This window comes from Lontra canadensis, unplaced genomic scaffold (assembly GCF_010015895.1).
Source record: "Lontra canadensis isolate GAN:19392208 unplaced genomic scaffold, GSC_riverotter_1.0 scaffold19, whole genome shotgun sequence".
NCBI lineage: Eukaryota > Metazoa > Chordata > Mammalia > Carnivora > Mustelidae > Lontra > Lontra canadensis.
The window spans coordinates 12,264,920-12,409,098 of record NW_022631013.1 but is presented as its reverse complement, the minus strand read 5'-3'; the positions used below and the strand labels follow the sequence as shown (position 1 = coordinate 12,409,098).

General features: G+C 41.2%; 1 protein-coding gene and 1 pseudogene across 1 annotated transcript; both read right to left on the bottom strand.

Moving 5' to 3' along the window:
* Positions 1–50,517: 50,517 nt before the first annotated feature.
* Positions 50,518–143,366, bottom strand: MELK (maternal embryonic leucine zipper kinase). The gene is made up of 18 exons (XM_032860600.1): positions 143,207–143,366; positions 134,908–135,003; positions 132,756–132,841; positions 129,544–129,660; positions 126,773–126,916; positions 124,862–124,930; positions 123,029–123,121; positions 116,746–116,844; positions 97,891–97,959; positions 96,147–96,245; positions 83,047–83,133; positions 74,933–75,064; positions 69,903–70,025; positions 65,215–65,446; positions 61,677–61,773; positions 60,522–60,690; positions 53,184–53,287; positions 50,518–51,020 (listed from the first exon to the last, which is right to left on the bottom strand). Exons 2-18 carry the CDS (start codon positions 134,963–134,965, stop codon positions 50,843–50,845), a joined length of 1,956 nt encoding a protein of 651 aa, XP_032716491.1. The 5' UTR covers positions 134,966–135,003; positions 143,207–143,366; the 3' UTR covers positions 50,518–50,842.
* Positions 125,121–125,935, bottom strand: LOC116869508 (annotated as a pseudogene).
* Positions 143,367–144,179: the final 813 nt, after the last annotated feature.

Sequence of the window (144,179 nt, the reverse complement as noted above, 5' to 3'; positions counted from 1 at the left end):
CGATGTCAAGCCATACAGAGCCTGACTTGAGTTAATTCTGAGGGCTACCACTTACCGAGAGCTCTTGCTATAAACCAGCTACCGGTATAAGTATATTTATATGAATTGGGACCCTTTGGTTGCAAATGACAGAAAACCAGTTCCAAGCAGCTTAGTTCAAAAGGGAAATGTGATAGGCATTCGTGCAAATGGTGAAACCACAGGGCAGACCGGGATGATGCTGGACTGAGAGATTGCTGGGGCCAGGGATTCAAGTACAAACTGGGCTCGAGCTCTCTCTCTCCCCACTTCTCTGCTTCTCTCCAGCATGGTCTTTTTTGATAAGCCCCTGTCCCCACTGCCAGAACTATGTCTACAGGCATCTTTAGTCTTACATCTTCTATCTTTACAACAGAGAGGAAAGAGGCCTTGTTTCCCCCAGCTAGAGTATAAAGTCCCAAGGATGGACCCTGACCAGCTCCACTTGTTCATATGCCCAGCCACAGAGGCAGAGTCCTGGGACCTGCAGACCTCCAGGGAGTTCTTCTCAGAGAAAGGGGGATAGAGACTCAACTGGGCATAAACATAAAGTTTTCTCAAGCATCACATAAGTTCTCATTATTCTTCACAACCACCCTATGAAATAGCACTCTTATATTCCCACTTTGCAGGTGAGAAAACTGAGACCCAGAGAGATCAAACGATTGGTCAATATCACCCAGCTAGAACGGGGATGAGGCAGGGATCAGACTCTGCTCAGCTGGACCCCTGAGCCGGTGCTTTTTGAAACATGAAACATGAACCTGGCAAGTTGGAAGAGACTCAGTCTCAAAAGAACTTGAAGAGTTTTAGCTCATAGAAGGAGACATGGTGGGATGGAGTGGGCATGGGACGGGGAAGGGTGACCAGACCCCCTCAGTCTACAGGCCTGGTCTGTGGCATCTGAAATGGGTCTGTTCTATTTGTCCTGAGGGAACAAAGATCTGCTCTGTTAGGACAAAGTTTAGCAAGAAAAGAAGGAGGAGGTGAGAGCCCAAGTGAGCCTGAGGTCTTGATTCTGTGGGCTCCTCCAAGCTTGACAGGAATCTGGTTTGTGATGAGCAGTACTGTGAGGGGCCCGAGATAGAAACCAGCCCTGCCCTTGTGCAGCCACAGGGGCCAGGGAGGGAAATGCTGCAGACCACCCCTCTCACCACTCACACGGAGTCTCAGGCCGTCACAGCCCCCTGCAGCCAAGAAGAAGCAGAAAGACCAGGTTGGAGCCCCTTTGGCACATTGGTCCACACTCCACCTCTCCCCACCACACTTTTCTTCCCAACTCTCCTATTCTATCAGCTCTCTCCTGGAGTTGGAACCTTATCCAATCCCAGGGTGGGGGCCAGGCAGGACTGACACCCCTGTTTTACTGAGGAGCAAATTAAGGTCCAAAGAGAATGTGACTTTCCCAAAGACACACAGCTCATGAGTAATTTTAAAATTCTTATCATCATGGGGTGCCCGGGTGGTTCAGTCAGTCAAGAGTCTGTCTTCCACTCAAGTCATGATCCTGGAGTCTCGGGATGGAGCCCCATGTCAGGCTCTGCACTCAGTGGGGAGACCACTTCTCCCTCTGCCTCTGTCCCTCTCCATTTTTGTGCTTTCTCTCTCATTCTCCCTCTCTCTCAAATAAATGAATAAAATCTTGAAAAGAAAATTCTTGTCATCACCATCGAAATCTTCTCTTGCCTAGCCAAAAATGACCATCACTTATTAAAACATGGAAAAGTATTTATTCAGCATCTGTGTGGGCATAACTATGCTGAGCATCTTCCAAAACAAGAGAAAAGGACTGTAGCATGTACCCGCTTTGTGGGGGGGGGGATGTCTGGGTTGCCGAGGGAAGTCCCAGGTAAAGTTGCTCCCAAGTTAGTGAAGAGGTTAGAAGCCGGCTCCCCTCGAAGTAGACTCAGAGGGGAAAGTGATGGAATGAACCTGCCAATGTCGGTGCCAGGAGGGCCTTCCAATGCCCAGCAGCAGCCCTGGCACTGTGCAGATGGAGACACTGAGGCTGGGGTGTGGGTGTGGGGGGGCTTGTCCAGGAGGCTTTTCCTGCCCAAGTGCAGAGCTTCCTTAGCTCTTTCTGGGGGCGTCCCTCCGAGTCCAGAAAAGATGTCCCTTCTCTGAAGCCCCTCCCAGACTCCCTGCCAGAACGAACAACAACCCCCTCGGAGTTTGCCTGAGCAAACTCCCGCTACTGCCAATGGAGACCCCAATTACTTAGAAATGGAGGAACAGAGCTCCTCTGAGGTGAAATGCCCACACTAGCGTTCCTCCCACCGCCGCAAATCTAAGAAGTGAGGGACTCCCAGATCCTGACTTCAGAGCAGAACGGATGCAGAGAAGCCTCCTGGAGCCTGGGAGGCATAGGGGCCCCGGAGCACGGCAGCCAGAGTGATGTGGCCATCCCTGCAAGGCGGGGACCTCCAGCCAGCAGCCACCGAGGAGTGGTGAGGCCAAAGGACTGCCCAAAGCCAACCACAGCCTCACTCCCTGAGCAGGTTCAGATGGGAGCCCTTCATCAACAGTACCACATCTCCTTCCCTGGGGTCGGGCCCAGTGCCCAGCATGCCGGAAGCGTTCCACCCAGTTTGCCGAATGAACAAAGAAATGCACAGAAGACAAGGGAATTGGTGAAGGAGGAAAGCCGGCACTGAACACCTGTGACAAGCTGGGCGTTCTTCGTGGGTTACCTCACCGAAGATCTGGCCATCATGCCCCCAAAAGAAGTGATTGAACTGAAGCTCGAAGAGAAGCTTCGCGGTCGATAACAGATGGGGCTGTCTGGCCCCAGGCCCTCCCTTCACTCAGAGCTGACACAGAAAGCACCATCAGGCAGGATGGGAATCTCTTGTCCACCATTTCTCCCAGGGCCCAACACATGGCCTGGCTCAGAGGAGATGCCCAATTGGTCTGTGAGCCTGTGGCTCTGACCACGTTGGGGTTCCATGGTCAGCAGCTACCGGGGATTGAAGCAGGCATGTCCCAGGCTTGGGGCCCAGGGCCACGAGGCCTCATGAGACAGAGCCCCTTCCCCCCCAGCCGCTCCGGCCTCCGCAGCATTGGCCTTCCTAGGAGAGCTTCCCACCCTGCGTTGCTGGCTGAGGGCTTCAGCAGACAGAGTCCCTGGGCCAAGCAAACCCCGAGGTCCCCAAACTTTCCACTTCTGTAAAGTGCTCTGATCTTGTCAAATTGCTACCAGAGGAGTCATAGCTGAGTGAACACTTGCCAGGTTCCCGTGGCTCTCCCGAGAGCTGTCACCATCCTCATCCATCATAATTGAAGCAGTCCACCTGCTCCGGGCCCATCTTTCAACTGCAATGATGGCTGAGATGCGATAGATGTGTCTTGTCATCACCTTGACTTTTTTTGGAGAACACAAAGGTCAGAAGGGATCCTGGAGTGGGGGAAGCCCTGATCTCAGGGTGGAGGGCTGACTGCCTCTCCTGCTGAGTGCCAGTCCTCACCATGGCCATCTGCTATAGCCCTCTAGCTGCCTCTCTCTATCAGGTCTGGAGGAGAGCTGGAGACTCCCTTCACTGCAAGACCCCAGCATCCTGCACCTGCCTGCTTTCTCTGATTCTGCAGAAAGACAAATTCCAGGGGGTCAAGTGGAGTCTGGGAGACACTGACTTCCATGATCCCCAAATTTGGGACAAACCTAAGACACTTTTATATGTGCCTCCTCTCAGTCCATACCCGTGGATACTGGCCCTGGACCTGTTTGGGAAAACAAATGGTTATCATTGGTTATCTGCCCTTGAGTCCATTAATTAATGCCATGGGTACGAACAAGGGCAGGGACAAACAACAGGTTGCCTTGTCTCTGGGGCTCCAGCCCCAGCCTGGCCCAGGAAGTCATCTTCCTGCGTAAAGCTCTGCCTATTCACAGTCCTGCCCAGAGACCTCTACACACAGAATAAAGACCAAACCCCTTGGCCTGGCACTCAAGGCCCTTGGCAATGAGGCACCGAAGAAGCAGGCAGTTTAAGGAACAGTAAGGCACCCTAAAAGAATCAATGCCCTCTTAGTTTAAGAAAGAATTCATTTTTTGTCATAGAGATGCTCAGAGAAACGTCAAGAGAAGAATGAGCTCCCTGCCTCCAGAGGCATTCAAGTGCAGTAGAATATCTCCTGGAAGGCGGCTGCTGGGGCTCTAGAATGGGTTCAAAGTGAAGAGGGAATCTGAACAGGGTGGCTCCTATGTGTCTCCAACCCTAAGTTCTCTGATCGTCGCTTTTCAGCCTCGTCTCCCATAGTGACCACTTCCAGACCTCATACTGAGACTTCCATCTGGAGCACCCTTCTCCTGCTCTGCTCCCTGCGGTCTCCTCCCCAGCTACTTGAGCCAACGACACACTTGCTCTGTGTGTGGGATACCAAGGTTACTAAAATACTGTCCCTGCCCCTGAAACCCCAACAAGTGGTCTCCCTGCTCCCACTGCCAGGGCTGCTGAGCTCAGCCACCCCACACGACACAACTGCAGAGACCAGAGCACTGCTCATACTCCCCACACCTCCCATCCAGAACAACTGGCTCCTTTTCCACCATCACTCGGGCTGTGAGCAGGCACAGTGCTCTGTCGGCCCCTCCTGCTCAGTGCCCCTGCATGGCATGGGGAGGGACACAGCTGAGGTGGGCTCTGCACATGGAACCAAGGAGCCCCAGTAGTCCCCAAGATCATCCCAGACTCCTTCCAGGCCTCAGAATATTCAGGAGCCAGGCCCCTGGTCTTGAGCGATGTTTCAATAACTCAGGAAAATAACAGTTTATTCTCCTCAGACCTGGGTCACAGCCCCCTACCTTATCTGGAGAAGTCAAGCCCTAATAGGCAGAGAAATTGGGACCTTGTGCTTCACAACACCTAATCTACGTGATGCATGTAGCTTGAGATTTAAAGCCATAATCGTCCTGGAAACATGCAGCGTTTCCCTCAACAATGGGATTTTTATCTGGGCAATATTATTTTCCTCTTTGGCATCACATCTTACCCACTCCTGCCTCTCCTCTCCTGAAGGGGTCTGGAGGCCCAAGGAAGTGCCCACAAGCTGGGCAGAGGAAGACTCAGAGCGGGAGGTGCTAGGACGTGTGGTCCCCCTCCCTCTTCCCAGGCCCAGTGAGAATCATATGGTACCTGATTCATGCAAGTACTTAATACATTTTGGTTGTTATTATTATTATCTCCATTTAAAACATAGGAACACTGAAGGTACATCTCTTGTTGGGGGTTCAATCTTGGGAAGTGGCGGGGAAGTGGCAAAGCCAGAACTTGGGCCAGATCTGACTCCAAGCCTATCCCCAAGGTTCTACGAATGGTTCTAGTCAGTAGCAGGCCCTGATCAGGCCCAAGGTGCTCTGAATCCCATTCCAGTGGTATATTCCACCATGCCAAGATTACTAGGCATGTTTAGAAATCTGAAAAACATCAAGACATGAGAACATTGCATGATGACTGTGGACTGGAAAATGTTATTCTGGTTTGTTTTTGTTTTTGTTTTGTTTTTAAGGGAAATAAAGAAGATTATTCAAACAACAGACAAGTGACTTTGACATTGACCCAGGCAAGACTGGTGGGTTGTGAGTAGCCAGAAGAGGCAGACATCAGTAGGAGGTGGCAGGAGCTGGCAGAGGTTGAGAGGGTGAGACCCCGGCATCCACATTTACCAAAGTGAAACACTCATTAGATAGTTACAACCAACCACAAAATCTGTGATCCACCAGGAATTGGAAGTTAATGTAGTTCCGTGTCAGTTACCTTTGGTCCCTCCAAGTTCCCTGGGCTTTTCGCGCCCTGCCTGCTAGGTGTTCAGTGCTTGTCGTAGCTGACTTCTTTAAGCGGTGTGTGTGTGAGTGTGTGTGTAAATCCTTTAAATTACCCACTCCCGGCCACCCCATCCAGGGGCTCAGGTCCTGTTTCTTAATGATGATTGATGGCTTTGAAGATGCAGCAGATCAATAGGGTCTGAATTCCTAAATTCTTGACAAGAACTCACACACATCTCAATGCCTGCCATACGAAGGCAGATGGGAGCCCTGTTCTTCAACCTTTTGCTTCTTCCATGGTCAGATCAAGCAGAACGGGGCCTCATGGGGTCACTTGGAAATGGTTCCCGGGATTTGGGTTGCGGTGGGGCAGTGGTTCCTTCATCCACTCAGCAAACACTGAGTCATGTTATCTGCAGGGGATTGTACTTGGTGTTGGGGGCGGGCAGAGATGGGGGGGGTGTGAGATGGTGAAGGCCTGGCTCCCACCCTAACGGACCTGGGAGCAGGGAAGGAGGTAACTCTGTCAATCCCTGAGGCAGAAGAAGACAGATGCTGAGCACAGAGCTCTGCTCCCCACCGGCATTACGCCCAGCTTTCTGCATCTATCCTCTCACACACCTATGTCCTTGGACAAATCTACGAGGAACTTACTTTTACCATCCTGGTCTTATAAAAGCGGGAAAGCCAGGTGAGGTCATTTGGCCAAGGTCACAGACCTAGGAAGGGGTGGAGGCAGGACTGGAGCTAGAGTCCTCACCCTGGCGCAAAGTTTTACAGGAGGGGGAGGTTCCCTGGGCATGGAGGCAGGGAAGATAAGGCTTGGGAGCCAGATCTCCAAGGACAAGTTAGGTTTGGAAAGAAGAGGGAGAGCATTCTAACCAGATCCCTTAACTGGAGCAAGGGCCAGGGAAGCAGGCAGAAGAATTCGGAGAAAGGAGGAGAATAGATGGGTTTGCAAAGAGCGGAGGTCCCCCGGGAGAGCCACCGGCGCCAGGCTACCAGCGCCGGGCGACGCTGGAAAGGTGGTTGGGGGTCACATGAGGCAAGACCCAGGAACAGGTGTTTCCCTGAGGAGGGAAAGGGGAGCCACGGAAGGTAACGCTTCGGGGGCAGGGGAGGAGCACCACCAGGGCTGTGAATCCGGGAGTGCACCTGGAGGTGGCCTCCGCAGCAGAGCCCAGTGAGCGAGCAGGGGCCAGGGAGAGATGCGGGGCCTCGCGCGAGCGTCTGTCGCCTCGGTGGGCCCAGCCCTCGGGGCCCCCCCGCAGCTCCCGGTCGGGGGCGGGCAGGTAGCAGGGGCCCCCGCTGGCGGCGGGCATCGGGCGGCGGGCGGCAGGCGGGAGGCTCCCCCTCGACAGGTAAGTGATTGGATTAAGAGGCCTGTCTGACAGGATGTCCGTTCAGCCGGGAGGCTAATCAACTTCCCCATCCTGTCTGCTAATAAATCCTGCTCCGGGGACCACTCTGCCTGATGATCTCTCCTCGGGGACCGCCGCAGACTTCTCCCGGAGAACAGTCCCGCAGTCTATTAAGGAGCCGCCTCGCGCCTGTCAGGCCTGCAGGCCCGGGGAGTCTCGGGAGGTGCCCATCACCCAGGTGCGCCCGCTCCCCGCGCGCTCGCCACCGCACGGCCATTGTTCTGCCGCCGCGGGGCTGGCGGGGCTGGCGGGGCTGGCGGGGCTGGCGGGGCTGGCGGCGCCGGGCCGCTCCGAAGGGGCCGCCCGCCGCGGGGGCCTCCGCCCGCTCCCGCCCGCCGCCCCGGACCCGCGCTCTGCCGCCTGCCGCGGGCTCGGGGGCTCTGCGCGCATAAATTAGGAGGCGGCAATTGTTGGATCTATAATATCTATAGAGAAGATGTATAAATAAATTAAAGCTTTAATTATTTTCTTGGATTCGCTGCAGCTCAAGAGAGCTCGCGGAAAGCTGTCGGGGAAGGCCTGACTCTCTCCAGAAGCTGCTCGGGTTTGCTTGGCCGCAGTGATGTCTTCCCCGCCCCCGCCCGCCGAAAGGCTCCAGGGGGGTAGAGAAACAATTTGCTTTGTTGCTCAAGATAAAAAGTACAGGCCTTTTGACTTGTAGACCCAGCTGCTTCCAAAATAGGATGGGTCCCCACCCCCAACACACACACACCCCTACCACCAGCGCTCTTTTCTGTGAACAGTGTCTGTGGGCAGAGTTCAATCCCACATTTCCTCAGATCTGGAAGAACCTCTAAGGGCGTTATTAAATATGTGAAATACGCCGGAAATATTCAAGCAATCCCCATCTGGCCCTGGGAGGGAGGAAGAAAGGACTGGGAAAGTAATAAAGTGTGTTTATTTTTTAATCTAGATGACATGTTTTACATCATTAAAAAGGACAATTATTTTTAAAATTCAGCCTGCACGCTTCAATGGTTCAGGAGGCCTGCCGCCTTGGAATCCATCAGAACCTTCCTCCACAGCCAGGCCTGGGTCCACCCTCAAGGCCAAGATGCATTTTTAAACATTCAAAACCATGGAGGCGACCGTAAGTCCTTTAAAAAGCCGTCATCTTTAAATCACCTTTCTCTGGAAAAAGGGGGTTTCTGATCTCAAGGCTCAGAGAGATGTAAGCTCAGGGAAAAGAGTTTTAAAGGTGGATGGAAGTTGGGCAGGGTTCCGAATGCCCAAGCCCTAGGCAAACCACCCATATTGATGACCGAACACCAGCGGCCCCATTGTGAAAACCCTGCTGACTGCTCTCCAGAGTGGGTCTTACCTCGGTGCTCTAACTGGCCCACTGTCACACCTTAGTGCAGGAAGCAGCTAGCACTTCTGCCCCATCAATTGAGTCCAAGCCCCTTTCCAGGACACCCAACAGCTGGCTCCTGAAACTGTTCCTTACCCTCATCCTCTGGTTCTCTGGGTCTGCTTTGGACACACGCCTGGAGGTCAGCGTATTAAAGTGTAGGTCTGCCTAAAAGTATGCATCCTTTTTGATTCAGCAAATGGATCTCTAGGAATGTCTAGGAATACAAACAAGTCACTGAAACCATTATGCGAAGAGCAGTCTTAAGGATGTTCATCGTAGTATTATTTACATCACGTCAAACCAAATGAATTTGCCGTTTTTTAGATCAAAGACAACCAAATGCCAGAAATTTCATATTGTTCAGTTCAATAATATAAAAAAATTAGAAATACCTACATGCTGATAAAAGGGATGGTTGGCTACATTTCAGAGCCTACTGAAATACTATGTAGCTGTTGGAAATGGTATCACAGAAGTATATTGTGTAGAATGTAAAGACTTCAAGATTATATTAAATAAAAAACAGTGCATACAGTCTGATCTGCTTTTTGTAAGAATGAAAAATAAACATGCAGAGATAAGGATAAACCCCGAGGGGGCGCCTGGGTGGCTCAGCCAGTTTAGCTAAGCATCTGCCTTTGGCTCAGGTCATGATTTCCGGGTTCTAGGATGGAGCCCAGCATGGGGCTCCCTGCTCAGCAGGGAGTCTGCTTCTCCCTCTCCCCTCCTCTGCACTTGTGCTCTCTGCTCTCTCTCTCTCAAATAAAATCTTTTTTTAGAAAAAAGACCCCCAAGGTATTAGAAGGGTTTTTCCTTGATAAAGTGTTTTTAAAGACCACAATAAAAAAGTATGAGGCCCAGAGCTGAATAGGAGATGCTGACGGAAGAGGAAGAGAGGAGACCCGCCCACCATATCCCCACCCGCACACTCCTCTCCGTACTCTGTTGCTGGCTAGAGGCAGGCAGGGGAGGAGGGCCAGTAGACTGAGGTGGTGCACAGTCTGCCCTCCTGGGCCATATGATCTGGACAGTTGCCAGGACTACAGGAACTGACCCCTGCCCTGGATTTGGCTTTGGAGCAAAAGCAAGAGGAGTAGGAAGCCCACGTACAAGGATGGTTTTCCTGCGAAGGAAAGCTGGGTTTCTAGCATTTGAGCGGGGCTCTGAGAAAGGCAGAGCTGGTAAACCAAAGTCGGTCACATATCTGCCACTGGCTCACCACGACCTCTCAGTGTTCTGTCTCCGTGCGGCCAGATAATGTTCAGGCCTTTCACTGGGGTGTCGGCTTCCATATTTCCTCATGACTTCTGTTCTTGCCTTGCTCACTACACCATAGGCAAGAAAGCGATCAGAGAGCAATTAAAAAGAACAAGATAAAAAGTCTAAGACAAAAGGATTGAGAATGATGCCTCATTTGTCAGAGTCATTCATAGGTTCCCACCACCAAGGACATTAAAAATTGCCTGGGGTGGGGGAGAGAAGACAGTCAGAGGTCAGATGCCCTTGAGAAGGGCCTGGAAGCAAGCTGAACCAGGGCTGAAGGGACAACAGAAATCTCAGATGGACCTGCAGAGACCTGAAAATGAGGATGGCCCGGCCTCTTCCCAGGGGGTCAGCAGGGAAGCACGAGTCTGGCAGAGCTCCCACATGGGAGCAGGGATGGAGAGACAGAGGAGACATGGCCATGTGGGGTCCCCAAGCAGAGAGGGTCTTGGGGAGCCTGGGGAGCTTTCTGCCTCATGAGAGAGCAGCTGGATTTTCCCAGGACCCCAGCAGCCTCTAATGTAGCTGAGATCACATGACTTCTGAAGAGATCTGCCCTGGGAGTGAGGGTTGGTGCAGCCACAGCCTGTGGGCATCCGCGCTGGCACCTGTAGGGTCATGTGTCTCCAGGGCTGATAGCTGGGATGGGTGTCTCTCAGAACACAGACAGCCACCAGCTCTCTTACACCAAGGTGCTCAGTGAGCCCCACCCCAAAATTTAGACACAGTCTAATGGATGAAGAGAGGGGAAAGAGACCCCGAATTAAGGAAAGTACTTGGAATTCACTGAGATTACCTTCTATTTATCCCGCTGAATGACAGCTCAAAAAAGTAAGCCCTGGAGAAAAAGGGAGTCACTTTTCTTGCCAACCAGAGTTTGTCACCTGAGATTGGACGAGCGAATGGCAAGGTCCCACTGAGCACCACGTTTGTGTGTCTGCCTCTTCTCAGGCGTTTGGGCAGCCAAGAGGCAGGAAAGGTCAGGCAACAGATGGACAGGGCACGCAGACCTACAGACCCGGAGGGGCCCTTAGAAATTAATATGCCCAATATCCTGGGTGGATAAGTGGGGAAGCTAAGGTAAAAAGAAGGAAGGAGGTGCTTAGGGTCACAGGTAAATCCACAGCAGAGGCAGGTTTGGGACCCAGCTCTTTCTAACCTCAGGCACCACAAGCGGCTACAGTGCCAACAGGGGAGCGTGGGGTGGATGTATGGGCAGGCAGAGCCGCCCCCAGGAGGCATCGCTGGGTAGGTGAACAACCCCCCCTCCCATCCAGTTTGCTCTCAAAGTCTAGCCCTGACTTGGGGTCTCCAGGAGCTCGCATACATGCTGAGCCAGCTGTCTTCAGCCATGGTGTCCTGTTAATAATCGTGCTAACTGTCCCCACACCCGTCAGCACTAATCTCCCACACAGCCTTCCAGGACCTGATTTATCAGAATGGAGGGCACGCTCTTACAGGGTCACAGCCCACTGCGGATCTCCAGCTCCTTTAGCAGTAAGTGGCGGAACATATTTTCTCTGCTAACACTACTGTATGTTACAGGATAGATTATTTTAAGAATCAAGACTAAATTGAAACAAGACAGGCTTGATTTTTTTTTCCCCCCAGAACTATAGGAGAGGGTCATCTCTCAGCAGATGCGGTGGACACAGTGCTAGAGAGTGACTCGAAGCCCAGGATGGAGATCTCAGCTTCCAGCACTTAGATGCCCAAGTGACCTTAGTCAAGTCACTTATCCTCACTGAACCTCAGCTTTCTCACCAATAAAGGGTGTCACTAGCTCTTGTCCTGGTATATTAGATGGTCTTATAACTATATCAAGGAAACACAAACCAGACATTTTGCCAGGAAAGACACACAGACACACACATACATGTGGCCTATAAACCTAAGGAAAAAAATGTTCAAAATCCTAATCATTTTAGAAATACAGATTAAACCAGCTGGGGGACATTTTTAATTATCAAATTGGCAAAAATCAAAAGATGATAAAAGCCAGCATTGGTGAATGTCGGGATACTCGTGCTTTCAACACTGTTCCTGAGAATTTAAATCAGAACGACCTTAGCAGAGGGCAAATTTGGACATAACAGTGAGCTTTCCCTCTGACACGGCACTCCAAACCCAGGCATTTGTCCTGAGAAAATAATTAACTGAGTGAACAAAGAGGTAAGAATTTTAAGAATTTTATTCCAGAACCTGCTCATAATAGTTTTTAAAAAGGAAACAATGTAAGTATCTGATTGTTAGTAATTGGTTAAAGTATGAATATTAAGTATCCACTTTAACATTTAGCTGTCCAAAACCATTAGTGACACAAAATTATTCTTTGTCTAGTTTGGTGAAAAGGCAGGCTACAAGACAGGAGGTAGCATGACATCTGTGTAGAAAAAAACACCAAAAGAATCACACCAAATGTTGACAATGTCGAGTCAGTGGGCAATGGGCTTGTAAGCGATTTTTTATTTTCTTCTTTGTGCTTCCTTGCACCTTCAACATGTTCTACAGTGGTTTGTTACATTCTTAATTTGAAAAGAATAGAAGTTACTTATGGTACTAACAAGTGTCCTTACCCTGTCTCCCCAGGGTGGGAATGAGGTTCCGACTGCAGATGCAAGGAACACTGGACCACATGGAGGATTAGGATCCCACGACCCCCCTGCAGCCCCTGTGCTGAGTCAGAGTTGATCCATTACTTCTCAGTGTCCCCCATTCACTTGTCTCTGCCTCTCTCCTGGTTCTGGACACTCAATGCCTTCTCTTACATTATTTACATACCCATCCCACTTCACGCCCTAGAGGTCACTGATGTACAGGCCACCACACCTTGCCATCACCACCCAACCTTGTCGTAGAACCACTACCCAGTGAGCACCTATTGAATTAATCTAAATGACCACCAGCTAGAGCTAGTTCTCCTTGGATACACATCCCTCCTTGCTGGCACCTTCCAGAAGGATCAGTTGCCCTTATCTGATCTGTGCCAAACCCAGAAAAAGAGGTCCACGTGCAGCCCCTGTTCTCACCTTCATTCATCCAGAAGGCTGCTTACAGCTTGCTGGCCCATTGAACTCTCACCTCCAGCCCCTGCTCTGTAGGCAGTGGGGGTACAAGACAAGATTTCCTCAGAACCTCATAACAACCCAGCTGGGTTAAGAGTTCTCAGCCCCATTTTACAGATAAGGAGACAGAGGCTCTGAGAACTGTAATGAATTGCCCATAGACCTACTTAGAAAAGGAGCCTGTGCTCCCTGACTCAAGTCCAGTGCTCTGACCTTGTGCTGAGAGCATGTTTTCTTAGCTCAGGGCAGCAGAAACCCAGACCCAAATGGGTATTCTAAAGCCTGTCAATAGACAATGTCTCAGAGGGATGTGAGGGATTACATCAGAGAGGGAAAGCTCCACACACAGAATTGAGCTCATGAAAGTCTCTCCAGACACTGCTGCCTGGCTGGGCTTCCTTCTGTGTCTCTCCATGGGAATGGCCTTGACTTCTGTGCGTCCTGAGCTCAATAGGAGGCTGATGGCAGACATCCTCTTCCTCCACCTGTCACCCAGAAAAGGGCTCCCAATTCCTTCTACCGTATCTTTACTGAGCAGAGAGGGAGGATGGGAATAATAAGAATAAGAAAGGAGGCGACCAACTCGCTATGGATACGTCACTTTGATAGTGGGATGAGTAACAACCTCCTCGCAATATCAGACTAACCCTTGAATTAGATTGCATATCTTACTTTGCATAACAAAATAGACTGTAGATATGACTAAATTAAGGATCTGGAGATGGAGAGATTGTCCTTGATTAGCCAGGTGGGCCCTGAATGCAGTTGCGAGTATCCTTAGAAGATAGGAACAAAGGGAGATTTGACACAGACAGGAGACAAGGCAAAGTGACTGCAGAAACAGAAGTGGCAATGATGCAGCCACAAGCCAAGGAATGCTGGCAGCCACCAAGAATGGAAGCGGAAAGACTGGTTCTCCCTTAGGGCCTCCAGAAGGTCTGTGGTCTGGCCAACACCTTATCTTGGGGCCAGTGAAATTGATTTCGGACTTCTGGCCTCAAGAACCACGAGAGAATAAACGTTGTTGTTTGAAGGCACTAAGATTGGGGGAATTTGTTACAGCAGCCACAAGAAACTAATACACTTACCCTCTCTGAGCCCATGGGAAGTTCTGGGATCTCATGCTTTTAAACCCAAAGGGCTAAATGAATCTTCCTGTTAAATAATGAAGAAAGTGACTCACTTCTGGGTTGTTATCCATTTGATATAGAATGTACCCTTGTTGACACCAGAGGGCCAGGACAGGAATGAGCAGAACCTCAGTGCCCTTGGAGATGGGTTAGGGGTTCTCAAAAGGGCTCCACCCAGCCCATGACTGACACAACTTACCTGTACTCTTTTATATGTGGGCTGCTGCATTTACTTTTGTTTAAGAAAAAGTTCTGATCTAAAAAAAAAAAAATTTAGTATAGTCCCAAAGAATGTAATTTTAGGAAATGAAACAGCTACAGAATGAAGGTAAAAGCCACTGATCTACCCAATGCCTTCCTATACAGACCAACAAACCAACACCCAGAGAGAGAAGGAAGGGACTCACCCAGGTCATGTGGCCAGTCAGCAGCCACCTGCCTGCCGCTACAGCTGGGGCCTTCCAGCTCCTCCCACTCACATGTGTTCATTCTCTCCCCCCTCCTCCACGAATGAAATTCCTAGTTCTCCTGGGTATGCCAACTGTCTTCCTCAGGGAGTCACTATAGTATTAGTTCCCCGGGGCTGTTGTAACGAATTGCCATAAACTGGGTGGCTTTAAGCAACAGAAATGTATTCTCTTGCAGTTCTGGAGGCCGAAAATCCCAAGTCAAGGCGTTAGTCAGGGCCGTGCTCTCTCTGAAGGCTCCAGGGGAGAATCCTTCCTTGCCTCTCCCTGACTTCTGGTGGTCCAGGAAATCCTTGTCCGTCCTTGGCTTGCAGAAGCATCCTTCCAGCCTCTGCCTTCATTGTCACAGGACCTTCTTCCATGCACGTCTCTTATGTCTCTGTTTTCTCTTCTTGGAAGGACGCCAGTCACTGGATTAAGGCCCACTAGCATGATGCCATCTTAACTTGAATACATCTGCAGAGACGCTATATCCCACACACAGGTTCTAGGAGGAAAGCTATTCAACCCGGAACAGCTATCTGTTTGGGCTCTTTATCCAAACAAATGAATATCAGGGGCCTGAGAATGCTGCAGTAGCCAAATAGCTAGCCATCGGAAGCACTTTCTCCACATCTTTCTCTCTGCTCTGTATGGTGGTAACATGTGGCCAGTTCTGCCCTTTCTAGACTATGTGTTTCTCAAGGGCAAAAGGAGTTCCCAGCCCTGGCACAAAGGAGAAACTTAGGAACATTTGCTGAACAAATGAATGAAATGAGACATTTGGAAGCACAGCCCCAAAAATGTAATTGCCAATAATGAAACAGTAGCCACTTCAGAACCTCTCATAACGCTGGTTTCACAGTGGGCAGCTGACTTGCTGTGAGCCCTGAAAGATTCCAGAGCCTCTCCCAGCAAGTCAGGAACTGGACTGGTATCTAGTAACCGGCCAGCAGGGGGCAGGGTGGTCTAATGGATGGAGCCCTGCGGGGTTGAACTTGGCTCCAAGCACATCCGGCAAGCAATGGGTCTCAGAAGCCCAGCTCTTCTGATTGCAAGGACTCTGGGGAAAAATCTAGTCCACCTCCTCTTCGTACAGATAGAAAAACAGGCCCAGACAGAAAGACCCTTGCCCAAGTTCACACACAGCGCTAGGATCCAGAACTCTGGGCTCCATTCCCTGGGCTGATTCTCATGTTCTCAGTCTTTCTGGGACAAATCCTTAACACATGATAAAAGAGCATATCAATTTAACATGGGACTTTTAAAGGGGCCCTTCCTGATTTAATTCTATGTACCCAATGCATGTCCCCTTTGACCTAGTGATACTTCCAGACATCCATACCCTGATGTACATAAAGATGTTCATTATGGTGTTGTTTATAAGAGAGGAAAAATTGAAAACATGAATTTCAACAGTAAGGGTCTGCTTTAAGAAATGATGATAGAGATCTCCCTGATATGAGGGAGAGGAGATGCAACGTGGGGGGTTAGGGGGTAGGAGAAGAGTAAATGAAGCAAGATGGGATTGGGAGGGAGATAAACCATAAGTGACTCTTAATCTCACAAAACAAACTGAGGGTTGCTGGGGGGAGGCGGGTTGGGAGAGGGAGGGTGGGGTTATGGACATTGGGGAGGGTATGTGCTATGGTGAGTGCTGTGAAGTGTGTAAACCTGGCGATTCACAGACTGTACCCCTGGGGGAAAAAATATATTATATGTTTATAAAAAATAAAATTAATTAAAAAAAGAAAGAAATGATGATAGGTCTGTTTTATGGAATATTGCTAAAAATAAATACTTTCAGAAGAATATTTATAAATAAAATGTTCATGACAGAAAATTGGGGAAGTAATACACTATTTTATGAGTATCATTTCTACATATATATCCTTGGACTTTATACCCGAGCAAAGGTGGTCCCTGCCTTGGGTCCCACAGTTGAGGGTGTTCTGCATTTCATAAACACACAAGCACCCATGAAGTCATTACAGAAGACATGGGCAATTCTGTTACTTAGCCCAGCGTTGCATAGCATAACCCCAAAATCAACTCTCCGCTAACATCACTCAAGCCCCAGGAAATGTGTCTCCACCTCTTGCCCTCTGTCCTTGAAACAAGGGAGGACCAAATCCCAATGCCACAACACTGGGTGGACCGCGCTGCCGCTGACATCAGAGACAGATACCACTGAAGAGTGCAGGGAAGACGTGAGCGGTGAACATGCTGAAGTAAGAAAAAAGACAAATTAATTTGTCAAACACTTTCTCTTAGATAGCATGAAATGCAAACCTTTCTTGCATAACCTAACATAATCTCCCAGTAGTGCCAAGAGTCCATCTCCTAGCTTTTCTTCATGGTCTAATTCATGGTTCCAGACGTACTCACTAATTATCACAATATTTTCAACAGCTGTATGTAACAGCTGAGGAATATTTTGCAATATTAAATAATTCATTTTACCCTTAGATTTGTATATTTGTAGATTTAGACAAATATGGCTGAAGCATAATGCCAATCCTTGACACTGACAACTAGATGAATGTTGGCCACTAAAAGAGCATGGTTTTGAGGCGCCTGGGTGGCTAAGTCGGTTAAGCATTGGATTTTTCTTTTCTTTCTTTCTTTCTTCTTTTTTTTTTTTAGCATTGGACTCTTGATTTCAGCTCGGGTCATGATCTCAGGGTGGTGGTGAGATCAGCTCTGCGGGGAGTCTGTTTGGGATTCTCTCCCTGTTCCTCTTCCTTTGCCCCTCCCCATAGTTCATGCTCACTCTCTAAAATAAATAAATCTTTTTCTTTTAAAGAGCATAGTTTTAATATTTTTAATATTTAATTTAATCAAATGTTTAAAAATTTAAAACCTGCTTTATTGAAATAATTTTGATCTAAATTTTTAATATTTACTAATTATATTTTGAATTTTGCCTTTTCATCCTAGTAATTTTCCATATTTTAGAATTAAAATAACTCTTTCTTTCAGTTTTTAAAGATTTTATTTATTTATTTGAGAGAGAGAGCCCAAGCAAGGAGTATGGACACAGGGAGAAGCAGACTCCAAAACCGAGCAGGGAGCCCAATGCCGGGCTCAATCCCAGAACCCTGAGATCATGACCTGAGCGGAAGTCAGACACTTAACCTACTGAGCCACCCAGGCACCCACGCCTGTGTTCAGAAAAAGATCCTGACAGAAAATACACCAGAATTTTGAAGGATGGCTTTAGATTGTGGGTGTTGCCAGATTTTTATTTTATTTTCATTTTTCCTTTGTATTTTTTTCCAGGTTTTCTAGAGTAAACACAACACAAAATAAAACAATTCAAGTGTTGTGTCTTTACCAGGCAGCTCTCCAACCCCACTGCAACCTGGAAGGACTTTCCACCCTCAACCGGGATTCTAGGGTGCTGCGATGGGCTTCGAATTCTGTCCCTCTGCTCCATAACCACCTCAGACTTTTCAGCAGGAGAGACTCAAGGTGGCTCCACTCAGCCCACGGTGAGCGCTTTCCCCTTTTGCCGGCATCTGTGTCTGTTCATGAGACTACAGAACGCTGCCCGTGCATGCCTTGTGGACCACACTCCTAGCAAACAGCATTCTCAGCCTGGGGCTCCCCTAACCCTGCAAAGCATTTAACTCAGAGCTACAAGGTGAAACCCAGAGCCCTCCCCAGCATCTCCCTCACCACAGGGCCAAACGCCCCGGCACCTGACCTTCCAGGAGTCTCCCCTGGAAAATGACCAAGGACACTAGGGGTGAGGGGTGCTGTTAGGGTTCTACAGATCTGTTCCTTAGCCCAGCAGATGTCATTGTCCCATAAAGAGAACAGAGAATGAAGGGAAACGCCTGCATTTCTCCAGAGACAATGACGGCGGGAACAGAGAGATGGGAGAAGGCAGAATGTTCTCACTGGTTCCCATCCTATCCCAGTGGAGCTCTGACGCCTGTCGCTGTCCCCCTAGTCTGGCAGCTGGCAGTGAGCGTGGGCTGTAGACCCCTGCCAGGCGGTCTCACTGGTAGAAAATGTTTCCTGGAATTGGGAAGGAGGCTGCTGTCACCCTGTAACCTACAGGGTCCCCAAAGGGCAAAGCCAGGAGGGCCTCATGAGGCTCAGAGGTCTACCCATAATTTTCTCTCCTGCACACCACACAGCCCAAAGCCTTGCCTCACACTGTGACATTTTACACTGAACACAGGATACCGGCCATATTCTTCAGAGACATACTTAGACTTCATGGTTGGTTCTGTTGTTGTTGTTGTTGTTTAGAAGATGCCTCCAACTGGAAGCTGCCACTGGGTAGTGCTTTGCTGGGGAACCCCAACCTGGGACTCTCGTTACAATGCAGACTCCTGGGCCCTGGCCCAAACTCCGTCAACCAGCCTCCAGAAATGGAGGCCAGACGTCTGCCCCTGAAGTCAACTCCCTCGGTGTTTCTGCTACACACTGAGTGATGAACTGCAGCTGAGGACGGGGACAGAAGAGCTCACGGCCCTGCGCCTTGGTTCCTCAGCCGGGCTCTCCTGCCGGGGAGGGGGTGGGGGGGTCCTGCTCGGGTGGGTCCAGACTCCGTGTGCCCCAGCCAGTAGGACTGTGGACCCCAGCTCATTCCTCCTGAGTCTATCACCGCTTCCCCCACGTGTGGACAAGAGCATTAAATACCCGCGTTCCCACTCAGGGGACAATAGCCACAGCCCCTGGGAACCCCTGCAGCCACAGTTCAAGTACTTAGGGGAGCAGCTACCGGAGCCCAGTGCTACTACAGGGCAGGCCTCTTTGATGCTCCATCCCGCTGGCTTTGGTGGGACCCGGGCTCCCCACCCTCTCCACCCTGCAGCCACACCGGCCTCTGCCTGCGGTGCTCTCCCCTCTCCTCCCCGGTACACTCCCAGGATGCCCCGAAGCGCATCGTGGACTCTGTAGTCCTGGTAAATTTTGTACGAGTCATGCATATAATGATCTATGTCACCCCACCCTGAGCCCAACTCAGTAAATACAAGGATGGGGCCTCGGGTTTGTTCCTTACTATCTCCCCAGTGCTCAGTACAGGGTCAGGCACATTGCAGGAACCTAATAAATAATTAAATAAATGGATATGACTAGGTCCCCACATTAACCTATGAAGCAAGAACTATTATCCCCACTTCTATAGCTGAGGCACTGAGGCAGGGGTCAAGGAATGGGCTCACACTGCCTAGCTGCTAACTGCAGAACGCCCTTTGCCCGCCCCAAGCCCCCAAGGTCTACCTCTGCCTTGGGGAGGCTTCAGGAGCAGCCAGACCTGGGGCTGCTTTGGGATCTGGTTTGTCATCTGTCCTGAACCCAGCCAGTGTCTTCACTTGCAAATTCTCTCTGGTTCTTGCTCTTAGAGTTCCCTTTCTGCTTCTCTTTTTTTTCTCTCCCTTCTCTTCCCTCTCAGACATCCCTTGCCCATAGTGTCTGCAGCGCGAAAGAGTTACAAAGACCTGGTGAGCCCTTAATGGGGAACTTCTCAAAATAAAGGCAGAGTAGTGCTGGGGAGAGAAAAAGCCCACCATGACACCCAGGTGATTAGCGAGCCCTGGTGAGTCAGGGAAATAGAGGCCCAGAAATATGGAAAAGAATTAGTGCTTTTTTTGGTTTAAAGTCTGCTTTCAGGATAAAAGAAAAATAAAATTTAAAAAATTAAAAACAGCTCCTGAAGATGAAGAAAAAGTATATTTGGAGAACTTGGAGAAACAGATATAATAATGATAATTGGAAACTGGCTTCCACCCTTTATAGCAAATCCTGATGAGATGCATCCTGAAGTGTAAACAGATTTGAACAATAAACTTATTGAACCATATACAATTATTTCTGGAGAGAAATGGATGAGCGGTTGGTTAGATAAATGGAAGAGGTGTAAATGATTCTTAACACTCTGATCTGGCAAAATGGTCCTTGGAAATTAATGGAACAAAAAATTATACCGGGGAAGAGAAGCATCATCAGGAGAAAGCACTAAACATAGGAACCATGAAATGAAAACGCATTCTTATGAATAAGAGAATTAATGAAATGAATTTAAGAAAAGGTCAAGTTGGGGAGAATATCAGATGGGCTGCAGCTCCATAAAGCCCCTAAATTTACTGTGGCATTTAAAACACTGGATTTTGGAAGTACAAAGTCCCTGAGAGATCATCCATTCCTTGCTCTTTTTCTATAGTTGAGGAACCTCAGGTCCAGAGAGGGTGAGTGACTTGCCCAAGGCCACACAGCAAGGTGGCTGCCAGTCTTTACGTTGCATTAATGCCACATGTAGATCTAGTTGTGGTTCCATCTACTTTGAGCTGTGTTTAGTGATAGATGCTAGATTTTAGAGGGTGCTGGCAGGTAGGGGACAAGCCTAGAAGAGCTTGTTCACGACTCTCCACTGCAGAAAACACACTTTCTAGAGTTAGTCACTTTTTTAGAGTCAAATTCTCACCCTACCACTTACCAGCTATGATCTTGTAAGTCATTCCATCTTTCTGAACTTCAGTCTCCTTATCAGTAAAATGGGGCCAACATTGCCTACTTTGTAGAATGAAATGAGATATCCCAGGAAAAGGACCTACTATTCATCAGGAACTCAATAAATGGCATTAATGTCAGAAGCATGACCAAAATTCATTGCCTTACAATTCTACAGTTACCCAAAAAGAAAAAAAAAAATGGAAATAAAAGGAAATAACAATCATGACAGAACTAGAAGTTTGACAGAAAGAAATTAAGAATGAAGTGTGGTCCAACACTTTGTCTTTCCTCAGAGAAGTCAAATAACCCAGGATTGCAGAAAAAAAATATACTGAGACGGTGGGCCTTGCCCGAGGGAGTGCTAGGATCTCTTTCCCAGCTAGGTTATTGAGATACTCCTGAGGACTAGGACCTCCCTTCTTCAGGTCCTGGCTGCCAGGGTCCCTCTACGGAACATGGCCCCTGTAACTGGCCACTCCCACTCTGTAGAGGAGTGGGCCTCACTTGTCTGGGTGTGGTTCAGGGAAAAAGGGCAAGAAGGACCCTAGTGAAGAGGTTCCAATTCCCACCACAGGGGGCACCAGGGAGGCACTATCCTCCCAGGGCCGGCTTAGGAGCATCCTGGAGGGACTGTCTGGCTAAAGCATAGGATTTTGTGGAGGTCAAGTGAAGTAATTCTCAGGGGGCCTCCTGAGGTCTGCAGAGTCCTGAAGTGACCACTCAGCAGGGGCCCCTAAGTAATCCTACTTGCAAGGGAAATGAGGACAGAAACCTAGTTAAGAACGAATTCTTGTCCTGTTCCTGTGAGAAGCTGAAGTGTATTTACCTGGAATTATTTTCACAAAATAATACCATGAAGAGCTTCACAGTATACTGCCCAATGAGCTATTATGCTTAGTGCTCTGCACAGATACGAGCTAGGAACCTCCAGTCAGCATGCCATACAAGCTCAGGCACTCCAGGCTAAGACTATATGGCCACAACTCTCTAGATTCTTCAGATTGAGTCGCCTGTTTTTGTTTTTGTTTTTAAGATTCTCTTTAATTATTTGAGAGAGAGAGTGAGAGAGCACATGAGAGGGGAGAAGGTCAGAGAGAGAAGCAGACACCTCATGGAGCTGGGAGCCCAAAACAGGACTCGATCCCAGGACTCTGGGATCATGACCTGAGACAAACGCAGTTGCTTAACCAACTGAGCCACCCAGGTGCACTGAGTCGCCTGTTTTGACTGAACTAACTAGACAGCAGTGATACCCCCCTCAACTTCCGCCATGTTCATCCAGTCTTCCTGATTCTCCCATCACAATCACCTGCCTCCTCCCTGTCCTGAGGCCCCATGTAGACCACTGTCTTCATGGAATTTTAAGACAAGACTGTGTGTCAAGTGGGAACAACTGAGGTCAGAGACCACATTTCCCTTCGTGCCCAGTGCCTTTAGCAGCATCTAGTGGAGTGCCCAGCACATGGCTGGGGTTCAGAAACATTCTCAGCATTAAATCAAATAATCATGGAAAATGTTGGGCTGGGCCAGATGGACTCAGAGGCCAAATTTTCTAACAGTGTTTTTATTACCTTTATATCCCTTATTCTTTGTAGGGAAATCCAAGGTAGTTCATACCAAGGAGCTTATAGTAAAGATAATGGACTGTGTTCAGTCATGGGCTTGGCAGTGGCTGGAGATCCACTATCCCAGCCCAGGAAGCTGCTTCCAGGAGGGAAAAGAGGCTATTCCTTTGGTGATGGACAGACCCAGAGTCAAACTCCAGCTCTCCTGTTTATTAACTTGGGCTTCATTTTCTTCATCTGCAACAAAACGATAACAGTATTTACCTTGCGGGATGGTAGTGAGATTTAAAGGTGATAATGTGCAAAGCACCCGGCTTTTAGTAGGCTCCTCAGTGCAATAGTTCCATTCTCTTTTCATGTTTTAAAGAGACATGGTGGGATAGAAAAAGGCTCAGGCTTCAGAACTTCGCTGACCTGGCCTAGGTCTGAAAGCTCCCTTCTCCGGGTGTAGGTGTGTGACTTTGAGCAAGTTATTTCATATAGGTAAGCCTCTGCTCTCTTGTCTGTAAAATGAGAATAATAGAAATTACTTTATTAGGTTTGAGGGAAGATTCAATGAGATTAGTAAAATTCAGAGAATACTTCCTGGAATGTATTCAATTCTAAACAAGTGGGTACTATTATTCTGCTCTTCCTTAGGATGATATGAGGTATCTACCAGGCCCACAGACAGGGTTGGGCTTTGTGGTGGGCTCAGTGGATTTGGGGATCCTGGCTGAGAGGGCCTCCCAAGACCAAGAGGCAGAGGATCTGGTTAAAGACAGAAAGCCTCCAGTCTGGCCAGCACCACAAAGAGCTCTGCAGGCACCATTGGCTGGACTATGGAGACACCCCAGAGATTCACAGCATCCTGAGGGTATAAAAACTTTCCAGGGAATATCCAGCACAGATAACTTTCAGGGAATCAATTTCCTGGTTCCCAGTTTCCATGTGAATTCTTTCCTGAAACTAAGCTGCCTTTGGTAGAATCATCTATTGTATAAATGGACTCATGTTATCTTTTCACCTGAATCTTACTCCAGTTGAGTCAAAAATTGTGGGGCACCAAATAAAGGGACAAGTCAACAAATGGTGTTCTCAGTGTCACCTTTAATTAAGGCACCATAATCTGCACTGTCCAAATCCAGGCCCACTACATACAGTTGTGCAGGTTTTTCACTGCATAATTCCAGGGGTTGACATCCACATCACAGTCTATATGAACATCTCTCCCTGGAGTTTTGTAGTGCACAGACAATATGGCTATATGCCCCCATCCATCTCATTAAGAAAAGCTTTTCCAATGATTTTTAACTCTTTAATAATTATTTATAAAAATTTACAGTACATTCATGTTATTTTTTTTTAAAGATTTTATTTATTTATTTGACAGAGAGAGATCACAAGTAGACAGAGAGGCAGGCAGAGAGAGAGAGAGGGAAGCAAGCTCCCTGCTGAGCAGAGAGCCTGATGAGGGACTCGATCCCAGGACCCTGAGATCATGACCTGAGCCAAAGGCAGCGGCCCAACCCACTGAGCCACCCAGGCACCCACATTCATGTTATTTTTATCAGGTTTGTATTACTGATAGTTGAAATGATAACTCAATCCAAAAGAATTTTTTTTTTAATTCTTAGAGGCTTATGGCCACAGGAAATAAAAAAAATCAATTTATATACATCTTTTTGTTACAGAGAAGTATGATAGGAAAATCAATAAAAGACTTTCAAGCATAAAAATACATTACATTAGAATAAAATTCTGTGGGGGAAGTGGATTGGAAATACAATTTCCTACTGTTAAATAAGAGCTCATTCGTGTATTTTTTAAAAGGATGGTGGTGGGTATCAAATTGCTGTGATATGTGTATTTTATTGGACACATTTAAACAGCAATGTGAGAGTTTTATCTCACAATTTCTATATTTATTATATACCAGATTTTATATCCTTTCCAATTATTTAAAGCTGTTTATTTAAAATTATTCAAAGTGGTTTATGATATTTTAGATGTCAACATTAAAATGTTCAAGAAGGGACATAGATTTTCAAAATTATCTTAGGGAACACTGAGCAAAAATGGTTAACCCCACTGATGCCAACCCCATTTTTTTTTTTTTAAGATTTTATTTATTTATTGGAGAGAGAGAGCATACACAACCAGCAGGAGGGGTGGAGGGAAAAGGAGAAGCAGACTCATCACTGAGCAGGGAGCCGGATGCAGGGCTTGATCCCAGGATCCCAGGGTTACAACCTGAGTCAAAGTCAGACACTCAACGGCCTGAGCCACCCAGGTGCCCCTCAACCCCACTTTAGACACGAGCCTGCTCCAGCAAGTGGATGTATCTTCTCCACACCAGAACACATAACACATTTTTGGGAGGGCAAAGATGAAGAGGTTCCATCAGGCCTCTTCCCACACAGACCTTCAGGACCCGGGGGGTGTTTTAGAACTCTGGTTTCGCCTCCACCAAGTCTCCTTCACTGCGCGCTGACACCATGACTGGCAAATAGTAGGCCTAAACCCCAAGTTCAGAGAGATCTGCCTTTTGCCAACAGAAAGTTCCAAAACAAATTTTTGACCAACTTGCATGTATCAACTTTTAGGAATATAGACGGGATAGTCAAAGGTCTGCCTATTTAATAAATTTAAAACTTCAGCTTTACATAGAGTAATTTATATAAAATATACTAGTATGCCAATGTAGTAATTATAAGTCAATATGTTAACTGCAACTTAACATACTAATAGAAAGTCTTATGTTAATTGGAAGGCTATTTAGAAACACTGCCTTTTTTCCTGTTCACACCGAATCCATGAAACAATGCTGTCATTCTCTTCATATGCCTCTTTAACATTGGGATATCTGTCACCACTAGAGTCACTTCGTGAGTCACCTAACACCACTTGCCAGAGCACATCACCTTCACTTCCATCCAAAGCATTTAAGATACAGGATGTTTTGCATCTGTGGATGATGCTGTCACTGGAAATTACACTTCTAGCCCCAAGTACCCATTCTCTATTCATGAGCTCTGCAAAGGAAACACTTAGTGTATTATTTTTTTAAAGTGATCTTTAAAAGGCTTGTTTATAACACTCAATACTTACAATTATAAGGAAAAATGACTACATCTCTGCTTAGTGTTTCTGTGTCCATTTTTGCTCCAGGAAGTGACCTTTATAAGCATTGGGAACCTAGCATTGGTTGATGTTATTAGGGATGAATACGTCATCCTTAAATTGTGCTTTTGGGTCAAAATTAAATGAGAGCAATCCCCATAACATGAGAAGCTTAGGAAGGACTTGAACAGAAGGTAAATATCCCTTTTCTGAGAGATGATACTAGGCGAGTGGCTGGGTGGACGAGCAGGGCGAAACTGGGGTCTTTAGAATTCAAGATCTCCCCCTCCAAGGTTAGGGCTTAATAGGGGCTGCCCTCCAGGTCCCTAGTTTCCTTCATTGGAATCTCCTCCAACTAACCCACCAGCATGATGGGTTCCAGTTTGGGCAAAGGGAGACAGGTGTCAGGGCTGTAATTCCAACACCTGCCCAAAGCCAGAGAAAGAAAGTCATGTTAACCACGTCCTTCCTTGTATACACAGAGGACTGGAGCCTTCTCCAATAGCCTAAACTGTCTCCCAGCCAGGCTGTGAGGGGGACGTTTACCAACATTTAGCCAATAGAAAATGGGAGTTCTAGGCATTTTTCAACTGCATTTACAGAGACATGGAAACTTGGCCAATAACTAATCTCCCCAGTGGTCACAAATGTCTGCTCAGTGGCTCAGAACAAGAAATCCCAGGTTGAAATCTTTGTTCTTCCAATTAGAAAATATTTGACGAGTGGTGATTTGTTTAATCCTCTGGACTTGCTTTTCTTACCTCTGAAATGGAGGTGATAATATCAACCTCATAGAATTATTGTGAGGATTCAAATAAAGGTACTCCGCCCAGAATCTGGGATATCATAAGCTCTGACTCTAAGAACCTGGAGCTGTCTGACTCGAGCTCTTGAGGGTAGAGAGGGTAATACAAAAAGAGAATCAGTTGCTCCTTTCCCTGGACAGCAAGCAGCCACAATGCTTACCTCTGCACATTGAAACGTGGGAAAGATAGTACCCTGGCCCCCCCAAGCCAGACACAGCACCAGTGATTCTATCATGGGTCTTGGTGTGTGACAAGCATCTTAAAATCCACATTTGTGGCTTGTTCCTCTTATTACAAAAATGATACAGTTCATTATACAGTGGAGCAAAAAGAAAATTACAATCAACTCTAATTCCCAGAGATAGCATCAGTTAGTATTTCGGTATACATCCCTCCAATTCTTTTTTGTTGGTTGGTTGTTTTGTTTGCTTGTTCTTCCTCTTCTATTTGCAAACAAAGGATCATACTCTCCATATCATTTTGTCATTTGCTTTTCTCACCCTGTGGACATCTTTCTACACACTATTATTTCACAACATTTTAATGATTACATAATGCTCTCAAGTGATTTTGTCATGGCTTTTTTTCCAGTCCCCTTTCTTTAGAGGTTTTTGAGTTGTTTCTAATGTTCCCCATTGCAAACTAAGCCCTATTTGAATTTTATGGTGTATAAAGCACTTTCTCCCATCACTTTGTATCTTCTCATTAACTTGGAAAGAGGGCAATGAAATCATCATTCTTTCTGTTTGACAGGTGAGAAAACTGAGGCTCAAGAAGAAAAAAGTGGCTTGCCCAAGGTTGCTCAGTAACTGGCAGAGCAGCTCCCAACCTGGGTCTTCTGGGCCTCCAGGCGGGCCAGTTTCCTGACTGTCTTTTCCCCACCACTGCCCTCATGGAGTAATGAGTCCTCCAAAGGATGATGGTGTCTCTTCTGCCTCTTCCTCCCCAGGAATATCTGTCCTTAGAGAGACCCCTTAGCCCAAACCAGAAACCCTGGCCTCCCAATCTTATTTCCTCAAATGTTCCCTAACCCATCACCCAGTTTTATTTTGATCATTGTCCTTATCAAGATTTATTATTTTCTTTTTTACTTACTTGTCCTTTATATAGTCCAGTGATTCTCAGTGGGGCAGAACCAACCCCCAGTGAGAGGGAGGAAAGAGATGGGTTGTTTCACAAACTTAAAACATCTGAATTTTAACCAGACATCTGTGTGGGTCAAAAAACATTTATAGTTCTCTGAATCTAGACTCAAACTCCATCTTACCCACAAGCACAAAGGACAGCATGCTTGTTTTAATTTATACTGACTTTCCCAGGAACGCAACCACTATTGAAACACAAAGATTATTTTACTTTCTTCAATTTGGAGTTTCCTCATTTAAGAAAATGGTGTCACCCATGGTGGCACCCTTCATGGTATCTAAGTCTTGTATCAGTCTGCACTTGGAGCTTTCACATTCCAAGTAATTCTAAGTATATTGGCCAATATCTTTTTTTTAGCCCTATTTCAAATTGTCAACGACAAAGAGGAAAACTCATCAACATTCCGTTGGACATTATCTCTTTTACCTTAAATTTAATCATTCCTTATAAGTAAGTATAAGCATCTGAATGTTTCATGATGCTTCCTCGTGTCCTTATGACCAAACATTTGAAAAATGAAGTACCTATTATTTTATTACAATTACTTTCATTTCTCCATTAAATTATAGTGAAAATGTTATATTGATTTTTTAAGTTATGCAAATAAGTGTAATGTATTATCTGTGAATTTAATTTCAGGATGATAAAGGAGCCAGTCAAAAGATTTGAGTTACAAAGGGGCCTTTGAGTCTGACTGTATTGAGAATCAGTCTCCCCCACTGACTTCCCCTAGGATAGATCAGCTCCATGAAGGCAGGGTCTGGTCTGACTGAATCTCTGCTCTGCCTCTGGCACCCAGACCCCCTGAGTAAAGCAATGCTAGAGGCATTCTGGGCATTGTGAAAACAAAACAAAACAAAACAAAACATTTGGGTCGGGGAGAAATTTATGGGCAGAGTTCAGCCTTCAACAAGTTGATTAGGTAACATTTCTGAAATTCCTTTTCTCCAAGTACCAATTGGGGTAGAACCCTGACCTGCCTGGATACTAAGAAGAGTCGAAGGGATCAAAGATCCCAAGACTTGGAGCACAAGAGCAGCTGATTATGGTTGTTCTTGTCGTCCTCAGATTTCTCAGGCAGTAAACTGTAACTCTCTGTTGTCAGCTGCCTGGCCCCCTTCTCCATTCCAAACCTGGCAGTTGTTAGTAATACATTTTCCTAAGAACCTCCTATTCCCATTTATTCCCTGCCACCTCCCCCACCCAGGCCGAGCTTCCTTCCATAATCTCACTCTAATTGGAATTGGGACTGTTAGGATGACTTTCCTGTCCCCTCCCCAGTTCTCACCTTAGTCCTGTCTCTGACAGATGCAACCATCCCCATGGCTCCAAGCAGAAGCCACGGAGCAGGAGGGTGCCGTGCTGGCCAGACTCCCCGCGGGCACTGCGGCGGGGCAGGTCCAGTGCCCCAGACTTCAGCTGCCACGCGGGCAGTGGACCTGGCACCCCTGCCAATTCTCCATGATGAAATGCCTCCGCCCCGGGGGAGCCATCTCCAGCCTTCCACAGTGGCTCGGCGGCAGGTTTATCACACTCGCTGAGAGAAGACATAATCAATTCCCCAGCTGGCACTTTGCACTGAATACCCACTTTTTCAGCTTGATAGCAGGACTAAATTAGTTATTTAGCAACTAGGCCCTAATTTAGAGCGAGCGAGAGCCTTGACAAGGATCATTGTTCAAGGCCATCCCCCCTTTGCCTTCAGATAGGAGGCCCACAAATCCCCAGAAGGTGATAAATAGACAATTAGAAAATAGATATATTTGGTTAGATCTACAAGGCTCCCTGGCGCTGTCAGGCTCACAATGAAGGGGGCCGGGGTAAATTGGTGGCCAATGAACGCCAGCTGCACGGCCATCCGTCCTGCAGACACTCAGCCATATGTGGCCATTTACAGGCCGTCCTGAAGAATAGATCGGACCAATAAGACCAGAGGGAACTAAAAATACTTGACAAAGTTGGCTGCTCTTCATTTAACAAGAATAAAATATCTAATGGGGTGTAATGGAGGCCATCAATCACCTACTGCCAGACCCGGCCTAATACCACACTTTTAACTATTAATGCAACTTTTTTTTTTTTTTCTCTAATAAGTGGGACAGGCACATCCGCTTTGTACACAGGGTGGAGGTTTGGGGAGTGGAGATGAATGGGAGATGCTGGAGGCAGAGGATGAATTTCCGCTTAAAAATAGAAAAGGATGATGGGAATGTAAAATGGAACAGCCACTAAGGGAAACAGTATGGCGGGTCCTCCAAAATTTAAAAAGAATTAGCACACGATCCAGTAAGTCCACTCCTAGGTATATTTCCAAAAGAACCACAAACTGGGACTCTCAACAGCAAGTACACATATTCACGGCAGTCTTACGCACAACAGCCAAAAGATGGAAGCAACCCAACGGTGCGTCAACGGCTGAATGGATAAACAAAATGTGGCGTATATAGACAATGGAATATTATTCGGCCTTAAAAAGGAAGGATATCCTGATATGTGCTGTAACATGGATGGACCTTGAGAACATGATGCTAAGTGAAATAAGCCAGATACAAACAGATAAATATTGTATGATTCTTCTTTTATGAGGTACCTAAAATGGGCAAATTCATAGAAAAAGAAAGTAGAACGATGGCTGCCGGGGCCGGAGGGGAGAGGAGGTTGGGGAGTTAATGTTTAATGTATAGGGTTTCTGTGTGGGATGATGAAAAAGTTCTGGAATGAGATAGAAGTGATGGTTGTACACCATTGTGAACGTACTTAATGCTACTGAATCATAAAGATAAAAATGGTTAAGATGATAAATCTATTATGGCTTTATTTTATTTTTAAGAGCTTATTTATTTATTTGACAGAGAGAGAAAGAGAGCAAGAGAGAGCACAAGCAGGCGGAATGGCAGAGGGAGAAGGAGAAGCAGGCTCCCCACTGAGCACGGAGCCCAGTGCGGGGCTCAATCCCAGGACCCTGGGATCATGATCAGAGCTGAAGGCAGATGCTTAACCAACTGAGCCACCCAGGTGCTCCATGTTTTTATTTTAAATAGGAATAGGAGAGCAGGCAAAATGTTCCAATTTGCCTTAAGGACAGAAAAACATTGTGAATTCAGTTAATCTAGGAACATTAAAAAAAAAAAAAAGTCACCCTGAAAGACTGATCCTCTCTTGGGCAAATCATGCTTTCTTGGGGTCTCAGTTTCCCTGTCAGTAGATGATAGATAACAACCCTTAACCCCTCTACCACCCAGAGCATCTGTGAGGCCCCAGTGAAATGAATGGGAAGGACATGGGCATCCTCTGTAAACCATTAAGCACTGTTGTCTAATTTGTCAGTCCATACCTGTTTCCAGCACAGCTAATAGGAAACCTATGAAAGGAACCTCATCCATATGGACTGAGCCATCAATCTGAAAGACCCCATGGATAGGAAAGTCGGGTCCCCACAGATGGAGACCAGACCCTGTCCTCAACCCACCACCCACTTGGGGAGGCTCCCCCTTGGCCACTGCTGGTTTCATGCATTATTCAGTCACCAGAGTCACCCTACGGTGGCCCTGATGGTGTCCTTCACACAGTCTGAGAGTGTCTCCAGGTAGGGCAGACAAGGAACAAGAAGCAAAATGACTTTGAACACACCTGCAGAGCGCAGATGAGCCAGGTGCTGTGGCAGCGTGGGGCTGAGTGCTCTTTGCAGAGAAGGCAGGAGAGGTCTGGGCATTGGAGGGGAAGATGACGGCTGCAGAATGATGGCCGTCAGGTTTCATGATAATGCCTGTGGTTTGGGTTCTTTGTAGGCTTTTACCTCTCCCCATCCCCAACTGCATATTTGGGGTTGATTGAAAAGATTCCTCCTATTTCAGTTTTAAAGCACATTTACGCCTCCTGACTCATTTGATCCTCGAAACCACCTTGTACATAAATAGATTGAATGTTTTCTTCTCCTGAATTTGGTCTGCTCTGCTTGTGACCTAGTTCACCAAGTTTGAATTCAACTCAGTCCCTCTGCTTACTGTTTTATATACACCCATGAGCCCAAATGTCCTATACCTCCTTTCTTTTTCTATGCTCAATTATTCTTTCAGTTGGCAAATGATGCTAGTTAGGGTTTGCAAGAAGCAAAAAACCAACTTAAATAAGCTTATATGAAAAAGAGGAAGGATTAAAAAGGATCTCATGAAACCCAAGAATGGGAATGTGGCAGGGTCCCAGGTGCAAATCTTAGAAGCTCAGTCCTGCTCAGCACAGTCTTCATCTCCCCTATCTGGCTGGATATCTATGACTTCTCTCTGTTTCTCTCTCTCTCTCTCTCTCTGTCTCTATCTGTGTATTATCTATCTATCTATCTATCTATCTATCTATCTATCTATCCTCCCTGATCAGTCTTCTCCAATTCTCTGGTTCAAACAGAAGGAAATATGGTGGTCAAAATTTCCTGAGTTTTACCATTACATTTTTAACCATTGGAAGACCCAAATCTGGCCCCTCTATCCCAAATTTTATAAACCCCAGCAGGAGGCTTACTGGCCCAGGTATGCACCCCCTGAGCCAATCACCAGTAGGAAAAACCATATGGATGGAATGGAGTAGGAAGTGGCAATCCTGAAAGAAATTGATTGGGGCATCAGTGTTGGAAAATAAAACACGAAGTGTCCATTACACAAATACCTCCATAGCCCACCATGTGCAAGGCATTAATTCAAAAATATGTATTGAGCACCTAGTACATGCTAGCCACTGTGGTAGGCACTGTGACAAGGCTGTAAACAAGACACTACCCCAGCTCTCAGGGACCTTACAGTCCATTGGCAAGACAGATCATAAGTACTAATGTAACAAACTGTAAGTTTTTGCAACTGAGGGGTCTATAAATGAGGAGGATAGGATATATTTACACAGGATACATGCCAAAAATAGGTTAGAAATATACATGTGTATCTTCTGACCTAGTTTGGATGGATGAGATGTCTTCCCTGAGGAAGTGAGGTTAAAGCCTTGACTGAAGGATAAGCAGCGGGTATCTGGAAACCTGCTGAGTACTCTGAAATTTAAAGATGAAGATCCTATATTTAAGAAACTTCAATCTAACAGGGCAGTGTTTCCTGGAAAGTTCCACAGAACACTGGATGCACAAGTTCCTGGTTTATATAAAAGGTTCTGTGGTCAAATACATCTTGGGAACACTGGGTTGGATAGTTAAACTGTTCTCTTTGCTGCAGAACTTATTAGCAATTTATAAACACCAAGGTGCCCTGTCAATCTCCAAAGACATTCTCTTTTCCAATCAAGACAAACCTTTATAAGTAACATCTTAACATGCAAGCAGAAGTGCTCTGTCAGAAAACCCTATCAATTTATGGAGGGTAAGAGACCTGTCCAAGGACACACAGCTCATTAATGATAGAATCTGGACTCTATTGACCTTCCCATCAGCCTTTCTTCCTGAATGATGGAGGTTGTAGATGCAAGATAACCATTCTCCCAGCCTCCTTTATAGCTATGGATGGCCATATAGCCCATTTCTGTTAATGAGATATTAGAATTCTGCTTGAAAGCTTGTGAGAAGGACTTTGCTCCTGATATAGAGTCTGAGTAAGATGGGTTCTCTCACTGCTGTCCCTTCCTACTTCTGGACTCTGTTGACAGAAGGCATGGTATCTAGACTGTGGCAGTCATCTTGTGACCATGAGGGGAGACATCACCAACATCATGAGTTGAGTAAAGCATCAAGCAGGAGGGAATAGCTACAGACCTTCATTGCAACATTACGCTGCTGGGCCAGCTCTGTGACCATCCACCTCTGGACTTCTTGCCATGAATACCCAGTTTAATGAGGGAGGGTATTGTGTTACTTGCAGCCAAATAAAATCCTTACTAATTCAATTCTCAAGACTGGTTACCCACCTTGGACTTTTTTAATGCATTTTAATTTTTATTCTTTTTTTAAGATTTTATTTGAGAGAGTGAGCAAAAGAGGGGCAGAGAGAGATGGCAAAAGAATCTGAAGCAGACTCCACACTGAGTGCAGAGCCTGACGTGGGGCTCGATCCCACAAATGCCAGGTCATGATCTGGACCAAAATGAAGAGTTGGATACTTAACCAACTGAGCTACCCAGGTGCCCCTAAATGTGTTAGTTAATTTTTAATTATTTTTTTAATTCTTTTTAATGATTTTACTTATTTGAGAGAGAGAGAAGGAGAGAGAGCATGAGCAGGGCAGGGTCAGAGAGAGAAGCAGACTCCTCGCTGAGCAGGGAGCCCAATGCAGGACTTGATCCTGAGATTCCAGGATCATGACTGGAGCCAAAGACAGTTGCTTAACCAACTGAGCCACCCAGGCACCCCCTAAATGCATTTTAAATGGAATATCTCCCTGTTTAGCATTTTCCAGATAGAATAACCCTCAGAATAGGAATGACCAAATATCATAGAATATACATATCTTTCAATATAATACTTAAGCCAATATTCATAAAGGAAAACATTTTTCATTCATTAAGAAATATATCACAGGGGCACCTGGGTGGCTCAGTGGGTTAAAGCCTCTGCCTTAAGCTCAGGTCATGATCCCAGCATCCTGGGATCGAATCCCGCATCGGGCTCTCTGCTCAGCGGGGAGCCTGCTTCCCTTCCTTTCTCTCTGCCTGCCTCTGCCTACTTGTGATCTCTGTCTGTCAAATAAATAAATAAAATCTTTAAAAAAAAAGAAAGAAAGAAATATATCACAAAAACTATGACATTGTGTTTGAGAAAAGCCTCAAGTTTCTTCCAGCTATAATTGGTAGACCATCTGAATCGCACAAAATTTTGAACAGTGCATCAGGAAACCATAAAAAGGAAGTGTGTCTCAGATGGGGCTGATCTTAAAAGAAGCTTTGTCACTGCACACAAATGACCATTAAAAACCTATGTATCATTTAATGACAGGAAGGAATGTTGTACGCCTTTTTACAACCTAATGTGGTAATTTGTAACTCAAATTTATAAAGGAATTTGACTATCTCAGTAAAATTTAGTTGAGGGATTTGGGTTGCATTTAACACATTGACATTTTTTCCCGTTTTAAAATAACAAAAATTGGCTCCCAGCTAGCATGTGTATGCAAAATGCCTGATTTTTCAGGAATGGATTACTCAAAGTACAGATGCCTGTAATTTTGTGTGGCAGGAAAACTGGATTTGAACTGTTTTAGAAATGCCTTCACTGAACTACAAATCAATACTCCTCTTGTATTAAGAATCAGTATGATAAGTGGTTGTATAAAGAGTTTCTGCATCTTCTGCCCAACAGCGATGAGTCATTTGTTGTCTGTAAGGTTCTACATCACTAACCCACAAGACTGGTTGTGCATCAAACCCACCTGAGGAGCTTTTTATAAAAAAAATTGGTGCACATGTCCCATCCTAGACAAATTAAACAGAATCTCCTGAGGGCAGATAATTCTTAAGTGTACTTACGTTTGAAAAATACTCCTCCAAACAACAAATACCTCCAAGAACTTAGGAATAGGAGGACATTGATACGACAAGATGTATGAAACCCACCAATTTCCTTTTTATCCTGGCTACCTGGAAGCTCAACCAAACTTAGTTATATTAACTCTCTCGCACCTGGTTCTTACTTCAGTTAACTCTCTCCATTATCCAGATGTCCAGATACCACTTGTCTTATCAATAATTCACATGTATTACAATAAAATCCCAAATCTTCTGTTTTATCATCAGACCTTCCACCCACTCTAACCACTCTGGCATACATGACCACACATGACCACACATGAAAACACACACACACACACACACACACACACACACACCAGGATTTAGCCTACTCCAGGAAGCTACATTTCCTGCTTTTGACTTTAATCTTTTTTTCCCCTCCAGAAGTTTTTGATTGCCTTAAACATGTTCTACAGTGGTTAAAACCTTGACTAATCCAATTTTCTATGAATCAGGGCTATCAAATATTAATATCAACCTACTTTCTGTGGCTAAATTTTTTTTTTTTTTTACTTTGGGAACAAAATATATGGCCTCATTTATGCCTGAGTTCATCAACCAGTTAAAATTTTTTGTGTTGTTCTTTTCATCAGCTCTGACAAAGTGATATGGAATTAGACACCCTGTGAACTGTTTCTTTGCTCTAATGTGTGAGCTGCGCTTCACTAGAGGGAATAAAATAATCCACTGTCATTTCTGTTTTTATCATATTCATTTTTGGCAGAGAATTTATTCACTCTTCACTATATAGTTATTTATGTGCTACAATCTCACATTTTTGCATTCCCCAGAGAACGCACCATTAAAACTCTTAATGTGACACCTCATATTTTTAGTAGACTAGAAAATAGTTACAATTTTAATTTAAATTGAAATGACTATGTAATAGCTGGACAAATCAGTTTGAGATCCCCAGAGCTCTTAATTGTAATTCTCCATTGTTTTCTATGCATAAATTTCTTTTCCAAAGTGCTCATTCTGAAATACTCACTCATTTTTTTCAGCTGTTCCATGTTCATTCCAAACTCACTTATTTAATAATTTTCTATGGTTAACAACTTCATGATTAAACTTTAATGTTAAATATAAATGGTTGAAATAATAAGCATATTAGAGTGTTTTAAAAAGAAAGAGGACTGGACATTTAAGGAATGATGAATTTAAGTATCACATATAAGAGAGAGTCAGTCTGGCCAAGAACAAAGCAGAGACCTGGATTTTGATAGTTTAAATAAATGTACATTAGAAATACCTGTGATAGACATGAATGTCCAAGTCTGCTCCAAGCAACGGGCAGAGGAGCCTTGACATGATGGTACTCAGGGCTAGACACAGTGATGAGAATCTCGAGCCCAGCCCACTCATTTTACACATAAGGAACGCAAAGTTCAGAAAAGGGGATCATTTTCTCAAAATCAAAGGATTTGATTCACCAAGACCAGGCTAAAAACAGAATTGGAGGTGAACTAAAAGAAGGGGGGAAAGACTCCACTGAAGGCAGGCAGGCAGCCTCTTTTTCAGAACCCCATGTCCACCAACAAGTTGTCATATTGAGCAGTAAATGACATGATAGCTTCCCATTACCCACCTTACTGAGGCTGTTTCACAGCATCTGATTCTCAGCTTAAAAACAATAACAAAAGACACCACCTGAGCTACTGTCAGATCAGATTTAATTTTAACCTGGTCTGGCAATGCTAAGAAGGTGAAAATGTCTCCAAGAGAAAAGTGATATAATGCCTCTCAAATAAGCCTTGACGGGTCTCCTCAGTTCCTTTGAACACTGTTGGAAGCAAGGATATCTATTCTTTCCCTCCATACCACATTCCCAAACCCTCCGTACACAAACACACACACATACACTCTAAGGGTCTGATGAAGGCAGACTGCTAAGCTGTCCCTCTAATGAAGAAGATTTAAAACTCCTAAAAAAGAGCCTTTGATAGGTTCTCATAGATCTGGGGTCCAGTACTGACCCTGTCACTAACTGGTCATATGACTATGGTCAAGCCCATTCACCACACTGGGCCTCGATTTCCTTATCTATAAAATGAGAGGATAGGCCTAAGGGCCCACCCTTTCCAGCTCTAATATTCTATGGCTTCTAATTCCATCCCTTAACTCTATTTTCATGTCCTTTACTTGACACTTATTGAGCTCTCCACAGGCCAGTTTCTGTGTTTGGCACTGGAATATCACAGTGGATAAGACCCTGTCCCCGCAGTCCAGGGGCTCCGTCTGCAGGAATTAAGCAAACTGATCCTAAGTTTAGGATAAATACGAAGTTTATGGCATGGGCATTTAAGTGACTGGTCATGCCACTGTTCAAAATGGATAAAGTGATCCTCTAATGTATCATTCAAACCAGAACGTTTCTGAGGAAAAGATGGATTATTAATAATTATCCTGGATAATTTAGATTTAAGTCTGAGACTTAAACTGAGACTATTTCAGCAACAAGGGATGTATGGTCACCCTGAAGATGGGGACAGTGGGGGAAAAAACAGAATCTGCAGTGTATAAGTTTGGGTCTAGAAATGTTGCCTTTTGGGTGCCTATGGGACATCTCAACAGAGCTGCACAGTGAAGGCAGACTGAGTAGAAGGACTCAGAGCTGAGGAGAAAGGCCTGAGCCAGAGATGCAGATTTGGGAGCCATCATAAGCCACAGGACAGATGAAAACATCTAGAGAAATGTGAAAAGTAGAAAGAGAAGTGGGCCAGAGTCAGAAGCCTGGAATTAACTAACACCTAGAGGGCAGACAGAGGAAGAAGCTGAGGCATGGTTGGAAAATCATAATGGAATAAAATCAAAAGCAGAGAAACTTCCAAGTGGAGGAAATGGGTAACAGTGTCAGGGGCCAGGAAGAGCTAACACAGTCACTGAGTTCAGCTACAAGCATGACAATGGTGCCCTCAGAGACTTGACCTCTGGTCGTTCCCTCTATAGTCACAATTCAATATCCCCTATAAACCAAAGGATTTCTCACCTTCTCTTTAAACCTAGTCTCATACGCATGGTATCTATTTGTGGATCTGAGAAACAGAGATGCACACTCTCTCTCTCTCTCCCTTACCCAATATCCTTTCTTCCTCCAACGTCAGCTATTTCTCCTCATCTTCATCCTCCCGCTGCCTTCAACCTTCATCTTTATAAGTCTTACCTGTCCAGCCTCCATCCCATCACTCTTGCAGCCAAATCCATGACCATGGAATCTGAACTTTTTGCCTCTACTTCTCAGCAACTCTCTCATGTTCCTGAGGTCAGTCTTCTCTCCCAGCACACTCTTGTGTTCCTGCTTGACAGATCCAATGCCCCCTCTCATTCCCTAGCCTCCTTGTCCTCTCAGCAGCCTCCAGGGCTGGTGTCTATGCCTCCTTCAAAGGCCTCTTCTCTTAACTTTGATGACTTGTTTCCTCTCCTGTCTCTCTTCAACTACTTCACCTATTCCTCAGATGTGTAGTTGACGATGATGCAGTTTGCCTCGGGCTTAGATCCACTCATATAACCCTAGGGCCAGAGGAGATGCTGGGCCATTGGACAAAGCCATTTTCCCTTTCCTAAAGCCGGACCCTAGACTTGAGCTTTCTATCAAGAAACCCCGCAGACTCCCACTTTACCATGTAGAAATGGGATCAAGGATTCTCATATCAAGAACCTCATAGAATTATTGCCCCTTGGGGTTAGAAAGGAGCCTCAAGTGATTCATTTCAGTCATCACTTAGTCTTTACAACTCCTCCTCAACAGTCCCAGTTGGGGGAACTCCACTGTTGCTCCAGCAGGAGTACTCCGGGATAGGGGATTAGCCACTTTCTGGGCAAGTGTGTTTCCTTCTTAGACAACTAAGAAGAAAAGCCTACCTTGTATCAAACCAAATCCAACTTCTTATACCCATGCATTTGGTCTTCTTTGTACCTGATAGGTGTACTCAGAAAAGTTCAAATCCCTCTTCTACGTATCTTCAGATTTGCGAAGATGCCTGTCACATGCTCTCCTCAGTCTCACCTCTGTAAAGTCTCATCTCCTCCTACTGTTCCTCACATCACACAACTTCAAATCTCCTCATGACCCTGACTCACTTATCCAGGTGTAACCATTTCCAATAGTGAAGTGTGTGTGTGTGTGTGTGTGTGTGTGTGTGTGTAAGTGAACAAAGGGAATTTCTTCTGGTTTTCCTTTAAGTAGTTCATTTTTGCAAACATCAGGGAACAATTTCTGAGAGGCAGCATGACATATGATGACATAGGAACAAGGTTATCCAGAGCCCAGCACATCAGACAGTCTGGAAAACCCTTAAGTGAAGAATGCTTGTCTCCATGAAACCTTGATAATTTAAAAGGGACAATGACTATCTGAAGCAGTCAAGGTCTCCGTTAAATCCAGCAAAGCTAGGAGACTGGAAGGGGGGGGCTTCTCATGCAAGGGGACCCTTTGGTCTTTAGCGACATCATTATCTGCAGGTTATTATCATTACTACAAATACTAATACACTTTTATTAAGCACTGGCAATGACCCAGGGCAAGTGAGTTTAAGTTCATATTATATCCATTTTCATTATCGAGAGAAAAGAGGAGAATGAACAAAGGACTATAATGTGAAATTCTAAAGTAGGAAAAATGAAAAAAGGTTAATTAAAAAAAAAACCAGAGTAAAGAGAAAGGCTCCAACTGTTCGTGGTCAGGAGCCATGATGGATGGTGGATCTTGTCACCCTGGAGTTGTCCCCTATGATTTCTTTCCATCTCTCTCTCTAAAAAAAGATCCTCCTCTCAGCTAAGGACATGGCAGGGACGGGGTGGGGTAGAGAAAAGGGCAGTAGTCTTTTATCTCAAGGGCTATTTTCAGCTCTGAAATTGTATAAATCAATATTTCCTCATTCTAATACCTAGTCCAAAACAGAATCAAATTTAACATTAAAAAATACATTAAAATATAAAAATAAAAATATTAAATCGTGAGAGATATCCCCCCACTAAGGTCGGTTTTTTGGCACCTCTGACGCTAAAATATCAAAGTGTATCACTCTCACCTTCAAGAGCACCCTGGCCTTCCAGATGGTTTAGGTCTTTTTTTTTTTTTTTTAAGATTTTTATTTATTTATTTGTCAGAGTGAGCACAGGCAGACAGAGTGGCAGGCAGAGGCAGATGGAGAAGCAGGCTCCCTCTGAGCAAGGAGCCCGATGTGGGATTCGATCCCAGAATGCTGGGATCATGACCTGAGCCGAAGGCAGCGGCTTAACCAACTGAGCCACCCAGGCGTCCCTGGTTTAGATCTTTTAGGACAAACGCAAGAAACTTCCCATTAACCACCAAACTTCGTTGAAAATCTCCCTTGGAATTAAATCTTTCTGCTATATAACTCTGTGCTTGGTAATTCTAAATATTTTTCTGTGCAAGTTATTTCTCTCCATCAAGTGAATGCCTGAGTCTTCTCAGAGTGTATAAACAAGACTGGGAATTCAGAAAACCAAGCAGATCAGCAAAATGAACACCTAAATATAGAGGAAGTGTGCTGTCCAGGCCAGAGTGTTCTTTGTAAGGAGTGTTGTATTTTAAGCATATACTATGGCACATGGTGAGGTGTTCATAGCTACTCTGTTGGAGCTACTCATCTTAGCCGAAACTTGAAATCATCTCTCCTAATTACATATCAAACCTTGATGTCATTTGTGGTATCAGCTAGGAGAGACCCTGAAAGAGGTTTGTATATGTTTGCGTGTGTGTGTCATGTTTAGACACAAACCCAGAGATGGCCAGTAACTTATCCAAGGTTATAAACAGAATCAGCTTAGGAGTCCAAAGACCTGAGTACCAGAATCCAGCACTCTTCCTGCTCAAGTGCACAGACTTGTTGATAGTGATACAAAAAGCTACAGCTGGTCTCAAAGAAGTCTTCACAATGCATTAAAGTAGGAATAAGAGGCCATACCCCAGACCCTTCTTATCATATGCTATTAGAAACAGTTGCCTCTTGGAAAGTTGGCTTGGAGGATCACGTGGAAAGGTGACCCCCGCAAACCCCATGTGTGAACTTAATGCATCTTGTTGCTGCCCAACGGATTTCTCATTGAGACCCTGAGCACCCTGATGGCAGGAAAATACATGTATTCTTTCCCATATCTCACCTACCACCAACATGAAGTTCAAATTCAACAAATATTGACTGAGTAACTGAACGAAAGGACGTTAAAAGTAAGTCAAGAATGACCATATATTCAACAAATGGCCTTGCATCAATTGGTTAATCATTTGGGGGCCTTAGGTTTAGCAGTGGAAGGACTGGGCATACATATCAGATTTGCATCTTGACAAGACCACTCGACACAGAGTCCACTTGGAAGGATTCTGTGAAGCTCATCTTCTGGGCTGACTTTGGACAGACCCTGAGTGCATACATACTCTGACCATTCTTACAACTGCCTCCTGAAGAGGGCACTGTTGTTTAACAGCTGAGAACCTGAAGCTCTCAAAGGCCAAGCAAGTGCCCAGTCTCTCTGCTCAGACATAACAGAGCTTTTAACAATAACTGCCATTTCAAACATCTTAAAAATCTGCTAACAACTCCAAGTTCTCTCCACCTGATGACATATTCCCATCAATGTGAGTGTTGTTGTTGTTAGCACTTCCTTACTCCTGGCACTATGTTTCAGACTCATCTTTCATATTTCCTGCCCCAGTCCTAGATAGAATCAGCTGTTTCTCCAAGCAGTCCTGATTCCTTTAATTGGAGAATGATTTTAGAAACAAGATCTAGGCACTAGTTCTGCTGGTTGCTACCAAGGTGTCTTTCAGACCTCAACTGACAAAACAAAGAAATACATGTGCCGATACTAAGTTGTATATATACACAGATCTATAAACATTTTTTTCTGTTTAAATATATACTTTATGTTCATTTGGCCCCTGTATAGTATAATTAGTTTTTGACGTAGTGTTCAATGATTCATTAGTTAAGTATAACACCCAGTGCTCATCATAGCATGCGCCCTCCTTAATATCCATCACCCTCTTACCCCCCCAACTCTCCTCCCCTTGAGACCCCTAGATTGTTTCTCGGGATCCATAGTCTCTCATGGTTCATCTCCCTCTCTGATTTCTCCCCTTTTAGATTTCCCTACCTTCCCCTACGGTCCTCCATGCCATTGCTTATGTTCCACATATGAGTGAAATCGTGATAATTGTCTTTCTCTGCTTGACTTACTTCACTTAACATAATCCCCTCCAGTCCCATCCATGTTGATGCAAATGGTGGGTATTGTTTCTGATGGCTGAATAATATTCTATTGTGTATATGGACCACATCTTCTTTATCCATTCATCTGTTGAAGGGCATCTCAACTCCTTCCACAGTTGGGCTATTGTGGACGTTGCTGCTATGAACATTGCAGTGCACGTGCTCCTTCTTTTCACTACATCTGTATCTTTGGGGCAAATACCTAGTAGTGCAATTGCTGGGTCAAAGGGTAGCTCTACTCTTAACATCTTGAGGAAACTCCATACTGTATGTAACCATCTGTGCCTATATTAAGTTAAATGAGATCTGGAAACCCGGGTGGCTCTGTCAAAGGGTCTAATTCTTGATTTCAGCTCAGGTCATGATCTCAGGGCTGTGCGATTGAGCCCTATGTTTGGCTCCACGATGGACATGGACTCTACTTAAGATTCTCTCTCTCCTTCTCCCTCTGTCCCTCCCCACTCTCCCTCTCTTTAAAAACAAACAAACAAAAAGGTAAATGAGTTCTTACCCATGTCTCCTTCCCTAATCCATCACCACACAGACATGGATCATTCTACCCTCTTTCCCTTACCTGTAAATTCCCACTTCAACAGTTAGAAATCTAGCTTCCACCATCTACCATCTATTTACTTTAGTTCCAGTATACAAGTACCAGAATTGTTAACTTGTCCTCTCATGGGAAACAATTTTAGTATTTAGAGTACGTGTGGTTCCTTTTGTCTTGAGTCTTACATACTCTCTTCATTTCCAAAGGTACTCAGGTCGGCAACTTTTCCCCCACCCCCACCAGTGAGGTTATTTCATACATTTTTTAAAAGATTTCATTTATTTATTTGACAGAGATCACAAGTAGGCAGAGAGGCAGGCAGAGAGGGAGAGAGGGGGAAGAAGGCTCCCCGCGGATCAGAGAGCCCAATGCGGGGCTCAATCCCAGGACACTGAGATCATGACCTGAGCAGAAGGCAGAGGCATTAACCCACTGAACCACCTAGGCACCCCTCATACATTTCTTAATAGCTAGTTTCTCTTGTTACAGAATATATCCCTCCCTGAGATATCCCAGCTTCTTGAATGATTTAATTCACGTACAATAATACTGCACACTGAATGTGTGGACTCCCCCACCCCCAAATCATATGTTGAAACCTAATCTCCAAGGTGATGGTATTTGGAGGTGGGGCTTTGGTAGGTCATCAAGTGGAGGGACGGAGCCCTCATGAATGGGATTCGTGCCCTTACAAAAGAGACCCGAGAGCTCCCTCTCTTCTCCCACCACATTAAGTCATAGTGAGAAGGCAGCTGCCCGAACCAGGAAGCAGGCATCTGCCAGTACCTTGATCCTGGGGAGTTCTCAGCCTTCGGAACTGTGAGAAATAAGTGCTATTTAAACCACCCAGTCTGTGGTACTTTGCTATCGTGGCCTGAACAGATTCAGACAACTAGAGTTTATACTTTGTGCTGTAAAGTTCTATAGGCTTTCACAAATGCATAATATTATGTGCCCACCACTACTGTATCATACAGAATAATTTTGCCACCCTAAAAATTCCCATGCTCCACTTACTCAACACTCCTTCCCATCCCAGTGGCAACCACTGATTTTTTCAATGTCTCTTTAGTTTTGCCCCTTCGAGAAAGCCATATAATTTTAATCATACGGTGGGCAGACTCTCCAGACTGGCTTCTTTCACTTAGTAATATGCAGTTAATGTTCCTCCAGGTGTTCTCCTGGCTTGATAGCTCATTTCTTTTTATTGTTGAAAAATATTCAATTGTATAGGTGTACCACAGTTTGTGTAGCCATTCACATACTGAGGAATATTTTCATTGCTTCAAATTTTTGGCAATTTTGAATAAGTCTTTGTGTGGACCTCAGTTTTCAAATCCACTGGGCAAAGATGTAGGAACACAATTACTGAATTATATGGGGTGAGTATGTTTAGCTTTCTAAGAAACTATCAGACTGGCATCCAAAGTGGCTGTGCTATTTTGCATTTCTACCAGCAATGCATGAGAGATCCTGTTGCTCTACATCTTTGTCAGAATTTGGTATTGTTAGTTTCTTGGATTTTAGCCATTCTAATAGGTGTGTCGTGGTATCTTGTTTTAATTTGAAATTCCCTAATGACAAATGATGTTGAGCATCTTGTCATACCTTGATTTGCCATCTGTGTTTCTTCTTGGGTGAAGTATGTGTTCAGATCATTTGCCCCTTTTTAAAAATTGTGTTGTCTTCTTCTGGTTGGGTTTTAAGAATTCTTTTATATTTTGATACAAGTCATTTATCAGATGTATTTAGCAAATATTTTCTTCCATTCTGTAGACTGTCTTTTCTTTTTTGATGGTGTCCTTTGAAGTTCTTAACTTTGGTAAAGTCCAATGTATCTATTTTTCCACTTGTTGCTTGTACTTTTCATGTCATGTCTAAGTAACCATTACCTAATCCAAGATTGTATTTACTCCCACACATTTTTTTTTTTTAATTTATTTATTTGACAGACAGAGATCACAAGTAGGCAGAGAGGCAGGCAGAGAGAGAGGAGGAAGCAGGCTCCCCGGTGAGCAGAGAGCCCGATGCGGGGCTCGATCCCAGGACCCCGGGATCACGACCCGAGCCGAAGGCAGAGGCTTTAATCCGCTGAGCCACCCAGGCACCCCACTCCCACACATTTTTAATGAATGTTTATCATTTTAGCTTTTATATTTAGGTTCTGATCCTATTTTTTCTTTTTTAACATTTATTTATTTTACAGAAAGAGTGAGAGGCAGAGACAGAGCATGAGCAGGGGGGAGAAAGCAGAGGGTGAGGGAGAAGTAGACTTTCTGCTGAGCAGTGAACCTGATATGGGCTCGATCCCCAAACCCTGGGATCATGACCAGAGTTGAAGGGAGACACTTAACCAACTGAGCCACCAGGTGTCCCATGGTTCTGATCCATTTTAAGTTAATTTTTTACATGGTGTAAGGGAGGAGTCCAACTTCATTTTTGCATGTGAACATCCAATTATCTGAATATCATTTGCTTTTATTTTTTTTAAGATTTTATTTTTAAGCATCTCCACACCCAATGTGGGGCTCAAACTCATAATTCTAAGATGAAAAGCCGCATGCTCTACCTACTGAGCTAGCCAGGCACCCCTGAACGCCATTAATTAAAAAGACTATTCTTTCCCCAACTGAAACGTCCTGGTAGCTTTGTCAAAAATCAGTTGACCACTGTGATGGGCAGAAGAATCCCCCCACACCACAGACATCACATCCTAATTCCTGGAATCTATGAATATGGTATGCTACATGTCAAAGGAGAATCAAGCTTACAAACGGAATTAAAGTTGCCAAACAGCTAACTCTAAGACAGGGAACTACTCCTGCAAGACATGCGCAGGTCCAATATAACCATTACAGTCTCTAAAAATAGAAGAGGGAGGGAGAAGAGTTTAGAGTCAGGGGGAAATGTGATCGTGCAAAAGCATAATACAATGTGAAAAGGACTCAATTTGCCTTTGTCTGAAGATGGAAGAGGGTCAAAAGCTGAGAAATGTGGGTAGCCACCGGAAGTTAGAAAATGCAAGGAAATAGATCCTAACTCAGAGCCTACAGAAAGACTTTCAAAAATATAACTCTATAGGCCTATATTACATAATAATCAGTCATAAAAATAAGCTCTTTAAAATGTACAAAATCACTGTGGAACCAAGAAGCTGAAAGTCTTTTAATTCTTGTTTTCTTAGTAGACTATATTCTTCTTATGCAGAGGAAGACATTTAGAATTTCTTACTTTCACTAAGATTCATATAACAAACTCAATTGTAGTAAATTACACTGAATTAGTGAAGTTTTCCTACATCAGAACCAGTTTGTGTAAGATCGCTGCTTTAAAAACGGAAATCTTTTGATACATATAGTATATAATCATGCTTTCCTATATGGGACAATTTCAGGAGAGAGGTATTACACCTATTTCTAGCACAGGAAAGAACATGCACTTTGGAGCCTGTCGTGCCTGAATCAAATCCAATACACTTCCAAGTTTTATGACCTTGAGAGAGTTATTACTTTGCCTGTCTGATCCTCAGCCTTCTCTTTTGTAAGAAAGGATACCCCTAGCCTTGCAGAGTTAGTGCAGACTAAATGAGTTAATATGTATGTGATTTGAAAACATTTATTTAAATCTGGGGTCAGTAAACTTTTTTTGTAAATACCTTATGATAGTAAATACTTTGTGCTTTGCTGGTCATACAGTCTCTGTCAAATTCACTCAACTCTGCCACTCTAACACAAAAGCAGTCATAGATAATATGAGCACAGCTGTGTTCCAGTGAAACTATCAAAAAAGGCTACAGGGTGGCCCACAGACCAGTTTGCTGATGACGGATATAAATCATGCAGTGAAGAGTCTGGCACGTAGTGGGTATTCAATCTTAGGTAGTTATACTATGATCATTATTACTTTATTTCTCCTTATCACAGCCAGCAAACACAACCTTTTATCGCTCCTGCAACTCATTCACCATTCTGTCATCCTCAATTTGCAAAATATTCAAAATGACCTAAAATGCCGCTGCCAAAGCTTCTGCAGTCGCTCTACCCCCAATATCCAAATAATTGATTCATTATCTTCCACACTGTTAATGGACCATGGATACTACGGCAGATAGGAGCTTACGACCATTGGTTTCAGTTCAGAACTTAAATCCCTTCTATGACCTTTCCTATGAATGGCTGTCCAACATGTCTGAAAACGTCCAGTGACAGGGAAAACACTATATTCCCAGGCACAGTCTTCTGTCAGGTAGCTTGGAGTTTTTCTGAAAGCTCTATTGTGAGCTTAACTTCAATTTGGTTCAGCTTTGTAAGTGTATGCTGAGTCCCTGCCGCAGCCCAGGTACTACTAAATGCTAGGAACACAAAGACGAATAAGATATGACCTCTACCTCCAACTTCTCACTGGACTTAACTTTGCGTGCTACTATCACCAAAACAAGTCTCCTGTTTTCCCCCCGTGACAGACCTTCAGGTATTTGAGGGTTAACACCCTAAGTGTTCTTCAGATTCCAAACTCTCAATTCCTTCAACCACTCTTCGCAAGTTCATCACTTCTTCACGTTGCCTTCCTCTGGACATAAAATTCACACACACCCTCCAAAGAAGTCCAGGTGTGGCTGCGCAATGGAAAGGGAAGCCAACTTAAAACTAAGCAGGTTTAGTTCAGTGTCAACAATCTAAACCATATTTGCCTTTTAGGATCTAACCCAACTTCATCTACTCAATTCCCAGCTACACCCCTTTAATTTTCCAAATGGCTCTATAGATTTAGCGCTAAGTGATAGATTTTAGATGCTATGGCAACCATTACCATTTATTTTCCTTAAAGAAAAGCAAGATTTAGCCCAAATAGCAATGAAGTTACCTATTTTTACTTGATCCAGGCCGAGGGGTAGTAGAGCCAATGACAGCATTTCTAGGCTGAATTAATCCCCAAAAAAGATATTTAAAATTTTTAATTTTTAAAGTAAATATACTAAAACTCCAGTGTAAAGACTGCGGTTGTCAGACTAGATGTTTACAGAAGAAAACAGAATAGAAAATAGTCTCATATTTATAGAAAAGCTAAGCAGTATTTGGCATTTATGTGTGATGCATCCCGAAGTAAAAGGGACTTCTTACTGTGGTTCGTGCTCAAAAGTTTTTGCTCCAGACTGCCATCTGCCACAGGAATACAAGGGTGATTCTTCTCTTATGTTTTATAAAAATAGCTGGATTGGACTTTAGAAAATATAAAACTTGTTTTTCAAAAGACACTAACAAGGAAGTAAAAAGACTACCTACAGAATTAGAGAAAATATTTGCACATCACATATTTGGTAAGGGACTTACAGCAAGAACTACAGAATTCTCGCAACTTAACAATAAAAAGATAAACAGATTCAATATGGGCAAAGGGTGTGAACAGATATTTCTCCAAAAAGATATATGACGAATAAGCACATGAAAAGATGCTCAACATCATTAGTCATTAGGGAAAAGCAAATCAGAACCATAATGAGATACCACTGCACAGAGCTAAAATAGAAAAGACGGACAGTAACAAATGTTATAGTAAATGCAGAAATATTAGAACCCTCATATATCACTGGTGGGATCATAAAACGGGAAGTAGTTTGTCAGTTCCTCAAAATGTTAAATGACTCTGCAATTCCACCCCAAGGTATATAAACAAAACTGAAAACATGTTCATGCAAAAATTTGTACACAACTGTTCATAGCAACGTTATTTATAATAACCAAGAAGTGTAAACAACCCGAATGTCTATCAACTGATAAATGGGTAGATAAAATGTGATATAGCCATTCAATGGACTATGATTCAGCTGTAACATGGAATGAAGGGCTGACACAAGCTACAACAAAATGAATCTTGAAAACATTATTTATGTTAAGTGAAAGAAACCAGACCCAGCAGGCCACATACTGTATGAGCCCATGTACATGAAATGTCCAGAATACTCAGATCCAGACATGGGAAGTAGATTAGTGGGAGCCAGGGGCTGTGAGGTGGGGGAATGGGGAGTGACCACTGACGGCGTAGGGTTGCCCTCTGAGGTGATGAAAATGTTCTAAAATTAGATTGCAGTAAGAGTTGCACAAACGTGAATATAGTAAAACTCATTGAATTATACACTTTAAAGAGGTGAATTTTTATGGTATGTGAATTATATTTCACTAAGCTATTCTAAAAAATTTTAAAACCCTCTGACAGCTTCCCTTTGCCCAAACAGTTTAGTGGAACATTCGAGTTCCTCCCAGTTCTTCTGTCCCTTATTTCCAGCTAAATGTTTTACCCTCAACTCTGGCTATTTCCTCTTTGCACCACCTTCTGCTGTAAGGGCCTATTTAGCCAGAGCAGCTCCATCCTGACCCTGGCCCCTGCCCCCTTCAGGGAACTTACTTAAAACCCGGAAACCAGTCCCAGGTAACAAAGCCCAAGTACAAGGGTGGGTCAGGCCAGGTGGAGGTATCCAATTGGTGGGGGCGCATACTGTCTCCCTAGCTACCAAGGAGTATGGGCCCCGCCCTTTGGGTGCCTTTTGGCCGCCAATTCTGACCAAGGTGATAGGCTAGTTCAAATAGCTACTATAGGGTAAATTGAATTCAATTGGTCACTTATGTGTGACCTAGCAGGACTGTGCAGCTTTCCCTGTGTTACAATCTCACTGGTCACCTGTGCGTGACCAGGCCCAACCACATGGCCTTTGCCCTTAAAGGCTAGTCTATAAGGCAGAGAGAGGTCGCCTCCTTGCAAGAGACGGCCCTGGCTGGTCAGTTTGATTCTCGATGCTTGGCGTGAAATAAAGCTTTGCTTGACCTTCGCTTTGTATCAGTCTTGCTCCTTTGACCATGGACCCAACACTGCCTCTACCCTAAATAAGGCAGCCATTTTATAGTTCCGTGCCTTTGCATATACTCTTCTTGCTGCCAAGAATGCTATATTCCCTCTTCTCTTTCTGAAGAACACCTATATATCCTTTAAGAACAAATACTGTTTCCTCCAAGAAATCATCCCTTAACCCTCTGAAGTTGGTCATCCCCTCTATACTATAAACACAAATTTATGCATCTGCCCCTAATAGATTCTGAGCTCCTTGAGTTAACTAGAAAATACCATCTTCAGCCCCTGAGCCTAATGTTTGTAAGCACTTAGTAAATGTTTACTGAATAAATGAGTGACAAAATACTCCTCTCACTACTGACTAGAGGTAGTGCTATTTTTCTCCAACTAGTTTAATTGGTAAAATCCATACAAATAAAACTTGAGTGCTAGCCTTTAGAGACCAATAAAATGAAATAAAAATACAAAATCGGGGCAACATTGAGACTTAAGGAAAATTACCATAAAGTAACATTTCATGGGGGTTCATAGTTCAGATACTTATCATTGTTGACCGAACACACTTACTGAAGTCAATAGTCTTTTATTCAACATATTAAATGTGCTGTTTAACTCTGGTAACCACAGCTGTGACTTAGTTAACGATCTCAATAAATCCTACTTAAATCAGAGACAGGAAAAAATTATGCAAATGAATTCTTATCTGTTTTTCTGCCCAAGGCATATTTGATAACAGATAAAACATCTCCAAATAGTCTCTACTTAATAGTCAGGAAGCCATTTGAGGTTTTGTTTGGATCAAAATCAAATGCAAAGAAGAGGAGAAGCCTTCTATATTCACAAATGATTTTATTTCAAAAAGAAATTACACATTTAAAAGGAGACATAGTTAAGAGCTATGTTCACATATGGAAGTGAATCTAGGAAAGTCAACAGTTATTAATATACAAGGCCACATGATTAAAAAAGACAGTAATAGATAATGACAGATGCGCACGCCTTAGATTCATTGGCAAAATATCTTTTAAGAACAAAAAGATATTGGTCCTTAACACAGCTCTTTAGAAACAAGTCTGTAGTTCCAAAGAACTTTAAAGATCAAACCAGTAATACCAGTCTCCACATAGGCTGTATCACACCCATATTCATCCAGCAGAGGGGGAACCAGCCAGCAATTATACCTTGCAGCTAGACAGTATGTCTTCCACTAATCTCTTGTAAACCCAGGCATCACCCTTAAGCCGCTGCCTCCTGATACCCACCACATCGGGTTTTTGAAGCTGGCACACTTCTAGTTCGAACTGCATTGTCACTTTACCAAAATCTGACTGTGTTTGACACTTCAGTGTATAGCTACGAAAAACAAGATAAGAAACCAGTTAGTAGGAGCACCATGAATATTCTGTAGAATATAAGAGATTTCTAAGCCTCCAGGAGGCCAGTGGTGAAAATGAACCATTATTTCACATTAAGCAATCTATTACTGCTTACACTTCCCAAATGATTTAGGTATACCTTAGTCATGGAGCATGACTGGTGTTTTCCCAGAAGTTGAACTAGGATCTTAGGAAAGAATAAAGATGAAAGGCTTTATCAGAATTTTCCCTTGTCCAAAGAAAAGCCCTTCTTTTGGAGCCGCCCATGCCATTCATTCTCAAGAGATCTTCTGGTCTTCTTTATGTATCTCTTTCAACAGTGTAAGCTGTGAGCATTAGGCCATTCCCACAATGTTCACAACAAAGGAAAGTGCAGGGAAGATTAAGAGTTTTTTGTGTGTGTGCACCTCATCAGAAAATTCTGTCTTTCATATAAATAAAGCTGAAGCTACCAACCTGTCAGAAGGGCATATGTTTTTGAGGTTTTTCTAATAGTAATAAGAGGTTAGGATGGTTACACTTCATGGCAGAGTTATAACAGAAAGCCCATGGAGATGGTATATTCCCATGGTTGGAACACATGGTGGATATAACTAGAACTGCAACATAACAGCTCTGATGATGGGAGGGTCCAGTCCAAATGAAGCCTTAAACATGTCTTAAGAAACAGATATGTTCCTGCAAAGTTAGATAAATTGAATTCATGTGAATTAATTTTTTAACTAGTTTGCATATTTTAGTTTGTCTTACTAATCTCCAATAAATAATTAGCAATAGGATCTATTTTAAATTTCAGTTTCCTAAACATTTAGGGGCAGGAGATTAGGCAGGGTTCCACAGAAGTGTGGAGAAATTACTTGTATCTGTTATGAGGTTTCACAAAATATCATCCTTTTTCTTACTAATTTGGATCCGTGTTTGGGGTCTTGATCTCTTAAAAATGAGCAGTCATTATCAGAAATGCCAAAAGGAGTACCCTATAGTTAAGGTTCCTGATGGGAACATGAAGCGGAGAGCAATTCAGTCCATGGAAGAGAAAAACCAATTCTTCTGGTTTGGAAAAAGATCATAATGGAATACAGTCGAGATTAGTAACATCACACCACTAAAAAACAGCTTTCATTGCTCTGCTTCTTCACAAAGTAGTTTAAAACAAACAGAAAAGTTAAAAAGGAAAAAAAAAAGGATCAAAGTGGAGACTTTGCAGTTGATCAGGAAGTCAGAAGAATAAATTATTGGTTAACAGCTAGTTGGTGATCAGAAAGAGAGATCATATGCTGAAGGAAAGATTATTGAAAGCTTTCTGATATAGATTTGGCTAGAGGTTCTGGAACCATCGATATAGCCCAAGCATGAAGCCAGAGCGAGTTATGTCTGTTCTGATCATACCGAAAGAAGAAAGCAAGGGTTCAGGTAAGGAATGCTTGCCAACATTTACAGATAATGAAAAATAAAATTATTTTGCAAAAGATGGTTTCTTAAAATCTTACTCTACATTGAATATTCTAGTTAAATATTTTGTTACATCTATTAGTGGCTCTTTTTATCTGCCTCAATAATGACATTTTAGAGACATAACTGGAAATGCTTAGACATATGAACACCTTTGGTAACGAGAAGAGGTCTGGCCATTCAGACCATGAGATCACAGCCATGGAGGCTTTGCTGGCAGCTCACTCAACAGTGGAAGAGAGTTCAGCTGAAATAATTTAATAAAGTGCTGAAAACCCAGTCCTGTCCAACAGCAAGCCATAAAGGAAAGGGTTCCATATAAATCCCTAATTGGTTTGAGGTGTCTCTAAATTTAGATTGCAGTTTATAAATATTATTAAAAAGCAGAACACCAGACTAAAATAGAGGACTGAAAAGAAAACTGGAAGAAGTTCGGATTTTTCCCATTTTGAAAAGTCTATTCCTATTCTGAAAGGTCCTATTTTGAAAGTGGTGACAATATGGCACTAGCTCATATAACACCGAGACTAAATTATGAACAATGACACTAGCATAAAAGCTTTTTTGATGAAAACGAGGTGGGAGAAATATTTTTTTAAAAAAGAGACGAGAAGAATCAATACACATCTTCTCAAAGTTCAATAGACAGCAAGAAATAAATGCAACAGCCTCTAAAAGTGCTTCTTACCCCTTTTGTACAAAGTCAACGTGCTTCTTTGGAAGAATAGACATTATTTCATTCAAGAGTTGATCTGGATTCACTAATCGGGTTGTAGTCACATTATAGTGAAGCTTAAAAAAGAAAAACAAGGGGTAAGAAGTAAATCTTTACATCAACACAAAGACCATCCTGACTAACTGAGAGATCGCAAACTCATTATAGTAGCAGTTCAAAGGGAAACAATCCAGAGAAATACAGAAATAATTTACAACCAACTCTTGGTAATAAGCTAAAGTAAGATGGCACTGAAGAGCTTGGAGAAATCATGTTCACTTGTAACTACATTCATATCATCCTTTTTAACCTTTCATCCTCCTCTCCTACCAATCATTTTAAAGAAATGCATAAATAATAATTAACATGTCTATTTGAACTTCACTTATTTCTCTCTCCCCATGCTATGCTAGAGATAGTAACAGTCTTAAAATGTAAACTGTCAGATATGAAACAAATGCCCTAGGAAACGTTGTTTGTATATACAGTTGACCCTTGAACAACACAGGAGTTAGGGACACTGACCCCCTACAAAGTAAAAAATCAACATATAACTTTGGACTCCCCCAAAACTTAATAGCATTTTGTTGACCGAAAGCCTTACAGATATGTAGTAGTCAATTAACACATATTCTGTATATGTATTTTTTTTGTTATTTTGTTTTTGTTTTCTAGAGAGAGATAGAGCATGTGAGCAGGGGCTTGGGGGGAGAAGGGCAGAAGGAGAAAGAGAGAGAATCCTTGGCAAGTGCAGCAGGAAGCCTGACATGGGGCTCGATCTCGCAACCCTGAGATCATGACCTGAGCCAAAATCAAGAGTTGGACACTTAAACAATTGAGCCACGCAGGCACCCTATAGACATATATTATATACTATACCCTTATGATAAAGCAAGCTAGAGAAATGAAAATGTTATTAAGAAAATACTAAGGAGAGAAAATATTTTTACAGTACTGTACTGTATTTATCAATACTGTAAGATTACGCTGTTTACAAGATGAATCATCTGTTAGAAACCTACATCAAAGTCTTACATGACACAAAACACTATAGATATTACATGTATTACTGATACTAGATATCAAAAATGAAAAGATAATGTGAAAAAGAAAGTTGTATTTATTTACAGGTATAGTGATTCACGCATTGAGAACAAGGGAGCAGCAATTAGATTGCTTTGTGATAGCCTAGTGTAATCAACATGATCGCTTCACAGTAGCTTAGACTATACACTAATGAATAAATGATTATAAAATTTTTATGGGATACAGTAATACAGTCATACTCATAATGCAGTATTAGAAACATTTTTTTAAAAACCACTTGCTGGTGATGATAGGCTGAGACGCGGTTTCTCCAATCACAAGAGAAGCATACTGTACAGTAACATAATTCTTTGAAAGCAAAGTTATACAACAGTAAGAAAACTAACACAATATTAATTTTATAGTAAATACCACTCACCTTATGTCTAAGTAAAGACAGACAATCCACTTCTGTGAGTCCTGCACACAATGTTCTACACAATGAATACTTAGGCAAATGATGATGACACAAAAATATATCTTATGATTCTTGTACTGCTGAGATATTCACACGAAGACACACATATGCATAGATAAGTTTACTAACTGGTATGATGATGGTTTACTGTTCATTAAGTGAAAATGGATCAGCATAAAGGCCTTCATCCTCATCTTCATGTTGAGCAGGCTGAGAAGGAGGAGGAAGAGGAAGGGTTGGTCTTCCTGTCTCAGGGGTAGCAGAGGTGGAAAACATAGAAGGGGAGATAGGAGGGGCAGGCACACTTGGTGGAACTTTATGGAAGTACATCGTAATTTCTGTCTGACTTTATGCGTTTTCATTTCACTGAAAATGTTTCTGTATGGTACCAATCCTCCTTCTACTGTTTGCTTTAGTTTCAGTGCTCATATCATAAAAGGATCCATGTCATAAAAGGAATCAAAAGCAGTCCTGAATAACGGAAACCTTTCAACCAGACTATCTAATGTCAATGTGCTTTCTGGCACTGCTTCTTCTATTTCTTCTTCCTCATTATCTGTCACAGTTTCAGAAGCACTTATCTCCATCAACTCGTCTTCTGCTCATTCTTCTGGTGTGGTGTCTATTGGTTCTTGAATTTCTCCAAGATCCATATCTTGAAACCCTCCCACACACACCTTGTTGTTGTTGTTGTTGTTGTTGTTTTTTGCCATATCTACAAACTCCTTCATGATTTCCTTGCTTGGCTCTGTCATAAATCCTGTGAAGTCATACACAACATGTGGACAGTTTTCTCCAACAGAAATTCATCGTTTCCAGCTTGATGGCTTTCATGACTTTTTCTGTTACAACAATGGCATCTTCAATGATGTGGTCCTTCTAGACTTTGAATGACGTTCTCTTCCATAACACTGACAATCCTTTCCAGAGAGTACTAGGTGTAATGAGCCGTAAAGGTCCTTATGACCCCCTTTTCTTGAGGCTGAATTAGAGACATTGTGTTTGGGGACAAGCAGACCACTTTGACACCTTCAGTGTTGAACTCAGGGGGTTCTGGGTGACCCAGCAGCTTTACCCAGTATCAAAAGAAATTTAATAGGTAATCCTTAACTGGCAACGCACTTCTTGACTTCAGGGACAAAGCACTGATAGAATCAATCCAGAAAAAGGGATCTCGTCTAGACCTTCTTGTGCAACCAAAAGACTGGCAGCTGGTGGGCATCTTTTCCCTTCAAGACTTGGGAGCTAGCAGCTATATAAACAAGGGCAGTGCTAGTCATAACCCCGACTGTACTGCATGAAACAACAGAGTTAGAACATCCCTCCTTGCCTTAAATGTTGGTGCTCCTTCTCCTTTTTTACTAATAAATGTCTTTTGTGGCACTGCCCCCACCCCCAGAATAGGGTATTTTTGTCTGCATTAAAAACCTGTTCAAAAACAGAAACAAAAACAAAACCTGTTCAGGAAGATATCCTTTTTCCTCAATGATTTTCTTAATGGCATATGGGAACCAGTATCTACTGCCTCTTGGTCAGCAGAAGTTGTTTTTCCTGTGACCTTGAACTTTTTTAAACCAAACCTCTTTCTAAAATTATCAAACCATCCTTTGCTAGCATTAAATTCTCCAACTTTAGATACTTCACCTTCCTTTTGCTTTAAGTTCTCATAACATGACTTCATCTTTTCTCAAATCATATTAAAGTTTATAGGTACGCCTTTTTATCTGCCTTTCAATCCTGCACCCACATAAAAGCTGCATTTTCAACACGAGATTTTAAAAAAGAGCATTTTGCAAAAAGTGCAAGGTTTTTGGGCCTGTTGGCATAACTGCAGCAAGGCTTCACAAATTCCCCCCTACCGTTTTTTTAAAACAATGGTCCTTTTACTGGATTTATTTATCTTGAAATGGTGAGTGGCCATAGCTGCAGACCTCAATCTATGGTATATATCAAGCAATTCAACTTTTTCTTGTAATGTCATGACTTTTCTGTGCTTCTTGGGGGTACTTCTAGCATCACTAGTGGCACTTCCTAGGGGTCCCCTAGCTTTATTCAAGTTTACGGCATTGCCCTAAAATGATGAAAGAATACACAGCAACAGCCAGCGATCACTTTTTACTGTAATATGCAATTTACTGTAGAGGCGAACTGCTCACATGGAAATGATTAGCATCACACAGTGTTTTTCACGGGATTTTATTTAACTTTATCTTTTCTTTTTTAAGTGTTTTTTTTTTTTTATTATTATTTATATGAGAGAGAGCACGAGCAGGGTGAGAGGCAGAGGACAATCAGACTCCACCTGAGCAGGGAGCCCGATGCAGGGCTCAATCCCAGGACCCCGAGATCATGACCGAAGCTGAAATCAAGAGATGGACATTTAACTCACTGAGCCACCCAGGCACCCCACATCACACAGCATTTTTAAGCAGATACTTGTTACACAAGCTCACCGCAAGAGCAACAAAAGGTAGCTATGAAATTATTATAGTAGTACGACATGTATTATAGTTGATTTTATGCAGTTATGATTTAATACTGCACCTTTAAGTTTGTTCACATTTCTCTCAACTGTGAATGGCACCATATACAGTATGTTTGTGTGCATAAGTTTTGATAAATTTTAACTTTTTATAATATATGTTTATATCTTGTGTTTTTAAATGATAAAATAGACTAATATCTACATATATCTTATGCATTCATGACATAACTGTTTCTTAATTTTTTTGATATTTCTAGGCTATGTGATTTCTGAGTTTTTCCAAATTGTTGCAAATCCCCCCCAAATCTGCCCAATATATTTGTTGAAAAAAATATACATACAAGTGACCCACACACAAAGGGTCAACTGTAGTTTTATTTTAGTATTTACATATTTGTTCTAATCTGATTTGGAAAAACATAATTAGCAAAAACTAATAATATATAGTTTCTTTTTTTTTTTAAAGATTTATTTATTTATTTATTTGACAGATCACAAGTAGGCAGAGAGGCAGGCAGAGAGAGAGAGGAGGAAGCAGGCTCCCTGCTGAGCAGAGAGCCCGATGTGGGGCTCAATCCCAGGACCCTGGGATCATGACCTGAGCCGAAGGCAGAGGCTTTAACCCACTGAGCCACCTAGGCGCCCAATAATATATAGTTTCTTTAAAAATAAATTCAAGGGGCGCCTGAGTGGCTCAGTCGGTTGAACATCGACTCTTGATTTTGGCTCAGGTGACGCTCTTACACACTCAGCGGGGAATTTGTTTGAAAATTCTCTTTTCTCTCTCCCTGTGCTTCCCGAATTCGCACACACATGTTCTCTCCTTACAATAAATAAATCTTTAAAAAACAATAAAAAAACTCAAGTTTTTAAAAAGTTAGCCATCTTAATTGTGGTATTAATTTCACAAGTGTTTATATTATATAATGCCAAAGTATATTAATCATGCATTTTTTAAATTTTTTTTAAAGATTTTATTTATTTATTTGACAGAGATCACAGGTAGGCAGAGAGCCAGGCAGAGAGAGAGGGAGAAGCAGGCTCCCCGCCGAGCAGAGAGCCCGATGTGGGGCTCAATCCCAGGACCCTGAGATCATGACCTGGGCCGAAGGCAGAGGCTTTGACCCACTGAGCCAATCAGGTGCCCCGAATCATGCATTTTGAGTAGGTACAGTTTACTTACGTCAATTATACCTCTGTAAATTTGGTTTTTTTTTTAAAGAGTCAATATAAAGAAAATGCCAGATAAGTAACAGGGCAGATGATATGCCACTATGAAGGTGAGTTAAATGACTGGAGTTTAGGAACCCAGCTTCAGGTTATAAAAGCTAATGCAGGACCTTTTGTCTGCTGGGTTCCCATCCAGGGCTATTTCGCCAAACTAAATTGGCTTTGTCAAGAAATAAGCAGAACACTTTCAAATCACAATTTTAGTGATACCTTTTGTAAAATAAAGAATTAACCCTAATTTGTTTAAGTTTCAGATTTTTACAGATTGCTTCCTACAAAAGGGCTTAACTACATGATTTGCTATCTTAACAATGTAAGGTGTTCTTTGTACCATCCTTTTAAATTTTCTGTAAATTTATAATCTTTTAATACAAGAGGTAGGGAGGGGAAAAAATGAAACTAATTTCCTAAAGCAAGCTCTGCAATTCTGCAAAAACTTAAAGCATTATAAAGGGTTAAAGATCCAAAGTAAGGTCAAGTTTCCAATGTAAGGTGTGTGCTAATTAGGACTGTGGTTCTGCTCCATTGGGGTTAAAATGCTCAACATGGATAGAAACAATGCTACTCAACACTGGAGCACCTGATAAAATAGAACATTTCATGTGCATCTCACAGAGACAGCTTTGTTTACACAACTCAGCTCTGTGAAGTTGCTGGGGTAGAGATTATCTCCAATTTTTACAAATAAGAAAACTGAAGCAGTCAAGGATAAAATGGCTTATCCAAGCTACACAGTACAAAGCTGAGGCTAGAACCCAGGTCTTTTCATTCCCAAACTATATCTTGGAAGTATTAGGGAATACTAACACAGCAGTTCTTATTGGAAAATGCATTCAGGTTCCAAACAATTTACACAGGTGAACACTTTCAGCATATTATCCATCAGTATCTGAAAACTGCTTGGCCTCTCAATAATGTATATGATTGGACATGTTTCCTTAATTTCATCTGTTTTTCAGGGAAATGACACTATGGTTTTCTTAATCCCAATGTCAGGATTTAAAATATTTCAGAACTGTCTCCATCTAGAGAAATCTTAGAACAAAAGGACAAAGTATACTTAATGAACAGAGATGTGCAAGACTTCTCGGTGCATTATACAAATTCAACAAGGCAACAAATATTAATGGAGAAGTCCTATCTTCTTCCACTTTAAAACACAACATAAACGAATACTCTCCCCTGAAGCAAACTTCTGCCCAACAGCTCATCATTTTCCTTCCCCAAACCTGTCCAGATTTGCTCCCAAAGAGTCTCAGTGCAAAAACTAAACACAGACCCACTCCCCAAACCATAGGGAACATTGCCATCTTCACTGCCCTCCTTCACGCCCCACACGTCTTGGAACATGTTTTTATCACAGCACAGAACATCATCCCTGGCTGTCTTCACTACCACTCTATGAGATCCTTAGTGACGGGGCTGTATCTTTTCATACCTTTACCTCTTACTTCCCCCAAACAAATATGTTATTCATTAGATGTCTGAAGGAATGCTAAGAGAATCCAAGAGAATAAAGAAGTATTTTATATCCATAATAACTTTTTTCCTTTCTTTTACCAGTTGAACATATTGTCCACACCACTGACACATTAAAGAGTAACAGGACTATCAAATAAGGTCTAAATCTCTTGGGCCTGTGAGGACCTCTCGGCCTACCTTCCCAGTCTGCTGCTATTTTCTTCACATACAACACACTCAAAGTTCAAATTCACTTCCTATGCATTCAAATACTTTGTGAGGGCCTACAAAGCTATCCGTGTGTCAGGGACTTTCCCACATGCCAGAGATATGACAATTAAGCTCTAGTCCCCATCCTCGAGGCAGCTCTCAATTCCTCATATATGCCCCATGTTTCCCCACCTCCATGTTGCCTCTGTGATTAACTGCTGAGTATTTTAACTACAGTAATTTGCTCCTTGAAAGGAGCAAGTATATATATACATATATATATGTATATACATATATATATGTATATATTCATTCTGCATTCTCAAAGCCCATTGCATCAAAATGCATGAAATAAAAAAATTAAAAGTCCAGTTAGCAGTCAGCTTCAGAAAACCATATTAAAGCATTCCAGTCCACTTACCTTTAGTCTTCTTGGCCCGTCTTTGGCAGAGCCCTTCCTTTTGCTCCTGGTAAGCACAGTGATAACCTTATCCAATCCCCTTTCAAGGCTCCCAAACACTTTGGTTCCTTTTCTCTTTGGAGTATCCTCTACATGTGCTTGGTTGAGATCCAGTTCCACTGAGCGACATCTTAAAAATAAAAATCCATGAGTAAAGCTGGGCATCCTGGCAGCTGGGGCCCTCACAGCCCACTCGAGCACGCTCACTCTCCAGGAAGCACAAAAGCCATCTCCCACTGGAAATGTAGTCATCACTCCTCCCTCGGCCAACTGCCATTTGGCAAAAACGATTTCTCCCCTAGCTTTTTAAAAGTCAATATACAGAAAAGTTGAGTGAGTAGTACAGCGAACATCCATATATCCTCTTAGATTCAACAGTTGTTAGTATTTTGCCACATTTGCTTTCTCTACATATATACATAAGTAAATATATTAAATGTATGTGCATCTTTGCTGACCAATCTGAAAGTAACCTGCCTGAAGATATCCTGAGACTTCACCCTGAAACACTTCAGCACACATAGCCAATGAATAAGGACCTCTTCTACATAACCAAAATACCAACAGGACATCAAGAAAATTAATAATAATGCCATAGTACTATCTAATATCTAGTTCATGGTCTAATTTCCCCAATTGTCCTCAAAATGGATGTGGCTTAAAAAAAATAGCTATAAAAGACAAGGAAGAGTCATGAATGCTGCAAAGCTGTCCCCACAAGAGGAATGAGTTTTCTCTGAATCACCCATTGGTATCTTTACTATCTGAGAAACTGCTGTTAGTGGATGTCTATATTCTGCCGGCAGAAGCGTATGAAGAGATGGGCCTCAGAAAGGGTACCACCTGGCTGGGGCCAGGGCCACGGTCTTCCCAGCCTGCCGTATGGTGAAGTGCCAGTCGACTCCTGAGGAGTTTCAGAATTCCACCCCATGAGGAAGGCAGCAGCAACAGCTCCAGGAATGGCCGCAGACCACTGTCATTCAGCTAGACATTCCCACAGTCTCCAACTTAATTTATACAATGGTTTGTTACCTTAATCAGGTTTATCATACATGAAAAAAGGAAATCTAGTTACATATACTGAAGATTAAAGAATCTAAAAAACAGAACACTTACCGCCTCTCAGGGCTAATGACACCTGTCATTAATTTCTCTGTTCCTGCTGAATTTGTTGGCGTTTTAATTGGGGTTTCTTTCGGGCACTGGTTTCTGGCTATTAGAAAAACAAGAAACACAAACCATGTGCAGGTGACATATTATGGTTTCAAAACTTCTTTAAATAACACACACATCACTGATTCAGTGATTCAGAAATACTATAAATACTCGGCCAGAGCTATTAAGTTTCTAATTATTTAAGGAAATGTTTCCATGTGATTTATAACAAAAACAATATCATTTTGCTTTGCACGTGTGGCTCCTCTTTTCCTTCTTTGCAAAACTGAGGCCATGCTTAAAATTATACGATAAATATTATATGATAAATTTAAATAGATCATATACACAAAGATTTTATGGCTACTGATTTTCCCATCTATAAATAAGTCAATCTGTATTTATACAAGGATCCAATTTATGTTTTTAAGTGAAACAGTAGAGAGGTGTTAATTCAATTCCTAGTCCTACTCAACTCCTGTTAGGCAAAGAGAACAGTTCTGTGAAGTTTTGACAAAGTTATTAAACAGCTATGAGCTTTGGTTATTTTTATATTCCTATTATAGAATTTTGTGTTTGATTCTACTAGGGGGTTTGTAACCAGCTTGTGACAAATTCACAATAATAAATCTGGCTACCAGTGATTAGTTAAGTTTTTGTTCATGATCTAAAACTTACATACACTTTAGAAGTAATAACACTTTATAATAAGTATAAGATATCAAGTTGTTTTTTTTTTGTTTTTTTTGACAGACAGAGATTACAAGTAGGCAGAGAGGCAGTCAGAGAGAGGAGGAAGCAGGCTCCCCGCTGAGCAGAGAGCCCGATGTGGGCTTGATCCCAGGACCCTGGGATCATGACCTGAGCTGAAGGCAGAGGCTTTAACCCACTGAGCCACCCAGGTGCCCCAAGATATCACGTTTTTAAAAAGACATTAGAGGTTTGGTTTTGTTTATGACTATTCAGCACTGTTTTCACTGGTTCCACAAGAATAAGAAAATAAGATCACTCATGGGTATCTCTGAAAATAGTTTTCATCTTTGTACACAGAGTATCTACTACTATACACAGTTACTCTTTGACAAATTGTCACTAAATGGATTGTTCAAAATTCAGTAAAGTGATTACTGTTAATATCAAAAATGACTCAGAGTCAAAGTCAAATGCAAAGTACTAATGTAAGCTATCAATCGGGGCTTTAGCCACTAGCTTCTATAGGTGGCTCTTATGTTTAAAGAAAAATAACCAGAGCTACGTGGTGGCTCAGTGGGTTAAGTGTTTACCTTGGGCACGGGTCACGATCCCAGGGTCCTGGGATCAAGCCCCACACCCTGCTCCCTGCTCAGTAGGGAGTCTGCTTCTCCCTCTGTCCTTCCCCCTGTTCATGCTCTCACTCTCTTGAATAAATAAAATCTTTAAAAATAAAATAAAGAAAAATGGCCAATAATTCATTTTGATCAAGATAATTTTTCGCACATGGAAAAGATAGACAAACTGATGACACTTTAACACTAAAAATTCCAAACTATGCTTATGTCAAAACCTTCAGAATTACATAAAAAGTTAAAAAACACAGGGGCACCTAGGTGGCTCAGTTGGTTGGGCAGCGGACTTGATTTTGGCTTAGGTCATGATTTAGGGGTCCTGGAATTGAGCCCCATGACGGGCTCAGTGCTCAACAGAAAATCTATTGAGGATTCTTTCCCTTCCTCTGCCCCTTCCCCCAACACATTCACACACATGAACACGCACTCTCTCTTAATAAAATAAATAAATAAATCTTAAAAACAATAAAAACGAAAGTTAAAACACACAAACACATAGTAACAGAAGGGACTATAAACATCAAAGTCTTTACAAAAAAAAAAAAAAAAAAAAAAGGCCCTCAGTGAGCTAAAGTCCATTTTATCTCCCTACCAAACTCCCTGACTCACAAAGGATGTTGTAGCTATATTATTAACAAATACCAAGAGAAACAACCCCCATGAAGAAAAAATGCAACAGATGCTCCTACTAAGGTCCCACTATATCCAGATGTTATCTCACTAAGCCCTCATAACAACCCCAAGCAGCCACAAAAGGTTATCATACCAAACCAGCCTCACAATTCTGGGGAAAGTATTGTTTGAGTTGATGAATGAGAAAATGCCATTAACATAATAATAGAACTTCCAGTAAATATTCTGACAGAGTTCTTCATATTATCTTTATAAGAAATAGAGCTCTGGAGCTGACTCTTAGCCCCACTACTAAACTGAAAGCACAATGGCGGGATGTGATTTAGCAGCAGTTCTCATGGCAATGTTTCAGAATTTGGGTTCATGAGGCTCTTAACATAAAACAAGAGTAGATCAGGGGCTCCTAGGTGGCTCAGTAAGTTAAGCCTCTGACTCTTGATTTCACCCCAGGTCATGTTCTCAGGGTCATGAGATCAAACCCCACCCTCTGCTTGAAATTCTCTCTCTCCTTCTCCCTCTGCCTCTCCCCACTCACACATGCACTCACTTTCTCTTTCTCTCTTAAAAAAAAAAAGAGTATGTCACAATTGCTGGAAAAAAGGCCAAAAATGTTTAGGGGTCATTTTAAAAAGTGACATAGACATGGTAAATAAAACCTCTCACGCTTTAATTTATTTATTTCTTCATTCAACAGAAATGGCTCTACCGTATACCAGGAATTGGGCACCTACTATGTACCAGACAATAAACATGGCCCGTACTACATACTATACCATGCTGCAATAGACATGGCAGACAGAATTTCTACTCTTATGACACTTACGGTCTTATCTGGATGAGACCCAGTACTAGAAAACTGTGCTCAGTTCTAAGCACTGTGTCTTAAGAGGTACATTAACAAAATAGAATGTGCTCAAATGAAGCCAGCAAGAAAACACTGAGGTGTCATAAAGGAAACAGCTTACATAATTGGTGATGACTGAGCTGACGAAGAAACCAAGGGCAATGAGAAAGTTGTAATATCGGGACACAGATCTAGATATCTAGAAGGACATCACAGGTCTCTCCCGTCTGCTGGGATAGGGGCACGAACAGGATCAGATACCAGAACTGGAGATCCACATGAGTAAGAAGGGCTCAGCAGAGACTTTAGCTTTAGCCATGATAAGTGGGGGCAAAGGAGAAAGCAAAGTCTAAACCTGGATATATAACCTTGGGCAAATCACTCCTCTGAGTCTCAGGTTCTTCAGCTGTGAAAAATGCAGTTGTATGAGATGAACTCCAACTTGCCTTTTGGCTTTGATATTCTATGATGCTATAATTCAACTCCATATATGTGAAAAAGAGAAAAAAAATCACTTAAGAAAAATTAGAAGTTGACTAATACGCTTTCATTTCAACCAATGCAAATAACGTATGATAAAAAAGCAGAAATTCCTGAGAGCAATGCTAGTCATTTCTGACCTGTTATAGGTTTATTTAGATGGTAAGCAGAATGGAATTTAAAGTATTGTACCACTGATTAGTCCACATACAAATACCTTTTGAGGGTGTAGTGCAATGATTTGGTGTGGAGAGTATTTCTCTGTTATATTGGTTCTTATTAACTGGAGTCTTTGGCTCGGGAAATACAAAGCAGTCATCATCCTTTACAGCAGACTTAGGCATATATACATTCTCTTTGTTCTTTAACTTATTGGCAGATGCTCTGCATAATACTGGAGTTAATGATTTAGATTCCAGACCATTTGATTCTGTCCAATGCTTGGCAAACTGGAAAAAAAAAGTTCCTGGATAAAGCACACTGACGAAGAAGAAAAGTCAATTTCTCTACAACATGCCTTAATCATTTGCAAATTACCTTGCACCATTTTTATTAAGATGAAATACTCTCAAAAGGACATTATTGGCAATATCAGGAAATTTGAAAATGTAATATTCAGTTCTCTTTAGTACATGTAGATCACTTTAGTCTGTTCTATTGACAGATCATTTCAACATGTTTCAGGTCAAATGTTAAATCAAACATACCCAGATCTAGGCAATACTGAGAAAGGCCACAAATAAATCCCTAAGAATTGTTTCCCATGCCTAGATTGCCATGGTCTGTCTCTAACACATATCAAAAAATAAAAGTTTAGTCAATGATTACAGCAGAAAAACCATGTGAAAATACTCTAACAGAAATGTTGGATACAAAATACTTTTTAATCCTTCTGAATTTATGGTTGAGGTTGCCACAGAAGTAAGGAAAATCCTCAGAAGGCAAACTAAAAAGAGGAGCATGAATCCAGAGATGTAATCAAGGCTGAAACTGCCCACTGCTCTAAGGGTAACTACCTCCTATGTCAGATAAATGACAGAATGGGTTTTAACAGGCATGGAAGCCTTAGAACTAGAACTAACACTCTCAAGAAAAGCCAAAGGGGCTGTAACTGAAATGAAAGGGTGAATTAAATATAATTCTGCCCTGGAAAGGAGTTTGGTGCAAAAATGTGTCTGTCCTGGCCTTGACTCTAGTAAACTGGGCTTATGTAAGGCAAAAGTCTCCTTTATTTATTTATTTTTTAAAAGATTGTATTTATTTATTTATTTGTCAGAGAGAGAGCGAGCGAGCGCACACAAGCAGGCAGAGAGGCAGGCAGAGGCAAAGAGAGCAGGCTCCCCACTGAGCAAGGAGCCCAATGAGGGACTCGATCCCAGGACCCTGGGATCATGACCCGAGCCGAAGGCAGAGGCTTAACCAACTGAGCCACCCAGGCATCCCCAAAAGTCTCCTTTAATAATTTGTAATTTCACATAGGTTTGGGAACCGAATTCATACTACTTGCATGGTCCTACCTGCATTCAAGGAAAATATAATACCTAGCTCTTAAACCATTCCAGAGAATTAAAAAGGAAAGGAACACATTCCAATTCATTTTAGAAGACTAATATAATCATAATAGCCAAATCAGATAAGATTAATACAGAATGGGATGGAAGGCAAGAAAAGGAGAAAAAAGCCTTTCACTCATTATTTGACATTGTTCTATATTGTTTGACTGTTTTGCAGGATGAATATATCCATGTATTACTTCTGTAATAATAAAATTAAAATTTTCAGAAGAAAAAAGTTATAGGCCAATTTCATTTAAGAACATAGTAGCAAAAATTCTAAACAAATTTTAGCAAACTAAACCCAGCAATGTATTTAAAAAATAGTAAACTGGGCTTATATAAAGAATACAAGACTGGTTTAACATCAAAAGTATTGATGGGGCACCTGGGTGGCTCAGTGGGTTAAAGCCTCTGCCTTCGGCTCGGGTCGTGGTCTCGGGGTCCTGGGATCGAGCCCCACATCGGGCTCTATGCTCAGCCTGCTTCCTCCTCTCTCCCTGCCAGCCTCTCTGACTACTTGTGATCTCTGTCTATCAAATAAATAAATAAAATCTTAAAAAAAAATTTAAAAATTTAAAAAAAGTATTGATATAACATGTAACAAACTCCATTAATGAAAGGAACAAAAACAGATGATTATCTTAGTAGGTAAAGTTTACCTAATTTGTTTCCTGCAACAGAGATTCGTGATTTTTAAACTAACCTTAGCAAAATGGGACTAAATGAAGAACATGTCTTAACCTGATAAATAAGAGGCGAGAGGTGCAGTGAAGAGAGGAAGAAGGACAAGGAAGGGGAGAAGGAGAAAGAGAGTGAGGGAGAGGAGGAGGGGGAAGGTAAAAGAGGGAGAGAGAGAGAGAAAGAGAGAACAAACATAGTTAATGATAAAAGCAACATTATTTATTTATTTATTTATTCATTCATTCATTCATTCATTTTAACGATTGGGAGGAACACAGAGTGTCTGCTATATTGCTAGGCCTACTAAGTATAGTAATAAAAGAGAGGATATTAAAGGCATAAGAATTAGAAAGAAGAAACAAAACTGCCATACACAGATGATATACTTTTCTACACAGAACACTCAAAAAATATACAGACGGGGGAGGCTGGGTGGCTTAGATGGTTAAGCCTCCAACTCCTGGTTTTGGCTCAGTTTGTGATCTCAGGGTTGTGAGATGGAGCCTTGCACTGGGCTCCTCACTCAGCATAGAGTCTGTTCAAGATTCTCTCCTGCTGCCCCTCCCCCAAATCCTACCCCCAGCTCACACGCTCACTCTCTCTCAAAAAAACAAACAACATGGGACGCCTGGGTGGCTCAGTTGGTTAAGCAGCTGCCTTCGGCTCAGGTCATGATCCCAGCGTCCTGGGATCGAGTCCCACATCGGGCTCCTTGCTCGGCAGGGAGCCTGCTTCTCCCTCTGCCTCTGCCTGCCATTCTGTCTGCCTGTGCTCGCTCTCCCTCTCTCTCTCTGGCAAATAAATAAATAAAATCTTTAAAAAAAAAAACAAAAACAAACAACACATTACAAGAATTTAAGAGTTTAGGAAAGTTGTTGAATATAAGATCAATACATAAAAATCAATTTCATATTCCTACACCAGTAATAGAAAATATGATTTTAAAACACCTACCATCCCAACAGCAGTAAAAAAAAAAAAAAAAAGAGTACTTAGGAATAAATCTAATAAAAAATATATAAACTTTTTTGGGGATATTTGTAAAACTTTATTGAAAGCCATTATCTAAAACCTAATAAATTAAGAGATGTACTGTGTTTATGGATAGGGGGATTTGAGGGTCCAGATTTCAATTTTTCCCAAATTGAATCTTAAATTCAATGCAATTTCAACATTTGAGTGTATGTGAAATTTGTCAAAATGATTCTATAATGTATATGGAAATGCAAAGGGACAAGAATAGCTAAGACTTCCTAAAGAAGAATAAGATGGGAGGAAACTGGCCAACCAGATAGAAGAACAATTATAAAATTAAAGTAATTAAGAAGTCTAGTATTAGTGAAAATAAACCAATAAAACGAAAATATAACCCATAAAAAAACACACTCCAACAACTTGATATATGACTGAAGTACCATTGTAGATCCAGTGGTGAAAGAATGGACTTTTCAACAGTGGAGCTATAACTTTATACTCCTCAGATATTTAAATATTAAATGTGAAAATATTAACTAGCTAAAAATATCAAGTAATAATATGTGGAGCAATGGCAACATGCTTCTACTGCTGGTTGAAGTATAATTAACACAACCACTTGGAGGGAAAAATGGCTGGTAAGGTTGAAGATACTCATTCCACTCCCAAGTATACACACAGTAGGACTCTTACACATATATAACAAGGGCCTTGCTGTGCACAAGTGTTAGCATATCAGGTCCCGGCTGGAAGCTGGTAAGTGAGCTTTTAGGAAGTTTCCAACACAAGTCTGTTTGTACCTGTTTGTATAGCGGGGGCACTGAACCCTGCCATACCAGGTTGTACAGACTACAAGCAGTGTGATTTATGATGAACACCAGCTTTCCTTCTAGTAGTCTAGAATTTCTGTGATTATGACTGATAGCACTGACAAAGAGAGCCTGTGTAACCAGGCCCCAGTAAAAGCCCTGGATTTAAGTGTCTAGTGGGATTCCTGAGCAGAAACAAGCATCCCTGCTCCTGTATTTCACCGCTGGAGGACGGAGTGCACTCTGCATGGCCCCTCAAAGACAGCGGAGGAATAACATTCATTGTACATCCAATAAGTTCATCGAACACCAATAAGATTTTTTTTTCACCAGTAAGATTAAAAAAAAAAAGATAATCAAAAGGAAAAGAAAACAGATCAGTTGCTTCTCTGATTTGGGAGTAATATGGAGTTGACGACGAAGAAGCATGAGGGAATTTCGGGAGGCAACAGAACAGTTCTTGATTTTGATGGTGGTTACATGACTGTATGCATTTGTCAAAACACACGGAATGTAGACTAAAATGGTGAATAATTAACCACATGTAAGCTAGACCTCATTTTTGGAATGGGAGAGGAGAGGTGAAAGAAAAGGAGGCGAAAGAGGGGAAGGGAAAGAATGGGAGAAAAAAGCAAAATGAGGAGCAGTAAAGTGCTCCAAAATGGGATCTTGGCTTTCTTCAACTTGGAAATAATTGGCTTCCTTTTCATACATATTCCAACAATCTCTCATTAATGTTTTCAATGGCTTAGGAATTCATTAAATTTCCAAGCACATACACAATACTGCATACTACATGGAACTACTACACACACCCAATGAGAGTCTAGATGTTTTCATAACTAAGACATACACTGCTTTAAATAGTAATACAAATAACTAACCTGTGGTGTTTGAGGAGTGGCCACACCTGCTGATGAACCGTCTCTACACCAGTCATAGTCTATCAATCCAGGTACATGGTTTTCATCACTTGTTGTCATATCTTCTAGACTCAGATTCTTTGGCTATTGAAAACCAGAAAAACTTAGAGACAACACCAACATGATTCAATTTTTAAAAGAGAAGGGAGTTGAGGGAATTTGGAAGGGGAGGTGAACCATGAGAGACTAAGGACTCTGAAAAACAATCTGAGGGCTTTGAAGGGGCGGGGGGTGGGAGGTTGGGGGAACCAGGTCGTGGGTATTAGAGAGGGCACGGATTGCATGGAGCACTGGGTGTGGTGCAAAAACAAGGAATACTGTTACGCTGAAAAGAAATAAAAAATAAAAAAAAAAAAAAGGGTATGTTCAAGGCACAGGGCAAGGCCCTGGAAGCAGAAACAAAGAAGATAATATCTGAAGGAGCTCACCATCTAGGACAGAAAATAGAAAGTCAAAAAGCTCTAATACAAATTATTACATAAGAGACTCTTGGACTCTCAAACAACGTGTCTTGGAACATTTTTACATTATATGCCATACTATTTCACTTATTATCATCAGATAATCACTGTAACAGCAGACAAATAACATAAAAAAGTTCTAAAGGGGCACCTGGGTGGCTCAGTCAGTGAAGCATCTGACTCTTGATTTCAGCTCAAATCCTGATCTCTGGATCCTAGGATTAAGACTTGCTCCACAATCAGGGGGCATCTGCTCCAGGATTCTCTCTCTCCCTTTTCCTCTGCCAGCCCCCCCACTTCAAATAAATAAATAAATCTTAAAAAAAAAAAAAAAGGCTCCAACAAAATAGTAAACAGAAGGGAAATGACTTAGCTTTTTTTGTTGTTAGTACATACAGAGTATGCAGTAATTTCTCCTAGGAATAAACTAGCTAAATGAAACATCTCCTGGGGACAGGATATTTGGGATCCTGTACTAACAATACCACTAGAGTCATTTATCTTCCCTCATTCTTCCCCCTCTACAAACTAAGGGTATACTAGACATACTCTAAATCCTAAGACTATGAAGTATAATCGGATTTTTTTAAAGATTTTATTTATTTAAGAGACAGAGATTACAAGTAGGCAGAGAGGCAGGCGGGGGTGGGGGTGGGGAGCAGGCTCCCCACTGAGCAGAGAGCCCAAGGCGGGGCTTGATCCCAGGACCCTGAGATCATGACCTGAGCTGAAGGCAGAGACTTAACCCACTGAGCCACCCAGGTGCTCATATAATCGGATTTTTTATTTCTCTCTCCTTCCCTTCCCGTCAATATCAAGTTTAGCTGGCCAAACAATTTTACTTGAATTCTTTATACCTCATCATATACTTCCCAGTTTCACTGCCATTGCTCTAATTCATGGACATATCTCAGACATGAACTATTCAAAGAGGCGGTATGGTCTGTGCCACCAGTGTTTCCACCCTCTCAGCCAGAAATTACAGTTTTCTCCAATTATCATGAACTAGAACTAGCTACATGGAGTGCTAGGTGGAGAAAAATACTAAAGCTAAATCTAGGTTCAGTGAGGAAAAGAGCAGTGTTGAATGAATGATGGCTGTCATGGGCACTGCAGAAGGGAGTAACAACATACACATTCTTAACTGAACAAGTCTGGATAAATATTTCTAAATTACTGTCATGTTAGTGACTTACCCTATCTTGTTCAAAAATCAATGGCTCCCATTATCTATAGCATAAAGTCTAACCCTCTGATATGGCATTTCAAGGTTCTCTACAATCTAGATCTCCTATTCTCGCAGCTCACCTCCTCCTTTTCCTCTCACTTTGCCCCTACTTGACCCCTCCACCTCAACCAAAGTCTAGTGACTGCCAACAGAATATATAAAGCACATTTAGGTGCCTGAGATTTTGCTAATTCATTTATCCTGCCCTGAATACTGTGTTCCTTCTTTTCCATTTTTTTCTAGACTTGACTATAGATCCAGTTTGGGTCATCTATGGTGATCACTCCCTTCCTAAACCTTCCTAAACCCACTAGAGCACACCTCTAGCCCTTTATTGGCACCCAATATCTTTTATTCCAGCATAGTGCTATCTTTATGTATGTCTTGCCTCAACTTAACTGTTATAGAGCAAGCATGGGGCTGAAAATGCTAATGATATGTTGATGATATAGTCTTTTATGATTCTTGGATCAGACTATATTATGCTTTCACTGAAAATGCCATCTATTGATTAACAGTTCAGGATTACCTACTTTTTATAAACAACACCCCAGAGAAAAGGGATGATTCTATCAAGAAGAGTACAAAGGAACCTTGTTTCAAGCTTCAGTGATTTGCATAAAATCAGAAAACCCAAAATTTGATTTCTGCTCCATTTTTTTGTCATTAAAATGTCTACCTATCATAAAAATTGATTAAATAACATAAATGCCCAAGTAATTACATGATTAGGGTCAAAGCTCATTAGTTGAAAGAGAAGAGTAAGTATCTTCCCAGATCTTTTCCACTTGAATACTTCATAAATGTTATAAGCAGATAAATTGTTATCAGGCCAATCCAGATGTAAGAAAATTCAAAGGCTTGGGAAAATGTCTCAGGCCTGCTAACTATGGTGCCATAAATATAAAAATTTAGCTAAAGTTTATTAATAAAGTTTATTATAATTTAATATGCATGATTTATATATAATTTAAGACAAAATTAGAATTTATTAGAAGTACAGACTTATCTACTTCCTTTCTGAAACTACCTTGATCAGAAACAGAGTTCATGATTTTGTGTCCTCCTGGACCTAAAGGGATTCACTTCAGTCTGAGAGTTTCAAGGGTCTGGCAATGTGGGCAGGAGGAGTGACAGGACGACTCATGAAGTCCATGCGTGAAAGATCTGTCTGCGCACAGGGTACTCACCAATCCAATAAAGCTCTCTAAGAACAAACTAGAAAACCAACCGAGGAATGACATTATCTCACTCCCAAGATTCCCTTACATAACAGCTACTGACACTTTTCGTGCTTAGTTTGATCAAGATATCAACTAGGAAGGGAAGAAGGGACTGGCAGGATTTGGGAAGAACATAAAATCCCCTATATCTGCAACACATGATTGACAAGTGCCAAAAAGAGAGCTAAATGGAGCAGTAAAGGAATTCAGGGGGGTCAGAGGAAGACTCAACACAAGATCATGAAAAAGGTGGCTTTTTTTTTTTTTTAACAGTTTTAAGACCTAAAGAAATAAAATCACCTCACCTACAGAGTCATTTGGGGTATACTGGATTCCATTAAGAGAGTTAACCACCTCTCTCTGAGAATAATAAAAGTACAATTTGCTAGTGCTAGAATAACTTTAGTTGCAACCTAAATTAACTGAAGGGAAGACTTATTATATTACAAAGTTCCACATCCAGCCAGCAAATGATGTGAAAGGCAGAATTTAGGTAACAAAGAATCAGACAAAAGACAGAGACTCATGTGAACTCTTAGGAATGACCCAGGTGCTTCCAAAAATGTAAAGCTTCTCTACCATTCTAAATGCTCATGACAAAAAAAAAATGAGACAAAGAAGACAAAAATAAAAAAACTTATATGGTCACAACAAACTCATACAAGGAATTTGAATTACATAAGCTATAACTACTGCTCAAAACAAACCTAAACAATCAACATAAATGAATATAAAAATATTCATTGAAATATTTCATGTCTATAATATAAAGTATAATATATCCTCTTTCAGAAATCTTAGTCCCAACAATATTTAAAATTTTTATCCACAACCCAATAATATAGTATCTTTTAAAAGCACTTGCATATACATAAATTATGTAAATAAGCATACTAAAAAAGACTGGAAAGATGTAGTCAAATAAACCTATAGGTAGTAGGTTCATAGATAAGTTCTATTTTCCTTTAGCTTATCTGTGGCTTAAAATTTTTCTGCAACAATCAGAAATTACTTTTGTGGGATGCCTGGGTGGCTCAGTGGGTTAAGCCTTTGCCTTCGGCTCAAGTCATGATCTCAGGGTCCTGGGATTGAGCCCCGCATTGGAGGGTCTCTGCTCAGCAGGGAGCCTGCTTCCGCCTCTCTCTCTGCCTGCCTCTCTGCCTATTTGTCGTCTCTCTCTGTGTCAAATAAATAAAATCTTAAAAAAAAGAAAGAAAGAAATTACTTTTGTGAAAAACAGAGGAGAGGAGAGGATTATTTCAATTCCATGTTAACATTCAGATTTTTAGAGTTAAAGTTCAGAATTTGCCATTTTCTTCACCAAAAATATTTATTTATTTACTTACTTACTTATTTAAATTTTATACCCCCCACCAAAAATATTTAAATCATAAAAGGTCTTTCCTCTGGCTCCCTGACACCAGTGGTGTACCCACTCATGAATGGAGTAAGCACAAGGCTGCTGAACGAGGCTCAATCCATTTAGCGTATGACTCTTGGTTTCAGCTCAGGTCATGATCTCATGACCATGATCTCATGGGTGGTGAGATCGAGTCCTGAGTTGGGCCCCGTGCTCAGCAGGGAGTCTTCTTGAAGAGTCTCTCCCTGTGCCCCACCCCACTGTGCGCGGGCACGCGCGCACACGCTCGCGCTCTCTCTCTCTCGATATATAATAAATAAATAAATTTTAAAAAAGATTATCCCTCTCCCTCTGTAAAAAAAAAAAAAAAAAGAGAGAGTAGTCGGTGTTCACTCAAAAGGTTCTAACATTTCTACATTTCTCTCCCTCTGCCTGAAGCTCCCTCTGCTTATGCTATCAAATAAATAAATAAAATCCTTTTTTTTTTAAAGATTTTATTTCTTTATTTATTTGACAGACAGAGATCACAAGTAGGCAGAGAGCCAGGCAGAGAGAGAGGGAGAAGCAGGCTCCCCGCCAAGCAGAGAGCCCGATGTGGGGCTCGATCCCAGGACCTGGGATCATGACCTGAGCCAAAGGCAGAGGCTTTAACCCACTGAGCCACCCAGGCGCCCCTAAATAAATAAAATCTTAAGAAAAAAAAAAGTTCTAACATTTACCTTGATGTTTGTGAGTGGGGTGATATTGGCTAGTCCACAGGAAAAAGAAGGAAGCCTTAAACGAACTGGTCTTCCCCGAGACTTCTTGGCCAGAAGAAGAAGATAGGTAGCGGTGAGGTGATCATACTGCCACTGGAAAAAAGAAAATCAAGTTGTTTAGAATACTAAAGTTAGTTTTCAGAAATAATGATTTATTTTACATTGTTTTTCTTCCATTCAGGAAAAAAAAAAGCAATCCCCTGTACCAACTCTCTTTCTCTCACACACAGTTTCTACTCCTCAGAGGGAACCACTTTTTTTTTTTTTTTTAAGATTTTATTTATTTATTTGACAGATAGAGACCAGAAGTGGACAGAGAGGCAGGCGGGGGGTGGGGAGGGGGAGGGAGAAGGCTCCTGGGAGCAGAGAGCCTGATGGTGGGGCTCGATCCCAGGACCCTGAGATCATGACCTGAGCCGAAGTCAGAGGCTTTCACTCACTGAGCCTCCCAGGCGCCCCAGGGAACCACTTTTAAATACTTACAGCTATTTCTTCTATGTATCTCTGTTGCTTATACAGCTTTAATTTTTTTTCAGCTTTATATATTATCTATGAATTTCCTAGTATGGAATATAAGGATTTAGATCTACTATGACCCCTTCCTGCCCCATACATTCTGCCTCTTTGCATCCTCCTACTATAATTTTATCACAATTTTTAGTTAAATCAATATTTACACTATCATGATTATGTAAATTAGTATTAACAACTGAATAGGGGTAATGTTCACAATATTTCATTGGTACCCTGACTCTATGCAATTAGAACAGAGGCTAAGAGGTGAGTCGGGTCCTGGGGCACCCTGCCATGAAGATCATGAAACTTTTAAACACTGGGTCCCTTGGGGCGCCTGGGTGGCTCAGTGGGTTAAGCCGCTGCCTTCGGCTCAGGTCATGATCTCAGGGTCCTGGGATCGAGTCCCGCATCGGGCTCTCTGCTCAGCGGGGAGCCTGCTTCCCTCTCTCTCTGCCTGCCTCTCTGTCTACTTGTGATCTCTCTCTGTCAAATAAATAAATAAAATCTTAAAAAATAAAATAAAATAAAATAAACACTGGGTCCCAGGGGAGACGGGAGAGAGGTGCCCAGGGGACCTGAGGGAGGTAGTGGACAACAGGGAGGGCACTCCGAGTAGGAATTCTTTACTAATGAGTAGATAAATATTCGAATATCCTAACAACCAATATGGAACTGCAGATAAACCACAGGGGGTACTACCCTTGCATTTCCTTCTTTTGTATCTTGGTTTTTCCTGAAGTTAAAAATAAAAAAGAGGCAGTTGCTCGTCTTACTAATTCAACTCCACACTCCCCAGCACTCTTCATCTCGCCTCGACATGTCCACACACACCAGCTATTCCGTTCCCTCCAACATTGCCCCTTCGGAGATATTCCACCTGCTGTCTCCATGCTCCACTCTTGTCTGGCTTCTTTCTCAACCTGCAACTCAACTGTTGGTCTAGGGATTCCCCTCACATCTATTCTACAATGTATCCCCAGTTTCCCAGATCCTAAATATTCCTCTTTCTTGGATACTCTCTTGTCTGGGTGGAAAACATCCTCCAGTAACTTCCTGAGGGTGGATGAATGGGAGGTAAATCTTGTGCGACCCTGAATTTATGACAAATGACTGCATTCCCTGCTCACACTTGATTCTGGTTGGGCTGAGTACAGAATTCTAGGATGACAATAATTTTCACAGTTTTGAAAAAATTGTTCCATGGTCCTCTCACTTCTAGTACAGATACTGAAAAATCCAAGGTCTTCCTGACTCCAGGCCTTTCTTTATGATCTTTTGGAGGCTTTTTTTTTTGGGGGGGGGGGTCCTCTGGAAACTTTTTGAATATTCTCTTTTCCCCAGTTTTCTGAAATTTCACTTTGTGTTCATCTATTTTCATTCATATTTCCAAAACCTGGCTAAACCCCTTCATTCTTAAAAAACTCAGTTTTATTAACTTAGAAACCATCAGTTCTGGAATACTTCTTGTATTATTATTATTTTTTTTATGTTTTCTTCTCTTCTTTCTTCTGTTTTATCTTCCTGTAACTTCTATTATTTGTATGTTGGACCTTTCTTACCCATTCTCTTCTATTTGTTCATCTATCTCTTTGTTTTTAGATCCTATTTTTAAGAGGTTTTCCTTTAATTTTACTTCCAATCATTTCTACTAAGCTTTTCATTTCTGTGGTCATATCTTAAATTTTCAAGAGCTATCTCTTGAAATGTTCCTTTTTAGTCATCTTATTCCTATTTCAAAGAAGAAATAGCCTTTCTTATCTCTGGGAATATTAATTATCACTTCAAGCCATTTTCTTCCACTCCCTGCTTATCTCTTATTTCTGAGTATCTTTACTTTTCTTCCTTCTCTACCACCTCACCACCCCCACCATTTGTTTTGATCTCTGATTTTCATGTTAGAGGTTTTCCTCAAATGTGTGATAAGCTTTGGCCGCCTATCTCTACTGAAAGATGAAGAATTACAAAGCACAGTTAATTAAAGGCTTTCAGTATAGTCTGAGGCTGCTCATCACCTTGGCGGCTTCTCTCTATGGTGAACAGACAGGAATCTGAACTCCCAACCATTAGTATAGTAGGTCCTCTCTTTGGCTTTTCCCTAGAATTGAATCTTCCAATATTTTCCCCACCCCCACTGCAAACAGGATAAAATCCTGGTTCCAACATTCTCAGGCTTGAACAGGGAAGGTGGTTAGAGATAGCGTTTCACTCCTGAATATGAAGACTGCATGTAGCTATGCGTCCATTTCAGAATGGCTCATCACCCCCACCCAAGCTGTGTATGGTAAGCGAGTTCCTCTTGTTCACTGTCACCCATTTCCTGGTGGGGTAAGGAGGAGGTGGATGTTGTGCAGCACAAGGTAGAGAAAGGGACCTGGGGTCCAACTGCTTCTAGTACAGATTTTCAACCGATCTTCCTATTTTCCACCCTACTTATTTCCCAACTTCAGAGGCTCCGAGTACCTCTAATTCTTAAGTCTTTCTGGAGCCTAAGGCTCTAATCAATTTGCTTATTTTCTTTTCTTTCCCACCGTAGACACTTAACTTTCAGCTTTTTCTAAAATGCTATGTCAGATGCCACTTCTCTATTTTATAACTCCCCAAATTTTATTGACATAACTTTTTGTCTCCTCTTTTATCCTCAACATCCTTGTGAATTTTTTATATTTTTATCTCTTTATTATTATTTTAGTGAGGTTTTAGGGAAGTGTTGTATGTAAACACACCTGTTCAATCCACTGTATATAACTACAAGTTTCTAAATAATGGACTCATAAAACTAGGTGACTCTACCCTACAGGAGTGTTAAATTTTAATAAATTAAATAATATTTAATGCATGTATCTCCTCACAAGGCACATGATCCAAAAGGGCCTACTACCAAAAAGGTGTAAATAAAAACTGTTATTATTAATAAATTTTGTCAGTTAATATTTTAGATAGCCACAATCAGCATGTATCTTTGAAATCTATATAATGGACCTATCAAGCTAGTGGAAGAAGTATAAAATTCTGTGATAAATTATCAAAGAATGCTGCCTTTAATCCAGACAGGATGGGCTGGAAGGAAGGACAGAAAAAGTTTCATAGAGAAGGTACTTGGGAAGTGGATAAAAACTATGCAATCACAATCACTCTCCAGTATGATAGTCCTACCTTTGTGAAAGAGATGCCATACACTGATTACAGACAATGGCTCAGAAACAAGTTGCCACCTCCTTAGATTGTAAACAATACCTGGACAGTTTTAGATGGAGTCCTCTCAGCCTGCCTCGGAGTTTTACAACTCTAAGCCCTCTTTATCCCGAAGCAAAAAGGCATCCTTTTAATAAGATTTTTGCCATAGCCCCTGCACACTACTCATTACGATTAGACACATGGAGGAGTTGTGTGTTCAGTAACAGATGAATTGGCACACTAGTTACACTTTCAGGTGATGTCAGTCCACAAGTCTAACACAACCCATGTCTCCAGCAGCTCCCTGTTTTGAAAGTCAAATGTCTGAAAGTAAAGCAACAGGTCTATCTATCATAAAGAAGGCTCCATTCCTAAAAAAACGAAACATTCTAAAATCCCCAGTTCTTGTTCACACAGACTACATGTTAGAGAACTGCCCAAGCCCCTGGGCTGAGGACAGGCAGTTACTGAGACAAAGCATTTGAGAAATTGAGGAATGGCTCACTGTCCTTCCTGAGCTTGGCTGTGAGGTCCTCAATCTTTAAACTTCTGCCACCAGAATACAGGGCGATTTGCACTGCAGGGGTGGGGGAAGAGATTGATCTGAATAGGTTCTCATATGCATGTGTAACCCTAGTGAAGTCCCCCTACCAGATGACTGGCTGCTCCCACAACTCACAGTCACTCACACCTGGAAGGAGAGGGGAAAAGTAAGGAATGCAGTCAGGTGGAAGGAAGCTCTAGCACCACTACTGTGAGTCTCAAGAGGGCCATGGTGAGATAGTTCAAAATCATAACACATATGAAACTCTAACTTCTGCATATAAAAAGCAGTTTAGAGGGCTCATGTATGGGGCACCTGGGTGGCTCTGTCAGCTAAGTGTCTGACTTCGGCTCAGGTCATGATCTCAGGGTCCTGGGATCCAGCCCTGCATCTGGCCCCATGTCAGGTTCCGCACTCAGTGGGAATCTGCTTCTCCTTCTCTCTCTGCCCCTACCCCAACTCTTGCTCTAAATTTGTCTCTGTCTCAAATAAATAAATAAGACCGTATTTATTTATTTGACAGAGAGAGAGATACAGTGAGAGAGGGAACATAAGCAGAGGGAGAAGCAGACTTCTCGCTGAGCAGGAAACCCCATGCGGGGCTCGATCCCAGGTCCCTGGGACCATGACTTGAGCCAAAGGCAGACGCCCAAGAACTGAGCCACCCAAGTGCCCCTAAATAAGATCTTTTAAAAAAAGAGACAGAGCTCATATAAATGATATAAAAGTGGGAGTTCAAGGAGTCAAACATTTGAGAATAATATTGCTTTTCTCTCTGCACAAAGATCAGCAGCACCATACCAGCATGGATCTCACTAAACTGGTTTCTCCCTGTCTAACCAGCCCCCAAAATAAAGGCAAAGCTCCCAAAGTGCCAGAAAAAGTATAAAAGACCACAGATGACTTCAAATCTGGATTCCCTGAAGCTATTTAAACTGGAAAGTACTAGGACCAATGTGAATTCTCTTAGACTACCTAAACCAAGATTTCTCAACCGCAACATTATTGGCCTTTGGCCTGGATAATTCTCTCTTCTGAGGGCTATTCTGAGCATTGTGAGATATTTAGCAGAATCCCGGCCTCTAACCACTAGATTCCATTAGCATGTATACATACCCATGTTGTGACAACCAAAAATGTGCCCTGAGAGGCAAAATCACTCCCAGTTGAAAACCACTGACTTACACCAATGCTTCTCAAGCTTTTATGTACATAGGAATCACTCAGGGATTTTACTAAAATGCAGATTATTCTGATTCAGTAGGTCTGAAGTGGGGCCTGAGAGTCTGCATTTCTGACAAGCACCAAGTGATGCTAATGCTGCCAGTCAGAACATACTCTGAATGGCAAAAATTTATAGTAGTAGGAGTTGAGAAGTACTACTCTAAATTTTTGCCATTTGGGAAGCTATTAAAAATTCTGATGTTTAGGCCACACACCAAACCAATGAAATCATAATCTCTGGGGGTGAGACCTAGGCACTGGGATTAGTTTAAAGTACCCAGGAGACTCTAGTGCTCAGATAAAGTTGACAATCTCACATTTAGAATGCATAGCCTATCCTACTCATCCCTAGGACTGGAAAATAAGTATAAACAAGCATTTTAGAAGGAGGGAAGAGTACAAAAGAAGAAAAACTATTACTTTCTTCACAGCATTCTTGATGTTGTTCAAGTCTAGCTTTTAGAATCATGGAGATCTTTAGAGAGAGTAACCACCAGAAAACAATCTCCATCATGCTTCATTATCTACTTTTTCTGTAACAGAAGTAAATAATTCCTATTTCCATTTCACTTTTAAGTTTGAAAACTATATGTAAAAACCACATAAAGGATACTATTTTACGAACTTTTTTCAATAGTTCTTGAAATTCCAACATGGGTCTCGAACTCACGATCCCAAGATCAAGACCTGAGCTCAGAACAAGAGCTGGACACCCAACCAAGCCATCCAGACACTCTACTAAGTATATTAGCTTTAAGATTCAGATTTTAAGTCTATTGATCTCAAACCAAATTTTTTCTCAATAAAATGACAGGATGTGTGGGACTAACTGAAATATCCTAGTTAGAAAGGACAGATGGGAGAGGGTCCTGGGATACAGATAAAACTGGCAAAGTGTCATTAACTGTTGAAAGTGATGATGATTACATGGAAGATCACTGTTAAACGATTCTATTCTACTTTTGTAGGTGTTTGAAAACTTGTAAAACAAAAATTTTAAAAGAAATCTTATGTATCTGAAATAGTCTTGTATTAAAGATCATCCTAAAGAAAAAGTCATACTTTTTATTTTTAAGTTACTTCAATGGAAACTTCAAATTTTCATTATAAAAGATCTTGCAACAATTCCCAATTCTTTTTTTTAATTTAATTTTATTTATTTATTTGACAGACCGAGATCACAAGTAGGCAGAGAGGCAGGCAGAGAGAGAGAGGAAGGGAAGCAGGCTCCCTGTTGAGCAGAAAGCCCGATGCAGGGCTCAATCCCAGGACCCTGAGACCATGACCTGAGCCGAAGGCAGAGGCTTAACCCACTGAGCCACCTAGGCGCCCCAACAATTCCCAATTCTTGACATTCCTTTAAAGGCATTATCCAGGGAGCACCTAGGTGGCTCAGTCGTTAAACATCTGCCTTTGGCTCAGGTCATGACCCCAGGGTCCTGGGATCAAGCCCCCGCATCTGGCTCCCTGCTCTGCAGGAAGCCTGCCTCTCCCACTCCCACTCCCACTGCTATGTTCCCTCTCTCACTGTGGCTCTCTGTCAAATAAATAAAATCTTTAAAAAATAAAGGCATTATCCAGGGTGTCTGCATGGCTCAGTTGGCTAAGCACTTGCCTTTGGCTCAGGTCATGATCTCAGGGTCCTAGGATCTAGCCCTGTGTTGGGATCCCTGCTCAGTGGGGAGCTGCTTCTCCCTCTCCCTCTGCCCCTCCCCCCTCACTCATGCTCTCTCTCTCTTTCTCTCAAACAAAATCTTTAAAAATAAAATAAAGGCATTATCCATGAAAAACTAAATTATCATTCTGTTTTCCACACACATTCCAGAACCTTGCTTATTATATCATTCAAAAGAAATCCTTTATACCTTCTCAGTGAAAAGAACTGTGGCTTAGCAAAGCTTTTAGTAAAAAAAATTTTTGCTTAAAGCCTTTACCTTGCAAATTAGAAGAGAAAAAATACAAATCATAGATGATGAAAGACACAGTATTAAATCAGGAGCAAAGTTAGGCACAATCCCTGCTTCAGGTTAGATTATACTCAGTCAGCAGTGAGTACCTCCATCTGTAGGAAAAAATCTAGAGATTGAGCATCTGAAGGAGCTAAAATGATCCAACACAGAAATCATGATAATGATTTCATGGTATTTGGTTCATAAGCTTAGGGGTGATGTGATGCTACAAGGTTGCTTTTAAGTAAGAAGAAAAGTGCTTCACATGTACCTATTCCCACAGCAGAATCATAGTTCCATGTTAGAGAATTTCAAGGAGTAAAATCAGAACTCCGTCAATTCTCTGTGGACTAGTATTTTCTGTTTCTTTATTTTTTCCCCACTATAATTTTCCTTAATCAATGTTATTTTTAAGAGGATATCCAGCATAAACAATGAATTTTGGAACACACACACAAAAAATTAAATTTTTTAAAAAGAGGATATCCAGCGGGCATGAGAAAAGAATTGAGTGAAAATCATACACAAATATATTATTTATATCCAAGATAAAATCCTAGGTCTGAAAAATGTTCTACTCTTTTTAATGTACTTTATCGGTACATTTATTTTATCAATAAACAATAAAACAAAAGATGTTATTCTCGAATTCACATTGTACTTCTTACCAATGAAATTAAATCCTCCATAGTCTGTCTGTTATTTCTGTGATGTACGGAAAGTTCTGTTACACAATCTTCATCGAGGTGAATAAGCTACAAAAAAAATTATAAACTTTTTATTAACAAAAAATTACAAACATATTTATTGTTTTCAAATCTTAAAGCTAGCATAATTACTTTGTAATAGCAAAACAACAGGAGTTCATCAAATTCTTAAGTAGGAATAAACACTCTCCATAATTTGTAAAGGTATCAGCAGGTGACAGTAAGCAGTTCACAAAGAGGAACCCTTGCCTCGCCCTTCACATCCCATCATCAGCTGATTAATTCTTAAAATTATGTTATGTAGCCAAGGTACTCCGTCCTCCTTCCCCACTGTAAGACCTGCATGGCATTTTCATCAAGGAACAGTCATCTGGGCACAAAGATCAGTGGCTCTCCAACAGGCTGGAGAAAAGAGTGGCTCAGACTTGTAGCACAGTGCACGTCAAGCTACATTTGGGCTTAGCACCAATCCAAGGAGCCCTCATGATGCTAAGGGACCTAGTGAAGCACAACTTCAAAAAGTGAGATAGTTTCTAGATAAGCTTTATTTTGCTTAAGGAAAGAAATCATCCAAGTACTCAGATCCATCCACGAAGGGCCAGAAATAGGTTCTAAGAACGAAATCTGAAAAAATGAGAACCAAAAGGCTGAAGGGGCCTAGCCTGGACCTTGAACAGGAGTTCAGAAGATCACAGTGGAAGAGATTCATAAGGAATGTGATTTTAAAGTCATCTCTGCCATGTACGAATTCTCTTCACAACAACCCCAATAAGTGATCTTTTACTTTCTGCCCTAAGTTCTCCGTTCCCGGGAATCAGAACAGCTGGGATGGCTAGCTTCTGCCCTGTCCCCTAAGATCTGTCTGCCTATGATCTCCATTCAGTGTCAGTACAATCTGACAGCTAACGGACTTTGGAATTAGGAAGACCTAGGTTTGGGTTGTGAAATCACTAAATAACTGTATGACCTTGAGTAGGTTATTATTCGTCTCAGAGCCTCAGTTCCACTATCTGTAAAGCAGAAACAGAAGCTGCCTTGCAATACATGTAACATATGTGGAGAGCCTAGCACATCTAAACAGAGTAGACCCTCAAAAAATGATTAACTATTTTTACTAACAGCCATAATTTTACTTTCTCCTTTGTGTAAGCACTTTTCAGAAATTTGAATATTCCTAGTACAGACAAGTTTTCTCTTTTCTAGTTCCCTTCACCAACATGTTAATGATTACCACCCCTTGCCATCCTGGACCTTTCTTTAGATCGCACATTCTAGGTTGTCCCTGACCCTCAGTGTGAAGTGTTCAGAATCAAACATAATATACCAGGAGAGGTCTGCCCACCACAAAGCAGAGCAATATCCTGAACATTCCCTTGTTCTGGACACCACACTTGTAATAATGGATTAAAGAGAAAATCATGCTGCCATCATGAAAACAGAGGAACACTAGAAACAATGACCGGCCTCACTGGCTGGTATAAGCACAACCTCATGGATTACGGAGAACGTGAGGACCACAGAAGCTCATACTTATGATACCATATGAAAGTTCCAAATGCTAAGATAAGTTTCCACTATGTTGCTTTGACCTTAGCAGTTCCCCCTACTGTAGATACCCCCTTTGGGAAAGTTCCAACCTCAGAAGCTCAGACACTTTACCACCAGTTGGGCATCTTCTTTGACACCAGTTGATGTGACTACTGCTCAAGGAGAAGATTTCTGAGATTCCCTCCATAATCTTAATGTTACTCTCCTAAAAACAGGGGTGCCTGGGTGGCTCAGTCAGTTAAGCGTTTGACTCTTGATTTCGGCTAGGTCATGATCTCAGGGACATGAAATCAAGCCCCACGTCAGGCTCCACACTTGTAGAACCTGCTTAAGATTCTCACTCTCACCCTCTCCCTCTGCCCTTCCCCTGACCGGCTCTCTCTTGCTCATTTTTTCTCAAAAAACAGTCTCTTAAAAACAAACAAAAAAAAACCTTTCTCTCTCTCCTAGCCTCCTGATTTTACCACAAGGTGTGTGTGGGAGAGGAGGGAAGGGTATAAAGAAGTTGTTAGCTTCTTTGCTGGACTCCTGAACGGGAGAGGTTAAAGAGTAGGGTGGACAAGACTCCAAAGTCTGAAACATATGGCTTATCTCAAGTTTTCCAAAGAGACTCAATACTTTAAGTATAGATGGTCCCAGACTTACAACAGTTCAACTTAAAATTTTTCAACTTGACCATGGTGCAAAAGTGATACACGTTCAGTAAAAACTGTACTTCACACTTTGAATTTTGATCTTGTCCCTAACGATATATGGTATGATACACTCCTATGATGCTGGGCAGGGCAACAAGCTGCAGCTCCCCGTCAGTCAGTGATCGTGAGAAGAAAGAGCCAATACATTTACAGCCATTCTGTACCTACACGATCATTCTGTTTTTCACTGCAGTACAGTAATCAGCAAGTTACATGAGATATTCAACACTTTATTATAAAATGCTTTGTGTTCAATGAGTTTGCCCAACTGCAGGCTAATGTAAGTGTCCAGAGCATCTTTGAGGGAGGCCAGGCTGGGCTATGCCATTCAGTAGGTTAGATGCATTAAATGCATCTTCGACTTACAATATTTTCAACTTAAAATGGGTTTATATATTTTATATAATATATAAAAATATATAATAATATTGTATATTGTATATATATTTATTATTTATATATTTTCAACTTATGAAGGGTTTATATGTAACCCCTTAAGTCAAGGAAGATCTGTACTCTGAATTCTCAGCCACATATACTCAAGTTAAATTAAGTACAAAAATGAATACCAAAAGCTGGCTAATTATTTTGGATTATCCGTGCCTACTACATTTCCTGTTCAGTAGGGCAGAAAATAGAACAGAATATAACTTCTATTTGATTCAATACTTGGGTACTAGAGCTATGTGTGAAAATGATAGAAGGAGATCATGCATATAGTTATAGAATAGCACCTATACATTAAATATCCAAGTAAATCTGAATTATTTTTTATAATTCACTCTTGAAGAAACAGAAAACTGAGGGGAGAAAAGCAAATACTTTGAAAAGCAATAATCATCGCTTCTACTTCCCCTGTATATTACTCATTTGATCCCTGAAGCAATACTGTAAGGCAGGCAAGACAGATGAATGACATAACATGTAAAGGCACTCTATAAATGACAAAACATAACCCAAACATACATATGACTGACATCAGAAAACTCATACTGGAGGAAGAAAATGAAGACTCAGAAAGATTCCTGGAATGTGCCCAGGACTGGCATTTTTTTTTTTTTTAAGATTTTATTTATTTATTTGAGAGAGAGAGAATGGGAGAGAGAATGAGAGGGAAGAAGGTCAGAGGGAGAAGGTCAGAGGGAGAAGCAGACTCCCCATGGAGCTGGGAGCCCGATGTGGGACTCAATCCCGGGACTCCAGGATCATGACCTGAGCCAAAGGCAGTTGCTTAACCAATTGAGCCACCCAGGCGGCCCCAAGACTGGCATTTTTTGTTCCTAGTCCAGAGTCTGTTCTATCGAACCACTACGCCACCTCTCTAAAACTCTGCTCCATGAGCTATTTTAACAGAGACCAGACAAGCAACCCTTGTCACAAAGGCCACAGCTACACAGGATGCAGGCCCCAGATTTGAATGATTTGACCTGCCAGATCCATCACATTCTGGAGCCCTTATGTCTAGGTTTAAATCCTGGTTCTACACTTACTGTTTGATCTTGGGGAAGTTTCTTTGTGATTCTGTGTCTCAATTGCCTCATCTACACAATGGAGACAATAATAGTACCTACTTCAGAGGATTAAATGAGTGAAAAGAATTAAAAACACAAAACCCTATTTAAAAAAAAAAAGTATACGTAATTTCTTTTTTTAAGATTTTATTTATTTATTTGACAGAGAGAGAGATCACAAGTAGGCAGAGAGGTAGGCAGAGAGAGAAGGGGAAGCAGGCTCCCTGCTGAACAGAGAGCCTGATGTGGGGCTCTATCCCAGGACCCTGAGATCGTGACCTGAGCTGCAGGCAGAGGTTTTAACCCACTGAGCCACCCAGGTGTCCCTGTAAATATTTAAATAATTTTAAATATTTTCAAAAATTTAACTGCTCTGTAAAATTTAAAGTAATAACTCTGTTCTGCCCCTGACTCTTAAAGGTAATATCCTGGGGCGCCTGGGTGGCTCAGTGGGTTAAAGCCTCTGCCTCTGGCTCGGGTCATGATCCCAAGCCCCGCATCGGGCTCTCTGCTCAGCAGGGAGCCTGCTTCCCTTCTCTTCTCTCTGCCTACTTGTGATCTCTGTCTGTCAAATAAATAAATTAAAAAAAAAATTTTTTAAAAAGGTAATATCCTAAGGGCTCTATACTATACTCTAGTATAATATATAGAGTTCTTACATAATAGCACACTACTCAATTATAGTATGTATTCAGTAAATATTAGCAATTATTATACTAAAATACAAGCAAAATTACATACTTTTTTTGAACACTCAGAACTATATATTTTACTTTATACTGCACCCAAATTTAAAATAATTTTTGTGTTGGTGAAATCAGAGACTTTCTTCATGTTGGCATCTGTTCTCCCACAAGCAGTGGTGTATCTTATGCTATGAGGATCATGGCTGAGAAGACACGCCAAGCCATCCCACACATGGAGAAATGATGACCCCCAATGGCTGAACACAGGCATTTGCACCACCCACTCCCTCACCCTCACAGGGGACACATCCCCGATTGCCTGGCCCTGCTAGTGCACTGCTCGCACACCTGCACACTCTGCTCTTCTGAGGCAAAGTACTGACAGTTGCTTGAATGAAGCTGTTGCTCAACAACCTAACCTTACAGCTAAAACAGCTCGAAAAAGAACAAGAAGGGCAGCCTAAAGCCATCGGAAAGAAGGAAATAATAAAGAGTAGAACAGAAATAAATGATATAGAAACAAACAAACCAAAAACAATAGACCAGATCAATGAAACCAGGGGCTGGTTCTTTGAAAACAACTAATAAAACTGATTGACCTCTAGCCAGACTTATCAAAAAGAAAAGAGAAAGGACCCAAATAAATAAAATCACAAATAAGAAAGGAGAAATAACCAAAAACACAGAAATGCAAGTAATTATAAGATATAATTATGAAAAACTATATGCCAACAAACTGGACAAACTAGAAGAAATGGATAAATTCCTTGAAACATATAAACTTCCCAAACTGAAACAAGAAGAAATAGAAAACTTGAATAGACCGATAACCAACAAAGAAATTGAATCAGTAATCAAAAAACTTCCAACAGACAGAAGTCCAGGACCAGATGGCTTCAGAGGCAAATTCTACCAAACATTTAAAGAAGTGTCACAGTGCCTGGGTGACTCAGTCAGTTAAGCATATAACTCTTGATCTCAACTCAGGTCCTGGTCTTAGGGTCATGAGTTCAAGCCATGTGTTGGGCTCCATGCTGGTTGTGGAGCCTACTTTAAAGAAAAAAAAAGAAGAGTTAATACCTATTCTCAAACTATTTCAAAAAATAAGAGAAGGAAGGAAAACTTCCAATGTCATTCTATGAGGTCAGCATTACCTGATACCAAAACCAGAAAGACATCACTAGAAAAAAACTACAGGCCAACTTCCCTAATGAACATTGATGCAAAAATCCTCAATAAAATACTAGCAAACCAAAATCCAACAATATATTGAAAAAAAAATCATTCACCACAATCAAGTAGGATTTATTCCTGGGTTGCAAGGCTGGTTCAATATTTGCAAATCAATCAACATGCTACATCATATCACTAAAAGAAAAAATAAGAACCATATGATCAATGATCATTTCAATAGATCCAGAAAGAGCATTTGACAAAGTACAATATCCATGCATGATAAAAACCCTCAACAAAGTTTTGAGAGAACATACTTCAACATATTAAAGCCCATATATGAAAAACCCATATATGAAAAAAATATCATCCTAAATGGGGAAAAACTTAGAGCTTTTCCTCTATGATCAGGAACAAGAAAGGGATGTAGACTCTCATCACTTTTACTCAACATAATACGAGAAGTCTTAGCCACAACAATCGGACAACAAAAAGAAATAAAAGGCATCCAAACTGTCAAGAAAGAAGTAAAACTGTCACTACTTGCAAATAACATGATACTCCATATGGAAAACCCAAAAGACTCCACCAAAAAACTGCTAGAACAAATTCGGTAAAGTCACGGGTTATAAATTCAGTGTACAGAAATCTGCTGCATTTCTATTCATTAATAATGAGGCAGCAGAACGGGAAATTAAGGAGTGCCTGGGTGGCTCAGTCGGTTGAGATTCTGCATTCTGCTCAGGTCATCATTCCAGAGTGCTGGGATCAAGCCCCGCATAGGGCTCCCTACTTTAGCAGGAAGCCTGCTTCTCCCTCTCCCTCTGCTGCTCCCCCTGCTTGTGCTCTCTTGCTCTCTCTCAAATAAATAAATAAAATCATTAAAAAGAGAGAGAGGGGGGCGCCTGGGTGGCTCAGTGGGTTGAAGCCTCTGCCTTCGGCTCAGGTCATGATCCCAGGGTCCTGGGATCAAGCCCCACATCGGGCTGTCTGCTCTGTGGGGAGCCTGCTTCTCCCCTGCTCCCGCCTGCCTGCCTCTCTGCCTACTTGTGATCTCTGTCAAATAAATAAATAAATAAATCTAAAAAAAAAAAAAAAGAGAGTGAGAGAAATTAAGGAATTAATCCCATTTACAATTGTACCTAAAACAGTAAGATACCTACGAATAAACCTAACAGAAGAGGTAACAGACTTATTCTCTGAAAACTATAAAACACTGATGAAAAAAATCAAAGATGACACAAAGAAATGGAAGACACTCCGTGTTCATGGATTGGAAGAACAAATACTGTTAAATGTCTATACCTCCTGGGGCGCCCGGGTGGCTCAGTGGGTTAACCCTCTGCCTTCAGCTCGGGTCATGATCTCAGGGTCCTGGGATTGAGCCCCGCATGGGGCTCTCTGCTCACCGGGGAGCCTGCTTCCCCCTCTCTCTCTGCCTGCCTCTCTGCCTACTTGTGATCTCTCTCTCTCTGTCAAATAAATAAATAAAATATTAAAAAAAAATGTCTATACCTCCTAAAGCAATCTACACATTCAATGCAATCCCTATTAAAATGCCAACAGCATTTTTCACAGAGCTAGAACAAACAATCCCAAATATTTGCATGGAACCACAAAAGACACCACGTAGCCAAAGCAACCCTGAAAAAGGAAAACAAAGCTGGAGGCACCATGATTTTGGACTTCAAGTTATATTACAAAGCTGTAGTAATCAAAACAGTATTGTACTGGCACAGAAATAGATACACAAAATCAATAAAACAGAATAGAAAACCCAGAAATGAATCTACAATTATACAGTCAGTCTTCAACAAAGCAGTAAAGAATATCCAAAGGGAAAAAGAATGTCTCTTCAACAAATGGTGTTGGGAAATCTGGACAGCAACATGCAAAAGAATAAAACTGGACCATTTTCTTACACCATACACAAAAATAAATTCAAAATGGATTAAAGACCTAAATATAAGACTTGAAACCATGAAAATCCTAGAAGAGAACACAGGCAGTACTTTTCTGACATAGCAACTTCTTTCTAGGTAATGTCTCCTGAGGCAAAGGAAACAAAATGAAAAATAAACCATTGGAACTACACCAAAATAAAAAGCTTCTACACAGTGAAAGAAACAATCAACAAAACTAAAAGGTAATCTATGGAATGGGAGAATATATTTGAGAATTATATATCTAATAAAGGGTTAGTATCCAAAATATATTAAGAACTTATCCTACTCAACACCCAAAAGATGAATAATTCAATTAAAAATGGGCAGAAGAACTACAGAGTATTTACCCCAAAGATACAAACGTAGTGATCCAAAGGGTCACGTGCACCCTAATGTTTATAGTAGCAATGTTCACAATACCCAAACTATGGAAAGAGCCAAGATGTCCATCAAAAGATTAATGGATAAAGATGACATGGTATGTATATACAATGGAATATTATGCAGCCATCAAAAAAACCTGAATCTTGCCATTTACAGTGACATGGATGGAACTGGAGGGTATTATGCTAAGCGAAATAAGTCAATCAGAGACTGACAATTATCATATGACCTGATATGAGGTATTTGAGAAAAAAGATAAGAGGATCATACGGGAAGGGAGGGAAAAATGAAAAAAGACAAAACCAGAGAGGGAGACAAACCATGAGAGACTCTTAATCTCAGGAAACAAACTGAGGATTACTGGAGGGGAGGATGGCGGGAGGGATGGGGTGGCTGGGTGATGGACACTGGGGAGGGTATGTGCTATGGTGAGTGCTGTGAATTGTGTAAGACTAATGAATCACACACCTGTACCCCTGAAACAAATAACATATTCTAAGTTGATAAAGCAAAAAATGGGCAGAAGGCATGGATAGACATTTTTCCAAAGAAGACATACAGATGGCCAACAGACACATGAAAAGATGCTCACAACATCACTCATTGTCAGGGAAATGCAAATCAAAAATACAGCAATGACCTATCACCTCACACCTTTCAATACAGCTAAAATCAACAACATAAGAAACAAAAGGTGTTTGTGAGGATGTAGAGAGAGGCAAATAAATGCTCTTGCACTGTTGGTGGAAATGCAAACTAGTGCAGCCACTGGAAAACAATATGGAGGATAAGGGGCACCTGGGTGGCTCAGCCAGTTAAGCATCCGACTCTTGGTTCTGGCTCAGGTCACGATCTCAGGGTCCTGAGATAGAGCCCTATACCAGGCTCCATGCTCAGCTGGGACACTGCTTGAGATTCTCTTCCTCTCCCCCTCTCCCTGCTCACATGCTCTCTCTCAGATAAATAAATAAATCTTAAAACAAAACAAAACAAAAAAAAAAAACACCCCTTAAAAATAGAACTATCCTATGATCCAGCAATCGCACTACTAGGTATTTAGCCAAAGCATACAAAAATACTAATTCAAAGAGGGGTGCCTGGCTGGCTCAGTCAGTGAAGCACACAACTCCTGATCTCAGGGTTGTGAGTTCAAGCCTCACACTGTGTGTGGAGATTACTTAAAAATAAAGTATTTTTTTAAAAAGGGGAGGATACATGCACCCTGAGGTTTATAACAGCAGTATCTGTAATAGCCAAACTACAGAAAGAGCCCAAGTGTCCATCTATGGGTGGATAAAGAAGATGTGGCATATACCTATACACACACACACACACACACACACACACACACACACAGGAATATTAGCCATAAAAAAGAATGAAATCTTGCCATTTGAATGACACGGATGGAACTAGAGAGTATTATACTAAGTGAAATAGAGAAAAACAAGATACCATATGCTTTCACTCATATGTGGAATTTAAGAAACAAACAGGCAAAGGGAAAAAGAAAGAGAGGCAAACCAAGAAACAGACTCTTAGAGAACAAACTGATGGTTAGCAGAAGGGAGGTGGGCAGGTGGGGGCTGGGGAAATGAGTGAAACAGGTGATGGGAATTAAAGAGTACATTTGTTTTGATGAGCACCAGGTGACATTTAGAAGTGTTGAACCACTATATTGTACACCTGAAACTAATACTACACTATATGTTAACTAACTTGAATTTAAATAAAAACTTAAAAAAAAAAAAAGAATTAAGTCACTGCTCTAACTGCATTTGCTCGGTAGATACTAAAGATATTGTGGAGGACCAAAGGGAATATGGAGAAGAGAAATTTTAGGAGCTGGCAGTCATAGGATAATCAGAAGGGATTTCATAACAGTGGGCAGACTAGTGAGAAGGAGCTAAAAACAAGCTTACTCTGATTTTCCAAGACTAGCTGGCTATTGAGAAGCGTATTTATTAATGTGATTATTCCAGAAAGCAAATACCTCACAGCTCTACCAAGTCCACATTGTGGCATGTCTGAAAAATCTGCAAGCTCTTCTGTTGACCCAAGCACATACCCCACTCCACTGCAGAAATTTTAGTAGATAATCAGAGAATGTGCCCAATTATCTGCAAAGGGCATTAAAACACTTCTCCTTTAAAGCATTACTTTTCTGGGACTCCTGGGTGGCTCAGTGGGTTAAGCCGCTGCCTTCGGCTCAAGTCATGATCCCAGGGTCCTGGGTTGAGTCCCGCATAGGGCTCCTTGCTCAGCAGGGAGCCTGCCTCTCTCTCTGCCTCTGCCTGCTTGTGTGCTTTCTCTCTCTCTTTCTGACAAATAAATAAATAAGATCTTTAAAAAATAATAATAAAAAAATAAAAAAAAAAAGCATTACTTTCCTAACCACATATCTATGTGAGGCTACATTTTCTTCCTATGCTTCAATCAAAACAGCATATCAAAACAGACTGAAAGCAAAAGCGGGTTAAGTATCCAAGGATCTTCTATTAAGCCAGATTTAAAAGTAATCTACAAAGATGTAAAGTGATGACACTCTTCAAAATTTATTTCTTAAATCCGTTATTTTTCATTTCTTGGTATCCTTATCTATATATTAGGGATATGAATTGTATTGACTTAAAAGGATACACCTTTCACAGTGGTTCCAGGCTTTGCCCTGTGGTTTGCTTTGGTGAATGGGATATTACCAAACATGATGCAAGCAGAGGCTTGAAAAATGAAGGATTAGAGTTTGCCCACTTTCTTGTCTCTTTTGGAATCCAGGCAGCATATCAGGAAGCCCAGGCTAGCCTGCCACACTCAATGTGGCCCAACAAACAGCCAACACAAACAGCTGGTCATGTGAGCAAGCCGGAGACCATCCTGCTACTATCAAGTCACCAGATGACTGCAGTCACATGACGACTCCAGGCAAAGAAGGCCTGCCTAAGAACTTCCTAGATGATCCTAGATGATCAGGGTATAGTCCACAGGGCTCTGAGGATCTCCAAGGTCAGAACTATTTTTATAATACTGTTTTTTTTTTCATTTTTCACAATGTTAATATTTGTAGCAATGGTACAAACACAATGGTGAGTAAAACTGTTGGTGCCTTAGTATGAATCAATGCAGTGACACCAACTACAGTAAGATACCATATTCTTAAAAAAAAAAAAAAAAATATCATATTCTTTGTCATGCAATTACAGTTGAAAAAAATTTTTAAGGCAGTTTCAATTAAGAATATGACTGATGAAGTAGTAAAAAGTATTAATTTTATTAAACCTTGGTCACTCAGTACACGTGTTTTTGATTTCTGTGTGACAAAATGGGAAGCATGCAGAAAGCACTTCTGCATACCAAAATACAACAGCTGTTTAGAGGAAAAGCACCTGTATGACTGGGTTATGAGTTGAATCACCTGTTTTCTTCATGGAACACCATTTTCACTTGAAAGACAAACTATATCTACACTTGGGTATTTGGCATTTTCTCAAAAATGAACAAAATGAACATGTCACTTAAAGGAAAACAAGCAACGGACAGTATTTGTTGCTAATGATATAATTTGGGCTTACAATCAAAAACTAGGATTTGGGGGACACCTGGGTGGTGCAGTCAGTTAAAGTGTCCAACTCTTGGTTTCAGCTCAGGTAGTGATCTCAGGGTTGTGAGATCGAGCCCCGTGCTGGGGTCTGCACTCAGCATGGAGTCTGCTTAAGACTCTTTCTCCCTCTCCCTCTGCCCCTCCCCACCAAAAGAAATAAATCTTTAAAAAGAAAATTGGGATTTTCAAAAATCTGTACCTGCCACCATTAGTATAACAGCTTTCTAATTCCTTTTTTTTTTTTTAATAGCTTTCCACTACTTAAAGACTCTTCTGATAAGATCAGTAGTGACTTTAAGAAATGTGAGGGTTTTTTTTTTTTATTATATAATGAAAGGTGTTAACTTTTGGAAGATCTGAATAACTCAGTGAAACAATATTTTCCAAATAACCAATGCATAATGTTACACGGGGAAGAGATCCAATGGATAGACCAGTGGATTTTAATACAATAGAGTACAACAACTTCATTGATTCCATAAGCAACTAACCCTTAAGAAACCACTATAAGGCTCATTAAGAAAGCTTAATGAACTAACACAGAATATCCCTACTTATCTGAAAAAGCTTTGAAAGTGTTAAACCATTTTCCCAGTACATATCTGTGTGAGGCTGCTTTTTCTTCATATGCTTCAATCAAAACAACATATCAAAACAGACAGAATATAGAAGCAGATGAGATCCTAGTGTCTTCTATCAAGCTAGACTTTAAAGAAATTCGCAAAGATGCTACTTCTCTCATTAAATTTATTTTTTAAAGTTATTTTTCATGAAAAAATTAACTTGAGATAAAATGTAATAGGTTTACTACTGTTACTTTTAAATGAATCAATCAATAAATATTCAGAGTGTACAGGAGTCCTCAGACTTAAAAGTGTGACAACCGGGGGCGCCTGGGTGGCTCAGTGGGTTAAAGCCTCTGCCTTTGGCTCAGGTCATGATCCTGCGGTCCTGGGATCGAGCCCCACATCGGGCTCTCTGCTAGGCGGGGAGCCTGCTTCCCCTCCTCTCTCTCTGCCTGCCTCTCTGTCTACTTGTGATCTCTGTCAAATAAATAAATAAATAAATAAATCTTAAAAAAAAAAAAAGTGTGACAACTGCTATAACCTCATTACTCCTCTAGGAAGTAGACAGAACTGTTAAACTACTTTTTACAGACAAACAAACAGATTTGACAAAGTTAAGTGACGTGCCTGCGATTTCTAGAGCACTGTTCACAATCCTAACTACATGTAAGAAATACCCGGAAGCTTTTAAAATTAACTAATTGTTCTGAGATGGGCACATTTTTTTTAAGGTCCCAGTGATTCTCATGTACAGCCTAAATTAAGAGCCACTGTCCTAGAGATTAACAGGCAAATGTATAATTAGGTTACAAGCATCATAAACACCAAACTGATAAACAAGTCTACAAAATACATTTTCTTTTATATTTAAACCACATCACTATAGGTCCTGAATCCACACAAAGATCAAACAAAGTCTTTTTGAAAAATTCTACCGGACTTCATTTTACTTACAGAATTCTTGCTTTGCCACTCAACAGGACAGTTGTAATCGTGCATGATCCAGGGATGGTTCAACAGATTTTTCACAGAAATCCGTTTCTTTGGGTCCACCTAGTGGTCATTGAGAAGTAGCTAGAGATTAACATTTCAAATAGGGAACACAGAACTCCTTTCTTCCTGAAGAACTCAAAATTCATCAGAACAGATGTAAACTTTATCATCACAAAAATGCTGTCAAAGACCTTAAAATGGCCTTGGAATAAATTCTATAAAAAAGGCAATAGAGGCAAGAAAACTATAGCAACCAACACGGGTTAGGAGATAAATGTTTAACAAACATGAACTTCATTGGTATGGACATTATTCATGAAGTTCAGTCAATCTATTGTATGATGTAATAGTCTTTGCTGGAAAACCTATTCACAGGAAATATTCACCAATTTAATATTCAAGCAGCCACAATGCAGGGCATTCATAGTGAATATGCAATCTCTACCTCCGATGAGCTTACAGTCACATAGAACAAGTTGAAAAGCACACATTTCTTTTCCATTTGTAATTTTCAAAAGTGAGGAGAGGAAAATTAATCAACAAAGATTAAGTTTTTTGGAGTTTAGAAGAAAGGATGAGGTGTTTTTCAATCTCATTATGGAGATTTGGTGGTCTGGCTCTACTTAATCAAGGTGGGTGAGCCTGAGGTAAATTTTGAATAAAAAGTGGAGATGGCTTAATAGATGGAAAAACGGGAAGATATTCTGAATACATTATAATGAAAAAATATTGCACTAATAAGATACTCATATTTTCTAAGTGTTGCCTATTAATCTCATTTTATCCTCATAACATAGAAGTGAGGCCAGGCTCAGAACCCCATCTGACAGATCAGAACCAGGTTAGATGGCATGCCTAGTGATTGGCAGAGTAGATACCTAGATTTTAGCACCCCTACCTTAAGCCCTTAAGAGGCCATTACCCCTAAATCAGTGGTTCTCAAAGTGTGGTTCCAAGACCCGGAGCATAAGCAACATCTGGAAGCTTGTTAGAAAGGCAGATTCCTAGTCCTGCCCCAGATCTATTGACTCGGACACTCTTGGGGTGGCACCCAGCAATCTGTGTTTTAACATGCCCATCTGGCAATCTTGATACATGCTAAAGTTTGAGAACCACTGCACAAGGTCATGGGGTCCCCTCGATTGTCCATCAGTTCATTGAAGCTTGTACTCCCTGTCTACTATACACTAATGTGCAAGACTGGGAGCAAGAAAGGGGAAGACAGTAGAGCAAGAGCCAGTCAGAGAAGACAGACAATGCTCAAGAAAAAGGAAGGAAAACCATATCAGCAAAGACATATGGTAGAGATCTGAAAGAAAATGCATTCACAGCACAATTAAGAAAGCATCTAGAGGAGGGCAGTAGATATAATGAATGGAATTGGTTAAGCTAATAGAGAAACAGCACTGTCCTCCAAACGTAGCAGCACTACACATATCTTTTGAAGATTTTGTTTATTTATTTGACAGACACAAGTAGGTAGAGAGGCAGGCAGAGAGAGGGGGAAGCAGGCTCCCCGCTAAGCAGAGAGCCCAATGTGGGGCTCGATCCCAGGACCCTGGTGGGATCATGACCTGAGCCGAAGGCAGAGGCTTTAACCCACTGAGCCACCCAGGTGCCCCAGCACTACAGATATATTACAGTTGGATCAAACAACTGCAATAGACTTCTATTATTTATTTAAAAAATAAATAACAAAGCTTACCTGCAGCATTTGTTGAAGAAGCAGAATGCTACTGGATGAGAGCCACTTAGGAACCTCATATTTCCCTCTCTACAAAAAACAAAGAAACATTTAAAAGATTTAGGTTAATCAGCCTTGACATCAATTTCTAAGATGACAAAGTGCTGTAGGTGTACTTCCAAGCTTGAAGACTTAACCCAAATATAAGATTTGGTAAACATTATTAACAACATAAGAAACATATCTCTTGCCCTAAAGAAGAAAATCCAACAAATTAAATATTGTCACCTCTACATTGTCCACATATCAGAGGAGGCCTAGAGCACAGAGAATGTAACTGGAATACATAAATGTGGAGGGCTTTGGGATCTGTAATGTGATTAAATGGACAGCCAGTACACACTGTAGTCAATTTTCGTAATGCTAAAGCAAATTTTAGTTTATAATCTCAGAACAATTATCAGTTGACAAAATTAAGTAACAGAAAATGTATTTGGTGGCAGGACATAGGCTGTGGTTAAAAACAGGTCACATAGGAACACCTGGGTGGCTCAGTCGTTAAGCGTCTGACTTCAGCTCAGGTCATGATCCCAGGGTTAGGGTTAGCGGGAAGCCTGCTTCTCCTTCTCCCACTCCCCCTGCTTGTGTTCCCTCTCTCCTGTGTCTCTCCGTCAAATAAATAAATAAAATCTTAAAAAAAAAAAAAAAAAGGTCTCATATCATCCATAGGACAGAATTCATAATCATTGAGGGAAACTGATGCAAACCATTTTCTAAGTCAAATGCATGTTTTGGGAATGGAAGACGCTCAGGAGACAAATGTTTACAATCTAGAATACCCAAAAATTAGTTACCAATTCATCAACCAAAGAAAAGACCAGGGGCTTGCAAAACACTAATAGGTAATAGCACATCTATTTACACAACCTGCCATACACCCTCTCACAATTCAGAAGAAACAACAGAATCATTTCTCTTAGCAAAGGACAAATTGTTTAATGATGTTAGGATAAAAGGTTAATTATTTGAAAAAAAATTAAGATTGAACTTTAATTCAGTTTATATCAAAATTAATTTCATCCAGATTAAAGAAGGAATAGAAATACATAACCACAGAGTACTTAAGTAAAGAAGAGGAAATTTCTGGAATTTTTCTAAACATGACACAAACCCAAAACTATAAAGATTAACCGTTGACATTTCTATATAGCAAAACAGTATTAAAAAGTTAACTAAAAACAAATGGAGTAAAGAAAATTTTCCACCTAAATGACTAAATATTAATAAACTTCATTGCATAAAAAGCTCTTACAAATCACTAAGGTTTCACCACCAGCCAACATGTGCTGCCCACATAGTCCCTCAACTCTTCAAATGGCCAGAAAACAGAGTCATCTTTAATTTCTCTTTCTCTCATAACTCACATCTGATCCATCAGCAAAATCTATTGGTTCTATGTTAAAAATCTACACAGAGCCACTTCTCACTACTTCCACCATGCCACTAGCATCTCCCACCTGGCATATTGCAAGAGACTCCTAACTGATGTTCCAGATTCCACTACTGCCCCTCTCCCACCCCCAGGCTAATCTCTACTCACCAGCCATGTTTTCTTAAAACATCGGTTCAGATCATGCTTCTTCACCACCCAAAACTCTCCAATGCTTCCCCAGATCACTGAGAATAAAATCCAAATACCTTATTTTGGTTCCAAGGTCCTACATGCATGTTCCCTATCCCCACTTCCACCCAACTCCTTGCTACTACTCAGACTCACCTCCTAACACTCCCCCTCACTCACCAAACTACAGTGACATTCCAAACACAGTCCAGCCTTAGGGTCTTCGTACTGTTTGTATCTTCTGCTTAATAATGCTTTCTCCAATATCAGCAGAGCTTTGGCCTTAATCTTCAGGTCTCCACTATACACTAGTGGTATCAGTGAGGCCTCCCACAACCGCTTTTATAACATATCATCCCCCACAATCATTCTCCACCTCCTTTTCATACGTACTTTTTCTTCAGTCCGTATCCCCACTGATCATATTACATATTTACTTGTTTATTTACTGCCTTACTACAATAGAACATAAGCTCCTTAAGGACAGGATTTTGTCAGTACTGTTCGCAAAGAACAGTGTCTGGCTCTAGCATATAAAAGGTATTCAATTAATATTTGTTTAGTAAATAAAGGGATGGGATGAAAAGCAAAAACTCCAAAAGAAAATGAACAAAGAATATTCATGGATAATATCCAAAACAAGAACTTTTAAATGGCCAACAAACATGAAAATATGTCCAACTAACCTAGTAATAAAAAAGTAATTAATTTAAACAAAAAGATAACATCTGTTGTCTATCAAACTGACAAATTTAAGAAAAACATTATCCAGGGACTCCTGGGTGGCTCAGTTGGTTAAGCCAATCTTTAAAAAAAAAAAGAAAAACATTATCCAGTGTTAATAAAGAGTTCAGGGACAAGAGTCTGAGGGTTTTGAAGGGGGCGGGGGGTAGGAGGTTGGGGGAACCAGGTGGTGGGTATTAGGGAGGGCACGGATTGCACTGAGCACTGGATGTGGTGCAAAAACAATGAATACTGTTACGCTGAAAAGAAATAAAAAATTTATAAAAAATATTTTTTAATTAAAAAAAAAGCACTTATACTCTTATAGAACACTCTTATAAAAACACTCAAAATCGCATATCCCTGATCCAGCAATTTCACTCCCAAATTTATCCTAAGCAAATAATTTGGCATATAAAATACATGAACAGTAACATTCATCACAGAATCACAGAATTGTTTGTGATAACGAAGGAACATAGTCTGCTGGCAAATTCCTGAGGGTCCCCCAAACTAATGAGGGAAGACAAAAAGCACTGAATAAGGCTCCTGAGTCAGAAATATAATACAGGTCCAGGGAGACAAGGGCAAGCACACATGCACACAGGAACACATGTGTGCACACACTAACCCTACAGCAGTTAAAGAAGACTAGAAGGGTGGAGACAGGTAGATGGAGACTCTATCGACTAGCCCAAGCATTGGGGTTCTCTGCCCTTTTTTTTTTTTAAGATTTTATTTATTTATTTGTCAGAGAGAAAGAGAGCACAGGCAGGCAGAGTGGCAGGCAGAGGCAGAGAGAAAAGTAGGCTCCCTGCTGAGCTAGGAGCCTGATGCAGGACTCGATGCCAGGACCCTGGGGTCATGATTGAGCCCAAGCCTACTTAACTGACGGAGCCACCCAGGCATCCCAGGTTCTCTGCTCTTACAAACTGTCCAGGACATCATCCTCACAAAAGTCAGCCCAGCTCCAAGGCCATGGGAGAAACAGAAACGTATGGGTCACTCAGAGTCCTAGACTTACATGGCAGGTTAGATTCTGATTATGTTAAAGAAACGAGCAAAGTTCCAAAGAAGCGTTATCAAGCAATAAATTTCAAATGAAAAGGTGTCAATGTCAAAACAACTCCATCTCGGACTCAGCCTCTCTGATGAGAGCAGAGGGGCTGGCCTACAAAGCGTTCCCAGAAAAGGCAAGAGCTTTCTTTCATTTACAAATGACATTTAATGTTATTAAATTTTTCAATCTCCTTTATCCAGAGCACTCAATATCATCCAGAGAGCCCATTCTTATTTACACCTTGCCAGTGCACCTTAACACTAGCCAGTGCTAGAAAATGAATTACAGTGATAAAGCCTTTAATTCACTTCTCCTTGCTCCATGCAGGCCTATCCCTGGCAAGAGGGCATTTTTAGATGCTTCAGCCAAGTCTCTGGGACTGAGCAGTAAGTCACAGCTGCTGTTCCACTGGCTCTGACCCTCCTATCTGAGCTCCTAACTCCTGAGATCAAGGCCTCTCGTGATTCAAATCCTGGGTGTCTTAATTTCTTTCTTAGCAACCTGACCATTTGTCTGTCCTCTCAAACAGTCGGGCTTGCTCTTGCCAGAGTCTCACAGAAAGCAGAGACCAGCCTGGGGTAAGGACTCTCCTATCTGCTTACACTGATCAAATGGTTATGACCTACCTAAATCTTCAATCACAACCTATTCCTATGGTGTCCTCTGTCATGTTTCATTCACTGGTCAGAACCCCCATGAACTCTGGGGGTCTCCCCTCATGCTGACAGTGGAGCCTTTAGCTGCTTACTCTCTGGACACCGCCTACACTGGGTGTAGTCCCAAACACATGTCCACCCAGAATGTGTGAATGCACTCTTATTTGGAAATAGAGTCTTCCACAGATGTAATCAAGTTAAGATGAAATCATACTGAGTAGGGGTGGGCCCTAAATCCAATATGATTGGTGTCCTTATAAAAGGAGGGAAATTGGGACACAGGGACACAAACAAAGGGAAGTAGGCCATGTGAAGACAGAGGCAGAGACTGGAGTGATGCATCTACAATTCAATGCTTTCCAAGGTTTGCCAGCAAACACCAGAAGCTAGAAAGAGGCAAAGAAGGATTCTCCCCTAGAGCCTCCAAAGAGAACATGGCCCTATCGACACCTTGGACTTGGACTTCTAGCCACCAGAACTGTGAAATAATGAATTTTTGTTGTTTTAAGGCACTGCCTTGTAGTACTTTGTTATAATAACACCAGGAAATTATACACCATCTATAAGGGTCTACACATACCTCTCTCCCATCAGCGCGTGCCCACCCCAAGGAAAGGTCTGATTCTAGGTTCTAGCCCTTTCTGGTCTGCTCCAACACAGATAATAGGCCCATCACCAGATCTATCAACATAGAAGAAATGTTATGCCTTTAAATTCAGAAAGTACCACCCAAAACAAAAGTACTCTTAACTAAAAGCAGCAGTATTCTACAGAAACCAGATGTAAAAAGAAATATTCAGAATGAAGTACTGAATAAGAAAATCTCCACTAGATTGATTCCAAGTTCCTCTTTGCCTCATTTTATCACCCCTTTTATCATCCCATCTTGAATTCATGACGAATCTTCATACAGATCCCCCTACTGTGCTATCCCAAGTCCCCCCACTAAGTTAGCACCACCAAAACTATCCTAGCCAGAAAGAGGCAAGAATGGGTCAATGAAAAGCAAGGAAACAGTGAGGGGCTGGAGTCAACATTACACGTGAATCCCAGCCTGCCTCTCAGTCGCTCCATGAACTTGTACATGTTATTTAATCTCTCTGGACCTATTTCCTAAGACAGTAGTCTTTGGAGACGAATTTCCTAGATTCAAATCCAGAATCTACCACTTCCTAGTCATGTGGATGAGCTACTGAATCACGCTGTGCCTCAGTTTCCTCATCTGTACAAAGAAGCAAAATAATAGTACCTACTCCAAAAACTGTTGCTAGGATTCAGTGATTCAATACATATGAAGCACTGAGCAGAGTGCCAGGCACATAGTAAGAACGCCACATATGTTAGTTCTACTACTGTCACCTCTACAACTAAGGCTACTATTACTACTACTATTGTTACTGTCTGTAAAACAAGTAATTCCACCCATAGGATTCTAAAAGGAATAAAAGAGAATATGTGAAAGCACTCAACACAATGCCCTGCACATAAGAGACAATAAATGTTTGTTGAATCTGAAAGAAACAGGAGGGAGAGAAGGATGCCCAAAATAGTAACAGACCAGAGATGGGTATGTTAGCCAAAACCATGCCTGCCAGAGTGCTAAATACTCAATACTGTAAGAAAGGCTAGAGTCATTCTGGGGAATGCCACATGTCCTCCCAACGGAGCTATGCCCCACTGCAGCTGCCTCAGGACTGCCTGGTAAGGAATGCATCATCTAGTCAAGCCCGGCTCCCATTACATCTTGAAGTGTACCCACCCACTTTCCCTGTTGGGACAGAAGAGCTCTGGAGAGTACCATCTACGGTAAGTCATGAGGTCTGTGACCCATCACCAACACCCGACATCTTCAGCTTCATTCTTTGCACTGAGATACTGACAGTAATAGAATTCAGAGCCGAGTTTACTGCCAGGCTTAACCCAGCCTCTTAATTGTACTTAACACTTTAAAACACACAAAACACTTGCATATATATTTTATCCTGTGCAGTAAGCAAGGGTTATTAACCACATTACACAGATGAGAAAACTAAGTCTCAACCAGGGAAATCAAGCACTTGTTCAATATTATAAAGCACTTGTTCTCAGCTGGGGGTGATTTTGTTCCCCAGAAGACATCTAGCAGCATCTGGAGACCTTTTTATGTGTGCAACATAATGATATAATATATGTATATATTATGAAATGATTACTACCATAAGTTTAATTCATATCTATCACCACACATATTTACAAGTTTTGTTTGCCTAGTGTTTTTCTTGTGATAAAAACTTTTAAGATCTACTCTCTTCGCCACTAGAGACTTCTTTTGTCATGACTTGGGAGCTACTACTGGCATCTAGTGGGTACAGGCCAGGGATGCTGCTAAACATCCTACAGTGCATAGGACAGCCCCCCCCAGACAGCCCCCGTAACGTAGAATTATCTAGTCCAAATTGTCAATAGTGCCGAAATTGATAAACATTATACAGAGCAGAAAAGGGGTGGACATGGAACTAAAAAGAAACATACGGTACTTTTTCTGTTGTACTATGCTGGAAAGTCTAAGAAAGCCTAGAGGTAAACAGGAAGAAAGGCTCCTTATTTCAATATTGGAAGTATACCCAAAGGTCTAATGGAAAAGACCTTGAGATGAGCAATTCTATTGGGGAAGAACATCTCCATAAAAGGCCCTCTATCAACCAGGGCTGTGCAACTTAACCCTCATTTCTGCTCAGTCTTTAGAGAATTCTTGTTTATTTAAGGGACGATTACCTTGCAAATGAGAGCAAGAAATGGGTAATAGAGAAACCAAGTGGCAGTGGGGGGGAGGATATGACACCCTGTGGGCTAAGCAAGATAATCCTGAGAATTCTAGAGAGCTTGAAATTGTTCATTTTTCACATGGTTCCAAGAAAGGCAAGCAATCTTTCTAACACATAATTACAGTATATAGTCAACTCAATAATTGTAAAATATAATCTTATAAAAAGATAATGTGCCCATTTTCTTTAAAATTATAAATTATACTTGTTAGAAAGCAATTTTACTTGCAAGCTATTCAACTTTCATTTACTAAATTATTTATACTTCCTTAATATTGGTGTACCCAGAACTGGAATACAGTCATGCTTGTCTCTTTTTTTTTTTTTTTTAAGATTTTATTTATTTATTTGAGAGAGAGAGAGAGTGAGAGAGAGCATGAGAGGGGAGAAGCAGACTCCCCATGGAGCTGGGAGCCTGATGCGGAACTCGATCCTGGGACTCCGGGATCATGACCGAAGGCAGCCGCCCAACCAAATGAACCACTCAAGCGCCCAGTCATGCTTGTCTCTGAATGCAGTAATGGTAAATGAATATAGGTGACATTAATAAGATTAATACCCAATCTGCTGGTAATCATACTAGAAACTGCTGTTGAGCATTTTGGTTAAAATAGTCAACAAATGCAAAAGATAAACACAGTCTGCCTCTTAAACAAGAGTTACATATAGTGTGTGAAATATTGCTGGGTTTTTCAATCAGACCAAAAAGAACTGAAGAAAGTGTTATTCCCAAGTGAGGAATTTTAGAACATTCTAGGCAAAGATACATACTGCATGCAAGTGATACGACACCTTAATTAGATTCAACCAGCAGACTGTATTACACTGCGCCTCGGAACAATAGTTCTGAGCCAAGATTACGATAAATTTCAAAATCTATAATGTGTGAAATTAAATTCCACAATAATGCATAAAAGTCCTAATTTGAATCAATTTTCAACTTGTAAATACATGAAAAACTAAAAAATGGAATTCAGAGTAGGAGAAACAAAGAATATACAGTTATCAGTAAATAATATTAATTAGGAAGGTTAAATCTCTACTGAACAAGAATTAGATATTTTCTACCATATTCATTCCAATGCATAAATATCTGATTTACCAAAAATATCAGAATACCCCCCAAAAGATTAAAACAAACAAACAAACAAACAAATGTAGAGAACACTGAAGATTGTATGTTGGTACATTCCCCATGCACTGGAGAAATAACATATTAATAACCAAGGGCATTGATTTCATGGCTGCCATATGAATGTGAACCTGAAGTAGCAGCAAGTGAAAGCAAATAGACAGTATGGAAACTTAGGTCCAGATAGGTTAAAAAAAAAAAAAAGAAAAGAAAAGAAAAACAAAGCTTAGAGTTAAGTCAGTAAATGAGAAACACCTTGGATCTAGTGTAGATCAATTTCTGTAAGGCATTAATGGTCACTCAGCTCATCTTTGTGAATAAGACCACAAAACTTTGGTTAACTGTACCTTATAGGGACCAAAACCCAATTCTCTAAATACCTATTCTATTCAGTTTTTTAATTGACAACTTGGATTAGAGCTATTTAAGAAACGTGCGAAGGGGCACAAGGCTGGGAGAGACAAGTGATACTGATTTATGAAGGCAGAATCAAGATTTAAAATTTCAACAGAAATTACAGGCTGAAACAAACAAAGGAACACAAATGGAAACAAAGAAAAGTCAGACAACTTACAGCTACTCAGAGCTAGAACGGACCTTGAAATGACTGATTTGACTGCAAGGCTCTAACACTACTGATAAAGAAAACAAGGACCCACCTAAATTGCTCCACCAGCAGTGACACCCAAAGTGAGTAAAAAAGCTGATGCACAATAATATGAATTAAGAGAATTAACTTGTAGTCTTGGTAAATCTGACAAGTTGGGATGTCCGATACTATTCCCAAGTGAATGGACACAAAAAGAAGTTCGGTATTGGGGTCACTTTCCCACCTAGAAGTCTATGATTCTCTGGAGACTAGTAACTACAAAGTTAAGAAACAGTATTTCAGGATGGTTATGAGAACTAGCTTGGAGCTTGACAAGCTGAGTTCAAATCTCTCTGCCACTTACCAGCCAAAAGACTCTGTGTAAGTTATTTAAAGTTTCTGCCCCTTAGTTTCCTCATCTATAAGAGGGGTAGAGTAATAGTAACTAGGCCACTTAGAGAATGACAAGAGAAGCTCATGAATATTAAGTACTACTTTTGTAACAAGAGAATAAGAATATCCATGCCAGCAAACATTTTATTTTTTCTAAGAATCCACATGAGAGGGTCATGAAAATACAAAACATACACACTTCAGAATGCTCTCTCTCCTTGGAAGGAAAAAAAAAAAGGAGTAGGGGAATAAAGCACAAAAATCAACAACAAGGTGTGCCTGGCTGTCTCAGTCAGTGGAGCATGTGACTCCATCTCAGGATTGTGAGTTCGAGCTCCACATCGCGGATAAAGATTACCTGAAAAACAAAATCTTTAAAAAAAAATCAACATAAAAAAATTTATGCGGATGCTCTACGCAGCAGAGACTTCGGCACAACTCAAGTAAACATACAACTCCACTGCTGTAGACACTCAGACTTCACTGGAGAAGGCATCTCCTCCACTTATTACATCAGTTTTAGGGGTTCAAAACTCACACAGAACTTCCTCATTCTACTTTTTTTTTCAATTTTCTTTTCTTTCTTTTTTTTTTTTTTGTTTTAAAGATTTTATTTATTTGACAGAGAGAGAGAGATCACAAGTAGGCAGAGAGGCAGGCAGAGAGAAAGGGGGAAGCAGGCTCCCCACTGAGCAGAGAGCCTGATGCAGGCCTCAATCCCAGGACCCTGAGATCATTACCTGAGCCAAAGGCAGAGGCTTAACCCTCTGAGCTGCCTCGGCGCCCATCATTCTACTTTTTTTTTTAAGATTTTATTTAATTATTTGACAGATAGAGATCACAAGTAGGCAGAGAGGCAGGCAGAGAGCGAGAGAAGAGAAAGCAGGCTCCCTGCCAAGCAGAAAGCCCAATGCGGGGCTCGATCCCAGAACCCTGTGATCATGACCGGAGCCAAAGGCAGAGACTTTAACCCCCTGAGCCACCCAGGTGCCCCCATTATTTTACTTTTTAAAAACTTATTACTAGCAAACCAAATTCAACAGCCTACTAAAAGAATTATACACCAATACCAGGTCAGATTTATTTAAACCCTGGAATGCAAGGAAGGTTCAACATACACAAATGAATACACATTATACAGCACATTAACAGAATGAAGGAGAAAAAAAAAATACATGATGTCAGCTGATGCAGAAAAGTCATTTGACAGAAATCAAAACCCTTTCATGATAAAAACATTCAATAAATTAGAAATAAAGAGGCAACTACCTCAAAATAACAAAAGTCATAAATGAAAAATCCATAGCTAGTATCACACTCAGTGGGGAAAGACTGAAAGCTTTTCCTGCAAGACCAGGAACAAGACAAGGATGGCCACTCTCACCACTTCCACTCAACACAGTACTAGAAGTCCTAGTCAGAACTATTAGGCAAGAAGTAAAAACCTTACATGATTCAAAATTTAAAAGAGCATAGAATGAAAAGTCTTCCCTTCGTTCCTTTCTCCCAACTTTTCTCTCGAAAAAGAACAGCAACTACAACAACTTGTGTCCCCTTCTATGTATGAGTAAATAACACAAATATGCCTCCCTTTCTTTCATTTTTACAAAAATAACAGTACAGTATACATACTATTCCTAACTTGCTTTTCCCCCCAACGATCTATCTTGGGTATCAGTCATAAGAGTAAAAAGCTTCCTCGTTTATTTGTATGGCTGTAGAACATTCTATTATAAAGAAGTACAGTAATTTAATAGCAGTGTTTTTCAAAAGAAAAAGAAGCACTATTAACACTCACAAACACATAAAAAACTAAGAAATAAAAACATGGACAAGCAGTAAATAAGTGTGTTTCTAGGCTATGAACATAAAGACCCTCTGAAGGACTGGAATTTCATACAACTGAAAGAGCACCCAAGGCCAGGCCAGCAATCCTGGCTCATTCATTTTCCATTATTAATACCACAGATACGTTACCAAGTCATTCCTTTTTATAATGGAATAGACCTTATTACATCAAATTATGGACACATTAGCTTTCCAAACATTCCATTTAAACAGTACACCAGGGAAAAAAGTCATAGTAGAATAGCCGGAAAAATTCTAGAGGAAAAACAGAATAATAAGAAAAGGCTAATTCTACCAAACATAAAATAAATGGTATAATAAAGATACAGCAACTAAAACAATTATGTATCAGACAAGAATAGACAAAAATTACAATAAAATAAAAACTCTAGAAAAAGAAATACATAAATGCAGAAATTTAATACATAATAAAACCATCCTTTCAAATCAATGGGAAAATGATGGATTATTCAATAAGCAGTCCTGGGACAACCAATTACTTATTTTAGAATAAATAAGTAATAATTTATTTAAAAATAAAAGATCCCTAGAAACTATCACAGATCAGAGAGGGCTAAGAAGATATGACAACTAAATATAACATGGTATCCTGAGAGAATCTTAGAATAGAAAAAGGACATTAGAGAAAAACTAATGAAACTGGACTAAAGTACAAAATTCAGTTAATATTAATGTACCAATGCTGGTTCTTTAGTTGTAACAAGATGTTAATAATAGGAAAAACTGAGTGAGGGATACATGGGAATGTTGTACTATCTCTGCAAATTTCCTGTATATCTAAAACTATTTTAAAATAAAAATTAGGCTGAAGGGGCGCCTGGGTGGCTCAGTGGGCTGCCTCTGCCTTCAGCTCAGGTCATGATCTCAGGGTCCTGGAATCGAGCCCCACATCGGGCTCTCTGCTCGGCAGGGAGTCACTTCCCCTTCTCTCTCTGCCTGCCTCTCTGCCTCCCTGTGATCGTCAAATAAATAAATAAAATATTTTTTAAAAATTGGGCTGAAAAAGAAAAAAACTGGGTCTCTATTACTTCTTACACCAATATTAATTTCTGGTAGATCAAAAAATTACTATTTAAAAAATTTAAAATTATTAGGGTGCCTGGTTGGTTCATCGGTGGAATGTGCGACTCCTCACACTTAGGGTTGTGAATTCGAGCCCCATGTTGGGTGTAGGTTACTTAATAATATCTCCAAAAAAAAAAAAAAAGCTAATGATACTAGAAAAAAAGCATGAAGAAAAAAACTGAAATATATAGGGATACCTGGTGTCTCAGTTGATTAAGCGGCTGCCTTCAGCTCAGGTCGTGATCCCAGCATCCTGGGATCAAGTCCCACATTAAGTTCCTTACTCAGCAGGGAGCCTGCTTCTCCCTCTACCCCTCCCCCACTGCTGTGCTCACTCTGTCTCTCTGACAAATAAATAAATAAAATCTTAAAAAAAGAAATCCTGAAATACACAGATTTTAACACACAGGACAAATGTTAATTTCCTTGGGATGCTCTATGAGATGGAATTACCATGTCATAGGATATACCTGGCATCCAGAGGAATACAGCCTCTGGATGCAGACCACCTGAGTTCAAATCCCAGTTCTGTCAATAATTAATTGAAGAGCTTCAGGCAACTATTTTCCTGCTCTCTGCTTCACTTTCCTCATCATTAAAAAGGGTATGATAGGGGCACCTGGGTGGCTCAGTGGGTTAAAGCCTCTGCCTTCGGCTCAGGTCATGATCCCAGAGTCCTGGGATCGAGCCCCCGCATCAGGCTCCCTGCTCGGCAAGGAGCCTGCTTCCTCCCTCTCTTTCTGCCTGCTTCTCTGCCTACTTGTGATCTCTGTCTGTCAGATGAATAAGTAAAATCTTAAAAAAAAAAAAAAAAAAAAGGTATGATAACAGTACCTACCTCAGTGGACTATCATGTGGATTACATGAGTTAATCCATGTAGAATGCATAGACCAACACTTGGCTCATAGCAAATACTCAATGAATGATTAGAAAATAACCTAAAATATTCAACAAGAAAATGGCTAGACAAACTATTTGTAAAAATGAGTTAATGTTATATGTACAAAATGGTACATACTGTTGAATAAAGACAAATACAGAATTATATTAGTATGATATCATTTATGTTAAGAAAAAATACAAAATACTAGAAATACAAATAAAAGTTCTAAAAGAACCAAAGTGATAATAGTAATTACCTATGTGAGAGGTCAAGAGAACTTCAGTTATCTGTAATGTTTTAATTCTTTATACAGAAAATATTTTTATGCACTGCTTATGTAATTGTGAATTAAAAATTCATTTTTAAAAATGATGTACCCAAACTTAGAATCAAAGAAATTTCATAATGAATACTACACATCCATTAAAAAAACAATGAAAACCTATATACGCTGCTGTGTACAAATATGAAACAATCTTCAAAGTAAAGCGTTAAATTTAAAAAAGGAGGGGTATCTGTGTGGCTCAGTTAGTGTCTGCCTTCAGCTCAGGTCATGATCCCAAGGTCCTGAAATCTGAGTCCCACGTCAGGCTCCTTGCTCAGCAGGAGCCTGTTTATCCCTCTCCACTCTGATCCTGCTTTCTCTCTCACTATATCTGTGTCTCTCTCTCTCAAATAAATAAGTAAAATCTTTATAAATAAATAAATAAATACATTTTTTAAAAGTAGGGGGTGCACCTGGGTGGTTCAGTCATCTAGGCATCAGACTTTTAGTTTCATCTCAGGTCATGATCTCAGGATTGTGAGATCGAGCCCCACATCAGGCTCCGTGCTCAGTGCAGAGTCTGCTTGAGATTCTCCCTCTCCCTCTGACTGCCCCTGCTCGCTGTCTCACTAAAATAAACAAATATTGAAAAATAGAACAAAAAGGAAAAAAAGGAGAAGGGGGCAAGGTCCATTCACTATGTGGATTATACAGTCCCAAAGGATATATACAGATATATAAAGGTTTGTATAAGTACAGCTAATTCCTACAAATGTATAAAAGAAATCTCTAAATAGTTGTCTCTGTGGTAGAAAATAGAGGCCTAAGCGAACAGGAAGTTTTTTTGTTTTGGGTTGGTTTTTTTAATATATACTCCTTAGTAATGTTTTAGCTTTTTACCTAACATACATTCTTTGTTTTTCATTATAAAAACAATTAACTGAATGTTAGTTTTTTGATAAACTACAAGCCTGGGCATTTTAGACCAATATTCTAGAAAGGGAGTAGGCAGGCTCTGGGGAGGACCATTCTACTACAGATCACAAACACTAAGCCAGGAGTCAGCAAATTTTTTTCTGAAAAGGAACAGATAGTAAATAGTTCTGGTTTTGTGGGCCATACAATCTCTGTCACAACTACTCAACTCCACCAACTGTTGTGCAAAAGCAGCCACAGACAATATGTTAACAAACAGCTATGGCTATGTTCCAATAAAATTTTATTTAAACGAATAGGTGGTGGGCCAGATTTGGCTGGTAGGTCACAGTCTGCCAACCTCTATATCACCTGGGCAAAAAGACTGACTGAAGTTCTAGCCAACCTTTCTTTGCCTTTGGCACTCTAGAAAGGAGTAAGTTAAGCTACAGCACAGATCAGCACAGATTTGGAATTATTCACACACCTGTGCTTCACGCTTCTAACTCAAGAGTCAGACTTGGTAGGAACAATTCCATGATAGATCAACTACTATTTCCAATAGGATAAGACAACAATATATCCTGCCCTCAATCCTTGGTCCACCTACCCCTTCTGTTTAACTTGTCCCTACTGCCTTGATATAACTCGGAAGAGCTGCATGCACGCCCATCTGCCAAGCAGTCTTCTTACATGTGCATTACATTTTAACATTGCAAATCAAAGATTACAGCCTGTCTAATCATTATAAAAAAGATATAATTATTCTAAAATCAAAGTTTATAGTTGGTAAATGCCTACGGTACCTCATTTTGTTTTACTAAGTGGATATCCATGGGGTATATAGAAATTAGACTATCCAAAGTCAGACATCTTTACTGAGCCTTTGTATGGCCAAGGTGAATATTCAAAACTTTTCCTGGATAAAATTATTTTTTTTAATTTTTTAAAGATTTTTACTTATTTATTTGACAGAGAGAGAGAGAGAGATCACAAGTAGGCAGAGAGGTAGAGGGGGAAGCAGGCTCCCTGCTGAGCAGAGAGCCCCATGCGGGGCTTGATCCCAGGACCCTGGGACCATGACCCGAGCCGAAGGCAGAGGCTTTAACCCACTGAGCCACCCAGGTGCCCCCTGGATAAAATTATTATAGTCATCTTTTCTGGCATAATGTCTTACTATGATTCCTGTACTTATCATCAAGAAGTCAATAATCCTCAGAAGTCTCCATATTCACAAAACAATGCCAATCCTAGCTCCTGTTACAGTGACAGTCACTTTTGCCCCTAGCATAGCCATAACTTCAGGAAATTCCATTCATGTGAAAACACTGGAAAGGAAATAGCATAAATAGATACAATATAAAATTCCTTATACATGCATAATTTGAAAAAGATACATAAAAATCTGATATATACTTTGCCACTGATAAATAATCTTATACCAATTAACTCTGAGAAATTAGACAAAATGGGCACATTCTTTATGTTCAAAACTGAACTGAAACTCATTTGAGATGATCAGGAGTTCAGTTTAATGAAACAATAATAGGAAAAATACCCTTCAATTAACTTTATGGGGCTAAAATCTTAAAAACAAAAACAAACAAATACAACAGTTTAAGAAAAGAAAGTACATATTAATCTCTGAACAAATTTTAAGTCCTAGACAAAATACTGGCAAACCAAAGTTGGACATGTATATGAATAAGGGCAAACATTTATCGAGCACTACTCGGAATGCTGCGCATAGCTTAATGCATTTAATCCAAACAACCCTAGATTGTAAAAACAATCATTCCATCCATTTTACAGAGGAAGAAACTAAGACTCAAAGAGGCTCAGTAATTTGCCATATTCTGTCCACAGACAGAAAGCAGAGATCTTGGATTTAAAAAATACCACGGAGGGGCGCCTGCGTGGCTCAGTGGGTTAAGTCTCTGCCTTCGGCTCAGGTCATGGTCTCAGGGTCCTGGGATCGAGCCCCACGTCGGGCTCTCTGCTCTGTGGGGAGCCTGCTTCCCCCTCACTCTCTGCCTGCCTCTCTGCCTACTTGTGATCTCTCTGTCAAATAAATAAAATCTTAAAAAAAAAAAAAAAACAACACCATGGAGATTCTGATTTAATTGCTCTGGGGGCCAGACCCAATATATTTTAAAGCACTCTAAATGATGCTAATATGCAGAGAAATTATGTCGGCATAGCCAAGGCAGAAGAAGTTTTAGTCAAGATTTAAATATGAAACAAGAAGCAGAGGTAAGAAAACATAATTTATAAGATCTTTCCAACAGTGACTTTCTAGGATTATGTGTTCCCACACTGTCTTTCTAGAATTCTAAACAGTATATAAGATTTCATGCTATACCACCGAATAGATCCAATTCTAGTTCATCTAGGAGAAATATGTTTGTCAGTTTCTTTGGCATGGAATTCCAAAAAAAAAAAAAAAAAGAGTGAGGTAAAATATACTAGTAGTTACAGTATTAAAATTATTTTCAGAACAAGAAACATAGCTCTACTACTTTAAAGAAAAGAGCAGCAAAAAGAGTGAATTATTGGGGTGCCTGGGTGGCTCAGTGGGTTACACCTCTGCCTTCAGCTCAGGTCATGATCTCAGGGTCCTGGAATTGAGTCCCGCATCGGGCTTTCTGCTCAGTGGGGAGCCTGCTTCCCCCCTTCTCTCTGCCTGCCTCTCTGCCTGCTTGTGACCTCTCTCTGTCAAATAAATAAATAAAATCTTAAAAAAAAAAAAAAAGAATGAATATTGAAGAGCCCAGCCTACTTCTTTTTTTAAAAAGCATAGCTAGATAATTGTTGTTGAACTGCCCAAAGACCAGCCTCCATCCCACTCCATTTCTGTTCTAAGCAAAGCTGAAGCAATAAAGCAATCCTACCACTATTTCTCTTGTACGCTGCTGGGGGCAGAGTAGGCTATGTCTCTATGTAGTCAGGAACTGTGGCCACCATTAGCCACCAGAGCCAAAGCAACCGCTACTACCCTATAAAGCCGAAAGAAGGCTTCTGGAGAAGGGAAAGGAGGAAATACAGGCTGTTGGCTACCTCAGCAGCCAGTCCCAGGAAGCCGGCTGCCAGCTACTGCCCCATCATTCTCCCCTTCCCAAGGAGAAGCACGTGCCCACACAATTCCCCAAAGCAGTGCTAACAGCTACCGTGAACTGAGCATCCATCAGAGCTCCTTAGCCTTCAAAGAGTTGGAACTACTACCATTCCATCTCTTCCCAAAACTATTCTTTGTCATTCTGGCATGGATTTTAAAGGTTTTTCCAGGATGGGATATAGGAAATAAAAAGTCAAATAAATTTAAAAATTGAAGATTGAACTCAGTGCCCTTAAACTTGTTCTATAGGGCAAGAAATGAGCCAACCGGAATTCCCATTTCCATTTAGTGTAAACGTCCAAAGAATGAGAGTTGATTTTGTAAGTCTCCCTCCCTAAAGGGTGCTGGAAACCCAGTGGTCCAGCCACAGAAAACGTCAGACAGTTTTCCCTCATGCTTCTCCCATCTTCTATCTTTGCTCATACTGTCTACTCCATCAGCATGCTCTCTCCCACATCCTTTTCTGAAGTACTTCCACCCTTTTTTGAAAGCCCTGCTCAAACCTCACTTCCTCGAACATGTTCTCCCACACGCCTTACCCATTCCTGTATTAGCCTCCTTTATATCTCTGTTACAATATGGCATCCCGGACCCTTCACCCTTTTTAGATAGTCTTGTATCTGTCTCCAACAAGAATCAAATGGATGATGATCAAGTTTTACAGATCTCTGTTCATGCCTTCCAGTATCTCATACAAAGAAGACCTTTGGAAATACTTGTTCAACAGAACTGAATTCAAACTTCGTGGAGAGAAGCTGCTCTGCTGGTCTGACCCTGGTTTGCTAGGGGCACAAAATGGTGCTCTTTCTTCCTCTTTACATATCTTCTTGTGTTAGCTTGCTTTGAACATGAAATCGTTGAAAAGAATTTTACTGTTTTCCTTGCTATACATGATTTTGAGGGTTTTCTTAATTGAATATAATTCACATAACTTATCACCCTTTCAAAGTGTTCAGTTCAGTAACAAAGCTATGCGATCATTGTCACTGTGTAATTCCAGAATGCTCTCAGCACCCCAAAAATAAACCCTGTATCATTAGCAGTTACTCCCCCACTGCCACTCCATCCACAACCCCCACAACCACAAATCTACTTCCTGTCTCTGATAGATATGATTTTAACAAAGCTAACAGTACTCTTAACTATGGTTCTATTATACCTTAAAGCCAAATGTTACCTTCAAAAAGAAACCGTTTCTCTTATTTTATCAGAATTCAATAGAAGAATGTGATTTAACCCAGTAAATTACCAAGGTATTATTTCGGGATACAAAACAAAAACTCTTAGCAAAAAAATCATCTTACTTTTGTTTTTGAGCTACTTACTGAAGCAGTATAATATACACACAGAACAGTACACATATTATGAGGGCACACTTGGACAAGTTTTCAAAAACTGAATACACAAGTATAACCAGCACCCAGACTAAGAAACACAACAGAGGGGTGCCTGGGTGGCTCAGTGGGTTAAGCCTCTGCCTTCGGCTCTGGTCATGATCCCAGGATCCTGGGATCAAGCCCCACATCGGGCTCTCTGCTCAGCAGGGAGCCTACTTCTCTCAGCCTCTCTGCTACTTGTGATTCTCTCTCTCGTCAAATAAATAAATAAAATCTTAAAAAGAAAAGAAACACAACAGAAACCCCCGACCCCTTTTCCATTCATTCCTTCCTCCAAACCATAACCCCTATCTTGTGTTCTAACAGCACACATTACTTTTATGGATAGAAGCAAATAGTATGCAGTACAGAACTTTTACACTGAAATCCTATGCCTTGTCATACTCACCATAATCTTCTTGTACAAAGCCATGATATTATCATCATCAAATGGTAGAAAGCCACACATAAGTACATATAAGAGTATGCCCATACTCCAAACGTCTGCCTGAGGAGAAAAAAATAATTTAAAAAAACATTTAGAGGGACGCCTGGGTGGCTCAGTTGGTTAAGCAGCTACCTTCGGCTCAGGTCATGATCCCAGCGTCCTGGGATCGAGTCCCACATCGGGCTCCTTGCTCGTCAGGGAGCCTGCCTGCTTCTCCCTCTGCCTCTGCCTGCCATTCTGTCTGCCTGTGCTCGCTCTCTCTCCCTCTCTCTCTCTCTCTCTGACAAATGAATAAAATCTTTAAAAAAATAAAATAAAATAAAAATAAAAAATAAAATAAAAAATAAAAAAACATTTAGAGCATATTAGAGAAGGGCAGTACACCTAACAAAATCACAGAATTTTAGAAAACTGAAAAAGAGCATGGAGACCATCCAATTCAGCCTGCTGATTCCACAGACAGGGAAGCTAGAGCTCAAAAAGGAAGGCTTGTTCGAAGTCACCCAGTCAATGGCAGGCCAACCAGCTGGGTCTCCTGACTCAGTTCATGCACTTTCTTCCAATGTTGGATTCTAACACTTAAGAGAAAATAATTCCCAGTTGGCTGAGCTGGATGGGACATGATAAGGAAGGAAATAGAGCCAGGGCTCTGATTCTGGAAGACAATTTTATAGTGCTATTGAGGGCTTATTACAGGTGAGGATTATATAAACATGCACGAGGATGTCAAAACAAGTCTTAAAATTTACTTCTAACAATCTGCAAATGTGACTAAACTGTGCTGTAAAGTCCTCTCTGTGTAAAGAAACCTTAATAAAGTTCAACAATTGACTTCTCAAATACAGATGCTAGAAATTAGCCTGCCAGCACAAACACCCCTACAAATCTCAAAATCCCAGAAAGAAGCTTAACCTTTACATAAGATATCCGTGTGTCCCCTGAGTCCTAAGCACTACCTACTTACTCAAGCAGTATTTGGCCTTAGTCAATAATGACGCCACTGTTGGCTGAAGACAAGTCACAGCTCCCACCCTCGCTTGAGCCTTAGGAAAATTTTAAGAGGTAAAAAGGGCAGTTTTTTTGTATGTATGTATGTATTTATTTATTTATTTGACAGAGAGAGCAAGAGAGCACAAGCAGGCAGAGCAGCAGAGGGAGAGAGAAAAGCAGGCTCCCCACGGAGCAGGGAACCCGATGCGGGGCTCAATCCCAGGACCTTGGGATCATGACCTGAGCAGAAGGCAGTTGCTTAGCCAACTGAGCCACCCAGGCACCCCAAACATTTTTTCTTTTAAAGCAGGAGGTGTTAAGCAGAGGAGAGAAACACAGTTAAAATAATTCAAGCAGCAACACAGCTAGGTAGTGCCTGTACTAAGTAACCCAAATCTAATCCAGTCCTGTCTACCAAATCATATGAAATTATTAAAATGTCCCAAGTAAATAATTCACTTTCAGGCAAACACCTGATTTCTTCTTCCAAGTTGCAAGAGGTCAGAAATTAACAATTTATGCCTCAGAGATGTGAAATAATTAATTCATAAATTAAGCCTTGATAGCATAGCACTCCTGACCAGGGTGTTAAATTCAAAGCAAACAGGCTGCACAGGAAGGAGTGGGCTACAGAGATTATGTCTGAGGTCACATAAAAAGATAAAGAAAATAAAATCAACATCCCCTTAGAAATCTACCAAAGCCTACTAGAGAGAAAAAAACAGAAAAAGTATTCCTCAGTTAACTCATCCAAACACCTTTCCTGCACTGCTTTGAATTGGATATGAGAATAAATTAATCAACTAAAATCATAAACCAAAGCAAATGCAAGTAAATCCATAAGCTACTAATTGCCAAATAAGAAAAAAATAATGATGATGATCAGAGGGAGGAGGGGTTTGAAACCATTTCCTGTGAGAAATCACTGAAGGAATTAGAGATATTTACCATGGGACATTCCTTAAAGCATGATCTGGACCATGAACAACAGAACTACCTAACGTACTTATTTTAGAATGAAGATTCTTTTTCTTTTTCTTTTCTTCTTCTTTTTTTTTTTTTTTAGCCCCGCCTTAGAAAACAGAACCAGGGCACCTGGGTGGCTCAGGTCATGATCCTGGAGTCCCAGGATCCAGTCCTACAGCAGGTTCCCTGCTCAGTGCGGAGCTGGCGTCTCTCTCTGACCCTCCCCCATCTCATGCTCTCTCTCTCAAATAAATAAAATCTTTTTTAAGAAAAGAAAAAGTAAAAAAAGAAAACTGAATCAAAATCTGTTAAGCATACAGAACTGAGCTCTACATTTTTTAACAAGTGCCTCATACAATTCCTTGGGACACTCTCCTAGAAGGATGGAAAGTCAAATTAAAATGAATGAGAGAGGTGCCTGGGTAGCTCAGTCAGTTAACTGTCCTACTTTTTCCTCTCAGGTCACAATCTCCGGGTGGAGAGAATGAGCCCCGCTTTGGTCTCTGCACTGGGCATGCAGCCTGCTTTAGATTTTCTCTCTACCTCCCCCTCTGCCCCTCCCCCCAATCTGCTTTTTCTCGTTCTCTCTCCAAAATTAAATTAAATTAAAATAGACAAGAAAACACCTGAAGATCCCATAGGAAAATCTCATATGCACTCAAACCAGCAGGGTCTCACCACCTAGGAATCCTGTGAGCATTAGGCATATGATTACCGCTCCCCCTAGGAGACTAGATGGAACAGTGGGAAAAATACAGTGTGGTGAGTGGAAGGATGGGTGAAATAGGTGAAGGGGGTTAAAGAGTACACTTATCATGATGAGCACTGAGTAATGTATTGCTGAGTCACTATATTGTACACCTGAAATTAATATAACACCACATGTTAACTATACTAGAATTAAAACTTTTTTAAAATGTAAAAAAAAGGGCACCTGGGTGGCTCAGAGGGTTAAGTCTCTGCCTTTGGCTCAGGTCATGATATCAGGGTCCTGGGATCGAGCAGCGCATTGGGCTGTCTGCTCAGTGGTGAGCCTGCTTCCCCCTCTCTCTGCCTGCCTCTCTGCCTAATTGTGATCTCTGTCAAACACGTAAATAAAATCTTTTTTAAAAAATGTAAAAAAAAAAGAAAAGTCTATTCAAAAAAATTATTATGGAGGGCCTGGGTGGCTCAGTCCGTTAAGCGGCTGTCTTTGGCTCAGGTCATGATCTCAGCGTCCTGGAATCGAGCCCCGAATCAGGCTCTCTGCTCAATGGGGAGTCTGCTTCTCCCTCTCCCACTCCCTCTACCTCTGCCCCTGACTCATGCTCACTCTCTCTCCCTCTCTCTCTCAAATAAATATTGAAGAAAATTATTATATAATAAAAAAGAGAAAGTAGGGGTACACAATAAAGCCTCACTCTGTTCAAATGTTGACCTGTAGTTACCAACTATGTGACCCCGAAGAGGCACTTAATTTCTGAGCCTCAATTTCTTCAACTTCTTTATCTTAATTTAATGAAATAGTAGTGGTATTCATTCCAAAGGATTTTTGTGGACTTAAAGAATTTATTTACTTATTTTTAATTTTTTATATTTATTTATTTGAGAGAGAGAGAGAGAGAGAGAGAGAGAGGACAAGTACCCTGCAGGTGAGTGGGAGGAGCAGAGTGGGGGAGGGAGAGGGAAGAAGAATGTGAAGTAGACTCCTCACTGAGTGCAGAGCCCAGATGCAGGGTTGGGTCCAACTACAGAGAGATCATGATCTAAGTTCAAACCAAGAGTAGGAAGCTCAAGCGACTATGTCACCCAGGTGCCCTAGGATCTCTGTGGATATAAATGACAATTATAAAAAATATCTTGTACAAGGAACCCTGTAGACTGTTGTAGGAATGTAAAATGTTGCTGCCACTATGGAAAACAGTATGGCAGTTTCTCAAAAAATTAAAAATAGAGTTACTAGGGCATCTGGGTGGCTCAGTCAGTTAAGCATCTGACTTCAGCTCAGGTCATGATCTCAGGGTCCCAGAAGTGAGTCCTATGATGGGCTCCCCGTGCAGAGGGAAGTCTGCTTGTCCCTTTCCCTACCCCCTGCTCTTGCTCTTTTGCTCACTCACTCTCTCTCTCAAACAAAAAAATAAAATCTTAAAAAAAAAAAAAAAGATTTTTTTTTTCCTTTTTAAGGTTGAATAATATACCATTGTGTATATATACCCCATTTTGTTTATTCATTCATCCATGGATGGGCCAACTGAGCCACCCAGGCCCCCCAAAAAAGGAAAAAATTCTGACACATGCTACAACATGGATAAGCCTTGAAGACATTATGTTACGTGAAATAAGTCAGTCATGAAAAGATAAATATTGTATGCCCCCACTTTATAAGGTACCTAGAGTAGTCAAATTCACACAGAAAGTAAAAGGGTGGTTGCCAGCAATGGGAGGAGGGATGAATAGAGAGTAATTATTTAATGGATATAGAGGTTCATTTTGCAAAATGGAAAGAGCTCTGGAGATTATTTGCACAACGATATGAACCTGCCTAACACTATTGAACTGTACACTTAAAAATGGTTAAAATTGTTTAAGAAAAAAAAAGTTAAGATGGTAAATTTAACATTACATGTATTTTTACCACAACTGAAAAAGAAAAGGGCCTAGCATGATTCCAAAACTATGTTAAATGATCAGTGAAAGTTTGTTCCTTTCCCTACAACTCACTGAGAAGGCCACAACATCCCCTTTGTGCTGTATCTGCCAAAAATGCTAACTTGAATCTAACCATAAGCTTCACACAAATTCAAATTGAGAGACTTTCTACAAAATAACGAGCTTCCTCAAAAACATCAGGGTCAAAGATGGAGAAAGGGTAAAGAACTCTTCCAGATTAAAGAAGACCAAAGAAACGTAACAACTAAATGCATTACATGATTCTGAACTCAATCCTGGACCAGAGGGAAAATATAGCTAAGGACATTAGTGGTAGGATTAGCAGCATGGGAATATGAATTATGGATTAATAAGTTGTATCGATGTTAAATTCCCTGATTTTGAGAAAAAAGTATGGGTATAAAAGAGAAGGTCCTCGCTTTTAGAAAATATATGCAGTACATAATGATAAAAGGGTATAAGGTCTAACACTTACTCTCAATTGGTTCAAAAAAGAATATACATATATACAAACATAGAGAATGACCAAGCAAATAGGGAAAAATGTAAACAACTGTGAATATAACTAAACGTATACAGAAGTTCCTCATTCCATATCTGCATTATTCCTAATTGTGAAATTATATCCAACTAAAAGTCACCAAAACAAGTCAGTTCCTGTCTTCTCTTGTTATAAATAAAGTTAAAGGACACATGTCAAAGTTTCTCTGACGTAACACTAGCTCCAAAAGACATTCCACATAAAAAGGGGACTCCGTAGGCAAGGCAAATCAAGACCAGCTGTTCTCTGTGATGTTCCCCAAAGGACAACATTATACAAGAACATATTAAAGATTTGGAGATGTCCAGGGGCCTCTGGGTGGCTCAGTCAGTTAAGCATCTGCCTTTGGCTCATGTCATGATCCCAGGGTCCTGGGATTGGGCCCCGCATTGCTTCTCCCTCTCCCTCCACCCATTCCCCCCTCCCCATTTGTTCTCTCTGCTTTCTCGAAAATAAAATCTTAAAAATAAAGTAAAATAAAATAAAAGATTTGGAGATATCCTGAACTGAAGAAAACTGTTCAATCCAGCATTTCCTGAGCTTTTGATAACTAAACCTTGTTTGCCTTATGATATTAATATCAGCAAAATTAGTACTCCAGACACTGGAAAGGGCTGACTAGCTTGTAGTAGCAAATGGTAAGTAAAAAAGCAATTCCCAGGCCTTTTGAGCCTGGGCCTCCTACACAGGATTGCAGGCCTCAGATAGTCGGCTATGAACAAAGTGCAAGTTTTCTCAGAGCTAGCCAGCATCTAGGTAGCTCTGCTCTTGTGGCCTTGTGCTCTTCCTGGCTGGACTAACCACTTTAAACTATGGTACTGTTTAACACAAAAGCAACCGCAACAAGGACACCAGAAATGTATCCCTGCTTCATAAGTATACTATGTCTTATTATATTTATTGCAAGTTATTCATTTTATGTGTTACTTCATATCTGACTCTCTGAATAAATTGAACCCTTTGAAGAACAAGATTATTTCTTACCTTATTATAATATTGGGGATATTATAATATCCCCAATGCACAATGCCTGGCTCACTTAGAAATCACCAATAAATATATATTGATTATATACTGAGTTAATCAGTGAATGATTACCTCTGACCCCAGATAGGATTTGCCTTGTATTAATTCAGGTGCTGCATAAGCAAGACTCCCACAGCATGTCTGCAAATGGTAATCCTTATTACCCTGCCAATAAGAAAAAATGAAAGACTCATTAGTTACAGGCCTTACAAAATCAAAACCTTGATAAACATTCTTTTGGCACAACCAAAGAGAAGCTAGATGAAGGATTACCCCGAAGAGACTCTGCAGCCAACTCAATACTCTGCCCATACGCATGCAAACACATGTAGTTCCCTCCTTCTGGGATTTGCAGCATCACTGCAACCCAGCATGAACAAAATCCTTTTCCCCTTAGCTCAGTCAAGTCAGGTTCATACTTTCCTAGACGTCCACTCACATACTAATCGGCTTACCAGACACCCAAGCACCCAGTGTCTTCCCACCCCCCAAGTACCCAAAGAAAAGGGGCTATTTTTTTCCTGGACCCTAATTCAAATACCAAATCTTTACAAATACAGAAGCTTGGCTTCTCTGAGAGGGGAGAGAGGGACCTGCTGCACAAAACAGCACCTCAGGAGCCTGTGTTCTAGACCCAGTTCTAACACAAATCACAGCCTGAGCTTCCAGAACTGTGAAAATGAGGGATCTACCCAACATCCTCTGCTCTCCCACAGAATATCAAGACAGAATGGAAATGATATAGTCTTACAACTTGCAAACGACTTGGGAGATTGCGAAATTTCATTTACAACTGCAACAACATGCCCAGAAGTGAACTCCTCAGCAGAAAGCGGAGGCAATCCTCTCCCAGCCAACACTGCTTTTTTTAGATGGTGTCTGTGTGGGTCGAATCTGTGGCAGCCATAAATAAAAGCTAATGGAGTCTGTCACAAACCTTTTCCACTGCCTCCTGTGGAGAACATGACTTAAACCAGTTTATCTGCTTAAAGTATGTTTTATCTTTATATGGCTGTGGATCAAAAAAATGCCTTATAGCATTTGAATCCCAGACACAAGGCTCCACTGACAATCTCTGAAGAGCCAAGGGAAGGAGAGGAAAATCAGAAAGAATCAAACATTCAGCTGAAGGGGCAAAATCTGCTTCCCTTTACATTTAGCTCATTCTGACGGGGGCAGGAAATAATCATGGGACTGCAAAGGGCTGAGACAGGTCTGCGATTTCAACATTCTTAATGAGTGTAGACAGCTCATTTTAGAGACCGTGAGTACCATCATTAGAGAACTCAGGAGGAAGCCTCCAACAGGCAGCCACACAGGAGCTCTGCAGATAGCACAGCTGGGAAGTTCAAAGTCACCTCAAAGAGAAGATACACTGGAGAACAGCAGTATTTAACTGTGGAGTGCAAATTAAGGAAACATATAACAGGATAAATTTAAAAGTGCATATGGACTTCTTTCTTCTTCTTTTATTAAAAAAGGGGACTGTATCTCAAAATGTAACTGTTAGTTATAAAACCACTTGGATTAAAAAAAAAAGACCTGCACTAAATTCCCAAAACTCCTATTTAAATGAACAAAAGCATCATCTAGTGGCAACATACTCAAACTGCAAAACATGATCAATTCAGAATTCACGTTGTAATGACCTCATGTCACCTCGGCACTGCAAATTCAGAGCATACCCATTGGGTCTTCAGGTGGACCAACCCCGCACTTAGAGCGGTGGTTCTCAATCTTGGCTACATATTAGAATCATCTAGAGAACTTCTAAAAGGGATGAAATTTAACATTCTTAATGGATGCAACCAGGCTCAATAAAGGCTAAGTGGGAGTCACTGCAAGATAACATACTAAGAGGTGCATTTACAAAGGAAATAAATGTGTTTTGATTTCTGTACTTACCTTGGGTTTCGCACAGAGACCAAAGTCAATCAGCTTTACTTTATGATATTCATCAAACAACAAATTTTCCTGGGAAAACAAAGATATTTTCATTAACTGTGTATTGACTTCCTTATATCACATCCTACCTCTAGCCATTTCTAAAAACAATTTTTAAATATATATGCTTTTCTTTCACATATAAGACATTTATTTCCAGAGTATTTCCCATAGTAGGCTTTTAAAAAATAGAAAGGAAATTTAGGTGTTCTGGGGGAACTTATGCAAGGACTGACAGATTTTAGGGGGAGAAACCCTTTACATATCTATAGTATATATATTCAGGACAAAAGCAAACACTATAAAAAGTATAAAAACAGGGGGTGCCTGGGTGGCTCAGTGGATTAAAGCCTCTGTCTTTGGCTCGGGTCATGATCCCAGGGTCCTGAGATCGAGCCCCGCATTGGGCTCTCTGCTCAGCAGGGAGCCTGCTTCCCCCTCTCTCTCTGCCTACTTGTGATCTCTATCTGTGAAATGAATAAATAAAATCTTTTAAAAAAAAAGTATAAAAACAAACAAAAAGATGCAAATGCAATATATTTTGGTTGGAATTTCAAAGTTTTTTTTTTCTTCTCTTTCCCCTTTACTTCAAGAGTTATAAATATTTTGAAGCAGCATATATTATTGCACTTGTGGTTTTTTGTTGTGCAGTTAATGAACTTGAGAGTCTGGACAACTGGGGATCATCTATGTAGCCTTCCCATTCTTTTGTTTCTTCTTTGATGAGTTTGGCCCACAAGATTATAGAATTCTTGAGCTTTGCACCACACGTTCACAACAAGACAGCCTTGCCATCTGAGATTCTCAACAGAACTTGGAGTATAACAGAACTGGAGTTGGCTGATGACAGCAGAGCCACCTAGCTTTTCAATAAGAAAGTTACAATATTTTGCATTTTTCCAAATTCAGGAAATGTAATGCAGACTTCTGCTTCCGTATGATAAGCATTTCTTCTAAAACCCTTTGTCATGGTTACATTTCTGCCTGCAGACCCTGCCACTAGAGGTTCTGTGTGATGTTGTCCAGGCAGCAGCAAAACCAATAAATAAGATTTAAGATTGTTTATATTAAACAGCCTGGGAACAATAGAACGAAAATCATTAAAAAAGAATGAAATGAAATGAGAAGAAGTATAGAAGGGGAAAGAGGAGGAATGTTGATAATGATCCTGCTTCCCCTCAAGACACTTTAACATAAACCATTTTCTCCTTGGTGCTCTGAAGTTCAACTACAAGCAAACACAGTGTGTGCCAAACCAAAAGGATGAACTCAAATCAAAGGACTGGGTATAAACAGAGGGAAAGGAGAGTAATATTGCCATATTTTGCCAAACAATTCTAGGTCCCTGACCCTAATATCAAGTAACATAAAATCCACATTCACCATCATTCATATTAGTCAGAGCCTGCAGACTTAAGAGTATTCACATTTTTATTCTGTTTCTGAAAATTAGAGTCTCTTCATTCCATTGAACTATTCCCTTCGATGCAAAATGGAATTAAAATTAAAAGAAGATGGGGTTAGGAAGAGTACTGAAGGGAAAATATTCAATGACAATATTCTTGAAGAAAATACTCAAAAATCCTCTTTCTGAGAGATAAAATCCTGAGGTTTATATTCCCCAGCTGATTACAAAGACATTCATAATGTTGCCCACAATGAACAAATATATAGGATGCCAATAATCAGTACATCCAAAAGAGCCTACCAGCACAAAAAAGGAAAAAAGGAAAAAAAAAGTGTTCACATTATGAGTGGAAGAAAAAAAGAAGCCAAGATAGATTATAAACAGAAAGAACACTTGGACAACTAGTAACTACCAGTAAATGGTGTTGAACTCTCAACTTGACAGCATGTGTGACAGTCACTTACTGGTTTGAGGTCTCTATGAGCATAGCCCTCGCTATGCACGTAAGCGACCGCAGAAACTATCTGACGGAAGACAACTCGGGTCTCCTCCTCGGACAGGCGATCCTGGGAAATTATGTAGTCAAACAGCTCTCCTCCGGGGCAATACTTCAGTAACGACAGAGACACACAGATATTGTTACTACCTAGAAAAATCACTTCAGGGGAATTAAAACAAAAAATTATACTTAACTCAAAGATATTATTAAATTCAACTTAAAGGGAAGGAAAACGCATGAGGCATATTAAAAAAATATCCTCTGGGATCAAACAAATTAATAATTACTCCAGGAAAGAGATCAATAGCTAATGGACTCAAGCAATTTTATGACCAGTAAGTAGAAGCAGAACCAACGAGCATGGATTTTTTTAGAAAAAGATTTATTTATTCGAGAGAGTGAGAGCACAAAAGTGGAAGAGAGAGACTCTCCAGCAGATTCCCCTGCTAAATGCAGAGCCCAAGGCAGAGCTCCATCCAGAGACCCTGAGACCATGACCTGAGCCGAAACCAAGAATCAGACACTCAGGCACCCCAACGCCCATGATTTTTAAGTCCATTCGGGGCTTTATATTTCTATAGAGGAGTACTAAAATCCATTCTCATCTTTTTAAATTTATTTATTTTATTTCTTAAGAGAGAAAGCATGCAAGCAGAGGGAGGGACAGAGAGGGAGAGAGAGAGAATCCTTAAGTAGACTCCCTGCAGAATGCAAAACCTGATGTAGGGCTCCTACCAGGACCCCAAGATCATGACCTGAGCAGAAATCAAGAGTCGGTTGCTTAACAAACCAAGCCACCCAAGTGCCCCAACATTATGAATTTTAAAATGTGCTTTTGAGGGGCACCTGGGTGGCTCAGTGGGTTAAAGCCTTTGCCTAACGGGCACCTGGGTGGCTCAGTGGGTTAAAGCCTCTGCTTTCAGCTCAGGTCATGATCCCAGGGTCCTGGGATCGAGCCCCATATCAGACTCTCTGCTCAGCAGGAAGCCTGCTTCCTCCTCTCTCTCTGCCTGCCTCTCTGCCTACTTGTGATCTTTGTCTGTCAAATAAATAAATAAAATCTTAAAAAAAAAAAAAAAAAAAGCCTTTGCCTATGGCTCAGGTCATGATCTCGGGGTCCTGGGATCGAGTCCTGTATCGGGCTCTCTGCTCAGTGGAGAGCCTGCTTCCCCCTCTCTCTCTGCCTGCCTCTCTGCCTATTGTGATCTCTCTGTGTCCAAATGAATAAATAAAATCTTTAAAACAAAACAAAAAAAAAGTGCTTTTGAAATAGAGCTAATCTATGAAAATGATATGTAGTTACAAATTATTTGGCTGAGATTAAAGAAAATGAAACAAGAGATGAATGATGGAAGTTCTAAAGACTTGACATTTCAGGCCCAAAAGGGCAGTTAAAACTTGAGTCTGATTCATATGACACATGTATTGAAACCCACCTATAGGCTGTGAGTTGAACTATGTCCCCCAAAAAGATACGTGCAAATCCTAACATCTGGTACCAATAAACATAACCTTACTTAGTTTTGTAGATGTAATCAAGTCCCAGTGAAGTCCTACTAGATCAGGGTGAACCCTAATCCAATGACTGTGTTGTTACATGTAGAGGGAAATCTGGACAAAGACACAGACACACAGATAAGAAAACGCCATTTAGAGACAGAGGCAGAGATTGGAGTGGTACAAGCTAAGGAGGTATGCCAGAGATTGTCAGTAACCATCAGAAACTAGGTAAAAAGCACAGAACAGATTGTCCAGAAGAAACCGACCTTACCCACACCTTGATTTCAGACTTCGAGCTTCTAGAACTATGAGGCAATAAATTTCTGTCATTTTAAACCACCAACTTTGTGGTAGTTTACTATGGCAGCCCTAGACTAATATGCCATATAAAACTGAAATTGATCCTTCCCTCTAGAAACAAATTCTAACATGTTCCGTTCATTAATCCTAACCCCATCAGGAGTGTATTAGAAACTGTGAACTTACAATGAATCTCCAACTTATTATATATGTTTACTTAATCTAAATTGTTATAGACAGGGCGCCTGGGTGGCTCAGCCGGTTAAGCGTCTGCCTTTGGCTCAGGTCATGATCCCGGAGTCCTGGGATAGAGTCCCACGTCAGGCTCCCTGCTTGGCAGGGAGCCTGCTTCTCCCTCTGCCCTTCACCCTGCTTGTGCTCTCTCTCGCTCACTCTCTCTCAAATAAGTTTTTAAAATCTTTAAACAATAAATAAATAGTTACAGGCAGAACTCAAACAGGTAAGCTGCTTAACATTTATTTTAATCTTTTAGGTGAAACACACTTTTCCCTTAACTATGGATAAAGTGAATGAAAATGGTCTGAATATTTGATTTCCCTCCAAAATTGGTATGTCAAAATCCTAACCCCCAAAAGATGATGGTTCTAAGAGATGAGCCTTTGGAAAGTGATTAGGACATGAGAGTGGAGCCCTCATGAATGGAATTAATTCTCTTATAAATGAGATTCCAGAGAGAATCCAGAGATTCCAGGGCCATTCCCGTGGCCCCTCTACTATTAAGGACATAGTAAGAAGGCACTAGCCTAGAATCAGGAAGAGGGCCATCACCTGATCACGCCAGCGCCTTGATCTTGGAATTGCCAGCCTCCAGATCTCTGAGAAACAAACTACCCAGACTGTGCTATCTGTTATAGCAGCCCAAACAGACTAAGACAGTGATCAAATACCTTTAGATCTCTAGATCACACTACTAACCTCAAGAACCATGAATATTTTGTTGGCTGTCTCTAACACATGGTAGAGTTGACATATATGCTGATGTCTCAGGTTCTTCAAGGCCTCAATCTCCGTTTTGACCCGGGGCAAATCATTCTGAGACAAAACATATTACATAAGCAATAAAACTACTTGGGAAGTACACCAAGCATTAATATCAACAGCTTTAATATAAAAAAAAAAAATCAACAGCTTTAATACTGAGTAGCAAAAACAACCAACAGCCTCAAAACAAACTGTTCAAAAGCACAGAAAAATATAATAAAAATTGTTTATATGTATACACACACACACTCACACACACACAAAGCATTGAGGGTTTTATGAAAGACTAGTTTGATGTGGGTCAATAGTACAACGTCCAGAAAAATAAAAACAGTCTCAGACTCCCTTAGAAGGTTAGCATTCCGAACAAGGAAAATAACAGAGACCTGCCTGTGCTACCATTTTCAGTCTTAGTACTGTTCCTTAAGAAGCCTGTTGAGCTAAAAACTGGTGATGTAGGTGAAAGACACACAGGTCTTCACTATCTCAATTGTCACCTTTTCTATGGGCTTAAAAGTTTTCAAAACAAAGTTAGCTGGAAAGAGGAAGAGCCAAGCTGAAAAAATTGCCAACTCCATATTAAAGATAGAAATCTAGATATCTATGAAATATCAAGTAAAACTTTATTGTAAAAAGAGGCTCAATTTAATGTCCAGTGGCTAAACATCCAATTATGTGGGACCATACAGGTCCTGTCAGGTCTTGACCGGGATCAACTGTAACTTTATTTCAAAATGACAATCCAGGGCGCCTGGGTAGCTCAGTGGGTTAAGCCTCTGCCTTCGGCTCAGGTCATGATCCCAGGGTCCTGGGATCGAGCCCCAAATCAGGCTCTCTGCTCCTCGGAGAGCCTGCTTCCTCCTTTCTCTCTGCCTGCCTCTCTGCCTACTTGTGATCTCTGTCAAATCTTAAAAAAAAAAAAAAAACAAAAAAAACCTTCAAAATGACAATCCTTTTTTCTTTTTTGGGAGGAGTGGAAGTCTGATGACTAAAACCCTAGGGCAACAAAAACATTATTAAAGTCCTAGGAAGTAATTAAAACAAGCATGAGAACAAAAAATACAAAAACAAGTTTAGAAATAATGAATTCACATCATTATGTTGATGCCTTATTTTTTTTAAGATTTTTTTTTTTTTTTTGACAGAGAGAGAGAGACAGCGAGAGAGAGAACACAAGCAGGGGGAGTGGGAGAGGGAGAAGCAGACTTCCCACTGAGCAAGGAGCTTGCCATGGGGTTTGATCCCAAGACCCTGGGATCACGACCTGACCGAAGATAGATGCTTAAGAACTGAGCCACTCAGGGCGCCCCTATATTGATGCTTTAGAATAAATTTTGAGTTATCAGTGTGGTAACACATTTTGTAACAAACAGTTGACATTCTGTTTCTATTAAAGCATTTGTAGTGTTCACATGAATAAAGTATACTGATGTTATAACTGATGTTTAAATTGCTTAAGGGAATTAAATTAATCAGATTTGTAATCAATACCTTAAATGCTCAAGAAAAATAATTTTTTGTTTTTTAAAGATTTTATTTATTTATTTGACAGAGAGAAAGCAAGAGAGGGAACACAAGCAGAGAAAGCAGGAGAGGGATGCAGACCTCCCACTGAGCAGGGCTCGATCCCAGGCCCTTGGGATCATGACCTGAGTCGAAGGTGGTCACTTAATGACTGAGCCACCCAGGAACCCCAAGAAAAATAGTTCTTAATGTCTTTTTATTAGTTTAATAAATACAATACTGAACAATGAAAAACAAAAATACTGAAGGAGAACCTGAATTGTTAGTTGATAGATTTATTAAAAATAGGTTCTGATTAGGTCACAGTATGATTTTGGCATTTATTTTGGAAGGAATTCAAAGAATTGACTGGCCCTGCTCTAATAAAACTCCTCACATTTCCTCTGACTTATTTACGTATGCTAATCAGCACACAGTCTTAAAATAAAAACACAAAAAATAAATAAGGTAATAATTGATGTTAAATTCTGTCTCATTCCAACAATAAGGGAGACCAAAAGAAGTTCAATGTATCTAATTTTAAGATGTATTTTCAGTAAATTGTTATTTTTTATGTTTGATAATTATCAACATTTATAAAATATGCTCTTTTACTCTGTTATACATTGCTAATAATTATAACACTAACTTAATCCGCAAGAAAAAATGTTTTTAACACTCAGAGATTTTTGGTTAGAGAAAAAAATGATTTTTTTAATGTTTTCTAATTCATCTTCAAAAAAAGAAAGGGCCACAGATCCATACTACAGGACTAGTGAATTCCCAACAGAAGGAGACCAGAACAAAGAAAAACAAAGAAACAAAACCGTATGAGGGATGGTAAAAGAATTAGAAACAAAAGATCATTCAGGGTGACTTCAAACACTAGAAAGGGTATAACAGGCCCAAAAAGACCATCAAAAGAGAAACGTCTTTCCTTTATATAAAAACAAAAAACTTTAGGTACATTAAAACCAAGACCACATATTGATTGAATGGGCTGCTTTAGGAGGTAATGAGCAGCTTAATCCTGGAAGCATCCATGTAGAAGAGAAAGAGGCTGATTACAAAATGATTTCATGAGATAACTTCTAAGGTCACTTTAAATAAAATTCTAGGACTAAGATCTACCGACAGCAAGAAGGGATCCACATTTAGTTAGAGTGTCATGGGGAGATGTTAATACCCAGAAACACATGTAAGACTGCAGAAGAATGGATCCTCTGGACTTCAGATGTGTAACACAGCCCAGCATTAAAATTAAATTGCCCTTCCCCCAGATTACTTTTTAAAACCAGAGATTTATATATAACTGGCAATTTAAAAAACAAGTCAAAAAAAGAAAACTTATAGGGGTGCCTGGGTGGCTCAGTGGGTTAAAGCCTCTGCCTTCAGCTTGGGTCATGATCCCAGGGTTTTGGGATCGAGCCCCACATCAGGCTCTCTGCTCAGTGGGGAGCCTGCTTCCCCCTCTCTCTCTGCCTACTTGTGATCTCTATCTGTCAAACAAATAAATTTTAAAAATCTTAAAAAAAAAAAAAAGTTATAGAAAGACAAAAGTAGTAACCAGAACATTTGAGCAAATTCAGATTTTAATTTACAAAAGTGATCTATACATATTTTTTAAATAATTTTAAACTTACCCCTAGTGCATTTTTATCCATGATTTTTATAGCTACCATTTCTCCAGTGAGGATATGGCAGGCAAGTTTGACCTTTGCAAAGCCACCTAAGTAGAGGAAAACGTATTATGAAAAGATAAGCCAGAGTAACCTAAAATCATCATTAGAGCAACTTGAAGATGCAGGCACAAATACCTTTCCACATGCTTTTATTTATTTTTTAAGATTTTATTTTTAAGTAATCTCTGTACCCAGTGAGGGGCTCAAACTCACAACCCCAAGATCAAGAGTTGTACGCTCCAGCTGAGTCAGCCAGGCACCCCTCCATATGCTTTTAAAAGGCTCTGTCAATCCATTTTTTTCCTGGAAGTTTGTGGCTTTTTCTTTCTGTAGCTTCCAAAATGCCAGCCATGATCCTAACCTCTTGTCATCCAATGCCTAGCTGAAGATTTTTTTTTACCATGATAGTGTCTTTAACTTTAGGTTGGAGAAAATAGGAAACAGAACTCGCTGTTTAAAAATGTGCTTTATAATTAACACTGCAATTAAATTTGCTTTATAATTAACACTAATAATCCACTATACCATAACACTAATAATATTGTTATAATTAACAATAAAGGACAATATAAAGTTGCTGAGACAAAAGACAACACGAAACATCCTCTCAGTTTTAAAACGGGATCAAAAGTAGGATATTTTTTAAAAAAGCAGGATATTATGTTTCAAAATTGGATCAAAAGCTGGATAAATGTCTACACATCAGTATCTAAAAGAAATTGACAACTCAGGGTACCTGGGTGGCTCAGTCGGTTAAGCATCTGCTCAGGTCATGATCCCAGGGTCCTAGGATTGAGTCACACATTGGGCTCCCTGCTCAGCGGGGAGCCTTGCTTCTCCCTCTCTCTCAGCCCCTCCCCCCACTTGTACACTCTCTCTCTCAAATAAATAATAAAATCTTAAAAAAAAAAAAAAAGAAAGAAAGAAATTGCAAATATATAACTTCTAAAAATAAGCTCCTGGTGGTTCCTCTCATGGTCTTCCCCATTTCAGTAAATGAAAACTCAACATTTTCCAAAAACCCGGGGGCCAATATACTCAATATCCAGCCCATCAACAAATCCCATTGGCTCTGCCTTCAAAACACCTTGGGGGAGAAGAGGCGGGTACTGACTGGAAACTTTGTCTTGATCTAAACAGGGAACACATAGGTGGATGTGTACATAAAACTCCAGCAAGACTAGTGTACTTTGCATATTTTATTGCATTGTTTCTCAATAAATTAAACTACACAGACACACACATACAGAATCCCACCCTTTCACTGCCTTCACTGCTCTCACCCTCATTCAAGTCATCATCATCTCCAGCATCACTCACCTGAATTATTGCAATAAACTCCTAACATCTCTTTGCTTCTGCCCCACCTTTCCCAGCCCAAGCTTTTCACAACCAAGCAGCCAGAGTGACCCTTAAAAATAAAAGTCAGGGGCGCCTGGGTGGTTCAGTGGGTTAAGCCTCTGCCTTCAGCTCAGGTCATGATCTCAGGGTCCTGGGATTGAGCCCTGCATAGGGCTCTCTGCACAACAAAGAGCCTGCTTCCCCCCTCACCTCTGCCTGCCTCTCTGCCTACTTGTGATTTCTGTCAAATAAATAAATAAAATCTTTAACAAAAAAAAAAAAAAAGAAAAAGAAAATAAAAGTCAGATAGATCACTCCTCAGCTCAAAACTCTCCAGTGACTTCTTTTCTAAGTAAGAGGACCTACAAGGCTTCTCCCACTACTCTCCTCTCTCTTTCTCTACTTTTTCTTTCTAAAGTATGCTGAAGAATTTTTAAATTCTTTAATTTAAAAATTAAACTGAAAAGCTCATGACTGCCCAGATGTACTATATTCCCAAATAGTTGATCTAGGGGCACCTGGGTGGCTCATTGGGTTAAAGCCTCTGCCTTCAGCTCAGGTCATGACCCCAGGGTGGTGGGATTGAGCCCTGCGTCAGGCTCTCTGCTGCAGGGAGCCTGCTTCCCCCTCCCTCTCTCTCTGCCTGCCTCTCTGCCTACTTGTGATCTCTGTCAAATAAATAAATAAAATCTTTAAAACAAAATTAAGAAAAAAAAAAAATAGTTGATCTGTCCTTTGCCTCCAAAAGAAGAGAAAAAAACAAAACAATTACCTGTCCCAATAGTTTCATATAATTCATAGTATTTGAGAAGTTCATCATAATCTTTCATAGTCCTCCTGGAGGTGTATACAAAATTACAAAAAGAACCTGTAAGACAGAAATAATACATGATCAAAACAGGAACTACTATGAGATTATCTCCTCCATTGTAAGGGCACATATAAATACGTCATAGGCAAACTATATCAGAAAAACTGATTAGCCATATGGTTTAAAAAAAAAAAAACAAACTGGATTCCTATCTCATACCATATATAAAAATCAACTTCAGATCAAGGAAAGATTTATATATGAAAGATAAACTTTTAAAATTTTTTAAAGAATATCATGTGGGGGCGCCTGGGTGGCTCAGTGGGTTAAGCCACTGCCTTCGGCTCAGGTCATGATCTCAGGGTCCTGGGATCGAGTCCCGCATCGGGCTCTCTGCTCAGCAGGGAGCCTGCTTCCCTTCTGCTCTCTCTGCCTGCCTCTCTGCCTGCTTGTGATCTCTGTCTGTCAAATAAATAAATAAAATCTTTAAAAAAAAAAAAAAAAAAAGAATATCATGTGATTTCAGGACAAAAGAGAATCTTTTAAATAGATACAGGAAGTACTAATCATAAACAAATAATACATTAAACATTAAAATTCAGAACTTTTGCATATCTAAAGATAACCTTAAAAAAAAGAAAACCAGGGGCGCTTGGGTGGCTCAGTGGGTTAAGCCTCTGCCTTCAGCTCAGGTCATGATCCCAGGGTCCTGGGATCGAGCCCCGCATCAGGCTCTCTGCTCAGCGGGGAGCCTGCTTCTCTTTCTCTCTGTGCCTCCCTCTCTGCCTACTTGTGATCTCTGTCAAATAAATAAATAAAAATCTTAAAAAAAAAAAAAGAAAGAAAACCATAAATGTGAGCAAATATTTCTAACACTTATAAACAATGGATTTTTATCCAGAATATACTATATACAATATAGAAAAAGACAACCCAAAAGAAAAAAGAAGCAAATGAAATAAAAAGGCATTTCATAAAGAAACACAAATGACCAATAAAAATATGAAAAAATGTTCAGTTTTATTAGTCACAGGGAAAATGCAAATTAAGATTCCAATTACATACAATTTTAAGAAACATATAATGATATACATATTTTATTACCATGTTCCACAATTTACATGTGTTACATATACAGTTGATCCTTGAAAAATACAGATTCCCCTGCAGTCAAAAATTCACATACAACTTTTGACTCGCCCAAAACTTGACTACTATAGCCTACTGTTGACAGGAAGCCTTATTCATAACACAGTAAATTAACACATCTTTTGTATTTCATATGTATTATACACTAAATTCTTACAATCAAGTAAGATAGAGAAAAGAAAATGCTATTAAGAAAATCATGACGGGAGGGGGGCGCCTGGGTGGCTCAGTGGGTTAAAGCCTCTGCTTTCGGCTCAGGTCATGATCCCAGGGTCCTGCAGGGAGCCTGCTTTCCTTCCTCTCTCTCTGCCTGCCACTCTGCCTGCTTGTGATCTGTCAAATAAATTAAAAAAAAAAAAAAAAAAAGCCTCTGCCTTTAGCTCAGGTCATGATCCCAGGGTCCTGGGATCGAGCCTTGCATCGGGCTCTCTGCTCAGCGGGGAGCCTGCTTCCCCCTTCTATCTCTCTGCCTGCCTCTCTGCCTACCTGTGATCTCTGTCAAATAAATACATAAATAAATAAAAATCTTTAAAGGGAAAAAAAAAAAATAATGATCCCTTCTTAGACTGACTGCCGTTTTCTCCCACCTCCTGCTTCCATAAGATGTTGTCCTCCCACCTCCTGCTTCCATAAGATACCCACCTGCTGAAATGCCACAGCTCTTTGACAATATCCATTCTAAAGCTGGTCCTTGCTTTCCTAATCCTTTCTTAAAATCACCAGCACAGCTAAAATCCTATAACCCCCTTTTCGGTTCCTAGGGAGTATGGTTTCTCTTGCTGCAGCAAGCTAAGAAAAACCTAATGTTTTTTGTTTGTTTGTTTTAGCAAAAATCAGGTAAGCTAATATATTATCACTAAATCTATGGAAAACACACACACACACACACACACACACACACACACACATCAGGTAAGCTTCCTAATTTTTTTACTCCAGATGTGTGTAGTGGTCTTTGGTCAGTAGGCCTCAACAGGGTTGTGAGCCCAAAAAGGAGAGGAAAAGTATGCCAAAAAGAGGCAATTTAGGTGCAAAGATCCCAGGGGGCGGGAAGGTCTATATGTACTGAACTGAAATTGCTTTTAGGGGTACCAGCAAATGGAAATGCAGATTTGGAGCTGGGACAATTGGCTAGCCACATGGGAAAAAAGAACACTGGATCTCTCATACCACACAAAATCAATTATAGTTAGTGTAAAGCCTTAAAAGTGAAAGACAAATCTTTCAAATGGATTCAGGTAAGGTCTTACCCATACCAGGACTATCGCTAGGAGTGGGAAAAGGCAGAAAGGAAAAAGAAAAGAATTAGAAGAATATAGCTTCATGGAAGCCAAGAAGGAAGAAAAAAGTAAAATGAGTAAAAGAAAGTTTCTAGGAAGTAGATTTCTAAAATTTTCTAGAAGTGTTCATATATAGGTCAAGTCCTAGGACTTGAATCTTAGTACCGCAAAGTAGAGATTTCTTTACGGGTAGACATAGGGTGAAAGATCTCTGAATCTATACAGAAATGGCTTCTCTAAGGGGCTCTCCTTTTCAGAGGTTGGTACGGAAGGACAAGGTTGGGATTTCAGTCTTGGGAAGAGATGTCCCAACACCCCTTAGAAAGCCAAGCAGGAATCAGGAAGCCCAGGGAAGTGGAGGTCACTGAGTCAGGCACAAAGAATCTCCCATATAATCCAGCACAGCATACCAGGACTCTAGAGTTCACAAAGGGGTTTGAGGCCAATACCCAGCTAGTAATGAAATTCTCCTTTGCCTGGCCTGACCCCTGTGCACAAATCCCCCTTGGTGACCTAACAGTGGACTATCTATGGCAGAACAGGGTTCTGGATCCTCAGACCCCATTTTCTCTAACATCTCAAAAAATTAAGTGAGTACATGCATATCCAAGCGGGATATGGCAAGTGAAGTTCCACCTGGAAACGGCAAAGCTCATCCATCTTGATCACTTGATCATCCATCTTGATCGCCTCTCAGAAGTGGAAACCTGGTATTAATGCTCATTTCTAGAGCCAGATAGTCTTCACTCACCAACAGGCAGAGATCCAGCAACACCGCCAAAGGTTTGGGATTGACGAGTGGCCAACACCATGTTCTCTGTTCCTCATCCTCTCTCATCCAGAGTTGAGTGGCAAGCATGTTACTAAGCCTTAAAAATGGTTATGACTTTGGAAGATCTAGAATGCGAGTTCTACCTCAAGAGTGTGGTGAGTTTATTTAAAAAAAAAGGGGGGGGTGCATGGGGTGCCTGTGTGGCTCAGACAGTTAACCATCTGCCTTGGGCTCCGGTCGTGGTCCCAGGGTCCTCAGATGGGAGTCCCACATCAGGCTCCCTGCCCAGCCGGGAGTCTGCTTCTCCCTCTGTCCCTCTCCCTGCTTGTGCTGTCTCTCACTCTCTTTCTCAAATAAATAAATAAAATGTTTTTTAAAAAGGGAGGGACAGGGGAATAAAGGGAAGATCCTTACTACAGTGAGGATAGGGCATATTCTTATGCTGAGATAGAGAAAAAATTGAATAAAATAATCAAAAGCCCAAGAACTACAAAGGATATTTTTTCAAAGATCCTTTTAAATCTCCTTTTAAAATGCCTAAAGGGGAACCCTCCTACACTGTTGGTGGGAATGCAAGCTCATGCAGCCCCTCTGGCATACAGTATGGTGGTTCCTCAAAAAGTTGAAAATTGGGCTACCCCACAACCCAGCAATTGCACTACTGGGCATTTACCCTAAACATACAAATGTAGTGATCCAAAGGGGCATGTGCACCTGAGTGTTTATAGCAGCAATGTCCACAATAGCCAAACTATGGAAAGAACCTAGATGTCCATCAACAGATGAATGGATAAAGAAAGATGTGGTGTACACACACACACACACACACACACACACACACACACAGGAATACTACGCAGCCATCAAAAAAAAAATCTTGCCATTTGCAATGACGTGGATGGAACTAGAGGGTATTATGCCAAGCAAAATAAATCAATCAGAGAAAGACAATTATCATATGATCTCTCTAATATGAGGAATTTGAGGGGCAGGGCGGGGTCGTGGAGACTAGAGAGGGAAAAAAATGAAACAAGATGGGACCAGGGTGGGAGACAAACCATAAAAGACTCTTAATCTCATGAAACAAACCAAGGGTTGTTGCGGGTTGTGGGGAAGGGATAAGGTGGCTGGGTTATGGACATTGGGGAGGTTATGTGCTACTGTGAGTACTGTGAAATGTATAAGCCTGACAATTCACAGACCTGTACCCCTGGGGCAAATAATACATTATATGTTAACAATAAATAAATAAACAAACAGATTTTCTTAGTGATGGAATAATGTTCCATTGAGGTACCACAATTTATTTATATACCCCCAGTATGAACACTCAATTGGGTTTTATTTTGTATAGAGGGATTTTTTTCTTTTTTTAATGAATACAAATATTTTTCATAATTGTGACAATTCACTGACAGTCTCTTTAAATATTAAAAATTATCTGTCTTCTGTAAAAAAATAAAAATACAAATAAATAAATAAAAATACCTAAATCACTCTGATTCCACAAATCATTTTACTTTGAGATAAAAGATAAATTACTGTCAGCAAGTAAAAAACCTTCAAAAATTTGGTCACTGAACAGAACACTAAAACAGAAGTTTTGGATGGAAAGTTAAAATTCAAGGAAAATATCAGCCTTAAAACAGTTTTAATCTCAATGTCAAAGCTATTATAGCAAGAAAGATAAAGATCATGGACAAAAGACATTCTGATCCAATAAATAGTAGCCACTTCCTAGGAAGAGATGGCAGTGGACCAACTTAATTAGGTTGAACATTTTTTTTTTATTTTTAAAGATTTTGTTTATTTTTTTGACAGACAGAGGTCACAAGTAGGCAGAGGCAGGCACAGAGAGAGGGGGAAGCAGACTCCCTGCTGAGCAGAAAGCCCTATGTGGGGCTCGATCCCAGGACCCTGGGATCATGACCTGAGCCGAAGGCAGAGGCTTAACCCACTGAGCCACCCAGGTGCCCCTAGGTTGAACTTTTAATCTAGCTGAACCTGCATGAATGGGGTAGGGCAATGGAAGAAAAGTCAGGTCACAGAAAGCTGGGGTATAAAATATTCTGCTTCCAGGACGCCTGGGTGGCTCAGTGGGTTAAGCCTCTGCCTTCGGCTCAGGTCATGATCTCGGGGTCCTGGGATCGAGTCCTACATCGGGCTCTCTGCTCAGGAGGGAGCCTGCTTCCCCTTCTCTCTCTCTGCCTGCCTCTCTGTCTACTTGTGATCTCTGTCTGTCAAATAAATAAATAAAATCTTAAAAAAAAAAAAATATTCTGCTTCCACTGCCATGGCAAAAGTTACTCCAGGCAAGGAGATATCACAAAGGTCATATTTATTCTCACTGGCACCTGAGGCATAGGATTAAAAATATCCTTAACAGCAGTACTAATTCAGAAATCTTTTAAAGAGTATTTGTCATGGGACAAAGGTAGGAATGAAGTAGAACCACACCCCCAAAAGACACGGTTCACAAGACTAAGAAATTTCAAAACAGACAACAGCAGTAAAAGTACAGTCAACACAAGAAATCTTTGGGGTTCTGGGGCACCTAGCTGGCTAGGTCAGTGGAAGATGTGACTCTCGATCTCAGGGTTGTGAGTTCAAGCCCCACATTGGGTGTAGAGATTACTTAAAAGTAAAATCTCTTTAAGAGGGAGGGGCACTTGGGTGGCTCAATCAGTTAAGCATCCAATTCTTGGTTTCAGATCAGGTCATGATTTCAGGGTCAAGGGATCAAGCCCCACATGTGGCTCCATGCTGCGCGTGAAGCCTGCTTAGGATTGTCTCTCTCCCCCCCTACTCCTCCCCACTGCTCACACACTCTCTCTCTAAAATAAAGGAAAATATTTGGGACCCTGATGAGGAAGAAGAGAAAGAGTAGATTAGAAATGGGGGAATGTCAGGCTATAAATGTGTTTAGAAAGTTGTCTGCTATAAAAGTAGGCTATCAGGTTCATGAGACAGCAAAGCCCCCACTAAAGCAGTATTGGGGTATTCAGAACACAGGAGTTTAAAAGGAAATACAAAAAGACATTTCAAAGTTTAGAAACCATAAGATGGAAATAGACAAAGACCTCACAAAATTTAAGAATCCTAATTATCAACCTTACTGTCTAATTTCCAAACAAATTGCCATACTCTAAAGGAGACAACCATTTGTATGACGTTGGAATTTACTTCTCCAGATTAGAGATACAAGAATTCACAATCAACTTGATAAATTTCTCCCAAATGAGTTTTGAACAATCAGGTCATGGCCTCAAGTCAACTAGCAGAGATCAGCTTGTGCCAATGTTAGACAAAACCAATCACCTTCACTTTCTTTATTCCTTTTTATCTACCATCCACCCTTTCAAATTATACCATGTTTTTGGATAATATACATGCGGGCCTCAATTACATCCACTGAATCCAGGGAACATCATTTTTGCTACTATAGAAGAAAACTGGTGTTTGCATTGCAAACTACTACAATGACAGCGGAATTTACTTGGGTTTTAAATTTTGTGAAGCTAGTCTAAATATTCTTTTTTTATATATTATTTATTTATTTGACAGACAGAGATCACAAGTAGGCAGAAAGGCAGGCGGGGGGGGGGGGGGGGGGGGGGGGGGGGGGGGGGGGGGCGGACAGGATCCCTGCTGAGCAGAGAGCCTGATGAAGGGCTTGATCCCAGGCCCCTAGATCATGACCTGAGCAGAAGGCAGAGGCTTTAACCCACTGAGCCACCCAGGCGCCCCTAGTCTAAATATTCTTAAGTGCCCTGTTTATCCTCTAGAATTTAGAAATACAGAACATAGGAAGAATGGGACTGAAGTAACCCCACTTTGTAGCTGCCTAAAGGAGGTATAGGATCAATGTGGAAGGCAGCCTCTCAGCTGTGGATAATGAAGAAGAAAACTAGACCCCAATCAGATACCTGAATGTCCTTCTCAGTGTGACTAAACAGAATAATTGTTGGCATGTACATTTGGGATCTTGAACTTCTCTGAGGCAACAAGGAACTGCTTATATAACAGAAGATTTATCATTAAATGTTATAGAAAAGAAACAAATTGGGGACAATTTCTTACTAACGGTATTAGCTGGGCTGTGTTATTACTTGCTGGGTAATATATTCACCTCATCTATGAATGTGGTTAAGATGCTGATGCCGAAAATATTTCAAATAAGAAGTAGAATACCGAATGGCTTATAAGGTGGCCTTGTAATTAATACATTAATTAACATCCTCTCCTGCTCCTTTGCAGAGGATTCTGGGAGCACCAACGAAGAGGCATTCATTCCTAAAGGCGTTAAGGGACTCATCTGCCCATCTGGTTGGTCCACAGTAGATACACAATAAAGTCAGATCCGCTGGTGAAAGAAGCCCATGCTGGTGCAGGGCAGAAAGGGAGTTTCTGATTTCTCCCAACGTAGTAAACAGAAACCATATTATGAACAAAAAAGTTAGGAAACACTGGCTTCTAAGCATAAGTCCAGGTACCTCTGAAACCCGCCGCCACCTCCCCCCATTCCACTACCAAAGAGAAATACCAAAGGTGAGCCTCAAGAACAATTACTCATGCTAGCTGCTACAGGTCTGCTCGCTTTCTTAGGATGCTCTCCTTTGGGAGTTTCTCTTTTCCCCACCAGTTTCTTGGTGATGTTGTTCCTTTTACTGCTTTGGCAGTCGGGGTATATGCCTTTTAGTGTGAGCCTCTTAAGCCACTACTCTAGGAAGGTGAAGAAAGAGGAAGGATTTGGACTCTGAAAAGGGAGCGGTAACACATAACATGCAATGGGAATTCACACCTCTCGCTGCCTCCTTCGTAGCAAACGTTTTTGCCTGTCCCTCACCAATAACCCTGACGTAGGTACGTCATTATCCCCACTTACAGAGGAGAAAACCGGGGGTCGGAAAGCCTATCTCATCCGGGAGTGGGCTCGTTAAGGTGAGGTTTCGGGGAAATTCTCCAGTCTCCCGGGAGCCAGGAGCAAGCTGGGCTCGAGCCGCCGCTCCCTCGCGTCTAGCACAGCCGTGACCCCGGCCCTACCCGGGGAGACACTGACCTTAGGGGCGGGGAGCCGGGCGAGGCGGGGCCGAGCAGAAGCGCACTGGAGAGGACCAGCCGTCCCGAGCCAAGCAGTGAGTGCCCAAAACTCCTAGAAAGTTTTGGGATCGCCGGGTTTGAGCCGCTTCCGCCCGCCAAGGAAATCAAACCTCCCGGGCCGGAAGGGGCGGGGCGCAGCGGGGGCGCGCGCCGCGCCGGGTCCGGGTGAGGCGGGGACGCGCGATCGCCCTCGGGCCCGCAGCCGGAAGGGCTGGGCAGGGAATGAACGCGGAGTAATCTTGGGGCTTTCTGGGGCTGGGTGACGTCAGGCCTTGGTCTTATGTCTGGGTACGCCTTCACCGAAGGACCTGTGAAGGTTCTCCAGGGGGCGTGGACGTACAAAGTTTCCACATAATTCAGCCTTCTAACGCCCTGCTTCCTAAAATTTATCTAGAGAAGTTGCTAGTGTTCACGGTTCTCAGTTCGTCCTCTCCTTGCCCAATGGCCCTTCTCCTCCCACCCATCATCAATACAAGTATACCTCCCCTCTCGCCAAATATTACTAAAATGTGCGGCCACCAGGAATAAAATCCCCCAGGGCCCAATTAATTGTCCATTAGGTAGGTAACTCAAGGTACCATAAACACCAACCTAACACAGTTCACTGACCATTACGTGATTTTCATCTCTGTATGAATTACAGTTGTAATGGTTAACTATCTGGAAGAAAAAATAAAAATTTACAGTCACAGGAAAGAAAACGTTGAGTACAAATTTGCATATGTATTTTTAAAATAGAAATTACTTTTTGGGGCACCTGGGTGTCTCAGTCTGTTAAGCAGCGGACTCGATTTCTGCCCAGCTCATGATAAGATGGAGCCCCCAGATGGGCTCCACATTGTGCTCCCTCTGCTCCTCTCCCACAGCTCTTGCACGCACACTCTCACCCTCAAAAAATAAAAGAGACATTACTTTTCTAGAGCAGTTTCTGG

Excerpts from the sequence above, each read along its gene's own strand:
- MELK (XM_032860600.1), bottom strand. The coding sequence starts at position 134,965 with ATGAAAGATTATGATGAACTTCTCAAATACTATGAATTATATGAAACT. Across the intron at positions 123,122-124,861 it reads GTCTCTGTGCGAAACCCAAG|GGTAATAAGGATTACCATTT; the intron begins GTAAGTACAGAA and ends TCTTATTGGCAG. Across the intron at positions 53,288-60,521 it reads ACGGGCCAAGAAGACTAAAG|CTTCACTATAATGTGACTAC; the intron begins GTAAGTGGACTG and ends TTCTTTTTTAAG.